Source organism: Podarcis raffonei, chromosome 2 (genome assembly GCF_027172205.1).
Source record: "Podarcis raffonei isolate rPodRaf1 chromosome 2, rPodRaf1.pri, whole genome shotgun sequence".
NCBI lineage: Eukaryota > Metazoa > Chordata > Lepidosauria > Squamata > Lacertidae > Podarcis > Podarcis raffonei.
The window spans coordinates 99513544-99657722 of NC_070603.1; the positions used below are offsets into that span (position 1 = coordinate 99513544).

The 144179-nt window shown below is 42.7% G+C and overlaps 2 protein-coding genes and 1 long non-coding RNA gene across 8 annotated transcripts; 1 reads left to right on the forward strand and 2 right to left on the reverse strand.

The window, feature by feature from the left end:
* Positions 1-18400: 18400 nt before the first annotated feature.
* LOC128408485 (monocarboxylate transporter 2-like) lies at positions 18401-45704 on the reverse strand. Of its 2 annotated transcripts, XM_053378256.1 has the most exons (5): positions 45383-45704; positions 42118-42380; positions 26126-26269; positions 22896-23753; positions 18401-18867 (listed from the first exon to the last, which is right to left on the reverse strand). In XM_053378256.1, the coding sequence occupies exons 2-5, from the start codon at positions 42332-42334 to the stop codon at positions 18566-18568; spliced, it is 1521 nt and encodes a 506-aa protein (XP_053234231.1). In that variant the 5' UTR covers positions 42335-42380; positions 45383-45704; the 3' UTR covers positions 18401-18565. The 2 variants fall into 2 exon arrangements, with proteins under 2 accessions (XP_053234231.1, XP_053234232.1); XM_053378257.1 differs by lacking the exon at positions 42118-42380 and having other exon boundaries at positions 45383-45703.
* Positions 45705-61410: 15706 nt separating this feature from the next.
* On the reverse strand, positions 61411-83650 carry KBTBD8 (kelch repeat and BTB domain containing 8). 4 transcript variants are annotated; one of them, XM_053378253.1, is made up of 4 exons: positions 83516-83650; positions 76480-76690; positions 72710-73824; positions 61411-66068 (listed from the first exon to the last, which is right to left on the reverse strand). In XM_053378253.1, exons 2-4 carry the CDS (start codon positions 76626-76628, stop codon positions 65605-65607), a joined length of 1728 nt encoding a protein of 575 aa, XP_053234228.1. In that variant the 5' UTR covers positions 76629-76690; positions 83516-83650; the 3' UTR covers positions 61411-65604. The 4 variants fall into 4 exon arrangements, with proteins under 4 accessions (XP_053234228.1, XP_053234227.1, XP_053234230.1 ...); XM_053378252.1 differs by lacking the exon at positions 83516-83650 and adding an exon at positions 83393-83442; XM_053378255.1 differs by lacking the exon at positions 83516-83650 and adding an exon at positions 83263-83333.
* Positions 83651-83788: 138 nt separating this feature from the next.
* On the forward strand, positions 83789-101056 carry LOC128408486 (uncharacterized). Of its 2 annotated transcripts, none has more exons than XR_008329105.1 (4): positions 83789-83959; positions 89866-89958; positions 94052-94180; positions 100668-101056. It is a non-coding gene; the product is annotated as an uncharacterized LOC128408486 (long non-coding RNA). The 2 variants fall into 2 exon arrangements; XR_008329106.1 differs by lacking the exon at positions 100668-101056 and adding an exon at positions 98587-98891.
* The last annotated feature ends 43123 nt before the right edge of the window (positions 101057-144179 follow it).

Consider the following 144179-nt stretch of genomic DNA (forward strand, 5'->3'; position numbering starts at 1 on the left):
TCCCGCAGTTTGGTCAGACTCATGTTTGTAGCTTCGAGAACACCGTCCAACCATCTCGTCCTCTGTCGTCCCCTTCTCCTTGTGCCCTCCATCTTTCCCAACATCAGGGTCTTTTCCAGGGAGTCTTCTCTTCTCATGAGGTGGCCAAAGTATTGGAGCCTCAGCTTCACGATCTGTCCTTCCAGTGAGCACTCAGGGCTGATCTCCTTAAGAATGGATACGTTTGATCTTTTTGCAGTCCATGGGACTCTCAAGAGTCTCCTCCAGCACCATAATTCAAAAGCATCAATTCTTCGGCGATCAGCCTTCTTGATGGTCCAGCTCTCACTTCCATACATAACTACTGGGAAAACCATAACTTTAACTATACGGACCTTTGTTGGTAAGGTGATGTCTCTGCTTTTTAAGATGCTGTCTAGGTTTGCCATCGCCTTTCTCCCAAGGAGCAGGCGTCTTTTAATTTCGTGACTGCTGTCACCATCTGCAGTGATCATGGAGCCCAAGAAAGTAAAATCTCTCACTGCCTCCATTTCTTTCCCTTCTATTTGCCAGGAGGTGATGGGACCAGTGGCCATGATCTTCGTATTTTTGATGTTGAGCTTCAGACCATATTTTGCACTCTCCTCTTTCACCCTCATTAAAAGGTTCTTTATTTCCTCCTCACTTTCTGCCATCAGGGTTGTGTCATCTGCACATCTGAGGTTGTTTGATATTTCTTCCAGCGATCTTAATTCCGGCTTGGGATTCATCCAGCCCAGCCTTTCGCATGATGAATTCTGCATATAAGTTAAATAAGCAGGGAGACAATATACAGCCTTGTAGTGCTCCTTTCCCAATTTTGAACCAATCAGTTGTTCCATATCCAGTTCTAACTGTAGCTTCTTGTCCCACATAGAGATTTCTCAGGAGACAGATGAGGTGATCAGGCACTCCCATTTCTTTAAGAACTTGCCATAGTTTGCTGTGGTCGACACAGTCAAAGGCTTTTGCATAATCAATGAAGCAGAAGTAGATGTCTTTCTGGAACTCTCTAGCTTTCTCCATAATCCAGCGCATGTTTGCAATTTGGTCTCTGGTTCCTCTGCCCCTTTGAAATCCAGCTTGCAATTCTGGGAGTTCTCGATCCACATACTGCTTGAGCCTTCCTTGTAGAATTTTAAGCATAACCTTGCTAGCGTGTGAAATGAGTGCAATTATGCGGTAGTTGGAGCATTCTTTGGCACTTCCCTTCTTTGGGATTGGGATGTAGACTGATCTTCTCCAATCCTCTGGCCACTGCTGAGTTTTCCAAATTTGCTGGCATATTGAGTGTAGCACCTTAACAGCATCATCTTTTAAAATTTTAAATAGTTCAGCTGGAATATCATCACTTCCACTGGCCTTGTTATTAGCAGTGCTTTCTAAGGCCCATTTGACTTCACTCTCCAGGATGTCTGGCTCAAGGTCAGCAACCACACTACCTGGGGTATACGAGACATCCATTTCTTTCTGGTATAATTCCTCTGTGTATTCTTGCCACCTCTTCTTGATGTCTTCTGCTTCTGTTAGGTCCTTTCCACTTTTGTCTTTTATTATGGAAATCTTTGTACGAAATGTTCCTTTCATATCTCCAATTTTCTTGAACGGTACCACCCCATCAAAGATGTCACCAATTTATAAGAATTAGGGCAGCATTTGGACTTCCAAAAATGGAAGGATTGCAGTGTCTGCTCAGAAGTAAGCCCTAAGAGAGCCAGTGTGGTGCAGTGGTTAAGAGTGGTAGACCCATAATCTGGTGAATCAGGTTCGCGTCTCCGCTCCTCCACATGCAACTGCTGGGTGACCTTGGGCTAGTCACACTTCCCTGAAGTCTCTCAGCCCCGCTCACCTCACAGAGTGTTTGTTGTGGTGGAGGAAGGGAAAGGAGAATGTTAGCCGCTTTGAGACTCCTTCGGGTAGTGATAAAGCAGGATATCAAATCCAAACTCTCTCCTCCTCCTCCTCCTCCTCCTCCTCCTCCTCCTTCTTCTTCTTCTTCTTCTTGAGTTCAGTGAGGCATTCTCCAATATAAACATGTACAGGAGGGATGGGAAACCTCAGGCTGAGGGGCCAAATGTGGCCCCCAGCCCTCTATATTTTGCCCTTGAAACTTTCCCCAAGTGATACCTCTCAATGATCTTCCTTTGCACCCCAAGAGTTCTTGTCTGGCTGGAATGTGCCTGTGAAATCTAGGTAATGCCTCTTGTTAATCGGAATGAAGGGTAAACAGGGATATGGGTGTGCGTATGTGTCTGTGTAGAAACATTTCTTGTTCCATCCGCTTTTGTCTCTGGCCCCACCCATCATTATCATGTGACCCTCAGAAAGTTGCCCACAAGGGAAGGTGGCGGACAGGCTGATAAAAGTTCCCCACCACCGCAGTGTAGGATTGCAGCCTTACTTTCTCACCTGCTGTTTGGTTGACACTGTGACTTCAACCTCTACAATTCAAATGAGCAAAGTCTAGCCTTCGTCCCTGATGGCAGCCCACAACAGATCGCTCAGGAAGGGTTTTCAAAATATCCTCTTTTTTCGGAGCACACACATATATTGTTCATCAAGTCGAGCTGAACAGATGCGGTTCATTTCGGAGATGACATCTGGTGCTGTCAGAACGTGTAACTGGTGCTGATTTGTAATGTGAGCTGAATATGCGGATCTTATTTATGAGAGATGATAGCCCTTACTTATAGCCTACTTGCCTTGATCATTGTACAGCATATGTAATCCAGGAACTTTACAGCTCCGCGTGTGCTCGGAATAGAAAAAGGATGGAAAGGAAACAAAAAGAGAGATCTGAGTTTTAGATGACGTAAACTGTGGGCACAGACAAGCAGAAATAAGCACTCCTATATGGCTTATTCAGGGAACTTGGCTTCGCTTCTGTACAGTTTACATACTGTCTCCATAACTCACTCTTTAGGGACATAGGGATGAGTGCATCCTCTTCTATAAAGCAGAATGTATACTCTTGTTCCCTCCCCACTTTGACTCCTTTCTCAGGGCTGATCCTCAGGAGCAAACTAGACATGACAATAAAGGGGAGATTAAATACATTTAACATGTCTTGTTTTTAGAACTAGCAGCTGCAGAATGCTTCACTAGGAGCCATGAAGGGGGTTAAGCCTTCCTCCCACCACTGTCCTGATGAAGATCATATCCAAAGCCTGTGAGACCCAGGAGGAAATACCCATTGACACCAATGGAAGCATCCCAACATGCAAAGGTGATAGGACCAGTACATGGGTGTGATTTCCATTGTGAATACAGCAGATAAAAGTTTAAACCTGCTCCCCCATCCACTGTCATCCCACTCTTGCATGCACACACATTGGGGTATTTATAGCATAGTTAGCAAGTCGCATTAAATGCATTCACACATTTGACGGAAAATCTGGTTTGGCCCTGAGCTTTTGTGCTCAGATACAGATACCCAAGTAGAAAATGCATAGGATCCCTTTTGAAATATGAAGGACACAGATGTGTCGAATCTAAAGCACCTTTCATATATTTCAAAGCAGGGAGTCAATACTTTCTCAGTCATTATTCTGGAGTATTTTAAAGAGACGTGGGTCAAGAAACTAAACTAAACTAAACTAGGCTCTGTCCTGTGAGTATCTGTAAAAAGTAGGTTAAAGTAGGTTATGAAAGGTTAGCTATACAAAGTAGGTTAAAAAGACCAAACGGGGACTATTTTTTTACACAAATTGTTCAAAATTTGGCGACTATTTCCATGTGAATATTGACATTCCCTGCCACAAGTCCCAAAGACCACTATGAGGTTGACAGTCCCCTAAATGTGACTGTCAGCATTCATTGGTGTGTGTAGTACAGTGGTACCTCGGGTTACATACGCTTCAGGTTGCATATGCTTCAGGTTACACACTTCGCTAACCCAGAAATAGTGCTTCAGGTTAAGAACTTTGCTACAGGATAAGAAAAGAATTCGTGCTCCAGCAGTGCAGCAGCAGCGGGAGGCCCCATTAGCTAAAGTGGTGCTTCAGATTAAGAACAGTTTCAGGTTAAGTACAGACGTCCGGAACGAATTAAGGTACCACTGCATCTGACAAATGGGAGTATATTCTATTTTGGGGTATTTGTGGAATTCCTCTGCGATTTGTCAACATTTACTTAATGTTGGATGTTCACCCTGGTTTACAGAATCATTTAATCAGAAGGACCCTCATAAACAAGCCAGTTCAACTCCCTGCTTCATAAAAAGACATCCAGAGTGACCACATCACCACCAGAAGGCTCCAGATAACGTATTCATAACATTCAGAGGAGGGTTGCCAAATCATAAATGTAGAGAAGAAAACTTTAAATAAAGAAGCCATGGGCTCCCCTCTCCCCCCCCCGTTCCTTTTGCACCAAATGAAATCACAAATTCAAACCTTAAAGTCCTTGTAGTTGTTTTGATCCACAGTTTGTGGTCTCATCTCTTCTAGTACGCACCTGTACTTTAGTCCAATTAAAAGGAGAACCTCTGCTTCTTAATGGTGGAATTGGGGGGGGGGGTTGGCAGGTGAAGTGTTTTTGCACTCAGTGCTTCCCTACCACCCCCCCCACCCCACCCAGCATTGCATGCCGGAGCGAGAGCCAGGTACCGAGACGAACTGTGAGTGAAGCCCGTTTCCCCCTCCCTGGGAGGAATTTGCAAGGATGATTACCCTCACTCTTCCTTGTTTTTCCTTCACCAATGATCTCCCGCTGTCAAGGGTGCTGCCTCCATTAAGGCAGAGAGGAACCGGAAGCCCCATCAAATTCAATACTATTGGCTCTGAATTTTAGGACTGACCTTTCTAAGGTCAGATATGGCAAAAAAATAAATAATAAATACTGCCATTTCTCATTGAAATGTGTGTCAAAATATGTTCCAGCAAAGTGTAAGAGTGTGTGTGTGTGTGTGTGTGTGTGTGTTTCTAACAAAAGAAGAGGTCTTTTATTTGAAGGAGAAGCAGCAGAGTATAATGCTGCTGACCTTTCTTTGGACTTAATAGGATTTTTTCAGAGCAGGATGAGATTTTTGCTGTTGGCGCTAATAAAGACAAGGCTATAGGCTGTCTGTTTGCTTTGTTGTTAGAGTGGAGTGGAAACTGGGCAGAATTCATTTTGGAGAACGAGATTTGCTTTAACAGCAGTTATACAAAAATTTGTAAGGGTCATGTTTTGTTTAACAGTTCCATTTATAGCAACATTCAAGCACAATGTTTGAGAGGCCTCATATCAGAGATTACATCCCAATGCATTTTGCATATGCCCTCCCCCATTTAATTATGGGTGCTGAAATCCATCCGATGGTTGATGGTCTAATAGAACATTGTGGATTGTGTCCAGCTCTATGTTTCACTTAGACCCATTGAAATTAATGGACCTATTTAATCATGCCCATTAATTTCAATGGGTCTACTTGGAGTAGGCCTAAAATTGGATACTACCATGTCATGGACACATGTATCCCAGTTTCATTGTGATATCTTGGAGCTTAAAGCATAATGTTGTGTTTTATATTTTTCCCAGCCTCCATAAAAACAGGTGTGGTTGCCAAGTTGGGATTACACGACCTCTTTCATCCTGATATCTCATTCATTCATATCTCATTGGTACTCCGTGTTTTGCATTTTCCTCCTTCCTGTGAAAACAGGTATGGAGATCAAGCTGGTTCTGGCATTTATAAATGTAGAATTGTGTGCCAAAAATGTCAAGCTAAGATGCGGTGGGCACTGAGTCAGGCCAGCGTTTCAGCACCTAGGAGAGTTCCAGTAGAACAACTCACTCCAACCAAAGCTGGAGGCTGACAGAGCTTACAACTCCCTCAGTCCAGACTGCCCCTCAAGTGTTAGGAGTGTGGCTTCTTAAAGGAATAGCCACCCCTGCTTGGCCTCTCATTTGGCTCCCTCTCTAAACCACTGTACAGCTGCTGTGGAGCAAAATTCCAGTAGAAACTGATCTGAGCCACAATCCTGGCTTTTGTGCTTCCCAAATATTCTGACACAGTTCTAGGCTTAAGGGAAAAAAAGCAATATACATTTAAAATGTGTATTTTGAGATAAAATACATTTAAGAGTGCATAATTGGAAAGTAAAAACATTTTAAAATGCACATCAAATATGTATTTAAATGAAAAAATGTGCGCATATTTTTTAAAAAATAAATAAATCACAGATTGGGGCAGAAATAGAACAGCCTTCTTAGTGAATACATGCAAAAGTAACACGGACCAGATATATAGACTGATTCAACCATTGCTAAAACCTGTCACAAAGGGAAGTGGATTCAGAACAGCCTAGGGAGAGTAATTTGTGTGTGATGAGCCAATCCCAAGCATGGTCCCTCATGACAGCTGAAGTGTTAGAAAGCACCCCAAAATCAACACGTGGCTGAGACTTTGAGCAACCACACTATCATGTGATAAATGCACACTCATGGTTGCGCAAATCCATCTGGCGCAAACTGCAATTGGATGGTCATTGCTTTTGCTGTCCATATCACCATCATAGACTTTTATTGCGCCAGCCATAGGCCACGGCATCATTCAGAAAAATAACAAAAGGAAAAACAGCAATAACCATAAAAGTCATCAGGAACCACACATACAATATAAACCACGGTCACAACTACTAAGATTGTTTGTTGCATAAAATAGAATAGCAGAAGATTCTCTAGTAAAATGTGCCAAATTAAATATCTGAATCCCCTTTGCAGTTGACTGCTATTTTATCTAGTTCTTTCCTCCTGACCTTGTTAGTTGCCAACACATAGAATGCTACTTTATAAGTTACAAAGTCATCAGTATTGCTCAGCAGCCATTTCCACCCTATTCAAGTGAGTTCCATTAGGGAACAGGGGTTTTATGAATCGGTCTCTTGGGTCTACATATAACGAGCACTGCAATAAATAGTGGCACAGGTCCTCCACACAGGGTTGCCCACACAGACAAAGTCTCTCTTGAAGTACTGTGTCCAGTTCTGGGCACCACAGTTCAAGAAGGACACTGACAAACTGGAACGTGTCCAGAGGAGGGCAACCAAAATGGTCAAAGACCTGGAAACGATGCCTTATGAGGAACGGCTAAGGGAGCTGGGCATGTTTAGCCTGGAAAAGAGGAGGTTAAGGGGTGATATGATAGCCATGTTCAAATATATAAAAGGATGTCACATAGAGGAGGGAGAAAGGTTGTTTTCTGCTGCTCCAGAGAAGCAATGGATCCAAACTACAAGAAAGAAGATTCCACCTAAACATTAGGAAGAACTTCCTGACAGTAAGAGCTGTTCAACAGTGGAATTTGCTGCCAAGGAGTGTGGTGGAGTCTCCTTCTTTGGAGGTCTTTAAGCAGAGGCTTGACAACCATATGTCAGGAGTGCTCTGATGGTGTTTCCTGCTTGGCAGGGGGTTGGACTCGATGGCCCTTGTGGTCTCTTCCAACTCTATGATTCTATGATTCTATGATTCTCTTCATAATGTACTTTGCAGTAGCATCCATCCAACACCACTGAGGGAATCGATTGGAATCGTAATTCTGTGAAAGCGATTCTAATCATAGCAATGCTGGCCATATGAAAGGGGCACAATGCAGAAAATAGCACTACCAATCCTGTGCATATGTGTGCATTGGTATGAGACATGGCTGGATGTCCAGGGTTAACTCTGACTGTGTGGAGACATAAGTCTTTACTAGGATTGCCACCCGTAGCACCATCTTGATCATGTCAAATGCTGCACTGGTAATGGGAATGTTGGAAGTGGTAAGTGATGATGATGTTTTCCTGGAAGCCAGAGACACTGGCATTGGGACAATGTGCATCATGCACCTGTCCCATGCATAATAATAATAAGTCACTACATCTACAGCAAATGGTTACTAGTTGATTCCAGCAGCAGCAGTTGCAGTAAGTGCATCTAATAGGACAGTGCAGCACAGCATCTGTTTAAAAGTTATATACTTCTTCCCGTACCTATAAATCACCTGTAACTAGGCTGATGGCAGTCACACCATTCAGATGCAATAATTGATATGATTATCATTCTAGCAGCCTTAACTACATTGGAAAGAACTGGTAAATTAAGTAAATTAGACGTTAAAAGCCAAAGGTCATGCTGTGAATTTGAGATAAGAGTTCCTACAGCAAGAAGAAGCACCTTGTGCAGCTCAAGATTGAACTCTAGTGGTTATATTTAAACACTGCACACAGCTTTGGGCACCTTTGCAAAACAAAAGATGTTATTTAGAATCTATTCCAGTTGCTTGGGAAGCAACTGCTTTCTAACTGCTTTTGTCAGTCTCCAGGTAAAATGCACTGAAGTGGTTAGCAGTAGCACATCAAAGAGATACATTAAAAACGTGGCAAAGGGTGTCTGCAAAATAAGAGCTCCAACATAAAAGGGGAGACTTGAAACCCATGGAAATATTTTTTTTCCCCAGAGAGAGAGAAGTTAAAAGTGCATGCCCTTAGAAAGCATAGTCTCCATTGTGTTCAGGTAATCTTGAATTTTCTTATTGTTTCCATGTACTCAAAAACAATATTTTCCCCATGCATCAAATTGCATTAAAAGCATGTTTTGCGTCCTTGAACGTTATTAGTCCAATTCACAGGTTTTTATTGCAGCTGAAGCCTATAGGTGCCTGTTGCAGCCTTGGAACATCCTCTCCTACTCACCAAATATATGATCTGTATTGTCAATGGTGACAGAACTGATCATCTGTTGGAGGAGAGAGAAGGCACCTGAGCTAAGGCTGTGAGCCTATGCACAATTAACTGTGGACCTGTTGGTCATCATAGGATTTATTCCAAGTAAGTATGCATAGAAACAGACTGTAGGTTTACAGACTTCTTTCTATCCCTTCTCTGCTTTGCCAGGTGACTGGCCTTGATGAATTTGGCAAGAAATCATTTGCTTGGTAATATATCAGTGTGCTGGACCATATTGAACCCAGATCCCTTAGCAACATCATTTTGCTCAGGCAGTGAAACAGATCTGTCGCCAGAAATGTATTTCCACTCGTGGCCCGCTCTCATTTGTGCATCTGCATTGACAAAACACATTCTGGTGATGATGTTTGTGCTGTAGCAAAGGGGGTATAGCATTTGCCACATCCTATCTCCTTCATTTCCAGGTAGGGTTAAGAAATGACTCCTGTCTGAAGTCCTGGAGAGCCACAGCCAGTAGAAAATACTGTGTTGGGTGGACCAGTGGCCCTTCTAGGTATTAAATATACCAAGGAAAAAGCACACCAAGAACTCAGGCCAATGTAAGTTTCAACAGTGGGAGTGGTCCCTACTCACAAATCAATAGTCAATAGTAACAAAAACTAATCCATTCAAAAGTATGTATTCTGACAAGGATTAGAAACTCAAATAGAGATTACAAACTCATCATGGAGGTCTTAGTTTCAATCATTGTTTCAATCAATGATTGAAACTAAGACCTCCACGACGAATCTGGACTAACATGAACTTATCTCTACTCATAAACTCTTATCTCTAATTCTGTAATGAATTATTGTGTTATACATATTTTTATGAGTTTGAGTTTGTAATCTGTTTGTAATCTCTATTTGAGTTTGTAATCCTTGTCAGAATACATACTTTTGAATGGATTAGTTTTTGTTACTATTGACTATTGATTTGTGAGTAGGGACCACTCCCACTATTGAAACTTATATTGGCCTGAGTTCTTGGTGTGCTTCCTTCTAGGTATTAGGCAGTTTTCCTATGTCCCTTCCTTCCCACCTCAGATTACCATGGACACAATAGACAGGAAGGTCATCCATAGCAGTGACAGCTCCATATTGGGGGAAAGGGACTTGGAGAAGATGCTTTCAGATGACACTTTCCTCCTTTCATCAGTGGCCTACTTGTTCTTCCTCGGCCTCTGGTCCCAATCCCACTACTTCCCAGAGAGGGAAGGCAGGCAATTGGCAGCTGCTGTTCCTTCACCTAATTCCATTGCTTGTTGGTCCCTCTAGGAGAACTGAGAAAAGCAACACAGAAGGCTGTGTATGTGTGAATCTATAGTTACAGAAAGCTGTAACTCAAGGGAAAGCAATTTCAGTGTAGCAAACATTTCAGAGTTGTAAAGATCCCTGTGCTGGTCACCTCTCCTAGTTTTTGGATAATAAGATAAATTTTGAAAAGTGTAGCTTCCTCTGAGGGCAATCCTTTCATCCCAATGCAGCTGGAGAGGGGAAGTGGGGGCTCACGCTGGAATTAATTTATCAGGCCCAAGTCATTAAGTGAAAATGTATCATCTTTATTAGCTTCTTGGGTGAGTTGCAAAGGCTCATTCATCTTAAGTGTATCAACTTGCTGGCTCCTTTGTCAGATAGAATAATGACAGACATTATAAAGAACACAACCTGTCAAGAAGGAATATATTTGCTCGTAAGCCAGACTGCATAAATATACACATCCTCACTTTTACTGGGATGGAGAAGGTGCTAAGGGAGGGACACAAAGGCTCTTCCTGTCGGGAGAGAGGAAGAAAAATGTGTGCCCGTGATCCATGTATAACATTTGGCAATGAGGCATGGAGCAATTGTAATAAAAATAAAAGATCAGCTGACTGATGAAGGAATTGCATCTGTTTGGGGGGTGGGGCCCACAAATGTAAATGGCTTAGGTGGAGATGGGTGAATCTATCAATTTTAGTTTCTCTCAGTTTCTCTCTTTTAAAAAAAAAACAATTTTAAGTTCAACTCTCCACATTTTCATATCAGTTTGTTACTTTTTTAAAGAAAAAGTCCCTGTGAAAATTCGTCAGCATTTTAGTACAAATTTCTCCTAAGAGATACATGTCCATATGGAATCATCCTGTGTGTAAACCCGCAATTTTATACGTCAAAAAGGTGTTTGCAAATAAAATAAATGAATGGGGACAGTTCTGGGGGAAACCTGGAAATGCATGTGTGGGTCACGTACATAGACTATAAGACAAAAGAAAAAAAACTTCTATGAAAAGACTACTAGTACAGTACTTGTGTTTGCATGAGAGTAGGCGGCACTGAGGGACGCGGGTGGCGCTGTGGGTTAAACCACAGAGCCTAGGACTTGCCGATCAGAGGGTTGGCGGTTCGAATCCCCGCGACGGGGTGAGCTCCCATTGCTCGGTCCCTGCTCCTGCCAACCTAGCAGTTCGAAAACACGTCAAAGTGCAAGTAGATAAATAGGTACTGCTCCGGCGGGAAGGTAAATTGTGTTTCCGTGCGCTGCTCTGGTTCGCCAGAAGTGGCTTAGTCATGCTGGCCACATGACCCAGAAGCTGTACACCGGCTTCCTCGGCCAATAAAGCGAGATGAGCGCCACAACCCCAGAGTCGGCCACGACTGGACCTAATGGTCAGGGGTCCCTTTACCTTTACCTAGGTGGCACTGAACATGCATCAGATCAGGCCTTGGGCTGCATTTTGTTTGTGCTTATTTGCCATTTAGGAGACATTTTGGCATTTGCTAGAATTGTCCACTTTTTCATTCCTCATGCCAGAGAGGTAAGGATTTAAGAGGCTGTTAGTGTGAAGATGAGTTCAACTTTGTACGCTCTGCTTTTGTGACACTCCGTGTGAGAATTTCTCTTACCTCAGCCCTGTATTAATGATGCTGGATTGTGGTGCTGAATATACTTTACACATCATTATTCTTGCAGCAGGCAAGCAGGCCTGAGTAGCCTTTGAGCAAAGCATATTTCGGACCCCAGCGCAAACTGTTACCCTGTGGCCTCGGTACAAAGCCCTCTGCATAGTGCTCTCAGCAGCAGAAGAAAAAAAGGCTTAATCCCTTAACAAACCTTAATACATGCTGAAGTACAACCCAGGACAACATTATTGACATTCTAAGCCTTGTTAAAAATGATGGCACATCCCATTCTGACACTCTGCTTTAAAGAATTGGGAGAAACTTTGAATGCCCATGTTTCTTATTATCAAGAATGAAAATAGTAAGAAGAGGAAGTAACCTGAGAAGTCGAAAACAGAATGTGACTGTCATATGCTGCATCAAAGTCTGCAAGCTTGCTTCATTATATATTGTAGTTGGGAAACAAAAGCTTTCTGGTTTTGAACCAAATCAATTTATCCTGTTGCCCCAAATAAGCTTCAGTTTTTCCATTTCACTGTATGGTAGGGCTGCCATACGTCCGGACATTACCAGGATTTCCAAGGCGGAATTGACGTCCAGGGGGAATTTCCAAAAGGTGGTGCTTTGTCCTGGATCTTAGACAAGTCAATCAAAAGATTGTGGAGTTTTTTGGCGTTTTTGTAAACAAAAAACAAAAACAAAAAATCCTCAGCAACAACTGTGGGTTTGCTCAACAACCTTCAAGGTATCCTGGTTTTTACTTTTTGAAATATGGCAACCCCACTATATGGTTTAGAGCATGGGTAGGCAAACTAAGGCCTGGGGGCCAGATGCGGCCCAATCACCTTCTAAATCCGGCCTATGGATGGTCTGGGAATCAGCGTGTTTTTACATGAGTAGAATGTGTCTTTTTATTTAAAATGCATCTCTGGGTTATTTGCGGGGCCTGCCTGGTGTTTTTACATGAGTAGAATACGTGCTTTTATTTAAAATGAATGTCTGGGTTATTTGTGGGGCATAGGAATTTGTTCATTTATTTATTTTAAAAAAAATATAGCCCGCCCACCCCCACAAGGTCTGAGGGACAGTGGACTGGCCCCCTGCTGAAAAAGTTTGCTGGCCCCTGGTTTAGAGAGTTATAGATGTTCAGTGGAAGTCACACTGTATAAATCAATCATTGTCTTTTCTTTGAAATGGAAAGAAAGCAGAGAGTAAAGAATGAGCTGTGAGTGGACGGAGGCTCTTTCCCCATCTTTTGGACCCTGTGGGAAACTCAACAAACCTGCTGTACCTGAAACTGGGTATAGAAAGTGCAGCCGAATGGGACACAGCTGTGGGCAGCCTGAGGAAGGATCATCCACCATGGACCTACCCATAAAAAGCAAGTCTAGATTGAGAGAGCCTAGGGTGATGTCCACTGCTTCCAGGAACTCTTCTCTTTGTGAGATTTTTATGGGTGAATGGAAAGTTTGTCTGGATTCCAAGTGAGAACCTGGAAGCTGAGAGGGAAGGTGTGTCAGAAGGAAAATAAAGTAGCAATTTGGGATTAAGGTAACTTTTCTTATATGTTTCTGAGTATTTTTGTAATATTTTTGTTTAAGCTGTTGGCCGTCGCTTCTGTTTTCTGTACACCACTTAAAGATGTTTCTAATATATTAAGTGGTATAGTAATCATCAATCATCATAATCTGTGAAGCTAGTATCTACCACCAAGCCCAGACCCAAATGAACCAGGTATAATGAGCCAGTGTGGCTATGAGATTCCCCATTACAAAGCAGGACGGGTGTTTTTAAGATTCTGGGTAGTTTTATGACTGTCTTTTGCAGTTTCTTTATCTTCTCTTGTCTTTTTGTTTCCCAAACTATCCATTTTTTCACCACCATGATTTTTTTTAGGCTCCTCTTTCTCCCTGAGCAGACTTTGTCTGGTAGTGTCTGTTCCCAACCTATCCTGAATTTGTATTTTTACTATACAGTGGTACCTCGGGTTACATACGCTTCAGCTTACATACACTTCAGGTTACAGACTCCGCTAACCAAGAAATAGTACCTCGGGTTTTAAGAACTTTGCTTCAGGATGAGAACAGAAATCGTGCAGGAGGCCCCATTAGCTAAAGTGGTGCTTCAGGTTAAGAACAGTTTCAGGTTAAGAACGGACCTCCAGAACGAATTAAGTACTTTACCCGAGGTACCACTGTACTATGAGAAGCCCATACGTATGAACACCGAGAGAACAAGCACACTGGACACCAAGACAAGACGTATCCCGCTATGGCAGGGATGGGGAACCTTTGGCCCTCCATGCTGGCTGGGGTGGATGGGAGCTGGAGTCTAACAAGCTCCCTTGTTTTTATACAGGCTACTTTCTACACACACACACACACACACACACACACACACACACACTTCTCTATCCTCTGTCCAGACAAGCAAGAAGCACAGAATTCAACAGCACCTTTCAGAAAGACAAAAATACTCTGGGAGAGTGTGCAGCAAGGCTGGGGAAAGGTGTGACCTGGGGAAAGTGGGTGTGGCTGGCGGTGTAGTCTTCAGGGCCAGAGAAAGAAGTCTAACAGGCCACATGTGGCCCCTGAGGCTGAGAGACTCTCCACCCTGTTCCAGACCATACCTGCAGGTAGAATAGTCAGATGAGAAAAATCTGTGTTCCTTCCCACATCTGCAATTATTTGCATAAACATTTGTATATGTTCCCCTGGCTTTCTTTTCTGTCGTATACTCTGCTATGGGCAATTGTTCCTGTATCCCTCAATATTTGGAATCAGACTGTTTGGCAGTCCATAAGACTGCAGTGAGACCAAGAGGGAGCTTGTATGAGGTTCCACCTGCAATCCAGGTCACAAAGTTTTATTTCGCCTCCCAATTTGCTTCTAATGCTGAGTTTGGGATGTTCCGGACAAAAGGATCTGGCCTGCCAAAAAGAGGCTTATGTTGAAAGAAGAGTAAGACTGTACTGGTGTGTGCTTTTGTTTGCTTGCTAATCAGTTTTTTTGGTCTCCATCCAGCCACAGGAATGCACCCAGTTGAAAAGAGGAACCTCTGTTGTTTTGAAAACTAGATATGGTGGCTGCCTACATTATCTCAACAGGAAGGCTTTGTTTAAATATCCTGTTCCTTAAGTTATCAGCTGTCCTCATAAGCGTAGCTAGCATTTCAGTCAAGTTTGTCCTAGTGCTGCAGCACATGGGTATAGGAGGGGGCAGGGAAATGTGTGTATCTGAAGATTTATGTGCTGCTTCTTCAGAAGCTGCTCGAGAAAAGAGTAGGTGCCAGTATGTTTGGGGTCAGTTAACTGCAGCATTTACACAAATAACAGCATGGATTGGTGACTGAGATCTGTTGTTCTGGCTAGCTGGAAAATACATCTTGCATAAAATGTGAAATCCCACCATAATGTACAAAATGTGCTAGGAAGGGAGTCCCATTTAACTCAACGGGACTGACTTCCTAGTATGTGATGCATGCTAAGAACTTTTCTCTTTTTTATGTAAGCATACCCAATGCATGTACTTCATTGTGTGCACTTGTTTTTGTTCTGTTTTGTTTACAATGTGTTGGGTTTTTTTATATGTTGATGTCATAATGTCTCTTTTCAAAGTCTATGGTTATTTTTAAAGAATATTTTATGCCATTTTATGAAAACCACTTATGAGGTGATTTAAAAAAATTTAAAAAATAAGTGGCATATAAATCTTAATTAATAAACAGGATCGCAACTTAAAGCTTTCACCAAAGACTAAAATGTATACCCCAATTAATAAAGGGAGATGACAACAGATTCACGGTTCGTCGGCCAACACTGAGGTGTCTTCAAGAATTGTACTGTATAGATTACATAAATATATCTGATCTTTTATTAGCCAATTGTGGAGTGGGGGGGTACCTGGCCATCTTCTGTGCAGTTTTAATCTCTGCTAATAGGCAGGTGAAGCTTCTTGCAGCATGGGATAAACATTAACACATCCTAACGTCAGCAGACTGAGCTTCTGTTCCAAATACAGGAGCAGGCACTGACACAAAACTTTATACCCTTTACTTCTTCCTGCATCAAATGGTAAGAATAAATGTCAGTGGTTGCATGCAAAGGTAGCAAATGATTGCCTTCCAGGTGTGATAAGTCTGTTCACCTTTTGCCGGTGGGTGGCGTTAAGAGATCCGGGGTGTGAATCCAGTCTGAAGTCTGAACGTGGGCTAGGGCCATGTCACAGCCCCTACGGTGACCCCTCGGGGTGCCCCTATTTGATGCAAGTCATAGGGCGCCCCCATTGGCGGTTTACCCTTAAGTGGACTCTCTGCAGACGGGCAGGAGTCAAGATATAGCCTGGCTTATCCCCAATGCCTAAGCCAAACCACTCGCATCTGTATCCAATAAAGCCTATTTGAACCCATAAACCAAAATATGACGTGTCCGTGTGCTTTATTGTTCTCCTGGGAATTTTGTTGCTTAGGTGCCTTGGCACGCAACTATTGTCCTTCCAAGAAGAACCTCAGGCAATTAAACTGAAGGTTCAGTTGAGAAATCAGTGTCAACATGCCTTTTAATGTGCCTGATTCTCTCACAGTACTAATGAAGTTACTTAAAATTCTTTTTTTTTACTCTGATGTTATTGAAATTTGATTAAAATAACCATAGTTTTTGCTAATTAATGTGTAGACTATGTCTTCACTTTTTAAAAAAGCCCCCTTCCCTCAGGAACTTCAGGAAGGAATCTTCAGAGAGGAACACCCCCTGGACAGAGAAAAAAAACTCTTCACAGTGGAAGCATCTTCTGGGGAAGAAACTCCTGCTGGTTCCTGTGGATTTTGGGATCATGTGGAGTTTGCATTTTGATGTTAACATTCTTCAAAGGATTCCTCTGCAAGTGCTTCTCAGAGAAGGAAGCACACTGTGTCAAAACAGGTCCACTTTCTTTCTTTAAAATGTTCAGGTAGTTCTGCCAGATAAAGCAGCGCATGTTCATCTTGGCAACTATATCTGGTATCCATCAGCTGCAGGAAAAGTAAATTTTGCCTGAGGTTTAGAGCTCCTGGATTTTAATTCTCTGCAAAGGACCATCCACGTTCTCTACCCCAAAATTCCCTTGACTGAATCCCTAATGTCCCTTGTTTCGCTCTCGTAGATTTGAGCCTGACTTGGGGTCTAACTCGCATGTTATATGTCAGGGAAGCTGAACTATCAGCTTGCTGGCCTTATCAATCTCCACAAGCATTTTGGGGGGTGAGATGCCCTTTAATTTTGGCTGTGGCAGCAAATAAATGTACACATATTACATTGATGTATAAGTTTCAGTACCCAATTCTGCAAAGTGGTCTCTTTATTTCCCCCTGGGGTTAGGTGAGAAAAAGAAAAAACTCAGACAATTTTATCAGAAAAATGTCTTCTTGGGCTCAGCTTCACTGGAAACCTTTATAATAATAAAATTCAGTGGCAGTAAAATAATGCCTTTATTTGTAACAAGCCAAGCTCATGATTTTTGACATTACTTGGAAGCCTTCCTGATAATGAATGGCCAGGTTGTTTTAAAAAAGAGAGGAATGGAATCTGTGTTTCTGGGGAAATATCTGGTGTGGAGCTCTGTGTGCAGTTTGTGTCAGTCATAAAATGACAACAGAGGAAATGGTTGCTGAATGATCAGGTTAGGACTATGTCTTGTGCAAAAATCTTAGGACAGGTTTTTGTGGAGGCATTCTGGGACAATGCATGAATTGGGGTTTGTACAGTCTAGCTGGAAGTTGTCTAAATCTAACCAGAATTTACAGGCCAGACAACAACAACAACAAAACTTTGGTAAGCTTTATATTAGCAGTGAATTACTGTTTATGTTAGTAAACATGAAACTGAACTGTGTAGTGCAACCTAGTCATTTGAACTGTATGTTGTTCTTATGCACGTTCATAATGTTAAGACCTCATAGGCCTAGATCCAGAAAACTCTCCTGTTGGAAAAAGTGATGAGCAACCATCACATGACTGGGTCCGAATGTCAAATGGGTGTTTCTCAACAAGAGTAGTCGGTGGCAACACTTAGCTCTCTTGGTCTCTCTCTTCACTTCTTTTGTTCTGTGCACCAGATCGCCACCAGAAGAGGCCAGCTGTGTACACCCCAGCCATACAGCAGGCACTGTGAATTATAAGCTATGAAAGAGTAATGAAAATACAAGCATCCCTTATACCAAGTCAAACCATGGATCCTTCTAAGAGAGCCCTGTCCACTCTGGCTAGCAGTAGCTCTTAGGAAGAGGCCCTTTTAAAAGAGGATTAGACAAATTCATGGAGAACAAGGCTACACTGGTGGGTATCTCCACAGCCAGAGGCAGTATTCTGAATACCAGTTGCTGGAAACGGCAAGAGGGGACAATTCTGTTGCCTTTGGGCTTTCCCATATTGCAACTGATGATGAACTGGCCTGATCCAGCAGGCTCTTCTTACGTTCTTTCTCAGGTCTGGTACTCAGTACCTTTTTTCTAGAGATATGTGGGATATTCTACACCCAAAGCATGTGCTTTACCGCTGATCTGTGGCTCTTCTCTGTTAGAGGCCATGGAGAAGGAATGCTGACTCTCCAACATAGAGGATCCACTGTCGGTGAGCAATTTCGCCAATGCCATGCAACTTTTCCTACAAAATGTTCCCTGGTTCTTCCATTTTGGGGCCATTTTGAGTAAGGGGCACAGGCACGAAGCTCCGACATAGGCAGTTATCTGGGACTAAACAAGGAGGAAAGTGTTTGCTGCCTAAGTGGCTGGGAAGGCTCTAAGCTTATACAGATTTGAAGTACTGTAATAACGAGCTGTGTGCTCGTAGGAAACTGGGCTTGTTATTTGCTTCTAGGCTTTTGGAGTCAGCGGGGGGCAGGGAAGCAATAGTGTGTGAAGGCCATCTATAAATGCTGTACATCTGAAGTCACTTTAAGAAATACGAAAGAGCTATTTCCCATTCAGAAAATCAGGTGATGCAGATTTAGGCTTCACTTGTGATGTTTGCCCCATTCTTTAGTGCTTCCTCTTCACTTCCCAGAGGGACTGCTTCGGGGCCACCGTTCATCTCTTCTGCTCCCGTGGCATTTCCTTCTGCAGTTACTGTCCTTACGGGTCCATCGGCCTTCTTTTGCGCTTCAATCTTTTTCCTTGCTTTCTCCTCTTTTGCAAGCATTCTGTAGTTGTAGTAATTCATAATGAAGAGGAATAGCCCAGCCAGCACCATCACTGCCCCACACTTGATGAACATGTATTTGTAGTCCCCAAACATGTCGATGAGAGTTCCTGCGAAGGGAGAAAGAAAAAGGGCTGTCAATCAACCAAAAAGGAACCTTAACAGGATTAATCATTACTTTCAGCCTATTCAACTGGATAAATAATCAATCAAGCGTGTATTAAGTAGTAACTCCCGCCCAAAAAAACTAACAGATCAAAGGTTAACTAACTGTGCAGCTTCACAGAAGGGAGCACTAAGCCTTGTACGTACTACACAATGAGGTTTCTATGGCCCAACAAGGCTCTGAACCCAGATTGCCAAAGTCTCAGAACCAAACTGGCCCCTGCGATCATCCTCTGAGGCCCTTCTTCGTGTGCTTCCTCCATAAGACGTACGGAGGGTGGCAACACGAGAACGGGACTTTTCTGCAGTGGCCCCCATGTGCCAAACGGTTTCCCATGTGTGGGTTTCCTCCCTCCCTCAACTAAGGATTTAGTTAAAGGGTTAAGTTAAAAGGCAGTGCCAGTGTTTTAGGGGAGGTTAGAGTTTAGCATGGCAGGAGTTAAGGAACAGAGTTACTTAGCAGTGGGTTGGAGAAAGAGTCAAAAAGCAGGATGCCGATGTCTGTTTTGAATCCAATGTTGTGGCTATAGGAGAAACCAGAACTAATTGTAATGCAATGCTGGAGATCCCTCCATTAGATTCAGGTTGTGTTTATGTGTAAATATATCATAAAGACATCACAGCCTCCTTTGTGCTTCATTGTCTAAAACAGTCAACCTTCTTATACCTACCACCCACCAGTGCTCGATGGAAGGAGGATTCAGCTTGCGCTGTAGAACCCGCTACCGCCCAGTGGCGGAGCTTCATGCTCTGGCACCGGGGGGCGGAGAGCAGGCAGGGCGAAGCTGGTGTGCGTCCCGGGGGCATGGCATGCCACCTGTGGGGGCGTGGTGCCCAGCGTAGGCAGGGGGCAGCTGCAATGGCACCCCACCGGGATTGCGCTGCCGGTGCGCTCCCCCCGCACTCCTCTTCCTCTGCCAGTGCTACCACCCACCTAGAATCCTGAAACGCCCACTAGTGGGCAGTAGGGACCAGCTTGACAACCCCTGGTCTAAAAGGAAACACAGGCCCTGGGTTAAAGCACACCTGCAACCTCTGGAACTTTGCGCCTCTTGAAGATCAGGGTAGCGTGTAACAATACTTTCTTTTGCCTGCCCTAAATTTTCCATTCCAGTTTCACTGGATGACCATGGGTTTCAGTATTTTGAGAAAGTGAGGGAAATGTCTCTCTATCCACTTTCTCCACAACTTGCATAATTTTATATACTTCTATCATGTCCCCTCTCATTTGCCATTCCCACCCACCCCGCCAGAGGCTAATTGAAGTAATTCTCACTTTCTGCTAATCAGAATGACCTAGAGGTTTGCTAAATACATTTCACCAAGTGCTTTAATGAGGAGAGTACTGGAGAATTCAGCAGCAGAAGAGTCTCACCCTGTTCCCCCCTTTGAGAGTAAGGCAATGTCATAAAGCACACCAGGAACAATTTACCTAGTTCATTAATGCAAAACGCAGTGGTAGGTTATTAAATGCCAAAGAACCAATCAATGCGCTGCTTATTAAAATGGAGGAAACAATGCTGCAAAACTCATATTGCAAACTTACACAGCAGTTTAGTGGCCTCATTACCAAGCTTTAGCAATTAGCTTAATCTGCTTCATAAAATTGTATATAACTTGGGAAATGGCTGCTTTAAAACAAAATCCAAGTTATCCTGAATGGAATAAAGTTTCCCCTCAAAAGGAAGGTAATGTGCAGGTGTTCTTCCATGCAAAGGACAAAAAGGGAAGAAGTGAATTGCTCATCGAGGTAATAAAACAAAACAAAAAAGGGGCCTGCATTTTTGTAAATCTTTTGAATTACACTATCGGAGGTCCATTCACCTGGCAATGCTTTTGGGGTAGCATAAGTTACAATATTACCCACTAAGCAGTTGCATTTTAATGGTTATATCTTCTAACCCACCAACCATCTAGGTAGGAAATGGTCCAAAGCCATTTCAGTGCCACTGTAATCCATAGGGATAAAGTAAATTTAAATGCAAGTGGAGCTGTTCTGTTAATTTGTGAATGCAAACCACAGAATCCAACACAAACCCTGTGCAGTGAGAGGATGGCACTGATCCTATATATTACTGAGCCTACCATATTTGGTCATTTATGTCCTTGTTGAAATACTCTCTTTAGTCCAGCACTGAGACAAAAAAAAAAAAGTTTAGAGGCAACGTTTATCCTATAACTATGCAAAGATTTATATCTAGCTAAATTATCCCAAGGTCTGCAAAAGACTGCTGCTCTCATAAGTGTGTAGAATACTGTAGCAGTTCCCCAAAACATTTACTAAGATCAACCACTTGCAATTTACTACCACCCTGGTACATCACATCCATTTCTCTTCCATCTTAGTTCAATTCCATTCTCTTTTCATCTTAGCGCAACTTGCACTGGTGCTGCAGTAAGTACCCAGTGGGAAAGTGCTGGGTTAGATCAGCTCCTCCCTCTTGCCAGGCCTTAGTAATGCATACCAGACCAGCCCCTTCATTGATTAGAATGGATTTATTATGGGCTGACTTTGCATCTTGCAGCAATGGAACCAGGCAGGAGAGCTGGCAGTTGCAACAACTCAAATTTCATTCATGAGAAGCGGCACCATTTATGTCAGGGTGTAATTAAACAGTAGAGCTGAATGCCGCCTAGATGCACTCCTACGAGACAGATAAATAAATCTTAGCACTAATCAATGTGCTGCAGTTAAAATGCCAGCAAATACTACGTACTTGGTGTGCACGTGCCAAGTTAATATCACAAGTCACCACCAAAAGCTTATCCACAAGGCTGTTCCCTAGGGGTACCACCATTTTGGAATTATAGCTCTAGCAAGTTATCTGGGAACATGGCTCATACGGTAGTTGCAGAACACAAGAAGTGTTAACAGGAATGGCACCTATTAATGAAATGATGCTCGCATTGTAATAAAACTGAAACCCACTGTCGCTGCATTTGTGGATGGTTAAAGGGATTTTATTCTGAAAGTTACATGAATATTGCATCTAATTTCCCCCTTTCAAAAGTTTTGTCATATTGACACAACTCCTGCAGAGCTTTCTTGTAGAGAGCAGATTTTGCTATCAGAGGGTTTCTGTTGTTGTTTGAAGTTAATAAGCTTTTGATTGAACAGTTATACCTCTGAAGAACAAAAAGCAGGGATTATACAATAAAAACAAGTGTGGATTCCAGCACTTGCAACCAGCTCCTCCACCCACCCACCCCCAGCTCTGGAAGGTTTCGTATTTGTTTAGAACTGTTTACTGAAGAGAGGCCTGTGTAGCTTCCTGTGTAATTGACTATATAAACTCCTGTTGCCCAACCTGAATTCTTGGTATGACAGAGGGAGGGAAACGTGGATAGAATTCACATGTCCGCTCAGAAATAAGTGCTGCTAAATTTTAAAAGGTCTTAATTCCTAAAAGCAAACATATAAAGATAACAACCATGTGTCACTCTTCAAATTCTAATCTAAGTATTATCTACTTAGTTTGCCAGCAGAGGAACCTAAGGTCTTGCAAGGTTACATCTCAGCAGTGGAGTTACATCTTAGCTTGCAAATACCTTACATTTAAGCAGCAGAGATTTCACTATGTTCATCTGAATTTGTTTGAAGAAGAAACTTTGATTTGGCACTTCAGCTCCGCAAGACCCATTTCAATTCGTTTGCAGGGGAACCGAACTTTCTAGCTGTGCTGCGTTTTCAACCAGGGGACAGAGCTCGTGGTGGCCAGCCATCTTATATCAGTTGCCCTTTAAGCTGCAATCGTATGTGTACTTACCTGGGAGCAAGTCCCATTGAAACTGCATTGCTGGAAAACTCAAGGAAAAAGGGTTTGGTCCAGCAAAAGGAAGAAACGGTGGGTCAACATTTGAAGTGGTGGAGCGCACCTTAAAACCTGATGTCCCCTACTCAAAGTCAAAGAATTCACAGATCTGTTCCCAACTGCAAACAGAATAGTGAGTGGAAGTATAGAAATATCCTTACCCCCAATAGGTGGCCCAAGTAAGATGGTGCAGCATTCCACTATAGTGACGAGTCCAACAGCACTTGTGAATCGGCTGGCGCCAACCAGGTCCATGAGAGTTTCAAACAGCATTGCACAAACCATACCGAAGGCCAGCCCGTAGAAGACGGAATACACTACCAGGCCTGTATAGCCTGTTGCTAATGGGCACAGCAGATGGCATGTGCCATTAAAAGCAATGGAGAAGCTGAAGAAATACTGAATCTTTGGCCTCACCCACTTGCTGTTGGCAATGAGCCCCGTAGCTGGCCTAGCTATCATATCGACTATTGCCAGAATTGAAAGGAGGAAAGCTGCTGAATATTCATCAATCCCAAGATGCTTTGCGTAAGGAGCCAAAAAAACAATAGGGGCAAAAAAGCCCAGAAACATCAGCACATTCCCTACCAAATAGATCAGGAAGCCCCTGTGCTTGAAAAGAGATAAATCAAGGAATTTGTTAAAGTTTTCGCAACAGTCTTTCTCCTCCTTCTCTTCGTCTCCAGGGTCAGCCATTTCAGCTATGCCCATATCAAGCTGTTCTTTAGCTAAAGTCTCTTTTGCTTGTTTATTTGTTTGCCTCTCAGAAGGGCCAGCTGGTGCGCCGATGGGCCTGAAGAGGGCTCCAGCCACACAGCAGTTCAGTAGTATCGCCCCAAGAATGAAAAAGCTCCCCCTCCACCCAAAGTTGTCGAAAAGGAGCTGGTTCAAGGGAGCGAGCGTACAAAGCATGACAGGGCTTCCTGCCATGGCGAGGCCGTTGGCTATTGGACGCCTCTTCAGGAAGTACTTTCCAATGATGATCACGGAAGGCTGGAGGTTGAGGGCAAGGCCAAGTCCTGTAACAGAGACAGAGATAGAATTAATTCAGAAGGCAAGATGTGCTCCGGCACAGCAGGGACTGACCATGTGCCCCAGAGGGGTAGCCATGTTGTCCTTTCAGCATCAAAGACAACAAAGGAGCTTCATGCCCCCTTGCGACTAGATTTATTGTAGCATGATGAATGAGGTATTGTTCTCAGTGGGGAAGTGTATACCTACACACACAGGCTAGAGAGGAAAATGATAAACTCTGGGGTCAAATGGCAATGAAATGCAAAAAGAGCTGTCTGTGACAATTCGATTAAAGCTTAAATGTATGTAGAATAAGCACAAATGATCATTCACACCAGCAGTAATTACTGATAATACAATCAAGCTAGAGCAGCCATGTTAATTAACATCTGTAATAGGATAGGAAATCGTACTTCTGGATATGTTCTAATCCAGCAGTCCTGTGCTGGAATCTTGCTTTTTAATTCCTTGGTTGTAGAAGAAGAGCTTAAGGTGATATGAGCTTTTGCAGGCAACCGTCTTCTTCATCAAAAGATGAAGCGAAATGAGAAGGAAAAGCTAGAAAAACTTTAAGATTTCAGCTCCTGAGGAGACTGTGGTCACTAGACCAGCCTTTCTCAGCCTTGGGTCCTCAGATGTTGTCGGACTACAACTCCCATCATCCCTGACCGCTGGTTCTGCTAGCTAGGTCTGATGGGAGTTGTAGTCCAACCACATCTGTGGACCCAAGGCTGAGAAGGTTGCACAAGATTGTGTATCTTTCTTAGTTTTATATAAGTTGAACTCTCTTGCCATTCCCCAAAGAATCCTTGAAATGGTAGTTCGCTGTGCATGCTGAAACTTCTTTCTCAGAAACAAAACAAACAATTGCCCACTCAGCGTGAGATCTGAAATCTGGATTCTAAGCTTTTTTTTGTTTTTCAAAAAAGCTTGGTAGGAGTAAAAAAATTTCCTGTATGCCAATGAATTCTCCAACTACTTTCAAGATTCCATCCACAGACTAGACTCAGAGCAAGCCCATGCACAGAATAATGTTGAAGGAAAATCTATTCAAGAAAACTCGTAATTGTGCAATCATGGCAGCAGCAAAAGATACCACATATGCCATATATGCAGATGGAAATTTTACAGTGGAATGTTTGTGTTTTATAAGTACACACTGTTTTATAAGTATTTTCTTGCGCTGTTAGAAACTATGGCTCATGTGTGAGTTGAAGGGGATCAACAGCTATCTTTGTTTCCTTCAACCTGTCCATAATTTTTTTTTATTTTAAAATTAAAGCCAGGCTGATAAGTTGAGTATAGAGAAGAAAAAAGACCATCAAAATTCAGATGCAGTAAAAGAATTTAGTATACCAAGTAATGTAATGTGTTATGTTTACACTCTAAACAGATAATTTTGCTCTTGGTCAGTCGGAAGGCAGAACAAGGAATAGGGATTCAGCCTGTGCTGAATAGGGTAGCACTATCCCTGAAGACACACACTAGCAGTTTGGCCGTGCTCCTGGACTCAGCCCCAAGCATGGATGTCTGCAGTGGCCAGAAGTGCATTTGCAGAGTTAAAACTAGTGTGCCAGCTGCACCCATTTCTTCAGATGTCTGATTTAGCAACAGTGGCACACGCCTTAATTACATCCCATTTGGATTGCTGTAACATGCTCTAGGTGGGGCTACCTTTGAAAAGTGCTCAGAAACTTCAACTGGTTCAAAGAGCTGCAGCCAGGTTGCCAACTAGGGCTGGCTATAGCGAGCATATGTTACAGCAGTTCCATTGCGTACCAGTCTATTCGTGGGCACAATTCAAAGTGCTGGTTATGACCTATAAAGTCCTGTAAGGCCCAAGGTATCTAAAAGACCGTATTCCCTCATACAAAGATGCCCAGGTTCTGAGATCCACAGGAGAGGCTCTTCTCTCAGTCTTGCCACCCTCACATTTGTTTATTTGGAGTACAATTCCCATTAGCCCATTCCAGCATGGCTGTGCTGGCTGGGGGTGGCAGGAGCTGTAGTCCAAAATGTCCAGAGAAGAGGAGGAGGAGGAGTTTGGATTTGATATCCCGCTTTATCACTACCTGAAGGAGTCTCAAAGCGGCTAACAAGCTCCTTTCCCTTCCTCCCCTACAACAAACACTCTGTGAGGTGAGTGGGGCTGAGAGACTTCAGAGAAGTGTGACTAGTCCAAGGTGACCCAGCAGTTGCATGTGGAGGAGCGGAGACGCGAACCCGGTTCCCCAGATTACGAGTCTACCGCTCTTAACCACTACACCACACTGACTCTCAAAGAGCACCACGTTGGTGAGGACTGATTTAAATATCCTCATTAGACATCTGCAGTGTCCATTATTCTAAGGAAAGTAAAGAAAGGTTTTATTATTACCTGTGATAAGTCCAGCGCATAAGTACAGTTGAAAAATGCTTGTGCAGAAGGATGCAGAAACCATCCCTATGCCACATAGCAAGCCTCCCAATATGACCACCGGTCGGCTACCGTAGCGGTTCACCAAAATGCTGCTGATGGGACCTAAAAAATAAATAAAATCAAAGTAGGAAAATGAATTCCCAAAACAAATATTTCTGGGGGGGGGGGAATATTCTTTCAAGGTAAACTGGTTAAAATCGTTCAAAGTATTCAATAATGTCCAGGTTATTAGCAAGAGCATGGCTGCATGGTGCTTTTTGCAGGGGCATAGTACAGTGGTACCTCGGGTTACATACGCTTCAGGTTACAGACTCCACTAACCCAGAAATAGTGCTTCAGGTTAAGAACTTTGCTTCAGGATGAGAACAGAAATCGTACTCCGGCGGTGCGGCGGCGGCAGGAGGCCCCATTAGCTAAAGTGGTGCTTCAGGTTAAGAACAGTTTCAGGTTAAGTATGGACCTCCGGAACGAATTAAGTACTTAACCTGAGGTACCACTGTATGATCATTCATGACATTCAAACCCTGTACATCAGATGCCTCGTGGTCTCCTCCCATCTGCAAACCAGAAGGACAAGCTATGTGGTTGAAAATATGCTATCAGTGCACTCATATATCCTAACCCATTCATTGTTGCCCCCTCCCCTGATTTTTTTGCCTCCATGAAGAACAAACCATACCTGAGAAAACTCTATAGTCATGCCCAGGTTCTTCCATAGGTTCCTGGCAGAAAGCACAATGTCACCCACAATTTTTGGGTAACACCATATCACCCGGAATTTAATGCAAGGCATTTTTTTAAAGAAGCATCCTTCAGTGAACATGATCTCGGTGTCGCAACAACTGTAGCAAGGTGTAGCAATGAGAGCTACCACAACGAAATAGGAAAGCAAAGTTGTTCTGTGAAAATGAAAACGTGATTTCGGACACGGGATGAGCGGCTGTGTTAACCTGCTGCAACAAAAAACAGGAATGATCCTTGCGGAACTTACAAGGTCTAACGAAAGGAGTCTGGCATCAGATCAGAAGCTACTTCACCAAATGCTCACAGCCTATTATCGCAGTTGGCAGATTATCCATATTAGCTATAGCTATGGAGAAAGAGAGAAAATAGAAAGAGGGAAGCGAAAGGGCCATGGAATGCAGGAGGTCCCATAGGTCTGTGGCATTTCCATGCAAGGTTCAAGTGTAAGTTAGTGAGATACGGTGGCCATGCACAACAGCAATAATTGGCACAGCTAGGAATATCACCAATTGCAGAAGTTGCAAATGCTTACTCAGCTTACACTGTACACATTTCATCTTTGAACAGAAATGTCATTTCACATAATCTGCCAACTGAAATAGCGCATTTCATTCATTTGATGAAGCATGGCTCAAGCTGCTGGAAGATTATTCCACAAGTGCATCTATTAATCTCAAAAAGTGTCACAGGACTCTTTGCTGTTTATGATGCCTAACTGCCACTTTAGATAGCAGGGAGAGAGAGATCAAAAGAGTGGTTCATATCATCATAGCTGTGTGCAGGTTTAGGCCCTGATTCCATACTCCTTAATCAAAAAAAAATAATTCGGGGCAGCGGTCGTCCTTCATGCTAAGTGTCTTCTTTTCTTACTGTTAAAAGGAAAGGGGGATTCATATATTTCTGCTTCTTAATTAAGAGAGTTAGGTGAAAATGAAGGTAGGAGAAACAGCTGGCAAGGATCTGGCACACTCATAAAGCTGCCATGTGCTTGTCTTGACCTTGCCGCAGAAGTGGCAGAAGCGTTGACAGATTCCCCTGAAAAGTTTTAGAGCTGAGGAAGTAGCCTCTGAGGTCTAGTCAACAGCTGCTGAAGGTTTTATCAATACGGCCTACACCTTTCAAAAAACAGGGCGGTGGGGGGGGGCAGAGGGAGAAATGCCATCTGAGAACAATCATTAGTGGTATCAAGCAGCCTGCTGTCTGGTTCTTTCTAATGGATAAATGGGGGGGGGGCAAAGGGAATACTCTGGCTCCTCGTCGCACCCCAAATCCACTAAGAACACTTGTTTGCATGCCTTCAAGAACTGGGTGTGGGACTGCAAGAAGATCAAACCTATCCATTCTTAAGGAAATCAGCCCTGAGTGCTCACTGGAAGGACAGATCATGAAGCTGAGGCTCCAATACTTTGGCCACCTCATGAGAAGAGAAGACTCCCTGGAAAAGACCCTGATGTTGGGAAAGATGGAGGCCACAAGGAGAAGGGGACGACAGAGGACGAGATGGTTGGACAGTGTTCTCGAAGCTACCAAACTGGCCAAACTGTGGGAGGCAGTGGAAGACAGGAGTGCCTGGCGTGCTCTGGTCCATGGGGTCACGAAGAGTCGGACACGACTAAACGACTAAACAACAACAACAAATAATTCTGCAGACAGAAATAACCAAATGCACTGGCCTTCTTTTCAGTTCCCATACCAAGTCAGCGAGACAACCGACTACTTCACTCCTTCCTCTCAATGACCTTTTGAATTCTATGTATTCTATTAATCATCTGTCACAGGAGAAAAGGAATGAAAAAGTGAAGGGAAGCAAGGAAGCAAACAAACAAAAACCCTGGCATGTTTTTCCCCCTCTTCTTCTTCTAGTGCTGGAATTAAATGCAGGACTCAGTTTGATCCAGGGATTACCTGGAAGAGCCATAGCTCAGTTGCAAAGCACATGATCTGTATGCAAAAGGTCCCAGATTTAGTCCTTAGCATATCCAAGGAGAGGGCCAGGGAAATACTCCTGCCAGGAGCCTGGAAGGGAGGAGGGAGGACTGATGCTTGTTGGTGTAAAAAGTACTGTGCTAAAATAACCGATGATGTGATTTGGGAAAAGACAGCTTCATACGTTCATAGCATGTGAAGCAATAATAATGGGAAGTCATTCTGTGCACAAGAATACATTTCCCTCGCCACTGAGTAAACACAATCCATCTTCCAGCACTTGAGATTAGCATTTCTTAGCATGGGTGTATGGCTTCCAGGCAGGTACTGTATATGCTTGGCACAGAAACTATTCCTTGCTCAGGTGCAATAATGTCAGCTGTTCAGTCCTGTATTGTGATCCTTTGTTCACTCACCTGAATCTATGCGGTTTCCCCTGCTGAAAATGCAACAGCAGCACCAACCTGTCCAGGGTATATAGGCAAAGGGCTACAGAGGCTTTGGGGGGAAATCTATTATACCTATTATTAAAAGCTTCCTTCTTGTGACTTCTACCATGGGACACAGAAACATGCTAATTACTAAATTATTTATTAAAACCACTTTGAGGGTTGTGTTTTTTGTTTTTTGTTTAATAATCAACTGGTACAGTGGTACCTCGGGTTACACACGCTTCAGGTTACACACGCTTCCAGTTACAGACTTCACTAACCCAGAAATAGTACCTCGGGTTAAGAATTTTGCTTCAGGATGAGAATAGAAATCGCACGGCGGCACTGGAGGCCCCATTAGCTAAAGTGGTACCTCAGGTTAAGAACTGTTTCAGGTTAAGAACAGACCTCCCGAACAAATTTAAGTTCTTAACCCGAGGTATCACTGTATATAACTTTTATGAAAGAAAATAAATAAAATAATTAAGGGGCAATGGTGAGATCAATTTGTCAGTAATGCATCAGCCATGATGAAAACTGAGTTAATATTGCCAGAAATCACTAAGAATACATTGTGAGGGGTCATTGTCAAATGAGATTTACTGCTGAGTAGGTGCTGAAGAAGGATCCTGGTTGTGGATCTTTGCTAGATTATTACAGGATTTTTTAAAAGGATGATTTATAGAATGATTTTTATATAGATAACTATGTACAGATATGATAGAATATTTTGTCCCTGGTGATGGGCATTTCCCTCTGTTCCACTTCATGGTGGGAAAGAAATGCCTCTGTACTAAAAGAGCCCTACTATGGATGCAAGCTACAACTCAGTGGAATTAGTGCTGATTTGACCTACTGAGAAAGGTTTACAGCTGTATTCTGCAAACAAGTGAGCATGAAGAGCCTGGACTTAAACCAGTATAACCCTGTTTACCGATTGGGGAATTGCAGCTATAGCCTTCCTGCTTCAATCGCTGCATCATTAATGGACATTTATTTAGCATTGGAACCTAGCAAAGTGCTTTTTTTGGTGCAATACTCCTTTATTCATCATTGGAAGAGTCTGGTTAAGGCTTCTTTGCAGGATCAGACATATGGGAGTAAAGGTAAAGGTAAAGGGACCCGTGACCATTAGGTCCAGCCGTGACCGACTCTGGGGTTGCGGCACTCATCTCGCTTTATTGGCTGAGGGAGCCAGCGTACAGCTTCCAGGTCATGTGACCAGCATGACTAAGCCGCTTCTGGCAAACCAGAGCAGTGCACGGAAACGCCGTTTACCATCCCGCTGGAGTGGTACCTATTTATCTACTTACACTTTGACGTGATTTCGAACTGCTAGGTTGGCAGGAGCAGGGACCGAGCAATGGGAGCTCACCCCGTCGCGGGGATTCGAACCGCCAACCTTCTGATCAGCAAGTCCTAGGCTCTGTGGTTTAACCCACAGCACCACCCGCGTCCCTTGTATGGGAGTAGCAACCTCTTAATTTGACATAACCTCTCATTTGTTTACACATTGAAGGGTGAGTTAATGTCTTAACAGAAAGAGAATCCTTTTCAAGAGCCCTTCAAAATGCTCTTGGCTCAACTCTCCTGGACCCCAGGGTGAGTGATTATGTAAATAATACCAGTGCGTCATTTCTGGTAGACAAGAGGCAGAAAGAGTGCAGATTCCCCTGCAAAGGCAACTGACCTATGAATAACTCATGAGTGGTTGGAAAGGCTTGTTTCTATTGACAAACGTTGCTGATTCAGAATAGTAGGTTTTATAAAAATTGCTAAGGTAGGTGACTATTATTCCCATCTAACAGATAATGAGCAGAGGCTAAGAAGTAGGGCATCGCCCAGTGCATTGTGTGTTATGCAAAACCTATGATTCTGTGGTCAAGGCAGCCCGCAGATCATCTGCACACCTTTTGCAGTAAGTCACCACAATTATTTTTAGTGTATTTTCAGATGAATGAATAGCACCAGCATTGACAAGTTAATGAGATACTGCCATTTCTTTGTCACTGACATAGAGTTAACTAATAACTGTGCCAGAAATAAAAGCTGGGGGGGGGGTGTTCTTCCAAAAAACGTTAAAGGAAATGTTCCATGTTTTGAGTTTAGCAACTGGGGGGGGGGGTGCAAATTTCTCTGGATGGGTGACTGAGATGACTAAAGGTTCTTTTACTTACTATAATGCCAACTCCAGCCTGCCATTAAGCAGGTGAACAACCTGGGTTGTTATCAACCGGAAAATATGAGCTTGTCTTTCAATGTCCAGAATTTGTTCTGGAACATATGAAGCGGCCTTAGATCATGTCAGACTAATTGTCTGCCTAGCTGACGGCAGCTCTCCAAAATGTCAAGCAGCCTGCTGTCTGCTAACCACCACTTGCTAACTGGGCCCTTTAAACTGCCAAAGATTGGACTTGAGTTCTTCTGCATGCAAAATATACACTCCCGCTAACATTTGTTTATAAGGGCATTTATAAACCACCAACTCATAATGAAAATATTGTGGCAACGTACACCAGAAATACAATAAAAACATCATAGAATGATAAAACACAGGCATGAATGGCTTGAACAACTAGAATAAGGTCTGGAAGGTGCAATCTCATTATAGCACTTCTATGAGATCACTCAGGTTCCTGCATTTTTACACCACTTGTTTTAAATAGTGCCCATGATGTTAAAAGCGGTCCACCTCCAGACATGAGTGTAGCCAAGGGGAAGGCAGGGGGCAGCTGCCCCCCCCAAAAAATCAACACATATCAATACAAATCTGAGGTTCTGCCCCCTAAAAAAAATCCTGGCTACGTTCATGCCTCCAGATTGTTTCTGTCAGTCTCCAACCTTTAACTGAACAGATGTGTCTTGCCTTAAAGAAATCAGGGTCTTCGCTGAATCCAGTAACAGCATGCTAGGTAAAAATTAGTGGCAGCGCTGACCAGGGATAAAGTTAATTAATAGTGAGAAGTGCAAGCTCTGGTGGAGCTTGCACATTTGTGCACAAACTGATCTCCTGCTTTAAATGCAAGAGCACATGAGCAGTCTTCAATAAATTCTTAACTCCAAAATTGTCACCACTGTTCTCATTCTCCCAGTTTAACCTCATAAGCTCTGCTTAACTCACTGCCTGAAGGCAACAAAATGATCCCATGGGGAGGTGGGCTGGTTCAGATGCAGGGGACTGGAGGCGGGGTTTAAATAATAATGTAGAATATCAAATGCTATTTATTTGTGGAGGCGGAATTAACAGCCTCAAAGCAGCTGCATATCTTACTACGGAATACAGAATATACAATATAAAAAGAAGTTTTAAAAATACACCATTCTCCTATGTCAGTGTTGTGTGTCCTGGGGCCAGATGATTTCCAGTGGAGTCAAAATCAGTCACAATATTTTTGTGCTAGACCTCAACAGGCTAAAGCTCAACAGCAGTCAAGTCCATGGTCTATATACCTGCTATGGGCCAAGCCCATACTACTAAAGAAGACCAAGTATTAGCACAAAGCAAACCAACATGATGAGAACCACGGGCACTAAACAAGCAGAGACACAGCAGTGAACACCATCCCTAGTGCCAACCCTACTTAGAAGACAGTTGTTTGATCTGGTCTATGAGCAGCTCATGTGTGGGGAGCAAGAAGCCTGAGAGGAAGGAAAGGTTTAGAGGAAGAAGGTGCAGAACTGTGGGAAGAAGGAAAAAAGTATATGAACAGAGTCAGACTCCACTTGCTTGGGCCAGTTCCTGTTTTTTGCTATGCTCCTTAATAATCAACAGATACAATTTGGAGCTTTTCCCACTGGGCTTCTTAAAGAGAGAGTGGGAAACACCCCCTAGCTACAGCCCTGCATGATTGCAAAGAGTTAACCTTCCTCTCCACTGCTAGTTCATATTATATTTTAAGTCTATCACAGCTCTGTTATATTCCTGTCCAGCGACCTCGATAGCCACAGTGAAAGGCAAAATTATGGTTTGTAGTGCAGCGTCAAAACACAGGAACATTTCACCTGAATTGATAGTGCTATTGTTATTGTTAATCATAACTGTGTTAGGTAAGAAACTTACCTAAATGACTTAATTTTTTTTTAAAAAATCAGATTCCAGACACTACTGTTGCAAATCAAAACTTGGATTTACATACAAAAGCAAAGGAAATGCAGTATTATAATAAAGCAAAAACAAAAAAACTATTATGTTTAAACATTTGTCTTTTAAAATTAAGGGTGCAATCCAACTTTTGCTTACAGAACTTCCTGTTGAAATTTCCTGTTCAAATCCCTAGACTGTCCAAGTATTTGACATGGGATTGAATTGTGTACTTAATGTGTGTTTGTCTGTGTGTTTTAAAAATATGTTTTCAGCTTTCAAATATGAATAAATGTACATATCAATTATAAGGGAATTAGGAATGCCCATATAATTTTTTTTTAGTACAGGCAGCAGAAATGTATACCTGGAGTAGCAAAATTCCAAATATGCATTAAATAAAACAAATGTGTCATTTTGATCTGCAAATATTCACTGTTTTACCTTTAATGTCAGTGGAACTTGAAGCAGATCTCTGAATGCTAAGCTGAATCCTCAGACACATCTTTCAGTGGGCTAAAGAATGAGGTGCATTATTTTAATGCTTTATTTATGCCCCGGTTAGAATGGGCTTTTTGTACCTGCCACTGTAATTTATAGTAGCAGCTGAATAATAAAGCATAGTTATGAAGTTTTGGATGAAAATGCTCAAGGTCAGCTGTCAGCTTCCAGCTTCCTAGGTGGAGCAGAGTGACCTACAGCCCAATGTCTGAGAATATGTTCCTTGCTTGAGACTGAAAACTCCAAAATTAAGTTTGCTTGGTTGACAGTGCAATCCTGAAAATGTCTGCTCAAAAGTAAACCTGATTTAGTTCATACAATCATAGAATGGTGAAGTTGGAAGGGACCATAAGGTTCATCTGGTCCAGGTAAGTATGTACAGGATTGCAGAAGCTAGTTGTTTTTCCTTTACAGAACATTGTTCGCAAAGACGTTCCTTTGTTAGGGCAGAAGTACATGTTACAAGAAACACAGCAGCCCTGTGACTGACCTTTATTAAGCCTGCAGGAGAATCTTTGTGAATCTGGAAGAAGAATTCCTTTTTTACCATAGAGATTTGATACAGACTTAAGGAGAGCCTGCTGGATCAGGCTAGAGACCCATCTAGTCCAGCATCCTGTTCTCACATGCAGGAGCCAAGCACAACAGCACTCTACCTCTCTATGGTTTCCAGAAATTAGTATTCAGAAGGTTACTGACTAGAACAATGGAGGCAAAGTATAGCCATCAGTAGGCACTGGTAGCCTTATGAATGTCTCCAATGCTCTTCTAGATCCATCAAGTTCATAGTCATCCTGTGGGAGCAAATTCTATAGCTTATGCACAGCATGAAGAAGTAGTTTTGTACGTTTCTTGAACCTTTCAACATTTAGCTTCATTAGATGTCCACGAATTATAGTGTCATGTGATACAGAGAAAAACTTTTCTCTATACACTTTCTCTACACCACTTATAATTTTATAAACTTCTATCATGCCACCTTTTAACTATACTAAAAAGTCCCAAACTTCCTCATAGGGAAATTGCCCCATTCCCTTGATCATTCTGCTCTCTCTTTTCTGAACTTTTCCCAATGCCACCATCTCCTTTTTGAGGTGAAATGACTCAGACAGGAGACGCTATTCCAAATGTGGTTGCACCATAGAGTTCTAAAAGTTATGATATTAACATTTTTTTTAATTTTCAACTGCTTTCCTAACGATCCCTAGTACAGGATCTACCACATGCTGGGTCGACATCTTCCTCATCAAACCATCCCCTATGACCCCAAGATCTTGTTCCTCATCAGTCCCTGCCAGTTCAGACCCCATGAACTGGGATAGATCGGTACGAAAAGAAACTGAAAACCACTAGTTCCGTAAATTTCACTTTCTGGCGCTTAGAAGGTAACTCTGGTCCCCTTTAATATGCCACCGCTTTAGCCAACAATGCCACATGTTTGCAAATTGTTCTCTGAGACCATGAAGGCTAGGAACATAGCATTTAAAAGGGGGAAGAGACAAGCTGAAGAAAAACCCCTAGAGTGGGAACAGTGGTGAACAGACTTTGTTTGTTTGTTTTTAATACTCAACTTGTGATTAGTCCCATGATTTCAATAGAATTGTTCATGTGATGAAAGTTAAATGAATCTGAGAACTTTCTGAAACTTTCAGAGGTTCAACACAAGACTTGATATTGTTCAACAATGTTAATTACACAAGTGAATGGCTTCGATATAAAGTGCCCCACGTGCGAATGGAAAGCACTGCTGCTTGAACCTGGGGAGGTTGCCGACTCCTCTCCAGTTCCCCACACAGCATCACAACCATTGTGTGGAGTCCCAACAGACTTCAAAATGGCTTTTCATCAGAGTGAAGATCCCAGGCAGCGTACAGAACACAATGCTTTTTTTTTAAGCTCCAGTGCCCTTCAATTCCTCGCTGATCTTACAGGTGAGCCCAATGAAGATGGTAACATTGCAAACTCCGGCTTGCAAACTGGGAGCCAGCCTTCCTCCTCCCCAAGTGGATACAAATTTCTCAGCTTTCATCAAATGTAGCCATGGCTTAGGACTATATATCCTCAACAAAGCTCGCAATGGTTAACATTAGGTCCCCTAATGATTTGCACATCACTTCAAATGCTGCTTGTGAAAATAGCTTCAGGCAAATAGATTTGTTCTGCCTTGTTTAAAAACAAAGGCGGAGCAGATAGCACGCCATGCAAACAGTGACGTCCAACGGCAGAGTGCCTCTGTAATGAGGATCATGAAGAAGAAATGAAGGCAAGCACATCTATGCTATCTGCAAATGAAAGCTATTATTATCAGACCGAAAATCAGTTTCTCCTCCACCCAGCACAGCACTCAAAGACAAACCAGCACCAGCTGGCATAAATCAGCGCAAAATTGCATCACTCGCGTTATGGCACTTATTCACCATAGTTGTTTTTCTCCTGTATTATCTTACAGCAATACATACAAATTCTTTTTTTAAAAAAAATGAGGAGCCTTGCTGAGAAAATATACCATAGCTGTGCATATTCATTTGTTTGCAGGTAGATATATAATGCCACATTATATGATGTTGGGGAGGGGGACACATGGCCAAAAGCCGGAAGTCAGGCAGAAACTGTTGAACATTTCATGTGTATTTCAGGGAGCCAAGGAGAGGCAAACAGCATTTTGCTCTGAATCATCCATTTGCTCTGAATGAAGTATCGAATCAAATGTTTAATTTTCAAAAATAGTCATTAGACTCTTGGTTGTTTTAGGGCCTGTATTTGGTTATCATACCTAGATTAGTGAATTAGGCCTTGAAACCCCTGCACTGTGACTGGTTACTACTCAGTAGCTTCAATATACAATATGCTTGTATTTCCACGCTATAAGTAGGGGCAGACTTCTGTAATATTTCATAATACGGCGCACTGTGCAAAGCCAAAATTTGGTGCCCCCAAACGGATCTTCTCAATTTTGGGCCACTCGGCTCAGCACCCTGTGGAGGGGAACCGCCCACACCGCCCAAAATACAGTGTTGCTATAAGAGAGCCAGCGTGGTGTAGTGGTTAAGAGCGGGAGACTTGTAATCTGGTGAACCGGGTTCGTGTCTCCACTCCTCCACATGCAGCTGCTGGGTGACCTTGGGCTAGTCACACTTCTCTGAAGTCTCTCAGCCCCACTCACCTCACAAAGTGTTAGTTGTGGGGGAGGAAGGGAAAAGAGAATGTTAGCTGCTTTGAGACTCCTTCGGGTAGTGATAAAGGGGGATATCAAATCCAAACTTCTCCTCCTCTTATTCTTCTAGCATTTGTGAAAGCTCTTTCTCTACAGTGAAGTGCTATGTTGTATTTTTGTTGTGAAGGTTGTCATTTCAGGCATCTCAACAATGGCCGTATGCCTACTTGCAGACATCGCTTCACTGCTTTGCTGTCACTGCTTCAGGAAACGTATCCTGAATGAGGACACCATTGCTCCACATTGCATTACTTTCAATGGGCTGAGCATTCAGAAGTGCATCCCAAAGTAAAGGAGAATGGGCCGAGTTGTTTCAATAAAAGGGTATGGGAACATAGGACGCTCCTATTACCCATTCATCATCTGTTCATTTTTTCTCTTAGAGAAAAACAAATGAACAGAGTGTGGGGTAATGACAATCTTCCTGCTTCTTTCTTTCTTTGTGCGCTCTCTCCCCTGTCCCCCTCTTTTTCTTGTCCCCTCCCCAGGTGTTTCACCTCATTGGCCCCAAATGGCAAACAAGCTTAGAAAATGTCAGCAACAGCTTTTGTCCCCTAATCCTAATTGTCATGCAGAGGCAGGGCAATTTCTGTTGGGATCACAACTACCACCCCATCAAAAACCTCCCCCACATGACAACTGGTCTTTGAAAAAGCTTCCTCGTGGTCATTTCGGGGGGAAGTCACTGATTAAATGTTGTGCAAAATGTTGAATTCTCCTTACTTTGTGACGCTGCCTCTTGCACTTCAGAGTTTATGCTAAATGAGCATCGCAGCAGTACAGACCACTCTCTGTTTTTCCTGAACACTCCAAGTCTCATGGATTATTTGTTTGATTTCTATACCACCTTTCATCCAAGGATCACAGGGCTGTTTACAATATAAAAACTCAAAAATACGTAACAGTAACAAACAAAAACAATATCCTGCACATACTTAAGTTTAAAAGACCATGGATTATTTAATTATCCAAAGGCCTGGCATAAGAGGAATGTTTTTGCCTGGAGCCTAAAGAGATGTAAGGAAGAAAGAAAAGACGTGATCTTGATTCCATAGCACACTAGCATAAACACTGACAACTGGGAAACACTGGCTTACGAGTGCTTTACCAAAGGTGTCATGGGCTTTGAAGAAGAAGAAGAAGAAGAGTTTGGATTTGATATCCCGCTTTATCACTACCCTAAGGAGTCTCAAAGTGGCTAACAATCTCCTTTCCATTCCTCCCCCACAACAAATACTCTGTGAGGTGAGTGGGGCTGAGAGACTTCAGAGAAGTGTGACTAGCCCAAGGTCACCCAGCAGCTGCATGTGGAGGAGCGGAGACATGAACCCAGTTCACCAGATTACAAGTCTACCGCTCTTAACCACTACACCACACTGGTGAAGACACTCAAATTCAGGACGCAAGGGAGAAACATGCTAAGACGCTTGGCAAATCCACACCGTGATCAACTCCCGCCTGGAAACCAATGTCCCCACTGTGGAAGGACGTGAGGATCCAGAATTGGCCTCCACAGTCACTTACGGACTCATTGTTAAAACCGTGTTTATGGAAGACAATCTTACTCGGTTACAAGTGATCACCAAAGAAGAATAAGAAGAAGCAGCATGATGCTCTGGAGGAAGCGAGTTGTGACTCCAGGTACTCTATTCAACATCATCAATCAAATTCAGGAAACTTTTGCACACACCAAGAAGCCTCTACCAGTGCACTCACTGATTCCCTCTGCCTGCCCTGCCCTTTCCTGCTTAAAATGTGATCAGACCTAGGCAACAGGGGCAGGATTGTGGATGGGGGAAGGACTGACAAAGAGAGTCACGCACATAGAAATGTTGGTGCCCCTGGCCCAGCTGCTCTTTGCACTCTTGCTACAGCAGCATATCTGCACAGGGAAGCCTATTTTCAAGTGCAGATTCTGGTCACGGGTTCAGGGTCAATGTATCCAGGGTAAGAGGAAACACAAATAATCCATCCCCACTTTATATGTTCTACACACGCAATAACCCTCTGTGGATATAACTGCATCATCCTGGATTTCTGGCTTCGGAACAGATTGCTGCATAGAATTGGAACAATCTCTTTAATCAAACATTAACTCCACAGTGCCCTGTTGCATTACCAAGGTCTCTTAAATCTATATTAAAAAAAAATAATGCTTAAACCAGCTGTTTTTAGGTTCCCTGTGCTTCATATCATATTGTCCTTAAACAGAACTATAACAATTTCTGTTTATCTTGCAGTTTATTGTTGGATACTAGATAGCACCTTTAAGAGGCCCGAAAGGGTGGCAGAAATAATGAATGTTGCAATAAAAATGTTAAAAGGGGAAAAGTCAGAAGAAAGTGAACTGAATTTGTTGCAACCCTGAAAAAAACACACTTTGAACAAGATGAAATGAACTTTGTAGACACAGTCTTGCAATGACATACCAGCACACACAGCGCTATAGAAAAACATAACACAGGTATTTGGAGAAAACTCATTCTTGCTGGTGCAAGCAATTAAATACAATCATAAACACACCCTGCGCTCCAAGGTAATATCATTTTGTGGTAAGAGCCACATGGCAAATGAACAATCCCATTTTCTTTAGGTTTTCCAAAAGCCTAAAGAAGAAAAGTAAAATTTGAAATCTGGATTTTTCTAAACATGCTGAAAACCACCTTGCGCAACAGAGAAAGTAGAGACATCACCTTGCCAACAAAGGTCCGTATAGTAAAAGCTATGGTTTTCCCAGTAGTGATGTATGGAAGTGAGAGCTGGACCATCAAGAAGGCTGATCGTCGAAGAATTGATGCTTTTGAATTATGGTGCTGGAGGAGACTCTTGAGAGTCCCATGGACTGCAAGAAGATCAAACCTATCCATTCTTAAGGAAATCAGCCCTGAGTGCTCACTGGAAGGACAGATCGTGAAGCTGAGGCTCCAATACTTTGGCCACCTCATGAGAAGAGAAGACTCCCTGGAAAAGACCCTGATGTTGGGAAAGATGGAGGGCACAAGGAGAAGGGGACGACAGAGGACGAGATGGTTGGATAGTGTCTTTGAAGCTACAAACATGAGTTTGATCAAACTGCGGGAGGCAGTGGAGGACAGAAGTGCCTGGCGTGCTCTGGTCCATGGGGTCACGAAGAGTCGGACACGACTAAACGACTAAACAACAACAACAAATTGCGATTCTTGAAATAAATTCAGAGCTTTATTAGCCGAAAATAATACTTTTCAAAAGAATACCTAACCCTTTCAATATTTTCAAAGGTAGGCAAGATGACATAGTAGTTAATTCGTGTAAGATTTTAGTGGTACAAAATGTTTTTTACAAAGCCTTCTCACTGTGTTTCTATGAAGTGGCATAGTATCAGTCCCATTTTTCAGATGAAGAACAGAGGCTGAAATGTAACTTGGGTACACTGTCCTATGAGACCACACCCTGGCCCTTGACACATATCAATGACATCAACTAATCATTTACATTGCAAACTGAGAATTTTGCAGTTTTGCACAACAGCAAAATCTATGCCCAAAATACAGTGATTCTTTTGAGAGCATTATTGAAAAGGAACTCAGTTAGGTACCAGTCCCGGACATCCTTGCTTATTGCTCAGAACAAAGAATGGGGATTCAGCCTGGGCTGGATGGGGTAACACTCCCCCTGTATACACAGGTTTGCATTTTGGACATACTCCTGAACTCAGCCCTGAACATGGATGGATGGCCAGGTCTCTGCAATGGCCAGGAGTGCATTTGCACAGTTAAAGTGTGCTAGCTGCATTCTTGGAGATGTCTGATTTGGCCACAGTGACATGTTCCATTCCCCCTTTTGTTTAATGTAACGGGCTCTACACTTTGAAAAGCGTTCAGAAACTTCGGCTAGCTCAAAGAGCAGCAGCCAGACTGCTGACCAGGGCTGGTTATAGGGAGCACATGACTCCCTCATTAGAACAGGCTACTGGTCTGTTTCCAGGAACAATTCAAAGTGCCTGGAACTTTGACCTATAAAGCCCTACACAGCTAAGGTCCATGCTATCTGAAAGACTGTACTCTCTTATCTGAACCTGCCCGGGTTTTCGGGTCTTCAGGGGACGCCCTTCTCTTGGTCCCACCACCCTCACAGTCAAGCTTGGTAGGGGTGTCAGAAAGGGCCTTTGGAATTTGCAACTCCCTCCCTAGAGAAGCCAGACTGGCTCCCTCCTTGTTCTTCATCCACCTGCAAGTGAAGACTTTCTGGTTCCAGCAGGCTTGTTGGGATTGGCTGCTTTTAGTTAAAAGGGTGGTGCCATGCTGTTTTTATTGTAATTATTTGTATGTTTTAAACAGATTTTATATACGTAGATAGTTTCAATTCTATCAATGTTTACTTGTTTTTAAATTATTGATTTGTCTGTGTTTTTAGCTGTGTTCTTTTTTATCTGTTAGCCACCTTGAATCCCATCAGGGGGAAAAGGCGAGGTATAAATAAATACATACCGTATATAATGATAATAATTGCTCTTCTGATTTTTTTAAACTTTTTTAACAGATAATTTTAACTTCACTGAATTTCTGCGTTATTTCATATTGTGAATCACTTTGTTATTGCTGCAATGAAAATCGGTACGTATTTAAAAATAAAATGAAGTAATTAATACAAAGCACATTTGACCTCAGTAGTGCCTTGCAAACAATTCCTCTTGCATTTATATGAAACTGCTCTTCAGTACCTATTGTGTTATATTCTCAACAACTTAATTTCCCCATTTTTTAATTACTGCATGGCCTTCAGTAAAGTTCAAAAACTTATCACCCCTACCAACACAGAATCCCATCTGATTACTTAAGGACAGCTCTGAGTAATTTGACTATGATTATGTGGTTGTTTTCTATGTTTCTCAAAATATGTCCCAATGTGAAGAGTAACACAGATTAATCACGAGTACTAGTAAATTCACACACCAATTACGAGCATTTTCCCCCCTGAAGTAATTCCAACAGCCCCTTGTTCTCAAGTTAATATGGAGTTGATAAACCTTCCATTCCCAAGTCAAATCAAAGCATTTTGTTCTGGTTTTACTCACCTCCGCCATAGGTAGCAGCCAACATAATTGAAGACACCCATGCAATCTCACTGTATGATGTGCCAAAGAAATCTTGGATTTCTTTGAAGAAGATTGCTATGCCTTTGGGGAAAGCATATGAAAATCCAATGGATATGAATGCTCCAAAGACCACTGCCCATCCCCATCCTCCATCTGGAGGGGTATAGGCTTGGCTTGTGTCTGCTGGAAGTGGCATGTCAACGTTAAGTTAATTCCCTGTAATTCCCTTTTTTCTGGAAGCCCTGGAAAACAAAGTGCACACTCACAGTCTCTTATCAGATTCCCACATATAGTTAACTCAACTCTCACACACATTATTACCCAATCTCCCTTTCTCATTCATCTTGGTCTTATTATTATTATTATTATTATTAAATAAATAAATCAAGAGGCACAACAGGTATTTCTGGAAATCTTATCTTAGGAAACGTTTACCTGCCTATGCTTGTCAGGCTTCTTTCGCTGGAGTTTGTTGACAAACATGGATGGGGTGGGATCTCACTGTTACCTCTTTCCACAATACAGTCAACACCCACATAATCAAACTGATGAGTATGATTTCTAAGAAAATGAATTATTTATATGTGGGTTGATGTGTTACAATCTTGGTAATGTTATTGCTTTTTTAATGTTATTTACTCCCAAAGGAGCCCAGGGTGGCAAACACAAATAATATTAAAAAAAAAAAAATCTGCAATACTTACAAACTCTGAAAGAAGCTTCTACAGTCATACCTCAGATCTCACACGCCTTGACTCCTGAACAAATCAGCTCCTGAACGATCAAATCCCAGAAGTGTTCTGGTTTTTGAACGATTTTCAGACGCCAAACGTCCGGCGTGGCTTCCGATTGGCTGCAGGGCTGTGCTTTGGTTTTCAAATGGTTTCAGGAGTTGAACAGACTCCCAGAACACATTCTGTTAGAGAACCAAGGTACGGCTGTATTTTAAAAGCTTGTTGGAAGAAGGTCTTCACTACATGCTGAAAAAACAACTTAGATGGCGCCTGTCTAATATTTAATGGGAGGGAATCCCAAAGAGTAGATGCCACAACGCTAAAGGCCTAATTTATATATAGTGCAAAACAGAACTCCCGCTCTTGTTCTTATTATGTATTTGGTGTTCTGTTTTGTACTTTTATGCTGTGATCCAGTCTGAGCCATAAATGGGCTGAGTATCTTTAAGGACTGCCTGCCCTACTTTGAGGCTGTCCAACCATTAAGGACCTCATTGGGTTCTGGGTGCTTCCAACTGGGTAGCTAATGGAGAGAGGCACCTTTTCTATGATGGCACCTCATCTGTGGAAATCCATCTTTGTAAAATCTACTTGGACTCTATTCAGGCACCATGTTTTTGGGTTTTGTTTTTTTAAAAATGTTATATACCTAGGGCTTTAATTGTGTTTTTTAAAATGAAGTTTCCTCTTCTTTTTAATCTGCTGATGACTATTGTATTGGATGATTTAGTACTGGTTTTTGTATACTGTTACTGATTTTAAAAGAAACAGTAGCAAGCCACCTCAAAAGCTACTGTTGGTAGGCAAGATATAAATATTTAAAGCAAATTTCAAACTCTACTTTGAACTTAAGCTAATGGCAAAATCGGGGTTGATTTGAGTACCTTCGGATTTCTTTTTTTTGTTGTTGTTTTTGTTTTTGTACCCATAAAGCCCATAGAAGTTAATTCTAGATTCCTGCAGGCAACTTACTCGCTGGCTTGCATTTTCTATATGAGCATCAAGGTTGTTGTTGTTTTTTTAAAAATCCCTTTACAGTAATTAACTTCAGAGGCGGTTATTACTTAAGACCAGAAGCCATGTTAAAACCAGTTCTTTGTCTCTAGGATCTCTTCTTGAACAAAGGTAGCCGACTAAAGCTGTAAACTGAGGCAGGAATCTGATACAATTTATTCAGCTTTTCCCAAGCGTTGCTTCCACTGCTTTTTGTTTTCTCACACACTCATGGCATATGTCAACCAGAGGAAGGCCTCATATGATTTTATTCTACTAAATACATTAAGCCAACCATGTTATTTCTGGCCCTGTGTCCTGAGCTGCCATTGTTTGGGAAGGAGACCAATACACAAATCTTCTCCGCAAGGAATGCAGATGCATACAGAAAATACCTTGCACAGCACATTTACGTAGGACATGGTCCCTTCACATGTGAATTAATAATAATAATAATAATAATAATAATAATAATAATAATAATAATTTATTATTTATACCCCGCCCATCTGGCTGAGTTTCCCCAGCCACTCTGGGCGGCTCCCAATCAGTGTTAAAAACAGTACAGCGTTACATATTAAAAACTTCCCTGAACAGGGCTGCCTTAAGATGTCTTCTGAATGTCAGGTAATTATTTATCTCTTTGACATCTGATGGGAGGGCGTTCCACAGGGCGGGCGCCACTACCGAGAAGGCCCTATGTCTGGTTCCCTGTAGCCTCACGTACAAAATACGTACAAAATGCATGTGTGCGTTTTCTCTGTATTTTAGACTTGTATGAAGCAGCGTGCAGATTGCACAGTTAAAGCACACACATATTACCGTGCTGCATCTCACAGAATAGGCAAGCTGCACATCACTGTGCTTTCATACCTCAGAAAAACTGCCCCAAATGGCATAATATGTCCTTTTGTGGTGTTGATGTAGAATATACACAAAGAGCGGATATACACAATTCAGGCAGGGGAAGCGAGTGACCTCCTTTAACACGTGACTGCCCTTAACATGATGTGTGCATACTGTCAATTTAAGCTCAAAGTTATCTATATCTTGCAGGAATGCTGGGCAGTAAATGAGTCACACAGCTGGCCACCAAAATTTTCAACATTTCAAATGCAAGAGGGGGGTTGGAGGGCCTTGTAAGCGTCTGCGCAGGATTCCTGCTTCTACACGCACCGGGCCAGCAACAGCTGCTACGTATACGCATACGCGCATACGCGTATACGTATACGCAAAAATAATAATTTCTCAAGCTTCCCCGATATCCGAGGAGGATAAATAGCGCGCGCGCGAGAGAGAGAGACGCCCTCCCCACCAGGCACACGAAAGCAGACACGCTGGCATACGGCGCGCACGCACCACCGTCCACGATGCACGCGAGCGCACTCCTCGAAGTTGCCCTCTTTGCTACCCAAACTCCCGAAGAAGTTTGGCGCGCTTTCTCCGTCCGGGGCTCAGCGCCTTCGCCTGCGAGCGCGCGTAGCCCCCGGAGCCTGGGGCGGCGCTGCTCTTCTTACCTTGTGCTCCCTCCGGGTCGCCCGGTGTCAGCCCCCGAGTGCACGCGGCACCTCGGAGCAGCCTCGCGGGAGGGAAGCGAGGAGGAGCCAGGGCGGGAAGCCACGGGGAGGCGTGGTGCCCGTGTTTGAGGGGGGGGAGCGGGTCTTCCCCCTCCGCCGGGCCGGAAAGGCGCCTCGGAGCGAAAGCCTGGCTTCGGGGTCGCGCGCAGCCTCGGCCCCTTTTCCTCGCTCGCTCGGGCGGGATTCCTGTCAGAGCATAAACCTGAGCGGGGATCCCGCACCCCGAACCTGCCTGTGGAAGTGGCTCGTCGTGGCTTCCAGCGCTGCCCTTTGGCCTCGAGAGGAAAAGTACAGAAAGGGAGGCGCTTCGTGGTATAGCTTTCAAACCGTGGCAGCTTCTCCCGCGCAGGCATTCCCTGATAGTTAACCCGCACTATATTGTGAGGCTTTGGCAGGTTCTAACTAAAGGTGCAGGAGCCCTGTCCTCTCTTGAACCTGGCCTCCCTATTGGGGGAGGGGGGCTATTGGGTTGTTTTCATTTTTATTATGTATTTTGTGGTTTTATATCTTGATTTCATTCTGTGAACCGCCCTGAGCATAGCTGTCAACGTTTCCCTTTTTTTAAGGAAAATTCCCTTATTCTGAATAGGATTCCTCGCAAGAAAAGGGAAAAGTTGACAGCTATGGCCCTGAGACCCCTGGGTATAGGGCGGTATATAAATTCAATTAATAATGATGATGGTGATGATGATGATGTAAGCTTAGTGAAATGCCACCTGCTCTACCCATCATCATCACATTTCTATCTAATTTTATTTATTACATTTATATGCTGCCTGTTCTTCCAGGGAGCTTAAGGTGGTTCTCCTCCCCATTTCATCCTAATAACAACCTTTTGAGGTAGGTTGGGTCTGAGCAATGGTGACTGGCCCAAGCTCATCCGGCCAGCTTCATGGCTGAGTTGGGGATTTGAAGCCTGGTCTCCCAGGTCATAGACCAATACCCCAGCCATTACACTACACTGGCTCTCTGTCCCAAAGGCATGCAGAAGGTCCCAGGTTCATTCCCTGGCATCTCTACCTGTGGCTGAGAAAGTCTTCTGCCTGAGACCCTGGAGAGCTACTGCCAGTCAGTGCAAACCAGGGGTAGTCAATGTGGTGTGTCGTCCCCCTGCCCAGATGTGATTGGGCTATAACTCCCATCACTCCTGACCGTTTGACCTGCTGGTTAGAAATGATGGGAGTTGGCATCCAGCAATCTCTGGAGGGCACCATGTTGGCTACCCCTGCTCAATGCCCTAACTCAGTGTGAGACAGTTCCCCATGAATTCATTCTCTCTCTCTCTCTCTCTCTCTCTCTCTCTCTCTCTGGCTACAACCCCCACCCCATGTGGCATGATAATACTGACTTACCTTACAGGGGTGTTTATTTATTAAATTTCTGTCTCACCCTTGCTCCCAGACCATCTTCAAGGGCAGCCCCACATGGAGCACATTGCTGTAGTCCAGGTGGGAGATCGCTAGGGCTTGTGCTGCGGAGGTCAGGCTACCCAGGTCAAGGGAATTGCCATAGCTTGTGAACCCATCTAAGGCAGGCACAAGTACTGCTTGCCACAGAGACCACTCGGGACTCCATGAAAATCCAGAAGTACCTGTTCCTTCAGAGGGCTGTAAGGCGTCCAAGAACAAGTTGTCAGACTAGTATTTCTTCACAAGAATTTTATAAAGATTATAGCTAGATCATGCAAAGTGCTTTGAACACTTGAAAACATCATAAAAACGTTAAGTATTATTATTTATAGGAATGGTTTTCAGAATTAATAACAATGGTTAACATTTAAATAGCACATTTCAAGAGTGCAAAGTGTTTTTTTTTAACATGCATTAACTGAGTAATTTCAACAATGACTGCCCAATCAGATTGCTTTTGATTGCAGGGGTAGAGTAGGGCTGCTTTTTACCCTCTTGTTACCTGTTTTAGTCTCTGCTGAGTAACTAGCTAAAATCCATGTTGCAGTGTTATTGTTCCTGCTCTATTATGGTTTTATGCTTTATTGTAATACTGTATATGCTTTCAGCTGATTTTTTAATCAGATATTGCATGCCTCGTTTTTATTTAAAATATTTCATTTTTTAAAAAAACCACAGCTGACAAATTTATTAAATTAAAACAGGTCACTATAGTTGTCCCCAAATTGCAGGTGGGGTGGGGGAAGGGACTAAGGCCAAGAGAGAAGGGCTTGCCTATGCCTAAGATATTAAAGAATAACTCTCAAAAAATGTCAAAATCTGTAAAATTCACATCAGAGCAGAGTAAAATGGCACTTTTGCTTCCTTGCCTTTTTGTGGCATTCCTGAAGATTGTGTATATTCACCCCTGAACTCCACTGCCCATATTGATAATGTCCCAGTAAGGTGATTGCTACAGGAAATTCATTATTGTGCACAGTGTCATGTAATTAAGTTGGTATGACCTCATTTTCTTGGTGGTGGTGGTGGTGAGCTCATTGTTTTAAGTTATAATGAAGCGATTTCATGGAGCCAGAGATGGTGGAGTCCAAAAGGTCTAATCAAGGTGCCGGTACTCACCATGAAGTTGTTACATTTCTAACCAGTGCTTTTCTTCTAGAGATCCTTCTATATTCAAGTTACAAGAAGAAATATTCTGCCTAAACATCAGGAAGAACTTTCTGATGGTAAGAGTTGTTCAACTGTGGAACGGACTCCCTTGGAAGGTGGTGGACTCTCCTTCCTTGGAGGTTTTTAGACAGAGGTTGCATGGCCAGATTCCTGTATTGCAAGAAGTTGGAACAGATGACCCTCTGGGTTCCATCCAACTCTACAATTCTAAGATACTAGGATTGTCTTCTTCACTGATAAGCAGTGACTGTCAAAGCACTCATGCTATTCAAAATCAGCCTTTGTCAACTTGCTCCATCCCCATTCATAATGTTTCAACTCTCATCACCCCAGCCAAGCCAAGCGCTGTCTGTGCTAACTGTAGTTTCTGAACCATATTAATAGATGGCCTCATATAAAATGCATTGTGTTCTAACCTGGAGGTTATCAGAGCATAGACAGTGGAAGCCAGGCTATCCCTGTCCATATAAGATCAGACATGGGCTACCAGCTGAAGCTGGTAGAAGACACGATATTGGATTCAAAAGTACCCTCAGGAAGAAGAAGAGTTTGGATTTGATATCCCACTTTATCACTACCCTAAGGAGTCTCAAAGCGGCTAACATTCTCCTTTCCCTTCCTTCCCCACAACAAACACTCTGTGAGGTGAGTGAGACTGAGAGACTTCAGAGAAGTGTGACTAGCCCAAGGTCACCCAGCAGCTGCATGTGGAGGAGCGGGGAAGCAAACCTGGTTCACCAGATTACAAGACTACCACTCTTCACCACTTCACCACACAGCTGTTCCTTCAAGCAGATTATAATCCTTCTCAGAACATGTACATTCCACTCATGCAGACGGGGGAACCACTCAGAAACAGTGTCTCAATCTTATCCAACTTGACCATTAGTTCCCGTCCATTACTGAGCATAGACACTGATACAATAGGGAAAATAAATAATGTGCTGAGACTGATATAATAATTCACACTTTAAGAACAAGCTTAGTTTAAGCCCAGGTGCCTGTTTTTAGAGGCTGCACCCCACTAACTGTTGCTTATTTAGTGTCACTATATTGTTGCATTTACACTTGACATGTAACCCTTAGGTTTTGTTTCTAATTCTAGTAACTTGCTTGCTCATTACCGGTATATTATTATTATTAATTACATTTTATACTGCTCTTTATCCAAGGATCACATGGCAGTTTACAAAAAGACACAACATAGTAAGAAACAAAAACAATAACTGCTGCTCCCTACACACACAGAATAGAGCCCATCTCTGTCTGTATTTCTAAAATCAGCTGCAAAGGGACTATAATTTTTATTTGAATCACATGCACCTCAGGCTGGGTGCCAGCGTTTTTAGCCCAATGGTAGAACAGCAGTGTGGGTTGGAACTGAGCATTCTCTTTCTCGCGGTGCAGCTGCACCAATCCACATCCATGGCTACATTGAAATAACCAGCACATTTATTTTGACCGAAGGCTCTCTTTTTATTAGGGACCTTCTTGTCTGAAATTGTCATTTCCATCATTTTCAGGCCAAAGTCCACAGCTTGACTTTGTGTTTCATTTATCCTCTCCTGCAATCATTGCCTTCACAAAATTAATAAATAAATGTAATAAATAATCATTTGCTGATGGAATTTACCGTAAGTAAGAATTTGAAATAGTAGTCAGATCAGCCAACCTTTATGGGCCAGTGGCAGTGGTAAAATAACCAATGTCCTCTGTTAGGCCATCATGCGAGGCTTGGTTCAACAATATATGGGACATAGCTCTGCCAAAGCATCTCACCCAACATCAACAGGTAATTGGGGGTGTATGGTTGTGGCGTTAAGCCCTCCTAGGTGTGTGACATCATACTGGGTTCATAAGGAAAGGGTTAACTAATTGTAAAATGACTAACCAATGGGAACCCAAGGGGAGGAGTTAGAGTTAGGGGGGTTGAGAAGTTAGTCTGGAGTTAGAGAAGAGAGAGGGAGGATAAGTCTGTGGGTTGGGCTAGTCTGATGTGAGAGAGTGAGAGAATCTGTTAAGAGGAGTCAGTCAAACAGTTAAGATAATCAGTCAGAAGGTATTAGGAAGGTATAGGCCGGTAAAGAAACTAAAGTTAAGAAACTGACAAGAATATTATCTGAGAACCCATAAACTTGTTAATGCTTATAAAATAAACTTGTTTATTTGGTTCAATTTTAACAACTGTCTGGACTCAGTGTTTTACCCGAGAGTAACGGGTTGGTGGCAGCGGGGAAGCAAGCACAGTGGTGGCACAGGCATCAATAGACTGTTAAACGTCCGGGGACCCTGTGTGACCGCCACAATGGTGAAGAAGGATCTGTTTGACAAGGTTTCATTTCTGTTTTTATCTTTCATTAACAAAAGTAAGGAGAAGCATCACCCTCCAACAACGCCTTCATCTATGTGAAGGGCCTGTACAGTGGTGCCTCCAGTTGCGGACAGGATCCATTCCGGAGCTCCACTCGGATCCCAAGGTTTTTGTAACTGGAGGTACCTGTTCTGCGCATGTGTGCGGCACAGTAGAGTGCTTCTGCGCATGCAGACGGTGCAGTAGAGCGCTTCTGCACATGTGCGTGCAGTGAAACCCAGAAAAATACTTCCGGGCTTGCCGCGTGCATAACTCGAAGGATACATATCCAGAGGTGCACGCAACTAGAGGTACCACTGTGCTGTTGTGGGATAATAGAATGAGATCAAAAGAGCAGAATTAAATGCTGTACTAATACAAATGTTTCATCTGCTCAAACGTATGAACTTGCCAGACAGATGGATCCCCGCTCTCCCCACATACTCTTCTGGGGGTTCTCCTGAGTCAAAATTTTGGGGGGCGCAAGGGGAGAAGAGAGAGAAAGTCCCATTGCACATGCAGAAGCCCTTGCAAAAAAAACCCATGAACCCAAACCAATTTAAAGTCTGTCTTATTGATAAGTTGCACAGAAATAAAAAATCTTTACAAAATGATCTATAAAGACTGAAAAATAAAGTTAATACAATCATTAAAAAAAAACCAACTCAGTTCCTCAACAGAATGTTTCCAGTCCATAAGATGGTGGCAGTTCACCATTTTTAACAACAGTTGAGACCATCGGAGCCAACTCCTAGGGACCAAGGTCCCTTCGGTCCCCCCAGTAAAATATTTGAGGGAGCTGCCCCACCTGGTTAATGGGCATTGCCATTCAAATGATGTGCATGTGCCACGTCTTGTGATTTATTATGCAAGGTGGGGTTTATCTGCCCCCCTCTATATTTTATTCAAGTTGGCATCATTGGTTGAAACTTCAGTGAGAGATTGCATGAAATATAAAATTCTGCAAAGAGAATGTTTTATTTCCATGAAAGACTGTCCAATTTGCTGGATTCTATTTAGCTGGATGATATGTACAGCTTGGCTTAATATGCTCAAGAACCTTCTAGAATAAGGTTTTGAGGTATGGAGGATTCTTCTTTTCCGCTTTATGAGGCGAAAGAAACATTTTCAATTCACTTACCTCCTCCATAGGTTGTGGCACACATAATTGAAGACACCCATGCAATCTGGCCATAGGAGATATTATAAATAGCCTGGAGTTCTTTGTAGTAGATTGTGAAAGCCTTAGGGAAGGAGTACGCAAATCCAACAGATATAGATGCTCCAAAGACAACTACCCATCCCCATCCCCCATCAGGAGGGGTGTAGCCCAAGTTTGTGTTAAGCGGGGGAGACATGGCTGAATTTCACAATCAGATGCAACAAGGATGACCTAAACAGGAATAAATAAAAATAAATTGAAAACCTACATAGGTGCAGCACTCTCAGGGCACTTATAGAACTTCTTTACAGTATATGTTATATAAAATTGGTATTTTGCATATAGTAGGAAGATCTTCAGTGAGCACCAAAAAGTCATTAAAGATAGTGCCTGTCTGATATTTAATGGGGAGGGAATTCCACCCAGCTAAAGACTGACTCTCTAATTAGAGGCAAAATATAGACCATAGAATTGTGGGAATCTCAACTAAAGCACCCATGACAGATGGTCATATGTATAGGATAGCACAGAAATTAAATTTCAACAACAAAAGTACATTTTGATTCCAATGTGTGTCTTTTGCACAAGGACATCTTTCAGAGAGCTGCAACCACTTGGAAGACCAGAATGCATTAAAACAGCATTCTTATATTTAGTGTATATATTTTTGTGTGTGCATTTAGTTACATTTAGATTCCTGCATTGCAAGGGATTGGACTAGACAACCCTCGAAGGTACCTTCCAACTCTACAGTTCTATGATTCCATGAGTTCTTGTTTTCCATAGGATAAATGGGTACTGTCATCGACAGGGGACTGTAATTAGGAGCATTTGTGAAAAATGCAAAACAACATGCTGCCCTTTCACGACACTCCAAACTAGCTGCTTTAGGTGGCCACCTGACTCTGGCCAATGAAAAGGCCAGTACTGTCGGACACTGGTAATCTCTGCAATACATAGTTGCTGTGCATGAACTAGCAGAACAGCAGTGTTCAACTTCCTCTGACCTAGAACCCAATTTCAACCCAAAGCTACAACATCAACCCCTCTGTTCGTTGTTAAATATACCAGATATAGATATATTTATTACCAGATATTACTAGATATAGATATAGGGTTGTATCCAATGTTAGTCCTACTCAGAGTAGACCTGTTGAAATTTATGAACCCGAGATAGCCATGCCCATTAACTTTAATGGGCCTACTCTAGGGAGAACTAACATGGGCTACAACCCATAGATACAAAAGAGGGAATTTTGGCAGCTACGATTTGTCATGCAGGGGTGAACCGGCTGAAATTTCTTTTTCTGCACTGTGATTCAGAGTAAACAACTCTGCCCTCTTCTCATCCAGCCCTCCTCCTTTCTCTCTCTCTGGGTTTTTCACCTTCCCATTTTTGTCTCATTAATTAACCACTACTAGGGTAGTCTAACCTATGGGCCCTAACCAATAAGAATGCAATTGTTATTAGTGATGGTGGTGGTACTAGCATTCACATTCATATCTCAATATCTTGGTGGCACAAGCAGGTGAGGGTCATCCCACTCTACCCTCAAATCAACCTTGGCAGGTTAGGCTTAGACAGAACAACTGGCTGAAGATCACCCAATGATCTTCATGGCTGAGTGATCTCTCAAGACAAAGAACAGTAATCTACTGCCATACTGCACTAGCTTCCTGTACCAATGCCCTAAAACACATGGGGGGGGGGAGAGAGAGAGAGAGAGAGAGAGAGAGAGAGAGAGAGAGAGAGACTCAGACAAACTCACTACAGAACTTTAAGAATTGTAAACTACTTCCGTGCTACATATTAAAAAAAAATAGTACCTACCTTCTTGCAGCAGCGGCACCCCCCCCCCCTTTTCAGGCTAGAAAAGAGGGGCTCCTTGGGATTTAATGGCTTGAAGGTTATGGAGCTCAGAGCCCAAGTGATAAGCATATGGAATCGCATCTCGTTGTTCTTACACGAACTTCACCAACTTTCTCTTACCTTCAAATCCTGTTCCAAACAGTTGTCCTGGTGATGGCTGTTTCTTTGTCCTTAAGAGAGATTAAACTTGACCCCCTTTTTAGGACTAATGCTTCGTCATCATACTATTTTCTGAAAGGCTGGTTAAAAACTGAACAAATCTCTGGTCCCGTATGATCCCTGCTTACAAGCATAAGCCCATTGCATAAGCAGCAGGTGACTTCTTGTTCAGCGTCTTGATCGCAGAAGTGTGGGCTATTAAAATTTTACGGCAAAGGAAAGTGGAGGATTCCAGAAACAACCAGCTCAAAGCCCCCGAAACGTTTATGAGAAGCTAATTCAAGAGTTCCTCTAAGGTTTGGAAGCAGTCTGTGTATCCTTGTACCAGGTCCTCATATTTGATCCAGAAGCAGCAGGGGCTATTGCATCACTAGCATTCTTACAATTTTCTTGAAACGTTAAAGGCAAGAACACGGGCCAATAAAAAATTACCTTCTTAGGAGCAAGGCCAAGTCCCTCCTCTCTCAAGATGAAAAATCAAATTCATGGCAAAGTCTGTTTCCAAAGGAGGGGGTTGCGGGGAGGAGAGAAGCAAGCTAAGAGTGACTAGCAATTCACACACTGTAAAAGAACACTGTTTCTCTGCATGACTACACAAAGATACCATGGCATGGGCAAAGGATGTTCAAACACCTGTGCAAAACCCTTCAAGCAAACCCTTACCACATAGTGGGCAGGGGAAAGATGGTGCAGTGGAGAAGGTAGGGAAGGAACAGGGAAGAGCTAAGATTTTGGCTCATACCTTTGGCTGTGTGCGCATGAAGTTTACCCATGATGGAGTTACAATTCCTAGTTCCCTTAGCAAACTACAGCTCCAATGATTCTTTGTGAGAAGTCATGTGCTTTAACTATGTGGTATATACACAGCATTTGTTGGCCTTTTCACTAGTCCAGTTCTGTGTTTTCAGCAGCAACCTGACACAGGTAAATTGTTCCCCAGAATACGGGTGTGCAGAAGGAGGAGTTTTGCTGTTTAATTTATGAACCTGCCTTTGAAAACATTATACCTGGCATATCTAAGTACAAAATGTGGTGCTAGGAGAGGTGTTTGTGTGTTTCTGGGATTGATTTCTCCCCACCTTTTGATACACTAGCCCCCACCTCCACCCCACAAGGCAGCTTACAAAAATACAATGACAAGGGGGCTGGTTCTATCCCCTCCAGCACATAGCATTATTTTGGGAAGCTTCCCTTCCAGTGTTAAGGGATGTTTATCTGCTTTCATTTCCTATCTGCTCAGGACTCAGGAGTTCAAGTTTCTTCCTTTATCCATGATCCAACAGCCTTCCCAGTAGTGATGTATGGAAGTGAGAGCTGGACCATAAAGAAGGCTGATCGCCGAAGAATTGATGCTTTTGAATTACGGTGTTGGAGGAGACACTTGAGAGTCCCATGGACTGCAAGAAGATCAGACCTTTCCATTCTTAAGCAAATCAGCCCTGAGTGCTCACTAGAAGGACAGATCGTGAAGCTGAGGCTCCAATATTTTGGCCACCTCATGAGAAGAGGAGACTCCCTGGAAAAGACCCTGATGTTGGGAAAGATGGAGGGCACAAGGAGAAGGGGACGACAGAGGACGAGATGGTTGGACAGTGTTCTCGAAGCTACCAGCATGCGTTTGACCGAACTGCGGGAGGCAGTGGAAGACAGAAGTGCCTGGCGTGCTCTGGTCCATGGTGTCACGAAGAGTCGGACACGACTAAACGACTAAACAACAACAACAGCCTTCTGAGATGAGAAATGGCCCCAATTGTGGTTTGTAAATTGTCTTCAAATTCAGACAAAAGAGCAAACCACCAATTGTAGCTTCATATCCTGGTTTGTCAGGCCCTTAAATACCACAGGTTGTACACAGTCCAGATGCTAAAACAAACCATGGTTTTATGGTTTGAGCTGACAATAACAGAAGGGAAAATTCCCATTGGGAAATTGGGTGGTAGGTTGCGGGATTATTTTGCTGAGAACCAGTGGTGTGCTTAAATAGTTCTGTTTACGAAGTAGTTCCAGCCAATGTCTCTTCCCCACACACACCCTGAGCCATTCCCAAATCTGCTCCAGAGGGTTGGGGGGACGACCCAGAATAGATTGGGAGTGTGGGGGATACTAGAGAGGCAGGGGAAGATCCATTGCTCAGCCAGGAGGCCTTGCGCTTACAGAACTGCTTCATTGGATACCGCCCAAATTTTTTGGCTCTATTTACTAAACACAAGTAAAGTAAGTGTGATAAATTAAACCACACTTTTTGGGCATCAGAAAACTTTCCGATCTAAACTACCTGACACAAAATGTTCAAAATTTTCAGAAAACCCACATTACTGGAGAGAAAGGGAATGATTAAATAGCAGAGAAGAGATATATTCACAGGAGGAGAGGTGGCATCCAGAATCTGGAAGGTACAGGATCAAGGGAAAATATTTAGACAAGGATAACAGAGCAGGCAACTCATCAAGTTATAGCTGAAATGTGGAAAGGGAGAATTTAGGCAAGGGGAGAGACTGGCAAGCTTGTGTGAAGTGAGACATTATGTCTTCCATATTTGTGTATTCCAGTTTGTGTATTCCATGTATTCCAGTTTGTATTCCATACTGTTGTAGTAGATAAACATTTAGGTCCAAGGCCAATTGAACACCACAATGGGTGTAAACTGACTCGTGAAACAGGTCAATATACTAGCATAAAACAATAACTTAAAATGTGTTATAAAAGACTGTAAAGTGTCTCTCTCAGCCGCAAGAGTATATTTATATATGCTTTCTAACACCTAGGAATGCACTATTTACATGAACTTTGGCTTGCTAAGATTAAATCTTTGACGTTGGTAATCAAGAGTTTGCAAAGGAGAATAGTGGAGTAAAGGAGCTCACATAGCAATTCCTTGTATAGCAATCCTTACTTCATTCATCCGCCGCTCATGTGCTGGAAAAGCACCAACTACGTTACTCTCAGGAATGAAAGTGAACAGGAATAGTGTGAATCGTTGTTCCTGCATAAAATGGGTTTTAGATCACAGGTCTACTAGAAAAAAAATTGTGAAAAGCTGGCTATCCAATAATTCACCACACCACCTGTCTGTAGCAAAGGAGGAAATAAAAAGAGAGGCCCACTACATGGGCTCTCCTGACATAACCACTCCATATGGCTCCTCCTTTCCTTGAATTGTTTCCATGTAACAAGCTTTGTGAGTCCACATCTAGAGTACAGTGGTACCTCGGGTTACATAGGCTTCAGGTTACAGGCTCCGCTAACCCAGAAATAGTACCTCACGTTAAGAACTTTGCTTCAGAATGAGAACAGAAATTGTGTTCCGGCGGCGCGGCAACAGCAGCGGGAGGCCCCATAGGCTAAAGTGATGCTTCAGGTTAAGAACAGTTTCAGGTTAAGAACGGACCTCCGGAACGAATTAAGTACTTAACCTGAGGTACCACTGTAGTGGGTCCAGTTTTGGATGCTGCATTTTAAGAATGGCATTGGCAAATTCACTGGAGTGTGCCTGGAGGAACACATACAAGGTGATGAGGGTTCTGGAAGCCAAAGTTCTAGGATGGACAATGGCAAATCACACAGATAATTTTATTTACTTGGCAGTCAAGAAATGAAGCAATAAATAAATAACCTCTAGAGAACTCTACTGCTGATCAATTCTGAGCTAGATGGGCCTAGGGCCCGACTCAGTACAGTGGTACCTCAGGTTAAGTACTTAATTCGTTCCGGAGGTCTGTACTTAACCTGAAACTGTTCTTAACCTGAAGCACCACTTTAGCTAATGGGGCCTCCTGCTGCCGCCACACCGCCAGAGCACAATTTCTGTTCTCATCCTGAAGCAAAGTTCTTAACCTGAAGCACTATTTCTGGGTTAGCGGAGTCTGTAACCTGAAGCGCATGTAACCCGATGTACCACTGTACAAGGCAAGTTCCTATGTTCCTGATTCATAATCCTAATATGGGACCAGACTTGGCTTAGACCCTGAACCTTAAAAAAAATCCTATTGGAGAGCCTTCGTGGTGCACTGGTTAGAGCAGAGCTTTCCAAACTGTGTGTCACAACACGCTAATGTGTTGGCTGCAGTGTGCAGGTGTGTTGTGTGAGCACTCCCAGTGCAGTGCTCCTTCTGAGGCTGGAAAGGGGTTAGTTTAATCTCTGGTTTGATAGTAAAACTGAATTACTGTGTCATGGAAATGATGCATGTCGAAAAAGTGTGTCACCAACACGAAAAGTTGAGAAAGCTCTGAGTTAGAGTTTCACACTAGGGCTAATGAGACCTTGATTTAAATCAACACTCTGTCACAGAAGCATATATTAAACAGTTACATATATAAGAACAGTTAATAGCATATATAAAAACATTTCTTTAAAAACAGTATTGGTTTAGAAAAACAGCATAATAGGTAAAATCAAATCCATTGAGTTTGTAGTGCTGCAAAATCTTGGATTTTGTACTTATAAGTTACCTTCTATCTTTTTTTATTAAAAAAAGGCAAACAAGTGAATAGTTTTCCCACAGTAATTATATTCACACTCTTTCTGTCTGACCCTCTCATAAAAATGCACAGTTACTTTAGACCTAACTGCACTGTTAAACTGAAATTAGATTTTACTGCTGCTAGTTCAGTCATCTAGCAGAATTATACAGCTATAAAACATAGGCAAGCCTAACAACCATATCATAGTTTCCCAAACATTCAACCCAACTGATGTTGTAATGCTATCAACTCTTAGTGGGAGTAAGCCCCATTAAACTCAGTGGGTTTACTTCTGAGCAGACATAAATAAAAATGTATTTCTGTGTTTGTATGTTGTTTGAAACATAATTCTGTGTTTTATTTGTTGTAACCCGCCCTGGTACCTTGGAGAGATGAGTGAGTAAATAATAATACAACTAAGTATGTTTCCGGGGCCCACTGACAATATGAGATCCACCAAAGGACCATTTTGTTGGAGTCAGAAGAGGCAAATGCATACTGTTTGGCCATGTAAACATGGGTAGGGAACCTCAAGCCTGGGGCCAAATGCTATCTAGCCCCCGGGACTCTCCATATGCCACCCCCCCCCCGGCTGGCCCCACTCTGCACCTTCCTTGTGTATTTTTGTCCCGCTGGAATGTGTCCTTGGATTCTGATTAAGCTTCTTGCTTGCCTTAATGGAGAATAGACAAGAGCGTATGAGGATACGTAGAAACTAGCCTATAGAACAAAGGTAACGGCGGCAGTGATTGCTGTGCCTGCTTTTGCCACAGCGACGTTACAGCTCTGAAAAGGTTGCCAAGTAGGGAAAGTGGAGGCAAAATATTCCCCACCCCTGGTATGAACCAAGAAAGCTGAACTCAAGAGAGGTTTTATCCTGGGTTAAATCACAAAACCAACTTTGACTATTTTGTGAATAATATCAGGTAATGGATCTGTTTATGTTAAATACACCTTCCCCAAAATTTAGCTTAATAGGGCCATTTCCATACGATGCACATTTGGATTGAAAGCTATCAAGAGGGATTTAAAACATTTCCCTCCATGGTTTTCAATGCAGCCTCTGCAGGGGGTACTTATTGTTCTGGAAACAAGTAGCACAGCTGAGTAAATCTATAGGAGCCTGCTTGTGAAGCCTACAGGAGCCAGTGTGGTGTAGTGGTTAAGAGCGGTAGTGTTGTAATCTGGTGAACCAGGTTTGCGTCTCTGCTCATCCACATGCAGCTGCTGGGTGACCTTGGGCCACTCACACTTCTCTGAAGTCTCTCAGCCCCACTCACCTCACAGAGTGTTTGTTGTTGGGGAGGAAGGGAAAGGAGAATGTTAGCCGCTTTGAGACTCCTTAAGGGGAGTGAAAGGCGGGATATCAAGTCCAAACTCCTCTTCTTTTTCTTCTTATGGTAAGTTGGTATAAGATTAATTGAGGAAAGCTTGAGCAAGCATCTGAAATGTAAGGGAGGGGGCTTTCTTGCGGATTTTCAAAACTATGGAGTAAAGCACAGGTGTGCACCTCATAAACATGCTGAATACATCATCACTGAGCCTGGTAAATGACAGTCAGCAGATGGACGCCACATCCCCAAACCTGCCCAAGGTGAACGTAAGACCAGCCTGCTGTTATCAATGAAGCCAATCAGAAGCGGCTGGTGGGGCAGCAGAGATGGGACACTGCTGCTCTCCCAGCTTCCATACACAGTTTGTTGCTGGTACTTACTGCAAGGAGGGGGGGCAAGGCATGGAGAACTTGGCACTGTGCACAGAGCCATGCACCCCACAGCTTCTCCCTCTTCCTCCAGTAAGCGCCAATGACACACTGTGTCTGGACGCATGAGAGCAATGGTGCCCCGCCTCCACCCCCACTCTCACCGGCTGCTACTGAGGCCAATGGCCCGTCTAGTCCAGCATCCTGTTCTCAGTGGCCAGCAGTTTGAAAGCACGTCAAAGTGCAAGTAGATAAATAGGTACCACTCCGGTGGGAAGGTAAACGGCGTTTCTGTACGCTGCTCTGGCTCGCCAGAAGCGGCTTAGACATGCTGGCCACGTGACCCAAAAGCTGTCTGCGGACCAATGTCGGCTCCCTCAGCCAGTAAAGCGAGATGAGTGCCGCAACCCCAGAGTCGTCCACAACTGGACTTAACAGTCAGGGGTCCCTTTACCTTTACCCTAGTGTTATCTTTAATACTATTCAGAGGCTGGGACATGCAGAGCTCTTTTCAACAATAACATGCAGATATCAACCCTTATACTTTCTTCTATTAGTCTTAGTGCTAAAAATCTCCCGATGCTGCTTAAGCTATTATTATTATACTTATTAGACCCTGACTTTTCCCAAACTGGGGCTTAGGGCACTAAGGCTTGTAAAGACATATGAGTATATAGAACATTGCTGCTTGAGAATGAGAAGAAAGGATTTGACTTCCTAGAAGCAAAGCAGAATGTTGCTATTTGGGCAAGTATTTAAGAGTCAAACTGCATATGATCCAAAGTCAGATGGATATGTTATTTTATTTATAAGAAAGAAGCTATGGGAAGCTTTAACGTGGAGCTCAGGGCTGTTTTTTCAGGGGCGAATTCTGTATGGTATATTTTACCTATTGAAGCTGGTATCAGCAGCCTGGAGCAAATACAGCTTTCTGAATGTAGGAGGATGGAGTGGGGTGGTGAAGAGATTACAGAAAACCAAGCAGTTTGACCCTGAAGTACACAGGCTGGTTCACGAGTGATTACTCCTGAGCAGAGCTGTGCTGGCATCAACCAAGTTATCTAAATCTTTCTGCTTAGCGCAGCAGTGGCAATCCTCTATATTTGAACTAAAGGGTGCCGTCATTATTGGACTTGTGAAGAAGATTTCAAACACTAGAATGGAAAGAGGGTGGGGAAAGGCACAATGCAGATGGCTGGAACCAAACTATGGGATGCCACAAAGCAGTTACATTGGTGCTAGGATACCTGGCTGAAAAATGGAATTACCTCTCCTTGCCCTCCACCCTTGGCTCCAGAGTGTTGGGGAAACCCCAGAACAAATTTAGGGGACACAGGGAATCTGTGTTGCACAGTCATTGTGCTAACACAGGGGTGCCCAAACTTTTTTCAAAGCAGGCAGATTTGATGAAGTGAACGTGTGTGAGAGCTGACCAAACTGAGCTTTTTTAAGGATTTTACCCCAGGACATATACTGCCACGGGGGCCAGATTAAATCGACCGGCGGGTCGGATTAGGCCCCCAAAATGGACTTTGGACATACCTGTGCTAACAGAACTTTGTTGAGTACCACCCACATGTGAATGCTCAGTTTTAATACCAGACCACAGCCTTCCAGAAATGTGCTATGAACTTAAGACAATATTCATGCAAAACAATAAAAACAAAACAAAACACCGGAACCGATCATATTTGAACAGGTTTATTATAAGAAAAATTAACATGACATTAAGTAAAAATGCAAAAATTGTGCAATTATGGCAAAATGTTTAAAAAATCCACACATTTGCCCTCAGAGGACTACAGTACTTCTTACTAACATACCTGAGCACTGAACTTCTGATGTCAATTCTAAACAGGTTTTGGAACACAAGGAGTTTTGATATTATGCAAACTACATGCACTGCACACACAACAAAGCCAGCTGTAGTTGGGTAGAGGGGCAGCCCATCAGGCACTACCACCACACAGCACCGCTTTTATTTCTGTGAGGCAAAGCAGTGGAGAATGCACTTGGCGGAGTGTTTCTTCAAATCAAAAAGTTTTGGAATAAAACTTGGAATCGTTTTTCCAGCCTGTTTTCAAAAAAAAAAAAAAGCATTTAAAATGGAAAAGTAATGTCTCAAGAAGCTAAGCTAGAAGAACAATAAAAAGGGCAGATAGATCAAACATAGCCCTGCAGAGTTTAGCACAATTACAGTTTTGCCGTCTGTTCTCATGCTGTGCAGGGTTCGTTTTAAAATCAGATTTTTAAAAAAGCAAGTTTTATACTGGCAATTTTCACTAGATAATTTAGAAGCATGTAAACAACTAAAATGTCTTGGTTAATATTAACTGCTTAAATTATTCATGCATAAGACTCAGTGTATTTCACCCCCATGGCAAAAAATTCAAGAGTTAGCTTTCAAACACGCTACGACCAACCCCCCAACCCCCCAGTGTGAATGGTTAGACAAAAAAGATCTTTGTATTTAGTGCAGATAAAAATGAAAATTAAGAACAAACCTACTGTAGAATTAACCACAGCATATTCTATACATCACATGACAGGGTCATTTGCTAACTTAAACTATTTTTTTTTAAATTTCAAGTCAAGATTGACATTTCTACTAAATAAATACAGGAGATTGTCAAAAAGCAGCAACAAGTCTTGTAAAGATTCTCAACAGAACTTTTTTTTTTTTTTGAAAGACACGTAACACCTTCTTTGTAAAAAATAAAATACTAACAACTTTTATGGGAGGGTGCTTCAGAAAGTTTGCAGCTAAGAGGCTTACAACAGCGCAAATATAGCCAACTAAGGATTAAGAAAAGTTAAATATGTGAAAGCAACTGGATATGTGTGAACAGTATCCCCACCATTGACTTATTTCAGAATTTAGTCACAGCAACTATGCTTAAGACATCGAAGCCTTAGCCTTTTAGAGAAGCACTTGGAACTCACATCTAAGGCATTAGACTGCACCTTACCATTTGAAGCACTGGGTTCATGTTCAACTATCAAGGGAACATTTCACTGTCCTTCATTCTTTTTCCATCGCTATTTCTTAATAGCATGGGCACACAAGACAGCCTTGTCATGCTGAATGGAAACTGCTGAGCCATTCAGACACACTGCAGCACCAATTCACATCTCCAGTTGGCTACACAGAGACTAAGGTGCAGCTTAGATGCTGTAGGCATACAGACTATTTTGCACGCAGCACTGCTACTCCACGGATTAAGCATCATTGTGGCAATTTAGAGTTATGAACTTTTGCAAAGAAAAGTGAAGAAAAGCATTAGTTTTTTAGTTACCCAGCCTATATCGTTTACTAGCCTGACATCTCAATGCTGTTAAGAGAGACAACAATGAGGAAAAAAATATAAACACATCATGACAGATGCACACATTTTGTCTCTTATGTTCAGGTCACTGTACCTCGAGCACGGTACATAAAGAAACCCAAAGACAAAAGGCTTCTTGCTGAATCTCTGGAAGATGAGGTATGTAACAGAACGAGGCTTTATTGTCCTTTCAGTTTCACAGTTGTGTTCAATGTATTGTGCAAGATTTAAAACGTACAAACTCAAGTGGGATCATGTTAGCACAAACGAGTTGGGGATTACAAGTTGATACTTACTGAATATTCTAAATGTAATCTCTTTAAACCACAGTTTCACTGACATGCGTATCTATAAAGTCAGAAATAGTTATCATCCTTGGGTATAAGGCCGGTCACCATCTTTCAAAGTGGAACTTAAATTGAATCAAGATGAAAGCAGGGCATGTTTCATTCTTGAGCAACCATGCTCCTCAACCTGTTCTCCCTGGCAAGGTATCACCAGTAAGAGGCCTACTATTAATGCTTAGATCCTAAAGAGATGTTAACAAATCCTTAGTCACTCCAAATGAAAAGCTAGAAAGTCTTCTTAGACCTGGTCTGTCCTTGACATTAAGCCAGTAAAAGAAAAATATCAACTATGGCTTAACATAAATGAGCAGCATGCTTGTACATGGAACTAATGCAGTGCTTCTTTTATTCTTCCCCCATTTCCACGGTGCTGCTGGTAAGCAACCTGGAGTTATTATAACAACTGAACACAGGCTCCTTGTTTTCTTTCCTCCAAAATAAAGCAGGAGTAGCAAGCCAGTAACAAAAGGTTGGCTTCCAATTATTGTTTGTTTAGAGAGAAACCGACCACCGGCCTAGGTTTAGACATCATGAAAAACTTGCTTCCCAGCAGCACTGCAGGAGCTCACCAAGTGAAATGGCACAGTGCTCGTTCACATTAAGCCGGAGTTTATTTTTAACCGCTGTTTAAAACACCAGGGCTTTGTCCCAGTGTACTGGATTCTTACTCTGTTCCAAAAGCTTTTATGTCTGGACTTCCTAAAGTGGCTACCCTTGGAGCACAAAGAAAGCTCAGTAGTGCAAACTTTCACATTATTCCACAAGTAACTGGAGTGCTTAAAATCAGGCAACAGTTAGAAGGATCCAACGGTACTGGCCAAAGCCAGAACTGCTTCTACATTAAGCTGACTGGGGGAAACCATTGTTTCATGAGAATTCGTCAGCTGCAAAGACAAGCACATGCCAAAACGGCAACAGAAGGAAACATAAGGTGATGAGTTAATATGCCATATTTTTGAAGGAAGGCTCAGTATTATTTTCCCAACAGCCAGCTCTCACACAATACAATCTTATGCATGCTTACGTGGAATTAAGTTATTCCATGTTCAATGGAGTTTACCTCCCAGGTAAGTGGGAAAATAAGTGCAGCCTAACTCAACTTATTATGGATGACAAGAGATGTCACAAACTACACTGTTAAGTCTTACTGGAGGATGGACAAAAAAGTGCATTCAGCGCTTAACCTTCTAAAAGCTGGAACAACTCTCCCCAAACTAACAGACATTAATACTTTGCCTATCCTTATTCTATGCAAGAACAAATTTCACAAGAAAAAGTCAAAATAAAATAGAGGCTCATATACAAAGCACTAAGATACATGCTTAAGACTAGAGACATTAATACTAATGGAGTGCTGTAAATTAGCAGTCCCATTTGACCCATTTCAAACTTACAAGTATTTAAAATGTGCTAGCACCATTGGGTTTAAGCCCTTTATGGAGTGACCAATGTGTTCAACTGCTTTTGAAGCTATACATTTAATTGGCAGAAAATGGTTCTTCTGATGCCACTGGAAGTTCAAGAGTAGACAATCACACACGCTAAAACTCACAGAAAAGGAGTGATGCAGCCACCTGAAGGAGGCGTTTTTCAAGGTGGTAGCTCATGTTCTGCTGCAAATTTTGATATTTCTGCAGTAGCTACCATAATTTATAAACATAAATATTTCAGTACCTTTATACATATGGAAGAGGTAAAAGGACCAGGAACTTGTCTATTTAGTGTCACTGAATCTAAAACAGCAAACTAGTGATATTGCCTCAGATTTTACCCGTATTTTAAATAAGTCACTTCAAACTTGCTCTCTTCACTTCAGCTATTCACGTTAGATTTTGCTCTCTGCGTTACCCCAATCCACCTACTCTTGCTTTTAGTCAAACTGTCACTCTGAAACAACATGATCAAATGACTCTAGCAAAGAAAATGCTGATAATTGCACTTCGTAACCCACACCTTTCACCGCAGGAAAACATCCATTAGGAAACTAAACTACTAATTCCCTTCTCCCCACTGCAACCTTTAAAGAGCACCCATCCCCATGTAAAAAACCAAAAAAACAAACCACCAACCATTTCAGCTCGCATTAAATACTGACAGAATTGAATTGGTTTTTTTCTTTAAAAACAGATTTTTCTGCTACCATTAAATACCAAAGTACTAAGGCCTTTTACCAATGAAAGGAGGAGGGGGTTGGGGACAGAAGAAGTCAAATAACTTTCTGAAGACACTGTGGATACAATTTAGCAACAGCACATTCAAAATGACGTCCAAGATCCCAAAGCTTATCTGGAGTTTCATACACCTTCTGCCACTGGTCAGTAACTTCATCGTACTGATAAAGAGAATTCTTCCTGCTGGTTCTGAAGACGTGTTCTTCAACAGTGACTTGAGTAGCTCGGACAAACAAATGAAGTTTATTTTTGAGGACGACGAGTTTAATGTATGGATTGATGGACTGGTCACATGGGAAATCCCTCTTTCGAGTCCACTTGTTCAACTCAATGTCATAGGCCTCTACGGTAAACATACGCTGATGGTTTCCACAGGTTCCAGCAATATAGTAGATGGAGTTGTTGTAGACAGCTGCCAAACCCTGGATCCTAGGCACAGTCATAGGAGTTAAGAAACCCCAGTAATCTTTTCGAGGATCATAGCAGAGAAAAAATTCTCCTAGGGGGAGAAAGGAAGAGAGACCAAAGCATAAGAACTTACAGTTTGCTCTAAGATGACAGTGGGCAAAGTCCAGAATACGAGATTTCCCTTTCTGGCTTTCCAAAGGACATCTCATCACAATGTCACCCTAGCTTAAGAGTCTCAAACTTTTAATGCATTTTTAAAATACAATTATTCTAGGACTTGTGTATGGTTACTCCACAAGAAATGCTGCTTTTTTGTTAGATATCCAATATACACCTAATGCAACCCAACAACAGAGGGCCACAACCTTCAACATGCCCAACTATCTGCCATGCTGCCAAGGCCTGTTGAGAGTTTGGAATCTAACCACATTTGGAGGGCTACAGGTTCCACAGTATTGCTTCATACAGTGATAAAACAAAAACAAAACCAGCCCATCCAATTTCCTAGATAGGCTTTTCTGACCATCTAGGACGTTGGATGAACCTGAATTTAAATAGTTAAATGGTTAAATTTAAACTAAAATAGTAATTGTTATGCTTTCCTTATATATTAAACATGCTGGTGAAAACTCATTTATCCCAATTTAAGAGGTGAGTTGCATTAACTTAGGTGACAATCTTAAATGGGCTACCTAAATACCACTGAATTCCATGAACACTGCTGTTCATTAAAACCAGTTATCAGCTTTGTCCACTACAGAGAGTTGTACATATCAAACCTATCTGAGTGGTGTGCACTGCCATACTTCACCATGTAGAACTTAATTACCGGTAGGCAGAAAACAGTTAAGATTTCCACATTAATTCACTTTCAGACATGTGACTCCTGGAACAGCATACATTTTGCTGAAACTCACAGGAATATCACCACCACCACCATCATTTGGGATAGCTTAGTCGGTAGAGCATAAGACTCTTAATCTCAGGGTCATGGGTTAAAGCCCCACGTTGGGCAAAAGATTCCTGCATTGCAGGAGGTTGGACTAGATGACCCTCGTGGTCCCTTCCAACTCTACAGTTCTATGATTCCATGATCATCATAATCATGCCTTTTACCTTAAAGTCCCAGGACAGATTGCAACAAGTACAGTATTGAAAACAGTTTAAAACAATTTCAATCAATAACACCAGTGCAATAACAGTTTGGGTAAAGCTAATACATTTGACAAGATAAACCATGGTTTCTAAAGCATTTACATCAACCTTTTGCACTCACATCAACCTTTTTACTTTTTATTCTATTCTACATCTACTTTTGAACATCAGTGTCGAAATAAGTCTCTTTGTGCTGTTTCACTGCAGATTTAACAGAGACTGATAATAGCTACTTTCCCACTTGCCTGGGAAAGTTCAAAATACTCCAGGTTAACAGGTAATGACCCAGAGTCTCTATTTTGGAGCACCTCTCCAGCAAGGTCTAACCTCTTTATATCAAAATCAGGCAAATCAGCTTTCGGTACATATGTAGATTATCTAGCTCAGACATAGGCAAACTCTGGCCCTCCAGATGTTTGGGACTACAATTCCCACCACCCCTAGCTGATAGGACCAGTGGTCAGGGATGATGGGAATTGTAGTCCCAAACATCTGGAGTTTGCCTATGCCTGATCTAGCTGTATTTTCTTTGTCAGAAACTTTCCAATTTGTTTTGCAAACCACATTTCCAAGTGTTTCCTACCATTGGTAGATGTCCTTTGAATGTTTCCCTATTGAACAGAGCCCTTTATCTCATTTAATTTCTTGACTCCTGCTAACATGAGGTCCCCCCACTGGCAAAGCCCAGCTACTAATGGGGATAAGTTGTGTGGCATTTAAGTAGAGCACAGGCAGAGAAGAGACTAAATAGTATTATTATTTCACTTGTAGGTTTTTAAGAGTCTGATTAGAGGTTTTATTTTCTGCACCTTTTTTGCATAAGTTTGAATATTCAGCAGGAAGGACACTTTTCTTAGGCTCAGAGGCCCTCTAGAGTCTAAACCATTACTTGACATGTTCTCAGGCAGAGCTGCAGCAATAAAACATTTAGAATTTTGAACAAGAAGGACATTTAAATGCAACACCCGCCTATAAACAGTTCCTTTCTTGAAAATAGTTCACATCAAATTTTAAAATGGTTTAAGTTTAAAAACAGTTTCAGGGCCCTAGCAATGCTCATCCTCTGGTATAAACTCTCTTGACTCCCTTTTTTGCAGTAGGGAGGGGGAGTTTGAAGTGAAATTTGCTCAGTATAGGAAAAAAATGCCAAAGTATTATTTCTTTCTGATTATGAAGCCTCTTTACCGTCTGTTACGCACCAACTTGCTATATATGGCAAGATATCTGGATTCACTGTTAACTTCACCAAATCTGCGTTTATGTATATGTACACCCCCCCTAAACCTACAAATGCACTGGCACAAACAACTGGCCTGCATCTCTGTAATATCTACTTTAAATACCTGGAAGTCAATATACCTAATCTATCAAAACTAGAAAAATTGAACTTTACTGCCTTGATAAAAGAATTAATAATGCTCAAAAAATCGTCTAAGTTTACATTCTCGTAGCCGGGTAGAGTTTCTTTAGCAAAAATGATGCTCTTACTGCACAATCTTTCTTTATTCAGAGCTTAGCAATTCATTTCTCACATTAATTAGCCAAAAAATACTAAATTTTATTCATGCAAACCAGAGACCTCAACGACCTCATAAAACCCTTTATAGTCAAGAAAGGAGGAGGTATAGCAATACCTAACCTAAAAAGGTAAGGACTTTGCTCCCTTACTGACACAATATTCTTTTGATTTTACAAGGCTCAGACCAGGTCCCATGGTTAAAAAAGGATGATACGTCAAGACTTTATGCATTCACTCCCTTATCAGAAAATGAACAAGACGACATCAAAAGACATTATTAACCCATTTCTAAAATCAGATTTGACCATATGGGAGACTGAAACATTTACCTTTTGATTTCCTTCAGTCCCAAGAACTCAACATTCTTCCTTGTGCACAGCAGCCAAATCAGGCTCATTTGAAAAGTGGGAAACAGTGGGATTATATAAACTCAGAATCTTCCACATTTATCAAAAGCCCTTTATAGCTCCAGAAATAAATTTTATATTGGGAGATATACCAGGTGGCTGGTTGGAGATACACATTATAAATTTTCTAAATCAGCCAAATATAAGGATTCAAGCATTACACAGCTTAAGTAGTTTTGAGCAACTACTCAACTCAACCAACCCTCTGGGAAGGGGAATCAACTTCCAACTATATAAAATCCTCACACAATTGACTACCCTTCTTCTTACTTCATGAAGACTAAAATGGGAAAGAGATTTTTGAGACTTAGAGCAAAAACTCTGGGAACAAATTTGGACTAAGCTACCATTTGGCTCCATCTCAATTAGAACTCGAGAAAAGCACATGGAGTTTGGATTTGATATCCCGCCTTTCACTCCCTTTAAGGAGTCTCAAAGCGGCTAACATTCTCCTTTCCCTTCCTCCCCCACAACAAACACTCTGTGAGGTGAGTGGGGCTGAGAGACTTCAAAGAAGTGTGACTGGCCCAAGGTCACCCAGCAGCTGCATGTGGAGGAGCGGAGACACGAACCCGGTTCCCCAGATTACGAGTCTACTGCTCTTAACCACTACACCACACTGGCTCTGGTACATGTGCCCAGACAGATTATATGGACTCCAATACTTTGGCCACCTCATGAGAAAACTCCCTGGAAAGGACCCTGATGTTGGGAAAGATTGTAGGCACAAGGAGAAGGGGATGACAGAGGACAAGATGGTTGGATAGTGTTCTCAAAGCTACCAACATGAGTTTGACCAAACTGCGGGAGGCAGTGGAAGACAGAAGTGCCTGGCGTGCTCTGGTCTGTGGGGTCACGAAGAGTCAGACACAACTAAACGACAACAAAATCTTAACACATCAACCTTTGCTGGCAAGAATGCAATTTACCCTGCTCTCTAGTACACGTGGTGGTTTTTGCCCCAAAATTATTCCCTTTTGCTCTTCAAACAATTAATCAGATGTTGTAACAAACACTGCAACCAGACCCAAAATTAGCTTTCTTAATTTTACCCCCTAGATTAAGAACATAACCAATAAAGACCTCATCCTCCATTTATTAAATGCAGCTAATTACTTTAAATGCAAATCTTTTTGAAGCCTCAATTTCACAAGTATGGGGAATCATGCATATGGATAAATTAACCATTTCACAAAAGGAATATTGATCTGAGACTCACACCTTCCACACAACATGGTAGCCTTTTGTTAACTTTGTTAAGACAATTGAACTTGGTTTTCACCCTCCATCTACTCATGGAACCTCATATAGACACTTTCATATTACTGCCTTTCTCAGAACGTCTAAAACTGCAACCATCGGCTGGTATATTTCTTTCTTTTCTGTACAACCGCTAAGCTCTGTTTTCCTTGTATGGATATGTTTTATTATTTGAAATTAAAAACCAGTTTTAAAAAATGAAAGATGGGAAACCTTCAGCTGGAGGTTGTCTGCACTCTTAACTTTCATCATGGCCCATGGACAGATATGATGGGAGTGCTAAACTAACATCCAGAGGGCCACTGGTGCCCCACCCTTGACCAAGTATGAAGGCAGCCCTGTTTAGGGAAGTTTTTAATATTTGATGTTTTAGTCTGTTTTTATCTGTTGGGAGCCGCCCAGAGTGGCTGGGGAAACCCAGCTGGATGGGCGGGGTATAAATAAATAAATTATTATTATTATTATTATTATTATTATTATTATTATTATTATACTACAGGTCAAGGAAGAATGAGAAGTATTAGTCTAAATGTCTTTTGCCTAGTCCCAGGCAGCAGCCCCATTGTAACAGGAAAACACAATTTTCCAGGAATTCTGCTTCTTTTTCAACCCTTTCCACCTCACTACAGGAACCACCTCACTACAAACACTTTGCATAATGTTAGAGTACAGAAGAGGTGGGACTGAACCAGATTTTATCAGTAATAAAGACTTAAAATGTTATGTGCTATGAATCCTCCAAGACAGAAAGGAAGCTATGTTACATCTACCTGACCTTTTTTTGCCTGCCCTGCTATTGTCTCTCTTTGAAGCAGCACAATAAAGCTAGGGGGAAAAGGGGGGGGCTGCTGATGCCAAGTGTGGATCCATTTAGAAAGGAGCATCAAATCCCATAAAAATGTCAGATGCATGTTATCCTACTATTAATTTCAGCCATTTTCACCATCCCATTTCCACACACACTCTCATCTTGTTATATTATAGGTCTCCATGAATCTCCAGAACACTCCTACCAAATCCAGGGATTTCCTGGATTAACTAGGTTTGCTTCAATATCCATCACAAGGCTACTCTAAAAGCCATTTCTATAGAGGCAGCTTACCAAGTGATTTGAAACAGAGCAATTCTATTTAAGCCAAGGGTTTGGTGACTTGAGGAAGGTCGCTCTGTTGGTAGGGGCAGCATGGGGTATATATGCATAAGGAGGATCGGATGGATGGATAGAAGGTAGGCAAGCAAAGAGGATGACTAGTTTATTCCTTCCCATCCATAACTAATTATTGCTAGCTCCCCTTATTTATGAATGTGCATATGAACTTAGAAAAATGTGGCACAGATTAGAAAGAAGAATACTTAGGAGTGGGAGCAGAAATCACAGAATCATATTCAGAGTCAAGTGCTGCATAGAAGATCCAGAATTTCCTTATATCCAGTGATGCAAGGTTTCTGGGGGAAAAAATCTCAATGCAAATTAGGCTAAATTGCACAAGATAATACGCACTGATAATTTTCTGAGGCCCTAGAGAGTGATCTAATTTAGTGTGTTTTACTTGCATTTAACAAAGAAAGCCAACAACTTTGTACTCCCACACTTGTATAATACAGTTGTACCTCGGAAGTCGAACAGAATCTGTTCCGGAAGTCCGTTCAACTTCCAAAGCGCAGCTTCCGATTGGCTGCAGGAAGCCCCATTGGACGTTCAGCTTTTGAAAGAACATTCGAAAACCGGAACACTCACTTATGGTTCGACTCCCAAGGTGTTCGAGAGCCGAGGTATGACTGTATTTTATTTGCAACTGGCATCTGATCACTGTTACTAATGAACTTATGAAATGGAATATTTTCCAAGGAAAAATTAAGCACTAGAGAATTCTGACAAATTGTCCATTTTGGCAAATGTTCCACCCCACGTCAGTGCTTATACCTAATCAGACTAGTCTTTTCTGAATGACAGTAACTTCCCAGGTCCTCACACAGTGACATGTCTTTGCCAGCCTTGCTACCCAAAGTCCTTTTCACTAGTATTGTTAGGAACTAAATCTAGGACTTTCCACATGCAAGCCATATACTCAACCCCTGAGCTATGGCCCAGTCAATAATGCTGCTCAGTAATAACTACTGACGGTATGTGTCAAACCAATGCTAAGCAATGGATACAAACTAGTATTATCTAGTATTACCCAAGATAAAAAAGCAGGCAATACATAGGTCACCAAGTAATTATCTTCCCTTTGCCTACAGTTTAGGTGGACATAAGTAGAAACTTTCCTTTCTACAAGCTATAACCCTCAAAGTTATTCAGAAGTAAAGGCCTGAATGAGAACTTTTCTGTGAAACGTTCCACTTGTAGATGCTCCCACACATATACCACAGGGACACAAAGCATCTTACCCTGTAAAACATAGATATTGTCTTTATATTCCACAGCATTATGAAACTCCATTGCTACAGGCATTGGACAGACAGCTGTCCAGCAGTTCTCTCGGCCATCATAACACTCCACAGATTTCAGGGAGTTGCGCCCATCTCCTTCATACACCCGACCACCTATTGCATACAATTTACCACAGCAATGAACCAGTTTGCAGCCTATTCTGGCACGAAGCAGTGGAGTCTTAGGGATCCATCTATTGCCTGAATGATCATACATCCAGAAGTCACTTTCTGCCCTGTGGTCTATGGAGACCTCACTGCTGCTTGGTCTGTACCCTCCAGCAATGTAAATGTCATTGTCGGGAGACACAAGAATCCCCACTTCCCGCAAATCATTGGGTGGTTTGCATAGTTTGAACACTCTCCCTGTGACGGAATCTAAACAAGGCACTGTTTGCTTCTTTCCTGAGTGTTTGTGGGCAGCATCAAAGCAGATGATCATTTCTGAAGCGGTCATTCCAAGCCGTTGGGTATAGCCATTGGCACTACTTTCTCCTTTCTGTACACAGTTTTGGGCTATAGCCTGTGCAAACATGGGAGGAATTTTCTCTACGAATGCTTCATCCAACAGGGGCATGCGGATGCATTTGGCAAAAATTTCCGGCAAGTGGACTTCTCTTTTGTTGGGTTCATGTTCAAACCATCTTATAATGCTTTCATAGACATGCTCTTCCTTGTCAACGTTTAAATCATTGCTGTCCAGGATGCTTATGAGTTGGTCCTTCCTCAGTTGGAGAAACTCTTGTTCTTTGGTGACACTCAGGAACTTTTTACGAATGTAATCTTGTGAGCTCACTTTCAGTTCCTGATGCCCATAATGATCAGCAAAGATAAACACTCCAATGGAGTTCTGAGGATCCAAATGACTGATCATGTATTTAGCACACTGGTCCTGGATAGAAGGGATCTGGAAGATACTAGCTGCAGTGAACAAAGCTTGGACATTGGCCTCTGTCAGTGTTACTCTGGAGGTATATGCATAGTTCAGTACTAAATGCATGGACTCTGCTTCAACACCAACAATCCGAACTTCTTTCTGGGTACTCTCAGTAAGGCCACTAGTGAACATTGATCTACAAAACAAAAATATGCAGAGTTATTTATAAGGAACTACTGTTAACATGCCAACAGTAAGCTAATCTTTGTATTAACAATTACCTAATCAGTTTGGTTTTTGTAGAATACCAGTCACATTTCTAATCTTAGATTGCTGGCTCAAACAATATACTCAGACAACTGAACAGACTTCTGACTTTTATTGAACCACCATCCACTGATGGTATACAAATACGCATGCCATTGCTCAGGGCAGGGATTGCAACACAAGGCAAGCAAGGTTTCTTTTGCAACCACTGCAGTGAATAGCTATGTATTATATACCACCTACGTGGCTGTTCCCAGCAGTTCATGCTAAATAGTCTGACTCCTGTGGTAATGAATTAAATGTTCTGCTATAGTTGCATATTGCAGCAATGCAACTTTGTGAAGCTGCATTAGCAGACCACAACTACATACATGACCAGAGTAACTGCCTATCATAGACAAGCAGCCACACCCACACTGCCAAGCCTAGGTTCAGCACAGTGAATGACCCTACAGAAAAAGAGCCTCCCACCTCTGATTTAAACAATTACGTTAATAAAGTTCTTAAGCGTACAAGCAGTTTCTACTGTTCCAAGTTGGATTAGTTTTGATGCAATATAAAATACTCACAGGGCTTGGCAGCAACCAGCTTTGCCATTTTTCTTTCACTGAGAATACCCACAACTTCCTTGAGCTAGGAAGTGTAAGGAGGTAAAAATGGACTGAACTGATTTTCTGTGTAACAAACATTCTTGTAGGAGGAGCTAGCAGGCATAATTCAGCTTTCTTGAAATTGCCTAAAGTCATCTTATTTTGAAACTGTTACTTAGTCTGTTTCAACATAATGGGCAAAAGGGGGAAGAAACAGAAAAGAGGCTTCCAGCTACATACCTCTTTATTAGGGATCAAAAAGAAGAAGGGGGGAAAGGGAAGCTCTCGAATCAAAATTGGTATAGGATAGACACACTTTCCCAGGCACAAAAAGCCAATGGTGCAAGTAACAAGTAGGAACTAGGGTGCAATGGGAGAGTTCTATAGTTTGTACTTTACTTACATGGTCCCCCATTTACTCAGTTGCCTCATTTCATCTCCTTTCCTTCATCAGCAATTTCAGACTGGACAGAAATAATGCATTCCTGTTTGTCTGCAGTGTCACTCAGTGACAAACCCATGAAGGGATAGAGAGAAATGTGGTAGCACTGGTGCAGAACCTGAAACTGGCCAGAGATCTTAGGTCTGTTTTGGTTTTTTACACGGATATACCTTCTCCAGACTTTTACAGTGGTAGAACAGCTTCGTGGACAAAGGAGGAGACCCTATTTTCCCTAGTGGAAAGCAGCCCTTGGCATATTTCTCTTCGTTTATGTTTGTTGCTGTTCAGTCAGAAGCCTCATTATTTCATGTGCTATGACCTAACAACTTAGCACCATAAACAAAGCCTAGGCATGATTTCTGTCAACCAGGCAACTGTCTTTCCATTCTTCAGCATAACACAGTGGCATGCAAAGTTTGCTGGAATGCAAGCAAATATAGTTCCATTCTTCTAACCATGTGCAATATCTTTTAAAATAGTGTATTTGTTCGCCTTTGGGAAGAAGGGCAAGATATAAAATTAAAATAAATAAATAAATAATAAGGCTATGTTCACTGTTGCAACCTATCTGAAATCACATTACACCAGCAACCAATTATAACTGCCTGAGAAACTCATTACTTTTAAGCCAAAACTGTCAATGATTTATTTTTCTTTTCAATGTATTCGTTACATAGTCAACACTAAATAACCCAACACAAGTACTGAATACCACCTCTTTTTTGCCCGTTCCATACCTATCAGATTTAACATTTAAGTTGTGATCACTATACATTTCCCCAGTGGCAAAACTAGACCTCCGGATATAGGGCAGTATATAAATTCAATTACCGTATTTTTTGCACCATAACACTCACTTTTTTCCTCCTAGAAAGTAAGGGGAAATGTCTGTGCGTGTTATGGAGCGAATGCCTGCGGGTGGCGGGGGGATCTGCTGCAGTCGTGAGCAGAGGATCCATGGTTCCCCTTCCTTCCCTCCTCCGTGGTTACAAAGCATGGATCCGAATGGATCCTCAGGATTTTTGCATTGGGCTACTCCAAACTCACTGTCAGATCACATGTCTGTGGCCACAGCATGAACCACAAAAATCATATATCCACTATTTCGTTTAGAATATTTTTTTCTTGTTTTCCTCCTCTAAAAACTATGTGCGTGTTATGGTCTGGTGCGTGTTATAGAGCGAAAAATACGGTAATAATATTAATATTAATAGCGGCCTCACTCTGAGCATAACACAAGGCCGAATGTCCAAGGCTGTAAAGCACTCTTGCAAATTAGCAATACTTCATACATTTATAATACCACAGTCTACCTCATTTATTCAACTGGTTAGCAGAACATCTGCCTGGAGAATAAGTTTGGTGAAAATGAATAAATCACATTTCATATTGATATGGAAACATGATTAATCAATCCAGAAGTCTGTAATGCACAAACTTCTACTGCCATTATTCCTAAACCTTAAACGAATGTCTGCACATTAATATTGAATGCAACAGCTAAAATATAATGCATGGAACATTAACACAATGCATTGCTCTCAAAATGTACCTGAAGTAAGGACTGATTGCAGCAAGAACATTCCGATGACAAGAAAAAGTTTTCCCATGATCTACTTCCACCACAATATCTGTCAGCTGTCTTTCATCATACATTGCTTTGAGCTGCTGGAGAATGCTACAAGCATGGGAGGGATCCATCCCAACGCTGGCTGTGCTTGAAACAGGAGTTCCATTCAATATTTGTGAGAACTTGCTCGGTTCTGGTAAAACATTGAAACAAATAAAACTTAGCACAGAGTAAAAAGAGAAGGCTCACAATCTTCTTGCATGTTTTCATGGATCAAGAAACGAGTCGTATTTTATACGTTGTGAACACTAGTTCTTACACCTTGAAGGAGACAGGAGCAGATTATTAAGATGTCTTCCCAAGACTTCACACAAGCTACAACACATATTAGGCCTTACAGATTTCTTTTTTCATTCTACCTTGTGATAGAATTCTATACATCTCTTAAGCAAGAGATTCAGTACACATTAAACCATGGTTTAACATCACATGGATGAGCATGAACAAGCCCAAGCAAAGCATCAGCCTTGCACACTCCCACCCACTCACATCCCTGATACAACAAGAACTGCAACTTTTGGAAGAGTTTCACTTTTCAGTGATCCCAGCTTAGTGCCACATTTAAACCACAGATCTTGTTTTAAAGCAAACTCTGGTAAATTTAATAACACGCCAGCTTCTTAACCCATCAGCACTTCACTGATTTAGCAGCAACTCAAAGGTTGGCAAAGGGTTTCTTCAAAGTACTATTCTGTGAATTTTCTAAAATTAAATTCCTGTACTGAAAGAACTGAAACCATTGTGGACTTTCATTTCTTCTTAAATTTGGGCAATCCTTTCTTAATTTTTTAAAATCATATTTGCATGGTAGCAGTGTGACTTTTGCAACCCACCTCAGGTCCAGCAGCAACCCAACAGTTGGTCCTGATGAACTTAAGAGGGTTCAATTGGTTTTGTACTTATCCCAGTGTATCTAAAACTGAAACACTCACAGACTTCCAGTAAGCACACCAACTGGAATTGAAAGCTGTTTTAGATATTGGACATAGTGACACTTTCTCAACAGAGAAGAGTGGGCTGGATGAATTTTCTACAACTTTTTAAAGACATGCCAGAGTTGTCTCACATCAGCATCTAACAATAGGATTAATTAAGAGGGCTAAGCTTCCATTATTACAGAACGATGTTACAGGCGTTAAGAAGATACTACACCATGCAAAAAAAATTAAAAATTAAAGGTGCTCTATAATAATGAAATCTCATTTTTGTTTTGAAAGCTACAATTTTAACCATCCACAAAAATTTCAGAGAGGAACGCTTCAAACATTTTCTTCATCCTGTCCCCACAGAACACCAGAGTTCTTAGGGTTCAGATTTAGATTGAATGAAACCAGGGTCCATTCTTCCCATATATTCAGATACTATGAACCAGTAATCTTCAGCTGGTGAACAGGGCTATGCAATAAATCACAATATGTTGAATTGTATTGAAATAACATCATTGTAAGTGTTTCAACAAGGCAATATACCATTGAACAAAAGCTGAAGAGTTAACGGCTTCCCACGGGTTGCTCAACTGAACCATACTTTGCAGATAATTTGCAGGCACTGTCTCCAGCATTTTTTGTTCTCTCCCTCACCCTCCTAACCAATAAAAAATGACAATAATTCCTCACACAAACCAGCAAACTCTTTCAGCTTCACCAGTATCTTTCCACTTAGAGCTCAGCTAATCATGCAGAGCCTGCAAACAATTCCACAGCTAGACAATCAAAGAGGCAAAGTAACCAAAGAACTGGAAAGCACTTCTTTCTTTCCTCACCAGTGAAAATAAGAGGAAGAGTTTTTATTTTTATTTTCTGGAGGTGTTTATGTTGTTGGTTCCCCCTATATAGCTTTCCTCCATATTAAGAAGGGTGCTTTTTTGAATGTAAAGGAGACTATTTTTGCTTGCTTGCCCTCCCTCCCTTTGATAAAAAGGGAGAATTGGTGGGATGGGGGCTTTTTGGGGGGCCTTCTGGGGGGGAATGGAGGGAAGAAGATTTAGCGGGCTGCCTTATGATGAAATGGGAGGTTGGGTACTGTGTGAGAGTGATGAGGAGGGTATTTTCCAGTAACCAGTGAAAGCAAATGTGTGTCTACCTACAAGCAAGCCCTACTGAATTCAATGGGGTTTACTCCCAGGAAAGTAAAAGTTTAGTTGAACTCAGTGAGACATGCATGCAGATTCCACTCAGACCTCTGAGTGAGGAAACAAACTAGTAAACTTGACTAGTAATTCACTTAAACTACTCATAAATTAGTTGAAAATATAATATATAGAAGTTTATTTAATATTTTTATTAAATCTACTACTTCCTTACATTTTAAGTCCCTCCACCATCCAGGGAGCCTCGTGAAGGCCCTTAGCTGCTGCAGGGAAGTGCGGCGCACCCGCTGCGAGGAGGTACAGCGGGACCCTCTGCTGCCACGGGAAGGCACAGCAAAGCCCGCTGCTGCTGCGGGTAAGCAGGATACACCCTCCGCCGATGCAGTGAGGTATGGCGAGACCCTCTGCCACTGCAGCGACAAGACCCTCCACCACTGCATATATTGTGATATAGGTGAAAAGGTAAAGGACCCCTGGATAGTTAAGTCCAGTCAAAGGAGACTATGGGGTTGCGGCGCTCATCTCGCTTTCAGGCCGAGGGAGCTGGCGTTTGTCCACAGATAGCTTTCCGGGTCATGTGGCCAGCATGAAACCGCTTCTGGTGCAAGGGGACACCATGATGGAAACCAGAGCGCACGGAAATGCCGTTTACCTTCCCGCCACAGCAGTTCCTATTTATCTACTTGCACTGGCGTGCTTCCGAACTGTTAGGTTGGCAGGAGATATCATGAAATTTAGCTGGTGATATATTGTGATGTTGAAAACAAGATTATCACCCAGCCCTACTGGTGAAACAGGATCCAGTAACATTCATCTGACCTAAGGTGGGTGCAAAATTAGAGCTACCACAGTACAAATTTAATATAGAAAAGGTCCCCAAATGCATGTCTGGGCTAAAGGTGGGTCCCAGGTCTGAAAAGGTTAAGAACTACAGCTCTAAACAATTTTTAAAAATCACTCCATAATTATTAATCACTTTACACAAAGCAGTCAAACAAGAATCTCACCCCCTCTCATGCCTTCAGCTAAAATGAAGCTTGTACAATATATACTTGGGAATGAGAACATTATGAGACTCTACAACAATGTAGATCTACTGGATGTATTCACTTCACTATTTATCTGTGCCCTACCATTCATTCATTTGCTGTTTACAATGCCCAAATCATGAATATATTTTCCTATTTTCATAAAAAAAAACTTTTTCTTCATAAGCGGAAGAACTTAGAAATTGTAACTAACAAAGCAGATGAGCAGAATTAGACATTGTAACTAACAAAGTAGATCAGCGGAATTAAACACCTGACTGATAAACAAAGGAAGATGCCTTATACAAAGTCAAAACAATGGTCCACCTAGCTTAGTATTGTCTACTGATTGGCAGCAGCTGGAACTCAACTGATGCTTAGGGGCCTTTTCTCGAAAATAATCAATTTTCATGGGGGATGCGGCCAGTTGCTTAATCTCCATAAACCTTGCACTCTGTTGTATTCATGCTCTGTCCCTGGACTTCCCAGTAGTATCTGAACAGCCACTGTTAAAAGTTGAATGCTGAAACAAGAACCTTGGCCTTGACTTTTCTTAAACTTCAAAGAAGTACTAATTCCTTCATCATGGCAAACTAAGCATTTCTGTCAAAGCCAAAGACACCATGTTCCTAGCTCCTGCACTGCTAATTTTTTTTAAAGGGGGGTTGGGGACAGGGATAAGATGTTGCTACTGAGGCAACTAATACTAGGGCAAGGGGATTGATGTAATGGTATCAGTTTGTAATCCCCAAAATCAGGAATTTGTATTAAGTGCAGCAGAAGTAATACATTTTTTAAACCCCAACAGGCCATAATAAGACCTCCCCAGGCATTATGTTTGCTTGTCTTCCTCATATTTATTGAAAACAGATAGCCTGATTATAAGGTTGGAAGCAAGAGTTGGGTTTTCTTATCTTACTCCTCTTTCATCTTTAGCTCCAAGTCAGAGCTCTCTGTGTATTGGTAGAGTTTCCAAATGCTTAGATACAAGTATCCAACCCATTAAGAGTACAGTGGTACCTCGGGTTAAGTACTTAATTCGTTCCGGAGGTCTGTTCTTAACCTGAAACTGTTCTTAACCTGAAGCACCACTTTAGCTAATGGGGCCTTCTGCTGCCGCCGGAGCACGATTTCTGTTCTCATCCGGAAGCAAAGTTCTTAACCCGAAGTAATATTTCTGTGTTAGCGAAGTCTGTAACCTGAAGCGTATGTAACCTGAAGTATACGTAACCCGAGGTACCACTGTACAGTGGTACCTCAGGTTACAAACACCTTGGGTTACAAACTCTGCTAACCCGGAAGTAGTACCTCGGGTTACAAACTTTGCCCTAGGATGAGAACGGAAATCACACGACGGCAGCAGCGGGAGGCCCCATTAGCGAAAACACACCTCAGTTTAAGAATGGTTTCGGGTTAAGAACGGACCCCCGGAACGAATTAAGTTCGTAACCTGAGGTACCGCTGTAATAAGTGATTTGCAGTTTTGGTTCATAATTAAAGCTTTAATCATATGCCACTTCTGTACTATGAGAAACAATTCTGTACTGGGGAAGTAAACCTGCTTATGATTTATCACCACTCAATGCTGGCTAGAGCAAAACTTTGTATGGATTGGAAATAGGCTAATGTTTGTAACCAACTGACAAAAATAAAATAAAAGCCCTGAAAGACCTATTATGCATTTTACCTCTGTGATAAGATCTAAAAAAACTGAAATAAATTGCATTTAATCTAATTATCTTTACAATCTATGCCACAACCATTAGTACATAACGAAAAAAGACGACCAAGCATAAAAATCTTGCAAGGAGTGCCAAGAAAAGTAACAATTAAGCAACCTTTTGTTAAAGCAACAAAGCAAGCAGAATTCCCAGAGGGGAAGATTGGGTATTTAAACATATTACAAATCCCATTCTACTATCAAAACACTCTTAATCTGGATACTTCTGCTTCCACTATAAGGTCTGAGAATTCTTACATGATACTTCACCCATCTCTTGCACAGTAACTACTTATCCTGCCCAAGTTTTATGTCAACCACTCACACAAACTTTCAGTCTTTGAAGTTTTGCCCCATCGGCCTCTGAAGAGTTTATTCCTGATCTCTTCCAGCATTTGTGGGTCAGGGCTGGTTTTTGGGAATATCTCTCTGCCTTGCAGATTTTTCATTCAATATTTTAAGGAGATGGCTGGTGTCAATTTGTATGCTATATTGTATTGCTTGAATACCACATGTGGCTGAGGAAATTCAGCCTGATGGGCGTGGTACAAGTAATAACGTTGTTGTTGACCTTTTGGGAGCCTTTTTCTTCAAAAAGTGGGACAGAACTTTAGCATGAGTCTACAATTGCCTGTTCTTGGAAAGCCATTCTACAATGGAGACAGTTTGGAAGGTGTTCTACGTGTCCAGAAAGTGCAGCTTGAAATCACAGCCAATCTTCATGATATAGTTGGGGGTTGGGGTTGATAATGCTTGCCAAGCAACTATGGCAACTGCATTTTGTAGATTCTTGACAATAACGGAACAATTTTGCATTTGATAGTGAATTCATCTACTGCCTCAGGTAAGTGTCTAGTCATTTAATGATATCTAGTGCACTCACCAATTGCCTCATCCAGGTCCTCCCTGTTTCCACATACCCCAGGACCCTACCGAGGAAACATATCTTCAAGCCACTTAATTTACATGTACAGTGGTACCTCTGGTTAAGTACTTAATTCGTTCCAGAGGTCCGTTCTTAACCTGAAACTGTTCTTAACCTGAGGTACCACTTTAGCTAATGGGGCCTCCCGCTGCCGCCATAGCACAATTTCTGTTCTCATCCTGAAGCAAAGTTCTTAACCTGAAGCACTATTTCTGGGTTAGCGGAGTCTGTAACCTGAAGCATATGTAACCTGAGGTACCACTGTACATTCATGACACAGAAATGCTGCATACTGACAAAGTCCTATGCATTTCAGCTATACATCCTCCAAATCCAGACCCTGCTGCTCACAGACACTGGCATGTGCGCGCCAGAGATAAGAGATGTTTGAAGAGGCTCCTTCTAATTATTATCCTTTTACCTCACCCCAGCACCCCCAGCCCTCCTTCCTACACAACAGGAAGCGACGCCTCTTCCAAGATGGCACCTGTGGCGAGTCAGACCCCACCCACACCCACCCCAAAACACAAGGGCCACTTATCCAATTCACAAATGCTTAAATGAATTAAAAACCTGCCTAACTAACTGGGGCTGCTAACCTACACACACACACACAAACACTTACCTGCCAGCAAGCCCTAGTGAGAACAGTGGGGCCTATTTCCGAGTAGGGGGGACGTGCGTAAGGCTTCTTGTCTGACACCTCCCACACTTGTCTAAACCCAGGTAATAATACACACACAACACAAGGAAGTGCCATGGGCGCTGATGCGTCTTGATTAAGTTGACAACCCTTCCCAGCACATTTGGACTTCGCAAGTAATAGTAATAGTAGTAGTAGTAGTAATAATAATAATAATAATAATAATAGCCCACAACACCAATCTCACAAAGACGCCCCCCCACACACTTTGGTGTATCCGCCCCCCACCCTCCGCAATACCCTTGCAATGGAACTGCTGCCCGGCCCCTTCCAGCAGCCAGGCCTCGAAAGCCCCTCGCGGACTACCTCGCGCGCCCACCTACCCCGCCCCCCGCCAACCGCCTTCAGGCCCCGGCCCAGCTGCGCCCACCTCCCACAGCAGCCATACTGCGGGGCGGGCGAGGGGAAGGGTGAGTGGGTGGGCCCACCACGAGGCTGGGGGGGGGGAGGAAGAAGGGGGGCGCCGAAGCTTCTCTCTCTCTCTCATACACACCCTTTATTGCCTTTCTCGGCTACCCTCCCGTCGAGAGCGGATCACGCCGCCGCCCGCGCGGCCTCCAGTCGGCTCCGCCAAAGGACGGGCTCCCCCGCCCGCCCTACTTCACAGACACCCGGCACGCTCGCGAACGCGGATTGGCCGGCGAGCGCTCGGTCGCCGCTGGGAGTTGTAGTTTTAACATGTGTGCGCGCGCGTGCGTGTCGTCTGCGTTCTGCGGGTTTGGGTGTGTTTCCCCCCCACCCGCTTTCCGCCCTAGTCGCAGCCGCGGAACTCCCGCGAAGTGCACCTCGGGAATCGTAGTTCTGAAGGGAGCGCGAGGCTCTTCGCCAAGCGGGTGGCTCGCTGCTCTGAGGAGATAATCCGCAGAAGTCGCGGTGGATGACTTGAGTGTGGCCCGGTATATGTGCTTCGGCCAGGGCTAGTGCTCTGGATCAAAGGGTGCGGTGGTTTATTATTGCTGCAGTTCGTATTAATTTTATTTTATTGGTTAAATTTGTATACACCGCCCTTGATCCCAGGTTGTCAGGGCAGTTCACAGGCTTCGGCTGGGGAGGGCGGGATATAAATAAAAATAATAATAATTATTATTATTATTATTATTATTATTATTATTTACATAAATATGACATTTATATTATATGTGTGTTTGAATATATACACACACACACACGATATATTTGTCAAGTCCACAAGTTTACATAGTTTTAATAAGATAATACATTTTTTCTGTGTGTGGAAACGTAGGTAAAATGTAAGTCGGAGGCTTTTGCTATTCCTAATGAAGGTTTTCTCCACCCCCATCACTCAGCCCAGAGACTGAGGTCCAACTCCGAGGGCCTTCTGGCTGTTCCCTCACTGCAAGAAGCGAAGTTACAGGGAACCAGGCAGACGGCCTTCTCGGCAGTGGCGCCCACCCTGTGGAACGCCCTCCCATGTCAAAGAAATAACCATCTGACGTTTAGAAGACATCTGAAGGCAGCCCTGTTGGGGAAATTTTTAATAATAAATAATAATAATAATATATTTTTATTTATACCCTGCTCTCCCCAGCCAAGTCCAGACTCAGGGCAGCTGACACCCGATATAAAAACAGATTGATTGAAATACAACTTAAAAACAAGATTAAAATACAACATTAAAACATTAAAATACAGCCTCATTTCAGTGGAATGAGGTGTGATGTGATGTGTGATGTTTTATTCTGTTTTTATTCTGCTCCAGAGAAGCCGACACGGAGCAATGGATCCAAACTGCAGGAAAGAAGATTCCACCTAAACATTAGGAAGAACTTCCTGACAGTAAGAGCTGTTCGACAGTGGAATTTGCTGCCAAGGAGTGTGGTGGAGTCTCCTTCTTTGGAGGTCTTTAAGCAGAGGCTTGACAACCATATGTCAGGAGTGCTCTGATGGTGTTTCCTGCTTGGCAGGGGGTTGGACTCGATGGCCCTTGTGGTCTCTTCCAACTCTATGATTCTATGATTCTAATATTTTGTTGGAAGCTGCCCAGAGTGGCTGGGGAAATCCAGCCAGAAGGGCCGGGTATAAATAATTTTTTATTACAGTGGTATCCCGGGTTAGAGACACTTCAGGTTACAGACTCCGCTAACCCAGAAATAGTACCTGGGGTTAAGAACTTTGCTTCAGGATGAGAACAGAAATCGTGCTCTGGCGGCACGGCGGCAGCGGGAGGCCCCATTAGCTAAAGTGGTACCTCAGGTTAAGAACAGTTTCAGGTTAAGAACGGACCTCCAGAACTAATTAAGTTCTTAACCCGAGGTACCACTGTATTATTATTACCGTATTTTTCGCTCTATAAGACGCACCAGACCACAAGACGCACCTAGTTTTTGGAGGAGGAAAACAAGGGGAAAAATATTCTGAATCTCAGAAGCCAGAACAGCAAGAGGGATTGCTGCACAGTGAAACCAGCAATCCCTCTTGCTGTTTTGGCTTCTATGATAGCTGCACAGCCTGCATTCGCTCCATAAGACGCACACACATTTCCCCTTACTTTTTAGGAGGGAAATAGTGAGTCTTATAGAGCAAAAAATACGGTATTTTCTGCTAGTGAGTTGAGTGCATCAAGAGTCCTAGAAGAAAATAGGAATGGTTTTCAATGTAGTGTTCTTTTTCCTTTAGCATAATAGTAGTGATTGCTGTCACAACGTTTACATAACTGCTGCAGGTGCTGCATCCTTTGAGGATTTGGTTCTGTTTGACATCAGGCAGGCACCTTCGCTGCACGCTTTCCAGCACCTCAGTCAGTTAGAGCATAGTGCTGGTAATGCAGGTTCAATCCCCCATGGGACAGTGGCACATTCTTGCATTGCAACGGGTTGGACTGGATGATCCTCAGGGTACCTTCCAACTCTACAATTCTATGATCCTAAAAACACTTTGGTTTAGGCAAGCCAATCCAGACATATGTGATGTTGAGCTGTGTTTTAAACTGGTTTTTAGCTTATCCGTTGATTTTAATTAATTTTGTGTGTGTTTAAATATCCATTTTTAACTGGTTTTTTTAAAAAAAGATGTTCTGTTCTTTTTGTAAACGGCTTTGAGGCTTTCTTAAAAAACAACAACAAACCAGTCAAGTTAAATATACATTTTGTAAAATAAGTACGTAAAAATAAAGCTGGGCCCAAAAGGCTCCCTTTTCTAGATCTCTGCTCACGCATGAAAATTCTCAGGACTGACCTGTATGCTTACCTGAGAATAAGCCCTATTCAACACAGTAGAATTTTCTTCCAGATAAACATGCATAGGTTTCAGCTGCACGTGGCCTTGAGATAGCCACTGTATTTCAGTTTCACCAGATCAGGGATGCTGTGAGGATCGACTGTGCTTTGAAACTTTCAGATATAAATAAAATATAATTTTATTTCAATAATAAACAGTGTGTCTCAGGGCCCCTTCAGGCATCCTTTTTACTGTGCATCCATGATGATTTGTGCTCATGAGAGTATGAGGGTAGTTATTTGTGATCCTGCTTTTAATACTGTTTGGGTCTGCAAAAGCTTTGGGATCATTTCATTTCCAATTGGTGCATGTCCTGTAACTTCCTGCTGAAATCCTATAGCTTTTCATACCACAAATGTTTGAGGGCTTCTTTGTTTCTTTTCATCCTGCTTTTGTTGTGTATAGCAGCTGTAAATAAGTTTAGTTATTTTATTTTATTTTTTTAATAAAATATTTATTAAAGTTTTACAAAAAACAGAGGTTTACAGAATAAAAAGAGAGCATAAAAAAGAAAGAAATAAGAAAAAATACAAAAATACATAAAAAAGAAAAAAGAAATAAAATACAAGATACAAAAAAGCAAATAGGTAAGAAAAAATTAAAAACAAGTCCATTTATTGATATCTTTAAGCTTATTTGCTTGTTTCCTTGACCTCCTCACACCTCCCCTTTTTGTATTCCCATTTACATAATCGATTCAGTAAATCCTTACCCTCATTCATTTATCTTAACTCTATATCTTAACATATTATAGCTAAATATTTTCATCCATTATCTATCCATTTTTGCATATTCTTATTAACTTTGTTGCTAATGGCACTTATTTTCAATCCAACATCATTTTAACATTCATTGATTTTACAATATTTCTGCAAGTAGTCTTTGAATTTCTTCCAATCTTCTTCCACCAACTCTTCTCCCTGGTCTCGAATTCTGCCAGTCATTTCCACCAATTCCATATAGTCCATCACCTTCATCTGCCACTCTTCCAGGGTGGGGAAATCTTGTGTCTTCCAATACTTTGCAATAAGTATTATTGCTGCTGTTGTTGCATACATAAAGAAAGTTCTATCCTTCTTTGGCACCAATTGGCCGACTATGCCCAGGAGAAAGGCCTCTGATTTCTTCAGGAAGGTATATTTAAATACCTTTTTCATTTCATTATAGATCATCTCCCAGAAAGCCTTAATCTTTGGGCACGTCCACCAAAGGTGAAAGAATGCACCTTCATTTTCCTTACATTTCCAACATTTGTTATCGGGCAAATGATATATTTTTGCAAGCTTGACTGGTGTCATGTACCACCTGTATATCATTTTCATAATATTCTCTCTTAAGGCATTACATGCCGTAAATTTCATACCGATGGTCCACAACTGTTCCCAGTCAGCAAACATAATGTTGTGTCCAACATCTTGTGCCCATTTAATCATAGCAGATTTAACCGTTTCATCCTGCGTATTCCATTTTAACAGCAAGTTATACATTCTTGAAAGTATCTTAGTTTTGGGATCTAACAGTTCTGTTTCCAATTTTGATTTTTCCACCTGGAAGCCAATTTTTTGTCCAAATTATAGGCCTCTCTTATTTGATAATAATGAAGCCAGTCTCGCACTTTATCTTTTAATTTCTCAAAACTATGCAATTTCAATTTGTCTCCTTCTTGTTCCAATATTTCCCAATATTTTGGCCATTTGGCCTCCATATTGAGCTTTTTCTGAGCCTTTGCTTCCATTGGTGACAACCACCTTGGGGTTTTATTTTCCAGTAAGTCTTTATATCTTATCCAGACATTAAACAATGCTTTCCTGACAATATGGTTTTTAAATGCTTTATGTGCTTTAATCTTGTCGTACCACAAATATGCATGCCACCCAAAAACATTATTAAAACCTTCTAAGTCCAAAATGTCTGTGTTCTCAAGAAGCAGCCAATCTTTCAACCAGCAGAATGCTGCTGATTCATAGTAAAGTTTAAGGTCTGGCAGGGCCAATCCACCTCTTTCCTTTGCCTCAGTTAATATTTTAAATTTTATTCTGGGCTTCTTGCCCTGCCAGACAAATCTAGAAATATCACTCTGCCACCTCCTGAAACAATCCATTTTGTCCAAAATTTGCAGTGATTGAAACAAAAATAACATTCTTGGCAATACATTCATCTTTATAACAGCAATTCGACCCAACAAGGAAAGCTTCAAATTTGACCATATTTCTAAGTCCCTTTTCACTTCTGACCAACATTTCTCATAGTTATCTTTAAATAAGTTTAAGTTCTTAGCAGTCATATTAACCCCCAGGTATTTTACTTTCTTAACCAATATTAAACCTGTCTCCTTCTGAAACCCCTCTTTCTCAATCGGTGTTAAATTTTTCTCAAGAACTTTAGTTTTTAACTTGTTCAGCTTGAATCCTGCCACGTGACCAAATTCTTGAATCAGTTCTAATACTCTTTTAGTACTAGATTCTGGCTCCTGTAACGTCAAAACTAAGTCATCTGCGAAAGCTTTCAGTTTAGTTATTTTAAAGCATTTATAAACTGCTTAATGTTTCCAAAATCTCTAAGTGGAGTACAGTCTAAAAAATAAAAAAATTATCATCACAGTATTAAAAGAACAAAACCACAACCAAAACCCATTAAAATAGCCATATAAAAAGGTAAAGGGACCCCTGACTGTTAGGTCCAGTCACGGACGACTCTAGGGTTGTGGCGCTCATCTCGCTTTACTCATGTAAAAACACTAGAATAACTCATCTGGTATTCTGTACTTTGACGGGCAGGTGGGGGGAGATTTGCTTACGTCGCAAGGAGGATTGGTTTCTAGCCGGCAACATGGGGGCGGGAGAGATGCCTGGCGCATACATGCTCTTGATGATGGGCTTCCCAGAAGCATTAGGTGAGAAAGCAGCATGCTGTGCCTTTCTATGCTAATTTAGCTATATTTTTGTTTCTCTTTTGTTTTATGTATTCAAAACTATTTTTTAAAACATGCTGTTAATTGTACATTGCCTTCAGTTCATGTCCAACAGAAATCCCACTAACACATTTTAAAAATAAATGCTTAAATCTAGCACATGAAAGAATGCCAAAGATGGGATGCCCTTGCGCATCTGTAGAGTGCTTTGCCCTAGTTCTTGGGTAACTCCATTATTAGCACACCTCCATTTTTAGCAGGAGAGGCTTCCAGGTGCGTGCCAGTATCAGACAGGCTCCTGATGTGAGAACCTTAAGCACTGACCCTTCCAATGTATTATTGACAACCTAAAGAAACATTCAGAACCAGCACCTTTGGGGAGTGTGGCAACGTGGTTCCATTTTTACTTTAAGAGGACGGCTTCAGCCTCTCTTAGCAATTATCAGCAATGCCCAGGCTTCTTTTCGATAATAATACCACATAACACGGGAATGATAGCAACTCTGATGAGAGAGCTGTAAAAGAAAATAGAACCTCACTTCTGCAAATCGATTCTGCTGGTTTCCAATTTCCCCATTCAGCATTGCTATGGGCTGTGAAATTGACCAGCGCTGTATAAAAATGAAAGTGGAGGAAGAATACCTACAACTCCTACCTTGTAGCAAATGACATTCTTGGATATTTGTCCTTCTCAGCCGGCGGGTCCTGCTTCCCTGAAGCCCTCACTGTTTCCTATCTCCTGCTGCAGAGGCTGGCTGGATTAGTGTGCAAAATGAAGCAATGAAATGGTGAGTGTTGTCTAATACAGATATGGATAATTTAATCTTGTTTTTCAGAAAGGAAACTTTTTTTCTCACGGTAGATTTCCTTTGTAACGCTTCTGACTTGGATGCAAGGGGATGGGGCGGGGAATTATAACCACCAACTTGATTTTTATCTGCACCTCACTCTGTAGGGCCATCTATCATCAGTGGCTAGGGTGGCCTCTTTACACGGCTGCAAAATAAAAGTGGACAAAGAAGGGCAGAGACTTGCAATGAAAATGCATGAAAATGTTAGAGGAAGGATTCAAATTAAGAAATAAATACTATAAACATAAATAAAATGCAGCTTATCATAGCGGGGAAGACTGGCCAGATGACCTGTGTGCTTGTTGAGGCTGCAAATTTTTGATAAGCAGCTTCAAAGGCTTGACACTCCTTTCTTAACTTCCTTATCCTTAAACTGGGCTTGGACCAGAATGTCCTTAAAATAGAGGCAGTAGAGGGCAGTGGGGCAGTGCAAGTGGGGCTCTGTTGGCCTCTCGGCTGCCCAACACTGTGGCTGCTGCTGCCTTCTGAGATGGGGAGGGGGAGGCTCAGGGCAGCCAATGGCAGCAAGAGAGCAAGATTGCCTCTGCCACCATGCTGTAACGAGCTTCCTATGACATCATGGGTTTCCACCACCCAAATGAATTGGCATTTTACCAATACTTTGCATAAATCAACAAGGTAAGTATATATTTTAGGACCAACCTTATTCTCTTAATTGTAATCTGTTTTTAATATTGTGTTTTAAAATTACTGTAACCCGCCCTGGGACCTCATGATGGAGGGCGGGTAAGGAATCTAGTAATAAACAAACATGTACAAAATAAATAATGTTGGCCGGATAGCAGCTAGCTTATAAGTCTGGGAGGCACTCCACCCTAATATTGCCTACATGATTAAAATAATGGCATCCGTTTGGTTCACTTTGCAATTAACAGTTCCCTTAGACTATGGTTACCAGACGTCCCCGTTTCCCATGGAAAGTCCCCGGATTGACAAATCTGTCCCTGGAATGTCCCCGGATTTCATTTAATGTCCCCGGATTTATATTTTAAGTGTTGTAGATTTATTAGTAGGGAATGAGAGCAGGCCATGCGGCAGAGGAGATCACAGAAGAGATTGTTTCTTATTTTTTTAAAAAATAACTTTTTAAAATAACTTTTTTTGTCTCTCTTAAAAAAAAAAGTGTCCCTAGATTCTTTGAAAAACATCTGGTAACCTCACCTAAGAGAAGTGTCTCTTTATTTCATCTCTATCCTAGGAGGAGGTGGGATCTTTTTTAGATGGTCAAACAAAACTAACCTTGGCACTGCTTTGATACCCAAGACTTACTGTTACGGTCTCAAGCCAACAATCATGATGATATGGTCAAATGCTTTGTTTGTTGGTTTGCTGAGCTTGGGATATCTTTACTGCTGGCAGAAGCAGAGAACTATTTCTGCCAAGGAGGTTCTTTCAGTGGTCCTCAGCTGCTGCCTCAGGAAACATAGCCATGATGTGCTAAATGCTAATATTTACTAGCACCTTACATTTCTGGCACTGTAAGGATCGAGGACAAGCTAAAATTGAATTGGAATCTTTCCAAGATCATGCCCTGAGGCCAGTCAAGGGAAGTCAGCACAAAGCACATAATTCACTCCCGCATTCATTGAGCCTCTCAGATATCAACAGGTGGAAGAACTTGGTTTCAAGAAGTTTATTTCATTACATCGTAAAGAAACTAGAAGGGAAATAAATTATTATTCCTGTTGTTATTTAGGCTTGTTAGCTCCTTGTTCCATACAGGTCTCCAAGTGACTTGCAGCATATTTAAAAACATAAGCATAAATAAAATACATTATAAGTGACAGTATACATTTTACAGAGAACGGCTCCAATCCTGCTCTAGCGCACAGAATGGTGGCCTCAACAGAAGTGTGCATCAAATATTATTTATTTTCAAGATCCAAATTTATTTGTGGATCTTTAAGGCAGACTGTCGTAACTGGCTCACCAGCTCTGCAGGGTCTAATCATCACAGTGACAGCTGCTTTCCCCAGGAGGTGTTCTGTGACATGGGAGTTCTCACAAACATCACCTCCACGCAGAACACCACCCTCCCAGCCAGTACAGGACACCACATCACTGCTCATTCTAATAGTGAATGTGGCTGAACTGCAACCTCAATAGCAATATTTGACAGATCTCAGCCAGCCCCAAAGCCTGATATGCCTCACCCTTTACGCTGTCAAAAAGAACAGCAGAAGCCTTGAATAATTTGCCATTGTTCAATCTTTCAAAAGCAGATGAAGTGTGTCATTTACTGCAGCAACGCTATCTTTAGGAGACGTGTCCATTAAGTAGCACTACGGTAATTAAATACACTGATACATAGATTTAATTAGCCAGCTTCATATTTAAGGACTCGCTCTGTACAACACTTTGGTGAGGGTGTTGTGTGTGTGTGTGTTTCTTGAAGAATCCTTGAGTTGATGCTGTTCATTATTGGCGGTTAACTTGATCAGGGAAAAGCAAAGAAGAGAGATCACTGGGGGGCAGTTGCCCTTGAAAGCAAATTAATCTTTTCACACTGAGCGCAAAGCATGTCACATCAGAATCGACCAAAGAATGGCAGGGGGTAATTAATGGGGCAGATAGCCAGGTTGCCATTTCTGATTACCACATGCTGCCCACTGGATTTGATCTCGCTGAGGCAAGCTGTTGGAAACAAGAACCCCTGATGGGCAACAGTGCTGCTAATGTCAAGGAAAAGAAGCCCCGTCCTTAACAGGAGGGGCATTTTTTATTGGAACCATTTGTTGTTTTGGGAAGACAGCCCACCCCCAACCACACGTTCCAACTCACACTCGCACACATGCGCGTGACCTCAAGATGTGTAAATTTTGTTCTCTAAGACCACACCACCACATCTGCGTAACTAATACCATTTGCGGTCAAGAGAGCTGGGCATGTTTAGCCTGGAAAAGAGGAAACTGAGAGGAGATATGATAGCCATTTCCAAATATCCAAAGGGCTGTCACATGGAAGATGGAGCAAGCTTGTTTTCTCCTGCTCCGGAGGGTAGGATTCAAACCAGTTGCTTCAGTTACAAGAAAGGAGGTTCTGACTGAACACCAGGAAGAACTTTCAGACAGTAGAGAGCTGTTCAGCAGTGGAATGTACTCCCTTGGGAGGTAGTAGACTCTCCACTGGAGGTTTTATCAGAGTTTCCATGGCCATCTGTCATGGATGCTTTTGATTCCTGCATTGCAGGGGGTTGGACTAGATGACCCTCGGGGTCCCTCCCAACTCTACAATTCTATGATTCTACAGTGAAAGAATAATTTGGTGATTATTTGCAAATATTCCTGCAGAGCAGGGTTGTTTTCCAACCCTTCAGTGCCATTCCACCCCCACCAAAATAAAAATAAAAAGCAGCATTTTGTGAAGCTAGACACATCATGTTTCAAATACTATGCCTTTATCCAGGGCTGCAGTCCTCTGCATAGATGGTAATTAGCAATTTGAAAAATCAACTCACTTCGTATGATTCCCCTCTTATCAAAATCCTGGCACATCCCTTTACCTTAAACCCTGTGAGTAGTTCTTTTTACCAAGGCTCTTGAACTCCTCTTTGGGCAGATTTCTTTCAAATCCTTTTGGGTGGAATCCTTTCATATCCTCTAAGCTCAGGCGTTTTATGGAAATGAGCAGTGGGATTTAGCTTTTGTTCCTAGTCAAATAAAGTTTTCCAAATCTAAAATGGCAGGATAAAATGGCCATAAGCCAGTGACATCTGGATCATATTTTGCATGTCCTTTTTAAATATTAAGAGGCCAGTGTCGTGCTTTTTGAAAAGAAAAGAAAGACATGATCCAAATTTTATATACATACTCCTGTTTTCAGCACAGATGCAGGGGGAAAACATTCAGAAAATACCATCAAATAGAAGGACAAGCTTCTTAATGATAATAAACCTTGGTGGCCTTAATCTTTGTTGCTGGAATCTCCTGCTTCAGCAAGTTCACATTCTCACTGAATTCCAAACAGGTTAAAATATGCCATTTGGCATTCCGTTATATCCTTCTTTCAGACTTCCCACGAGCATCCATAAGAACAGGGTGCAAAAATCCTTGGAGCCTTTGGTCTGATGTAGCAGGAATCCTCTTATGTTTTTATAATCTGATTCCAGACTCATGGTTGGATCCTTGTATTGAATTAGGTGAGACATACTCTTTTGTCTAATGTAATGCACTTCAATGTGTAATGTAATGTTCAATGCAACAGAATTGATTTGGCTGCATCCCTGCCCCATAAGGCAGGAGAAAAGTCCTGTTGCTCCGCCGTGACCTCCCTGTCAATTTAGATACAGTGACTGAACTGGAGGCCCCTCGACTGACTTCAGGTCCAGTGTTGGACCATTTCGATCGGATACTCCCTACTGATGTGGATAGATTCCTCCAAGTTGGTAGGCCCACCACCTGCCTCCTTGATCCGTGCCCGTCTTGGCGGATTAGGGAGTGTCCAGATGTTGCGCGGACCCCCCTGGTTGAAATTATCAATTTGTCCCTTGATACAGGGACATTCCCAGGGGAACTGAAGGAAGCAGTGGTGTGTCCACTCTTAAAGAAAACTTCATTAGATCCCTTAGACCTATCCAATTACCGCCCAGTTTCAAATCTTCCATACCTGGGTAAGGTAATTGAGAGAGCGGTTGCTGAACAGCTTGGTAGATTTCTGGAGGAAACATTGGCATTAGATCCATTTCAGTCCGGTTTCCGTCCTGGTTTTGGGACGGAGACGGCTCTGGTTGCCCTAACAGATGATCTCCGTAAACAACTGGATCGAGGCGGGTCAGGACTGCTGATCCTTTTAGATTTGTCAGCAGCCTTTGACATGGTCGATCATGATCTTCTGGACCACCGCCTTGCAGACGTGGGGATACAGGGCATAGCCCGTAACTGGTTGTGCTCTTTTATCTCTGGTCAGGGACAGAGGGTGGCACTAGGGAGGGAAATGTCGTTGCGCCACTCCTTGGTGTGTGGAGTGCCGCAGGGCGCAATTCTCTCCCCGATGCTTTTTAACATCTTTATGCGCCCCCTTGCCCAGATTATCTGGAGCTTTGGGCTGGGCTGTCACCAATATGCTGATGACACTCAGCTCTATCTGCTGATGGATGGCCACACCGACTCGGCCCCGAACACACTGACCAGATGCTTGGAAGCTGTGGCTGGATGGTTTCGTGGGAGCCGATTGAAACTAAATCCTTCGAAGACAGAGTTCCTCTGGCTAGGTCGGTATGGCATGGGGATGAGGGACCAACTCCCTTCTCTTGCGGGGGCCCAATTAGTGCCATTGCCTTCCGTTAAGAGTTTGGGTGTAATCCTTGATGCCTCCCTTTCCATGGAGGCGCAAGTTACAGCAACAGCCAAGGCGACATTTTTCCACCTTCGCCGCATCAAGCAGTTGGTCCCTTACCTTTCCCGCCCCGACCTGGCCACAGTGATCCATTCGACGGTCATCTCCAGGCTTGACTACTGTAATTCGCTCTACGCGGGGCTGCCCTTGAAGCTGTCCCAGAAACTCCAGCGGGTACAGAATGCTGCAGCGAGGCTCCTCATGGGGTCTCTGCCATGGGAGCATATTCACCCAGTGCTTTTCAAGCTGCACTGGCTTCCGGCGGAGTACAGGGTCAGTTTTAAGGTGCTGCTTTTGACCTTTAAAGCCCTTCATGGCCTAGGACCCTCGTACCTACGTGACCGCCTCTCCTGGTATGCCCCACGGAGAGCCTCAAGGTCCATAAATGACAACACCCTAGTGGTCCCAGGCCCTAAGGAAGTTAGATTGGCTTCAACCAGAGCCAGGGCCTTTTCAACTCTGGCTCCGGCCTGGTGGAACGCTCTGCCTCATGAGACCAGGGCCCTGCAGGACCTGATTTCTTTCCGCAGGGCCTGTAAGACAGAGTTGTTCCGCCTGGCCTTTGGCTTGGAGCCAATTTGATTCCCTCCCTCTCTTTCTTTTTTCTTTTCCTTCTCCTCCTGCGATGAGGCTACATTTTAATATTTTAATGTTCCATTATTTTAATGTTGTATTTTATTTTTGTTTTTAAGTTGTAATCATTCATCTTGTTTTTATTATTGCTTGTAAGCCGCTCTGAGCCCGGCCTTGGCTGGGGAGGGCGGGGTATAAATAAAAAATTATTATTATTATTATTATTATTATTATTATTATTATTATTATTAGTGATGGACCATACCCACACCATACATTTAAGGCAGTAGACAGTCCCAAAGGATCCTGGGAAGTATAGTTTCTTAGGGGTGCTGAGAGTTGTTTAGAGTCCCCTATTCTTCTCACGGAGGTACAGTTCCCAGAGTTCCTTAGGAAGAGAGCGTGATTGTTAAACCTCATGGGTGGGCTAGCCCTGTGTAGTTCTGTGCTGGGAATAGGGATCACCTAACAAATCTCAGCATCCTTAACACACTACAGCTCACATATTTCCTTGGAGGAAGCCGTGGCTGTTTAAAGTGGTACAATACTGCTGACATGGACGTGGACGTGGTTTGCTTTTTTTAAGGCTCTCCTCATTTCCCAAAGAAGCAGCCTGACTTGGAAATATATTTGGATTTGGCTGTGTATATGACAACTTTTCTGTCCCCCTGTCTTCAAAGCTGCTTGCAGTCATAAAAAGTAACTTAATAAAAGCCGTAAGTGCATCAAATAGATGGACTTTTTAAAAATGATGTAACATTCGTAATAAGCTGGCTACATCTAAGAACCATCAACCAGCCCACACAGAGAATCAATTAAACATCAAACGCTTGTTTAAAAAGAACAGTTTCCAAAAGGTTAGCCATGTTAGTCTGTTGCAGCAAAAACAAATATTCATGTGGCACCCTCAAGACAAGCAGATTTATTATGGCATAAGCTTTCGTGAACCACAGTCCATTTCATCCGGCACATGAAGTAATCCTGAATGTGCAAGAAGACACACATATGGTGTTCTGGTGGGTGGGAACACAGAGGAGCAAGTTCAGAAGGAAATGAAGTGCAAAAAAAACAGGCAGCGATGTTAAATAATTACAGTGATCAGTTAGCAAGGGCCACAGCATTGGTGATGACAAATCCTGGCACTGATACACTAATTAACATGTGCTATTTTTTATTTTTATTTTGTTAAAACTGTAATCTCGATTCAACCTGCAGGTAACATTACTTAATTGCCCCATAAATGGTAATTCGTTCACTTCCTGCTGGAGTTTCTCCTTGAATTTCAATTTATCGGACAATTGTGGCTTAAATAAAATTTTCGCTTTTAATCGTATTCTCTTACATGTGTCATCTTGCCAGTGCCAGGATGCTTGTGCTAGGCTACCTACCACCAACCCTGCCTTGTTTAATTGATCACTCTTAACTATTTTGGTTTCCGGTGATCATCATTGTCTGGTTGACATTGATTGAAAGGCTAGGAAGGAATTACAGAGGGAAGTGGAAGTGTGCTGCACAGATCCATCCATCCCGCCAAGCACTGCCCACTAGTGGATGGGAAGCAGTGAAATAGATTTCGGAAGTATAGAATGAAAAGTGCTTTTACATGGACAAAAGCGCACACAGAAAAAAATGGAATCTGTGGGACCCACATGCGCGTTAATGCTGCATTACGGACACATCCTAGCTAGGTATGACTGATAAGAAAGTGAAGGGCACAACAGCACTCCTGCCTTGCTAGCTTCACATGACAAGGTCTGCCCAGGAGATCAGAGACTCACCATCTCCACTGATATTAATTTTAAAAAAAGAGGGCAAATGGACAAGTCTGACATATAAGCTCACAGCCAATGACCCAGCAAGGTGGATCTGACAAGTGTGAAGAAGTGCAAATCTCATGTTTGGCAATCTTCCTTTCAAGAAGGATCTCCAAGGAGTGCATTGATGAATTTTTAAAGTGGCACGTTGGTGCTAAGAGGTCAGATGCTGAATCAAGGAATTTCATTTCCATTTGCTGATGCACTTTGCTGTCAGAGTGGGTGGTGGCTGATCAAGCATGGTTAGAAATTCTCAGTAGTTGCGTTGTGCTGGAATCAAAAATTCATTTCTTATTTGGCAGATATCCTTCCCACCACATGCCTCTAACAAGACGATCCTACATTCCACTACCACAACCCCTCATCACCCATCATAGGTTGCTATAGTAATTGTAGCCTTTAGTTGAGTGGCCTGGCCTGCTCCCTTCTCTGCCATTTCCCACCCTTTCCCTTGGATCAAAGGAGAAGATAAGCAGCTTTCATTGTATCACCACCTCTTTCTGATGCTTCACACAACTGAGCGCCTTCACAAATCCGCCACTTGAGACTTAAATGCAAAATGAAGTCACTGATTCCAAAGCAGAAGCTTTTGAGACACATGAGTGGAAGACCATTCAGAAGACAGAGGAAAGGAAGGAAATGAACAGTGCATACTTAACACTGAACAACAGTGGGCCTTACCCCCAAGTGGATGTGCCCAGGATTGCATTGTAATTCTCACTGATTTATCTGCAGGAGTTGTTAGAATTCAGAAAAATTGTTTTTGCCATCATTTTCTCACACACATTTGTTTTTTGTTTTTTTGGTGTGTGTTTTTTTGCAGACCTGTGAAAATGACAAAAACCAACCCATGCCAACATATCCTAGGGAAAATTGAAGCATCTGGAAATAAGCTAGCTTTACAGAGAGATGTTTCTAGGTTTTATTGAATTGCATCAGAGGTGGATATTCTCTGATGCAGATCTGTGGTCCACACTGAACCTGTGAAAAAATGACTTTCCAATTCTAGAAAATAGGTGTGTTTCCAGACTGTTACTATTTTCAGGGGGATATTCAAGGGCATGCTGGAAATTTAGCATTGCACAATTAAAGTGGATTAAAGTGCTCTGTCATCCTAGAACAAATCCACTTTTTTGCAGTTAGGAAAGGCACTGAAGAGTGCCGGTGAATGAATATTTTATGGGAAGATGCATAAACACCCTGCAAACAGATCAAGATCAATGCTCATGGCTATATAACTCCCACAAACAAATCAGAATGAACGCTAAATAAAAAACTGGATATCTATCATCTAACATCCGCATAAGCTTTGTGCAAGCAAATCAGGATGAATGCTCAATAAACAGGTCATTTGGACAAGCCCTAGGATCCAGTGACATGCTGGGGCAAGCTGATCAGAAAGAGCCAATTTTACACACCAGTCACTACTAGCCATAAGTCAAGCCAAGCAACATTTTCTAAAAACTGCAGTACCATAGACTGCAGTACAGACCGACAAGATATTTGCTCTGCATTTGCAGTGGGGAATCCACAGAGGGAATAAATGAGTGCCTTGGTTGTGGCTTAAATACAGATCTCCTGAGCTGGAAAGCCAAAGCAATTAAATTACTTTATTTCCTCATTCCATTTTATTCCAGTGCCTCTAGCCAAATCCATGTCTGGCTCAACTCCTAAGGTTTCCCACAGGGGTTGAATTTGGATCAGTAGGGCATCAAAAAGCCAGCTGATGAAGTTATTGAAATAGCTTTTGCCAAGACATTTTATGTGATTATTGATTATGTCATAGGGACTGCATTCAGCAGGCAATTTTTTAACACGGTGCCCATAGCCTTCAGATGATGCTGTGGTGATGAAGAAGAAGAGGAATTGTTTATTTTATAGGGTCTACATTTCCTTTATGCGCACAGTCGACTTTCATTGGTTTTATGCATTTCCACCACTAGTTTAAAGAAGGAGCCACCCAAATGAGCAAATGCGACCTCTGAAACCGTGCTATTTCAGAACTAAGAATAAAACCCAGGTTTTGTACAATCTGGAAAGGATTATCTTCAAAGTGGATTTCAGACTTGATTTGAAAGGAGACTAAATATGGGTGTGCTTTATTCTGTAGAAAGCCTCCTTGACTTGTGCGTGCGGTCAGACTGGTTCTGCTGCTTCAAAGGCACTGCAGATTGTACAGTGAGAAAACAATTGTATATTTATCTTTAATTAGGGGGAACGGGCAGGGATGCTACAAGCGCAGGTTCTCTAAAAGCTGCATATATTTTAAGGTTTAAGGTTTTTTTTACCCTCCCACTGAAGCTATGGAGAATAGAAACTCAGGGCATTATCAAAATAATGCGTCTTGTCAGTGCACGGATTTATGCTTGCATAATGGAACTTTCCACAGGGCACTCCTGGACAGGGAAAAAGTAGCACAGCTCTCAGGTGTCCTCCAAAGACACCAGCACCTCGATGTTTAAAGAACTTTATCTTGGCGAATTCCAGCTGATCTGATCCGCACCTCCCAGATTAATGCGTAATTTTCCATGACGGTCACACTTCCCATCTGGAAATTCAGGTGGATTTTTCACCCCCCACAAAAAAATACAATGTGTAAAATAATAATAATAATAATGAGAGTGAAAACACTTAGAAAAGCATGTTTTAAATTTGTATTAAATATGGACTATTGTGTGCAATTTTCATGCAGATTAATGGGAATCAGGGAAAAAGGATTTACGGGTAAGGCAGATGAAAGAGATATGGATTGGTAATAGATGGGAGGGACCCCTGGACATCGCTGTAAGGCAGCTTCCTGTTCTCCTGATGTGACCTGCTTTGGGCAGAGTTCGCTGTGCAAAAGTGGCATATAAATAAGCTGACCTTAACACTTTTATATCCATGTGCGGATTCATCCTCCAGAACAAGCACACTCTCTTCGAGGTGTGAGGAAGGCAACACGTGAGCAGGAGTGAAAGGGAGGTGCTTCCATTGCCTTCCAACTTAGGGCAGCTGAGTGGGTGAAGCAGGCAGTCTTTCTTAGCAGGGTTCCAAACCACACGGAGAGCCCCTAACAAATAGAAATATCCCTGCCCAATCACTAAAGTCTTCAAGGCAGTCATGGTTGGGATTGATGGTTTGGATCCACCAGGAACCATGTGCTTAGACTTGGGGGCCCAATTTAAGGGAACTCCTTTCTAGCTGAGCTCAGACAGGCCCCTTTCTGGTTGCACTTCTGGTGCCTACGAAAGACATAAAATTATTATTCCAGGGAGTTTGATTTTAAAGTTTTAACTTATTTTTATTTTTTGTATCATATCTTAATAAACTGCTCAGAGGCTGTTGTAGTTAAGTGGCATATAAATAATTTCAGTAATTAGTAATAAAAAGGCATGAGGTAGAGTTACCACAGTCATCCTTGCTTCTGCCCCCCACACGTGTTTCTTTCCCTGTATGGATAATGCCTGGAGAGGGTTTCCGCCTCCTCATCTTTTAGGCAACTCTGTTGCATTATTAAATCAGCAGAGAGTCCCCAGCTCTGCCTGGACATTTGCAGAAACCATAAAATATTGTGATTTAAATATATATATATAGTGTGATGTACCAGTTTGGACCTATCACACCAAAAGCCAGGCAATGTCAAACCAAAGTCATGTTTTGGTCCACCATATTGATTCCAAATGGCGCTTGGCATCCAAACGTCAACAACTGCTGCTGCGACCTTGGAAAGTGTTTTGCCAAGCTAGATGACAATATCTCAAGAGGTGAACAAGCCAATGGAGAACAGACTGACTGACAGACAAACCTATTTCCAAAATATATAGTAGCTACAGAGGGAAAGGTTCCTAACATTTAGAAAGGGCACCAAACTGAACATAGGACAGTTGTGGCACAGTCCTGATCACCTACCCTGTTAGCTGAGCTGCTTGCAGATAGGCAAAGTGTGTGTGGTTAGAACTCTGTTTCGCCTTTGCTTTGCAAAGCCTTGAACATTCACCTGATACTGGGCTTATTTCCCTTTGTTCTGTATCTGAAGCCGAATTGCTGGATTAGTTCCACTCTGTAAGTTCAATGCATAACTAAGCATACCTAGCATGGCTTGAGGATATCCACTCAGTGGGGAAGTTTGAAACCTAATAGTGGAACGGGAATAAAAAAAAGGAACTCCCCTGTGACTACGGTGCACCCGCGTGTGAAATCCTGAGCTGTCATTTCAGCAGCCTGTCGGTGTGCGAGCAGCAGATTGTCATTGGGCGAGCTGGGAAGGCAGAATGAGCTGCAGTTCTAATAGAAGAGGTTTGAACAATGCTGTCGCTGGCTGGAATTGCCAGTCAGTAATTCTCCCACCCTGCTGGGTAAGCTGCCTTACGCTCAGTGGGGGCTGGTGCCTATTGAGACTGGTAGGGCAGAAGGCAAGGAGGCCAACAGTAGGTGGAGAGTCAAAGGTAGGCAGAACTTCTTGCTGACGGGTTGTAAGAAGGCAGGTGGATGGGGGCTGGCTAAGGGCAGACAGAGGGTGGTGGGGCAACACCCACTGCGCCCTCAAGAACCAGCCTCCACTGGCCCATCTAGTCTGCCCTGACTGGCAGCAGCTGTCCAGCATTTCAAGCAAGAGTCTTTCCCAGCACTACCTATGGAGTTGAACCAGGCATCTTCTATGTGCTCCTGCACTGAGCTACGGTCCTTCCAATGTTGTTGGCATCTGTCTGTCTCAAGAGACAATGAAGTCAGCCTCTGGCAGTGAAGTCAAATTGCTGCCTTAGCAGCACCGAAGTGCAAGCCTGGGCAGTGTGTGTGGAGGTCCTGGGCTTCCCAGACAGCCTAGTTGATGTGGTCCAAAGGACAGGAGAACAATATGTTTGGCATCAGCTTGGTTGCAGGGGTTGCCAGAGGGAGGCATACAAGGCACCATCCAACTCTCTTTGAGACTCCACTCTGGATTTGTGTGAGGTTTACTCTTTAGCCTTTTCTTCTCCCGAAGATATCATGCAAGGCAGCAGAGTTTTGGACCAGAGTTTTCCTTCTCCTAGATGGGCTACCTTCCCAGGCTGACAAGCCCCATCTGCCCCTCACTTCCCTCTGCAGCACATGCAGAAACCACCTTCTTGACCATTGGACCCACTGTTGGTCTCGTCTGCTCAGTCTGCCAGGGCCTGTCTTCTCATGCAACAATGCAACAAGTTGGGTTGGGTCCTTCCTAATGAGGTCAGTAGAATTTGCCCTCATTGAGTTAATGGAAGATCACAGGCTAGTCATCCTTGATAAGAATGCTTGTTTCAGCAAGGACAACTACTCACAGCTGGGTTTTCATCTTTTGGAGGAAGAGCCAAAGGGGAAGGTTTTACCACAGCCTTAGCAGAGAGATGGAGCAGGACAGAGGACTACACAGTCTGCTCGGCACACAACCCTTTCCGTCTGATCTTTATTTTATAGCCTAAAGAGATAAAGAGATAATAGCTGAGTTGTATGTGACACAGAGGTGGCGGACAAATTCAGCTCAGTTTGCATCTAAAGACAAACCTACCTAATTTGCAATTTCTGAAACAGTGCATTCTGGGCAATTCTCTGAATGTTGTAATGCAGCTCTCCAGTCAAGTAATGTGTACAAAAATGCATATGCTAGGGCAGTGTGTGCATATATTCATGAGAATCATGTTTAAAAATGCATTGCCTTACGGGAAATTGCTTTGCAAAAATGTGTGTATTGGGAGAAATTCATGCAAAAATGCTTATGAACTTTCATGAGGACCTCCTGCTTGCAAGGCAGATGCTCTACCGCTGAGCTATGGCCCTGGCCCTTCTCCCTCCCTAATGACAGATTCCCCCATCCTTAATGTGATGCTGTCATGTTGTTCATGGCACTGGTGTTGGTACCCTGTTATCGTCAACAACTCTTGCTTGCTATATAGGATTATACTGACGGGCATGCCGTACTTTCATTTTCAACCAAATCCTCTTTCTGTGGGAAGAGAACAAAGCAGGTCCATTACATCTGGCCTTTTCGCCATTCTTGAAATTACTGAAAAGGGCCCTCCGTGTAGGTTGTGATCTTTTGTGGTAAATAGTGTTTCAGGGCAGTGTTAAGGCAATCATGCTAGCCTCTGAGAGTAGATATCAGGGGTGAGGAACCTGCAGCCCTTCCATCATTCCCAGCACAGACGGCCAGTGATCAGGAATAATGGAAGTTCTCCAGCAACATGTGGAAAGCTCCAGGTTCTGTAGCCCTGGAAGAAACAGCTTGAGTTTGATTGCGAGGACTGGCAAAATGTAATTTCTTTTCAAATAATTTTTATTGCTTTTCAAATGAGTGGATGGAGAATTTAAAAGAAGAACAGAAAACTCCCGAGACAGAATGTAGAAAAGCAAGAAGGGAGGATTAAAGCACGTTAAATGTATTTTTCAGTGTCGTCATAAAGGCATATAGTTGTAGAATGAATCATTGGCATTACGTAGAAGGGATGTTCCCAGTAATCCTAAAACAACTGTAATTGGAGGGGGGAAGGATTTGTTGTGCCAGAGCAACAGAGCATATTAATTCATTTCAATCGTATGCAACTGAATCCCTCCCACTAAATGTTGACAGCCAACAGGCAGCCCCTCTGTGTTTTCCTTTTTTAGAAAGGAGAACCAAAAATCTTGAACAACTTTTTTAAAATGTTGTTTTTTAAAGAATCGTTCACCTTGTAATTTTTCAGCTGTTAAGATTTTAAGGCTGAGAAGCATGCCTCTCACAAAGTAAACCCCATGTTGAAAACAGTGGGACTTGCTTCAAAGTTTCTAGCATAGGGTTGTATTGTAAAAAAATCATTCTGTCTGTAATCTCCTGGCTCAGTTGTCATCATGGCCTTGGTGCAGCAGTGGCTCAGACTTGGTTGACCAAACACCTGCAGATTCATTTCACTGTACACCACATGCCCCAGAATATGAAACCTCTGTTCGGATCATGCCCTGAGCTAGAAAGCTCTTTGGCTGTGTCTGATGTTTTGGCCTAAAGAAACTATTGGACTGGGGAAAAAACATTCTTCTGACATTTCGTATAGTCTTAGCTATGAGATATGATGAGCAGCAATATAGTCACTGAAAGTACACTTTTTCAGTGCCTGGGGGTGCATTCAGACATGGGGAATATTGCATTCATTTCCTTTCACGCTGCAGTACCTATTGCATCATGTGGCTTTTTGACTGATGATACCAGCACATCAGGCTAAATTTCATTCACAGTGGCGGGCATGGTGTGACACAATAGCAAATGTAAACAACGAACATCACTGGACAAGGGTGCTTCTATTCCCCCATGACTCTACCATGAAAATGGCAGGTAATAACTGTGTGCTGGTATACCACCCCAAATTTGGTCACTTTACTCTTATGATTTTCTGGGTTAGCAAGGTCACAAACAGATATATTTTTTTTGGAAGCAATTAACATCGAAATGAGTGCTAGATGTATATACCCACACATGGTATGAAGATAATGGATTAAGAAAAGTGCCCTCCACCTGCTTCTCATAACACTAAAACTTAGGGCCGTCCAATGAAGCTGAACAATGAAGATTCAGGACAAAGTACTTCTTCAAACAGTGCATAGTTAAACTATGGCATTTGCTCCCAGAAGGGACATTGATGCCCACCAACTTGGGCTGGATCCACATTGATTTTTAAACGTTATTAGTTCTTAGATAACATTATTAGCAGGTGGCACTGTGGTCTAAACCACTGAGCCTCTTGGACTTGCCGATCAGAAGGTCAGCGGTTCGAATCCCCACGGCGGGGTGAGCTCCCGTTGCTCTGTCTCAGCTCCTGCCAACCTAGAAGTTTGAAAGCACTTCAGGGCAAGTAGATAAATAGGTAGCGCTGTAGCGGGAAGGTAAACAGCATTTCCATGCACTCTGGTTTCTGTCATGGTGTTCCGTTGTGCCAGAAGCGGTTTAGTCATGCTGGCCACATGACCCGGAAAGCTGCCTGTGGACAAATACCAGCTCCCTTGGCCTGAAAGCAAGATGAGTGCTGCAACCCTGTAGTCGCCTTTGACTGGACTTAACCATCCAGGGGTCCTTTACCTTTACCTTTACCTTTTACTTAGATATAATGTTTACTGCAGTTTTCCTTTGCCAGTGGCTCGCTGCTCTGCAGTGCCCTCTAGTGTCACATTTTAACAACACATTTTTAACGTTATAAACAATGAGTGTAGATCTGCCTTTGGATGGGTTTGAAAGAGGATCAGACTTATTCACGGAGGATAAGGCTATCTATGGCTACTAGCCATGATGGTTATTCTCTGCTGCCACAGTTGGAGGCAGCAATGCTTCTGGATAGCAGTGGCTGGAACACACAGGAGGCAGGGAGGCTCTCTTCTGCTCAGATCCTGTTTGTGCAATTCCCATAGGCATCAGTGAGGAGCGGATGCTGTCCTAGATGGGCCACTGGCCTGATCCAGTAACCACTTCTTATTTTCTACTCAGAAGTAGGCCCTGCTGAGTTCATTGAAACGTACTCTGAAATAAGTGTGTCTTGGATTGCAGCCTAAATCCTATAACGGAAACTCAATCACATAGTTTAAAAGGACTCTTTACAAATTGGGGAATATCTTCCTTGGTGGGTGTTTTTGTGTGTGTGTTTTTAAGCACTCACCATTTAGCAGAAAGCTCTTGAACTCTGTGAGCTTCAGAACAAGCGATGAGGCTTTTTCCAAAGGCCAAATCAAACCACAAAGGGGGAGAAAAAAGAGACAAAAACCGAATCCAGAGTCAAAATAGTGGAAATACATCTTAGAAGCACTGGGAATTGTTTTAAAAAACACCCTTTGATTAGGAAAGCAACAAAAATGCTAATCTGCGATTTAAGAGGGAAGCTTTTAAAGTGTCTCACAAATAGCATGAATTATTCAAGGGCAGGTTATTGTTTCTTTTCGGATATTTTGCATATGATTGAAGCTTCAAACCTGGTGCAAATACACAGATTCCAGTTCGAGCTGAAGTGGGAAGAGAGACATGCAAGGGTCCCCCCACATGGATTTTCAATTCTCTTTACTCCTGAAAACCTAGGATCGCTTGGCCTCCTACAAGCAGCTCCAATCCTGCTCTAATTGGCACTTGCTTTGATTCGTACAGTTGTAGCACAAGTTCAGCACTGAAGATGCTCTTTGTGTTTCAGATGAAGAAAGCAAGGAGTGGTAAAAGTTGATAATGGGGGATAGAACCGAATGCCAACTTCAAGACTCTCTATTCCCACCACGCTCAGTTATAAGGTTGCATAAGGCACCAAGGAGCAGAGCCTCCCAGCCTGGTCCTTAGCACACAGGTGCCTAACCTGTGGCCTTCCAGATGTTGTAGGACTCCAACTCCCATCAGTGCCTGCCAGCATGACCACTAGTCAGGGATGATGGGAGCTGCAGTCTCACAACATATGAACAGCAGCACATTAACCATACTGCTGGCACCACCAGTGCTTGGATCCCCACAACAAGCCAGGCAGTTCAGGATCTCTGGAACAAGTATACCCTCTAGGCTACTGTTCTGGCATGAATGCAGTCAGTTGACCTCACGGGACACACCAAGCCTTATAAAAGCCCTCACAGCTAAATCAGCTTCTTGGTCTGAGCAGGCCAAAATCTCCATTTCTGCAATTAAAGCAGGTTGTTCTCATACACAGAAAAGCGGTTATCAGAATATGATTGTCTCATGACAAGCACCCCAGCAGGGCACAAAGTTCTGCTCATTGTATGGCTCTTTAAACAACCTGTGCTGCCCTTCCGCATTTTGCCTGTCAATTCTGAGATGATATTTGGGCACTGAAAACCCTCCGCTGTCGCTCTAGATTATGATCTGCTGGAAACCACTAAGTGAGTTTAGCCTTTGGACTGTCCACATCTTACTTCCCTGTCTTTAAATTGGAGGGAAAGCCAGCTTATCAGCAGGACAGCAAGTGAGGATTTGCTTCTTTTGAACAGGGCTCTTTCTTGAAAAAGGGAATGTGCGTGTGTGTGCGTGTGGTGATAAGGGGGAGCTCTGTGGCAAAGGATCCCTTGGTAAAGCTTCTGATTAAACACACAACAGTCAAGCCAAAATTATAGGTGACAATTACTGTAACTCGATTAGGAGCAACAGCAACTGCACTTTCCCTAAATCACTTTTCCGAGTCTCCTAGGAGAGCCCAAAGATGTAGCATATGAGGTTCATTTAATCTCTAATGTCGTAATTATCGCTACCGACTAAAGAAAACTGTGACAAAGCAAGGAAATAAATTTAACACTTGAGATTTTAATGAAAATTTTATAGATAACCCAGTCAGCTAAGACATGTTTAATCAGTCTCATTGGTTTTTTGAGTGGCTTTGCTGGGCTGTTTGCTCCATGTGACTCGGTGGCAAAATGCCATCCCACCGCCACCACTGGGAACTGTGGCAAATGCCACAATTTTGTGAGTCATGCACGGAGGCACATGTGCTTTGCAACACGTGTGTCTAGGCTTGTATCATTTCTCTCAGCAGTTGGGATTGGCTTCCAGGCACTTGTAGCATGTGTCCATCTGTACATTACTGATAACATGTTAAACTCTGTTGGATCAATCCATCAACCTCTGATGGGTGATTTAAAAGGATTGGGTCCTGCATCACATTTGCTGCATGTGTGTCCTAGTATCCATACTCAGCAGAGTTACATCTCAGCGCAGCTCCTTCCTTGGAAGCTTCTTCGGGGTTGAAGGTACAAGAAGGCAAGTGTAAGGCAAGAAACACTCATGGATGCTGTAAAGATTCAGTCAAGTGTAGAGGTTTACTTGACAGGCATAAAAGCATATGGGTAGCAAATATGTACAGACATTCACCACTGCCGTGGTCAAGGCATGCTTAGAGTCCAATAAGAGTCCAAGACTCTCTCTCTACTTCTCTCACTGCATGGCTCAAGCAAGAGACTCACAACAAGTTACACAGAACTATTGTTATCAGTACTTCCTGTCATACTGCACATGTCCAAAGAACAGTTCCCACAGAAAATGTCCTTGCGTAGACAAAACAATCTCAGCCTTCTGCTGCTTCTTGAAACTTCTTTGTTTCTGGAACAAATGATTCTCACACGCCCAGAGAATATCCAACAAACTCATATGTAAGGATTGGTATCATCAACAGAATTGTCATGTGAGAAGCAGACCTGTGTTAGTGCATAAGCGACAGGGCAGTTTTGCTGGCCAGTGAGATCAAATAGAGAGAGATGGTAGCTAATGTCCTCAAGTGAATTTCCTATGTGGATATTGCTTCCATGCAGGAGATGGTGTGTACAGTTTCACATATGGGAAGAGCACTCATTTTTATGTTCAAATGGCTTGAAACTCCAGTATTTTATTTGTACTTTCTAATGCTGTACTCTGATTTTTCTCTGCTCACAGAGGCCATATAGCAAGAATTTTGCACTGCAAATTTGCAAAATTTCTTTTGTCTTTTGTTTTTATTAAATAATTAACAAAACTTAATTTTTAAAAAATATTTTATAACTACAAAAAACACCCTTCTTGTTTTTAAAACATAACAAGTACATGGTTTGCCCATTCTACAAAAAAAGTATGATACATGTGCTAGTTGTGGTTTGCGCGCTATGGCCTATCGAACATACCAAGGTAGAACATGACTAAAATTCACTTTGAATAGTCAGTGACCCTTTTCTGTGGCACTTTATACCATTTTTATACCTTCTTTTGAAAGAGACCAAAATTAGCTTTATTTTGATACCAAAATAAGCCCAATTGGTTGAAGAATAAGCAGAACAGGAGGTTTTCTCTAAACAGACGCAGAAATTGCATTAGCCTAAATTGTGCAAAAATTGAAATTTTAAAAAAAATTCTCCTGCACCCAATTTTGGACCAAAACAAAAATCTTTAAAATTTAATTTGAGGTTATCTCATAAGTATCTACACATAATTTATTTATTTTTTGAAGAAAATCTGAGACATGAGAGCATGGTTGAGTATTAAACCAGATGATTTGGCGTGGAATGACCCCCATAGGAAATGTGTGGCATGTGGACTAGCCCTAGATGTGCACCAGAATGGGTATGTCCACTCAGCTCTTCACAAGTCACGCAGACTACCTGTGCAACACAATAGTGTCTCTGCTGGTACATACAATAGAGACAGGTCATCAGAACCTGTGCCCTGGATATGTGGCCAGCAGAGAAAGGAAAGTTGATGTTTCCCAGCAAGCACACACGCAGATTATATCATGCCATTCTTCATTTTCCATAGGTTGTGAAATCAGGGGCCTTTCTATTATGACCCCTGCTATGTATAGAAAGGACCTGCTGGGTCTGCTCCCAGCTTCATTGTCCTGTCTTCCAATGCCTCTGCACAGAGCGTGTAAACATTTCTTCTTCTTCTTCTTCTTCTTCTTCTTCTTCTTCTTCTCCTTCTCCTTCTCCTTCTCCTTCTCCTTCTCCTCCTCCTCCTCCTCCTCCTCCTCCTCCTCCTTCTTCTGTAAATTTGTATACCACCCTTCATCCAGAGTTCACAGGGTGGTTCACCCAAAAAACCCCAAAATGAGTACACAGAATACAAGAATGAAAACAAACCAATAACCCACCTTTGCGGGTGCGGTCCCCATCACACAGGCTTCCAGCTCCTGCAGGGGCCTACACTTAAAACACACACACACACACACACACCCTATTTATTTAAAGTGCAGAATTACCCATTTGGTGCTCTTTGTAATCAATTGCATTTTTAAGTGTTAGGGTTAGGCTGTCTTTGCAATCTAACATGAATAATCTTATTGCATTTTGCTCATGCCTCCAATGCTAATGGTTTTTGAACTGGCCCAGTAAGTAACAGGTAAAATTGACTGACTCCTATAATCAGTGTGAAAGCTAATAAATATTTAGGGAGTGTCATAAACGCAATGAAAAGCAGAATCAAAATGGTAATAGAAGCCAGTCAATGAATTGCTGACAAGAGACTGAAGATAAGTTTCTCCTGCTGATTTGGTTTGAAAGGAATACAATGGAGCAATATTTTATCCACCAGCACATAACATACCGGCCTGCCAATCTTTCATAACATTGCCAACCAAATTAAATATCCTTTATGGGAATTCCCTGGATTGGATTTTATCTTTAAATTGCTCCCCCTTGAGATTTTACCACCGCCATTATTGTTTCCCCTCCCCCCCCCAATAGCATTGTTTGCTACTAACAGTATGTAAGGTGTCAGACAGGCCAGAGACATATAAGGTGATAGCCAACTTAAGTCATATTCAGAGTAGACCTATTGAAATGAATGGGTAAGTCACTGAAGTTCATTAACATCAGTGGATCTCTTCTGAGTATGACAAACATTGGCAAGATCACCTCGAGTCTTAGAGGTGACCAGCCTTAAAATAGGATTGGTGTGACTGACGCAGAAAATATGGTCCAAACCTTGGGAGGGTAGGATGTAACATTTTGCAAGGTCCAAAGCCTTGCTACTTGACTATATATTTAAATATGTGTTGTGGGAAAGCATATTTTAAGAGCATATGTTTATTGTGATCATTTTACTTCTTCTTACACCTTACTGTAACTACAGCAACGTTATCAGCACAGGAAGACAAGCACAGGAAAGCAAAGGAATGTGCGTTCACCTGGGCCAATTTACCTGTCAATGTCCATAGCTGTTCAGGCCCATTTCACACGTTACACAGCAGCAAACCTGAACATAGAGCTTGGTCAGTTTGGGATGCCTGACAAGCTCAGCATCCCTGTAGAATCTGTATGTTCTCACGAGTTTTTCACATTTACATGTTAAGATTTCTAGCTGGGTGCATAAAACGTTTCAGGTGTACACCTAAAAAAAAAGTTATATGAAAAGTGGCCCTCTGCCTGTAGAACCAATGATCTAACTAGTGATAGGAGAGCCAGTGTGGTGTAGTGGTTAAGAGCGGTGGACTCGTAATCTGGTGAACCGGGTTCGCGTCCCCGCTCCTCCACATGCAGCTGCTGGGTGACCTTGGGCTAGTCACACTTCTTTGAAGTCTCTCAGCCCCACTCACCTCACAGAGTGTTTGTTGTGGGGAAGGAAGGGAAAGGAGAATGTTAGCCGCTTTGAGACTCCTTAAAGGGAGTGAAAGGCGGGATATCAAATCCAAACTCCTCTTCTTCTTCTTCTGCTCCTGATGAAATAACTGTGGTCTGAAATGCAGGGGAGGGGGGTGCCCTTTCCTCTCTCAGAACGGCACCCATGCTTGAAAGAAGATAGAGAGCCACAGAAGGCAACAGTAAAACACACTGTCTCTTCCATAGAAACATAGGAAGTTGCCTTATACTGAGATGGACCATTGGTCCATCTAGTTCAGTGTTATCTACACCATTAACTACATCGCGTGCGGATCCTTTGGCCTTCCAGATGTTGCTGAACTGCAACTCCCTTCATCCCTTGCCATTGACCATGCTTGTTGGGGCTGATGGGAGTTGTTGTTCAGCAACACCTGGAGTTCTAATGGATCCCCACCCCTGATGCCCAGGACAACTGCTTTGCAAATTTCAGAGATGTGTGACTGTCAAAGGATGGCTGCATTTCAGCTCTCTCGTTTTTTTGAAAAGGGCAAATTAGGAAGGTGTTCCTTTAAATGCAAACTGAATTGGCTATCTTCCCTCATCTCTAGGTCAGTTCTACAGTGAGAGATCTTGACTCCTCAGCCAAGAAGCTCAAGTTTCTGGACTTGAAATAAATTAGGCAAATCAATTAAAAATGATGAAAGTTTGTTTATTTTGTTTAAATCTCAGTAATAGGCATAATTCGAGATTTAAGGTTTGTTTCTTTCACATTTGTTTGTTTCTTTTGTTGTATTTATATTTTATTTCTCTGGGCAGTTTGCAAAAGAAAAAGTATCAGCGTTTTTTTTAGATGCCACATTGACTTTGCATAATTATATTTTTAAAGTGAGAAATCAGAGATGTGTTGGAAGTTGTTTGGGGAAACCTTGACGGTTTTAGAAGGAAAACATTCCAGCATTTGTAATATCCTATTCCGTACGCATCAAGGTGAGTTTGAATGAAAAGTGCTCTGCTGCCATCTTCTGGGAGCTTGTGTTCAAAAGAGCCCAAAGTGTTGGCAGTTGGATGAGAAAGTGTTTCTCCATCTTCTCCTCCAGCTTCAAAACAGAGGCATTCTCAGGCACAGAATGAATGAAAACCGGCATGCATCACTTACTGTTTTTTCCTGACCAGATGAAAGCATGTTCCTGATGTGTTTTCCCCACAGGGTAGCTTTAGAACTGCCATGTGTTGGCTACTGCAAGCTGTTATTTCCTTCCCATCTTTTTTTTAATGTAAATCTTAACAAATGCTACTATCCCACCTGCCTACATGTGAATTTAATCCCAGCTGATCGATAGATGAGCAAAATCACAAAGCATGCAGGCTCTTTGCTGTTGCAGGAACAAATATTCTTCTATCCTTTTCTTCCCAGACGTGCTTTTCTGTCACATTGGAAGGTCAGTTTTGTTGAAATCATCCATGAAGCTGATCAGAGGCCACTGAGGCTTCCCTTCATTTTCAACACAAATGTCCTGTGACTTTATATACACAGGACCTCATTGTACTTGTGTTGCTTCTTCCCTCTGGCAATAACCTGAATAGGGCTAGTATGTATCACTCACAATGAAAAGTGTCCTCTCAGATTGTCAAACATAACACCCCACGATTTAATGTTAGAGTGGGAGGTATTGGGCTCTCCAGAGGTAGTGGTGGTTATTTTTAATTGAATTTATATACCGTCCTATACCTGGAGGTACAACTCCCATCGTCCCCAGCAGGGGCCAAAACCCCTCCATCCCTGCTTTAAATGTTTCATCTCCCCTCTTTGTGCAAGAGGAAGTTTCCATTGTGCAAGAAAAAAACCCTGGCATTGACAGAACCTTCACTTAGCAGCGCATTGTATTCCAACCTTCCCCCTGCACGCCCCCATCCCATTTTACTGAATATCCTGTCTCTCTGGCCCTTTCACATCCCGCAAGCTGCCTGAGAGTTAAGAATGAAATGAAGCCACAAATAAAATAATGATAATTATTTTATCAGTTCCCAGGGTATCGTCTCGTAGTAAACCGAGCTTCAGTTAATAAGCAGGCAATCTTCAGAAGCACTGAGCTGCTGCACTTTCAAAGCTAATTTAACTACTCCATTAAAAATGAAAACACATTCAATTTAAAACACCCATAAGATATGAAAAGAGGCAGGGAGATGGGAGAAGATGAGTAGAAACACACACACACACCTTCCTGGAGAAGACATGAAGCACATCAGTAATTCTCCATCAAAATGCAGTTCCTCTAACTGACCATGGCACTTAAAAAATGAAATAGAAATGTCAGTATCAAATAGAAACACAAAAGAGAGGATGACCTTTGATCAGGTGTCTGCCTGTACCTTTGACAGGGAGATTTGCATCCAGAGATTTGCAGTTTATGCCGGACAATGACAAGGGAAGCTAAAGGAAGGATGAGGTTGGCTCTTTTTAAATAGCCTGGCAGATGAAAGCCATGTTCCTGAGGCTCATTTTCAAGCTGTTGAGATGTCTTTGGGGAAGGGCATTTCTCATGCCCTGGAACTGTTGTTCAGTAGCTCAACTATCTCCAAGCCAAAGCTTACATAGAAGAGATTTGGGTTGGGTAAGGGGTAGGAGTGGGGATGGAATTGGTCACCAATACACCAAATTATCTGGGCTGCAATCTGCAGAAAACTACCACAGGGCCCTTTTCAAAACATATTGAGATACTGTTGATACTCGGGCACAAATAGAAGAGTACAAAATCCATGCCCCTAAAGCCAGTTGTGAAGGGGGCAAACCTGCTTAGGTTGCTGGTTTCCTTGCCAAAATGCAAGAAAGTTGTGAAATGGAGCCTTGTCAGACCCAAGAAGGGCACATACACACATTTCATGATGTCAGAGCGGCTCAACCAATAGCTCGAGGGGACAATCTTGGTAACAGGATACGTTTGCTGTTAAGATATGGAACTGAAATTGTGCCTTTGCAAGGTACAAGCCAACTCAATCAGACATACTCAAGGACAAAGCTGAAACACATTGCGTTGCTACAGTCCCTGACCAATGAACGCTTCACACACAAGTATCTTAATCCCCAGAAGCCTAGCAACTCAGGTTTTAAGGCTTGTGGTGTACTAGAGGCTGTACACAAACCAGTCATTCACTATTGTTTGCTAAGTCCTGTGACCATAAGAATTTGGCCCTTTTTAAAAATAATAAAAAAAGCTAAAATACCAGGAGCAGGAAATTGGGTGGGATAAAAACTGCTTGGATTTATTCCAGCTTCCTTTCAAACAATGACATGCAGGCTAACAAAACAAAGTGATTCGGAACGTGACATCAAGCAAAATGTAGGGCAAACAGCAAGCGTTTTGTCTCCGCAGATAAATGGAGTTCTAGGGAGCAGGTTTCAGCCTGGCGTGCGTTAGAGGACACCATCTGCAGCCTTCAATGTCAGAAGCATTAGGGGTTAGTGGCAATTGTGTCAAGCATAAACATTTTACCAAAGCTCCAGAACCGAATATATTATGCAGGTGTTAATAGTAGAATAGACTGCCTGCCAATCTCATAAATATCCAGATGTTCACATAACTCGGCCACATGTGCAGTAGCTTAAGCCCAAGGCACTGGAAATTCAAGCATGATCTAATGCAAAATCCACGTCAGTGATATTTGCTTCAAAACGGGAAGCAATATTCCTTAAACAATGAGCTCGTGTTTGGGTTTTCAATGATAGAAAGATAGCGAAGGTGAGAGGCTGCCCTCTTGTGCTCCAAATATGGCAGAAAAGCTGATCGGGGACGGGGGGGATGTCTATTCCAGAGAAGAACAATGCAGGAAATGGGGTTGGGTCGTCTCATACTCGGAGGAAAAGCTCTAAGGTGAACAGTGATTGCAGGATCCAGCCAAGACAGACATCTTTATGTCCCGATAATACTGCAGTGCCCTCATGCAGATCTATAGTGCAGCCATGCTTGGAGTACTGTGTATATTTCTGGTGGATGCCTCTCAAAAAGGATATTGTAGAACTAGAAACTATGGAGAGAAAGGCAAATAAAATGATCAAGGCACTGGAGCAACTCCCATATGAGGAAAAGATTTAGATTTAGACTGCACTCCATAGCATTTCTGTGTGGATGTACAGTGGTACCTCGGGTTAAGTACTTAATTCGTTCTGGAGGTCTGTTCTTAACCTGAAACTGTTCTTAACCTGAAGCACCACTTTAGCTAATGGGGCCTCCTGCTGCTGCCGCGCCACCGGAGTACGATTTCTGTTCTCATCCTGAAGCAAAGTTCTTAACCCGAGGTACTATTTCTGGGTTAGCGGAGTCTGTAACCTGAAGTGTATGTAACCTGAAGCGTATGTAACCCGAGGTACCACTGTATGAGTAAACTATTGTAAGGACAGCCGTATAAGTTAAGTAAAAAAAAAAAAATGTGGCTAGCAGATACCTAGATCATGTGATTTACCAGACCTAATCCCACAACGTCCAACAGATCCTTCTGGAAAGCCAGTCTGGTACAGTGAACAGTGAATCAAAGAGGGATCAAATCCCTGCTCTGCATGAAGCTCACTAGCTGACCTTGAGCCAGGCCCCACCTCTCAACTTTAAGCTACAAGGCAGGATAGTCATGAAAATGGAATGGAGCAATCCTATGTATGCCATCCCGAGATCCTCACAGGAATGATGAAATACAATTTTTGTACGTAATTATTATTTTTGCTGTTCCTTCCAACAGGGATGGAACGTGGACGGGTGTAGTAAATTGAAATTATGTAAGAAGTAGTCAGGGACAGATCTAACTGTGTCCCCTAGAAAACAACAGTGTCTTCTCTATTAAATAAATCACATATGGTTAATCCTCTTGCGGCCACTCTTTAATCACAGGCTATGCTGCTTTTTGACAGCGATGTTGCATCACACTTCTACCAATCAAGCCAACCCGTCCTCGCCAGTCAATAGATGTGTTGGCTTGCTCTTTTCTCGTGCTAATTCCTTGGAGCGAAAGCAGCCTCCAATATTACCCTTCCTGAGATAGGTCATTGCGGAGGGGGCATTGCGATGGTGATGCAGAGCCTCATCATCAGAAAAAGATGCTTAATTTCATCTGGCATCTTATACCCCAAGCCAGCTTGGCTGGAAATTAGAAACCTGGCGCAGCAGCTGTCAGTACCAATGTTTATTGCAGAAAGACCCTACACCTGGCGAATGCCGAGCTGCAGTCTCAAACAAGAAGGAATTATCGCTTTGACAAAAGGGGGGAGGATGAAGTGTGACAACAGGAAGCCCATGTGACTTTTCCGCAGACAAATGGCTCGCGTCAAGCTCCTGGGAGATGGCAAATGTATTTATAGCACATTGAGTAGGCTTCTCTCTGGCATAGGTCTCTCTTAAAGCTGTTGGGCTGCTCTGTTCCAGCTGCTCACATTGACCAGATCTGGAGGGGTCAGACCAATGTCTCCGTGATCCTGTCCAATCCTGTATTTTGTCAGTGAAAGTGGCCTGTGCCAGATGCTAGTTTAGAGAAAGTATGGGGGTAATTACGGCACTGTCTGCTCTGAACGTATGCCGGGGAGGGCTCCTGTGACATTCTGACAAACGACAACGCCGGCACTTACCATCTTGCGAATGCTGAAGGGGTAGCCATGTTGGTCTGTCACAGGAAAAAGCAACCAAGGATCCTGCGGCAGCTTTAAACATTTAAACGCTCAGGGCTGTGCCAGTGTTTCCAATGAACATGTTGATCTGCCAGAGGACTGGGGGAAATTAAGAGTCAACCACATGTTTAGAAAGGCGTTCTTTGTATGTTTGCTAGCGAAGAGCTGTCTGTACTAGTTTCACTGTGCAAAGCGGGTTGGGGTGCTTGAAGTGGCTGATCCTCGCATGAACCCCTGCCAGCCAGATTATTTGGGAAACATTTGCTACAATGAAAACAGCAAATAATTCTGTCAGACAGCTCGCCTTTGAGGATTTAAATTGATCTAGCATCTTTCATAAATCCATGGCTATTACGTTTTGTTGCTGACTTCCCACACTGACTGGGTTTAAATAAATTTGGCCCGAAAAGTCACACTGCCATTTAATCACTACGGCATGTTTTGGATCTACTCAAAAGACAACTATTGTGGCTTCTCATTTTTGATGCGATTCATATTTCTTGGAGCATCATCATAAGATACATTCCCACCCACACCCACTTTCTTATTGGGTGTGTGCATATCAACCTTTAGAAACATCTCTTGTTGTGTATTCAAAACCCATCTGCTGATTAAGGCATTGCCTCTTTGATTCGTTGTTTCTGACAGGACATCGTATGCTGTGAGTACAAAATAATGTTCCTGCCATCAGTTGAGAATGGTGCCCTTGTGTTCACGGGTTTCCATTAGAGAAATGCACAAAAGTGGGGAATTGAGCAGTAATCACTGCTTGTTCTCTCTGTGGGTTCTTCACGACACATTCATGGCCCATTGGAAATGGATGAAATGTAAAGGGAAGATTGTCTCTAAGGTGCCACTGGAGAAAGGAGATTTACTTACTTACCTGCTTGCTTTCTTTATTTGATACCTTGCCCTTCTAAAGGAGGGCAGAGCAGCCAAAAAAGTGATGAAGCAATAAAAACATCTTTAAAACATCTAAATGACATCTGAACAACAATTCCAGTACTGATGCAGATTAGGAAAGATGGTAACTTTAAAGTCTTGTTGAAAAAGGAAGGTTTTTGGTACTTGCCAAAGACAATGAAGGTGACACCTGTCTAAATATTAAAGGGAAAGAAATTCCAAAGGGCAGGTGCCACAATACGAAAGGCCCAATTCTTACGTTGTGTGGAAAGGACATTCTGATAAGATGGCTTCCACAGGAGGCCCTCACCTATAGAGCACAGTGGTCGAATAGGTATATTATGGGGGATAGGAAATTTCACATATCCTAATACCAAGCACAGGGCCTTTATACACCAAAGCTAGCACCTTGAACTTAGTCTGGCAGCTCCTTGGCAGACAAATGTGAAGTCTCACATTTGCTGTAGCAACAGCACAACTCCTAATATCCGAGGTAGCTACTTATGTCACAATTCGTAACTACTTAAGTGTTACCCAATTGTATAGTCAGTCTTTTATCTCCTTCAGCCAGTACAAAAGAGTTGAGCGTTGAGAGTTGAGCTCATATTGGAATCCTATTCATGGGACCACATGCCTTCTCACATGTTTTCCACATAGCAATTCCAAAGCACATATTCAGTAATCTGTAATATGCCCACCTGTTTGTTTAATGAGGTAAACAGTAAACCAGGACTACCAGGACCGAGCCAAATGGACTGAGCCGATCCATCAGAACTACTCAGTCAACCTTGCCTTCCCTTGTTTTCCAGATCTCATTAGATGTCCAAAAAAAATGCACATACCTCTTATGTACCAGTCTGTCTATCTGTCTGTCTGTCTGTCTGTTGATCTATCTATCTAGGCACAGTGGATACTAGTGTCTAAGAAATATGGTTTATTTTACACATATTTACACCTGGAAGGCTTCAGTGGAGGGAGATGCAGAACATTACATCCCAAGAGCATTGTTGCTTCTCTCACAGCTTTCGCCAGCTCATGTCCAAAGCAGAAGCCAGTTATGGCCCCTGGCTTATTGGTGCAGCCTCCTCTAGCAAGTGCCGCATAGAGTTCTTCCCACTTCCTGTCTTCTTCTCAAGAACCCAAGCCACTCTTCCCCATCTGTCTGCTCGCCCCCACTTATCCCCCACTATCCCAAGCCTCACTTTTAAAAGAACACTTTCCTGTTGCTGAATCATGCCTCCTGTAATTTTCCTCCTCCTAGCTCTGCTATTTAACCAGAGCTGGGGCAGAGGGTCAATGGCTGGTCACTGCCCCATAATTACACCTTGATGGCCCTCTCCCCCCACAGGCGATTTCCTGGTTTAGCCTGCATTTTAAATCTAACATCTGGCATCCAGGAATTTTAGGGAATCCTTCCCTCCCGCAAACCCATGAAAATATATATAATCAGCCTGCACTTGATCCAAAATTGTTACCTAATTTTACCAATTGAGAGCACATGCCCAAAACTAAAAAACATACACATTTCATCTGCCTCAAGTCCATTTTTATTGCCTCTTTCATGTCTATCCATACAAAAATTTTAGCCATACATAAGATCTTATGAATCTAGGTCAGGCTTCCATTAATTTGTTATTTTTCTTAACCAGACAAATCTGGAATAGTTGCTCTTCAACAGCCATTCTTGTTTTAATTTCCTCATTAGATCTTTAATCCAATATTAACATAATTCTCAGCCATTCCAATATATGACCCTCCCCAATTGATTGTCATCAAACTTAATATATCACTTGGGTACATAATTCATCCCTTAATTGCATTCCTTTGCTCATTAATGATTAGAATCCTGACATTTCTTAGGTCGAATTTAAATCACAGATTCTCTCTGTCATCTTTGAATGATTTAACTCCTCTAGGACACACAGGTCCAGGACAGGGGGGAAAAGAACACACTGCTTCAAACTATTCGGAATCAATTAATTTATTATATTTTATTAATTTATTAAATTTGTATACCACCCTTCACCTGAAGATCACAAGGTGGTTCACAACATAAAAGTAAAAAATGAAAACACAAAATACACAATAAAAATAAATGCACACAAGGAGACTTTCTGTGATAAGCAAAGGGCAAGGAAAATGCACTGTAAATTGTGCTTAATAAAACATTGCCTAACTTCCCAACAAACAAATCAGAATGAATGCTCAATAAACTGCGATGGCTGATGCCCATTGGGAGTGGCAGGGAGGAAGGCAGGGAGACCCAACAACAGGTGGAGTCAGAGCCAATGATAAATGGAGCCAACTAATTCAAGTTTTGTCCCCATCCTCCTCCCTGCTGAGTGCTAGAAGGGCAACACTGGCTCTAAGGAGGAAGAATCTGACAGGCAATGTCATCGCTTGCTGGCCGTCTCCCTGGCCTTCTGCCCTACCAGTGCCAATGAACACTGGCCACTGCTGACAGCATCCTTATGCAACCAGGGGGAGGAAAAACCACAATCAAATCACAGAGTCATCCTGGGTTGGTACAGTCTATATGCAACTTCCTTCACAACTTCGTACTTTCTTTAAAGATGGCAAATTCATGACTATTTACTATTATTATTTTATTATTATTCAATGCCTTTTTCTGGGGGATGCAGGGGGACACATACCCCTAAACATTTTGTGAATCTTTGTCCATTTACTGTATTTATTTTCCCCAATTTGAACTATAAAATGGTGATTTTCTTGAGTCAAATGAGAGTACCCCATAACATTTATTTAGGGGGGGGGAGAACTGTTATTATTTATATACCACCCTATTCCCCTCAGGTCTCAGGGTGGTTCACAGAATAAAACCAGAATATAAAACCACAAAATACATAATCAAAATGAAAACAACAACTCCGTAGCATCAAATATTCCCAACGAGTCAGGAAACAAAAGCAGTTTTTTCTGCTGTGTTGTCGTTACAGGTGAGCGATTCCCACCCCCCCAAAAAAACCTTTGAGTTCGCTCTCCCTAAAAAAAGTTTGGCTTCCCCCTCCCAGGGTGGCTAAACTAAATTTGCATCCTGGTGGTGCATATGCTAAAGACGGCCCTGATAGGATGTCAATCAAATCAACCAAAGGCCTGGTTAAAAGGGAACATTTTTGCCTGGGGCCTAAAGGTGTATAATGAAGATGCCAGGCCATCTTCCCTGGGGAGAGCATTCCACAGATGGGGAGCCACTGCAGAGAAGGCCCGTTCTTGTGTTGCGACGCTCCAGACCTCTCGAGGAGGAGGCACACGAAGAAGGGCCCCAGAAGATGATCTCAATGTACTTTATTGTACTGCTATGCATCCTTCCCCTAGGTTGCTCAGAGTTGCTTATATGGTGGTTTTATGAAAAATTGCTGAGCTGGGAGCACGGACAGTTTTTGCAGAGCCAAATCCTCAAAGCACTTGGTCACCCCAGTACTGGCCAGCAAAAATTGGGCACAGACATGCTATTGAAAACAATCAGCCTAAGCAACTCCCTGTGTTTGTTTCCTAACTGAAGTACCAGCAGGAGACCGGCCATGGCCTGTAACTTTAATTACTAATCATTAATTTGTAGGTGGGCAGATTCAGCTCTCCAAGCATCTAATTTAATCATGCTTTCCTGACAGTGGCAATCAATTGTTTAGTAGCCTCCTTTATGCTTAATTACTGTTCCATTACATTATCAATTGTCAGACATCCTTTTTAAGGGGCGTAGGAGACAATAAATCATTTCTGCATGGTGCCTGTAGCAAGGCTGAATTCAAAGACTATTATTCGCTCACACCTGACCTTCTTTACACTGAGGTGAGAAATTGATAATCGTTCAGGGAGGGAGGGAGGGAGGGAGCAGGTCTAAGCAAAGCACATCCAGTGCTTCAGAACAAGAGGGTGGTTTTTTCCCCAAGGCAGAGAGTCAAGCGATGGCTCAGTTTAGGTATAATGCAAAACCATGGTTTGTACTAACCAAATAAAGCATCCTACACCGTGGTTTGAGCTTCCAGTCATAGAACAGGTAAACCTTGGTTCAGAGCTGCTATTTGCCTGATCTCATTCTCCATTTGCTCAGTGCTCAGCCTTGGCTGTCAGACGTTCACTCCAAGCTCCACACTACAGAAGCCTCTTGATATAGAAGGTCAGCCTGGACTGTGGTTTGTGTGAATTCAAATATAAAAAGATACAGTTGTACGTCCAGTTTGTACTTTCACCCAAGATTTGTTGGGTTTTTTCAGCTAGAGGGAGCGGCACACATTTAACAAACAAACAACCAAATGCCAATTTGTGTTGGTAAAAAAGTTGATGATATTGGGGAGTACAGTGTGATGAAATACAAAATAGGATAGTTCTGGGAACTGGGTCCAAGATGGAGTTAATACGCTTCCTCTTGAACATCAGGAACCACTACCAAAATATAGAATTTGGGGCATGCAGGCAGGCATGCACACACACTTGCGCGCGCACACAATCAAAGGAAACTGCCTTATACTGAGTCAGACGATTGGTCCATGCTGCTTAGTATTGTCTACAGGCTGCCAAGCCATGGTTATCCAGGAATTTAGGCAGGAGCATTTGCCAGCCCTACCTGGAGACACTAGGGATCGAACCTGGGACTTTTTGGGTGTGAGGCAGGTGCTCTGCCACTGAGCTATGGTCCTACACACACACACAAAGTTTCCTTTGTGGCACTTTGTGGCCTGAATATTGTAGCGGATACTTGAACAGGCCAAAAACTTGGAGCAGACGGTTCTGAGGTTGTTGTTTATTGGCAGCCTTGTACCTCATTGTTATCCATTTCCCAGAAACACCAACCCTCCAGTTAAGAGGCAATTGCCATTTTGCAGTTGAAGCTTTATTTTACAGAACCCCAACTTTATTCTGACACTTGCAATAAATTTATTCAGTTCAGTCACGCTGCCTGCCCCTGAAAAGCAGGCAAATCAGGAGACACAATTGCCAAGATCAAATAGAGGAAAATGGGTAAACGTTGCAGGCTACTATTTTGCAGGCCATTTATGGTTTGCCTACAATAGGTTTGTTCATCTGTTTCAATATCTTATTGCTTCGGGCACACATTCCTTTTCTAAGCTGCCGCCATACAACTGAATTGAATGTGATTAGCTGCCGCAGATATTTGATTCCATTTTATTTCGGCCACAGATCCCAACCAACCTGAACAATGGCAATTGAAAGTCACAAAACAGATCAGGGCCTGATGCCAATTTGGATGCAGCCCTTTGTAAATCTAGACTGCAGGGCAAATCAAGTGTCCAGATGTTAAGATAATAGCAGCGGCAAGGCCCTGCCTCCGGTGCTCACAATGCCAGCATCCATTAAGACGACTAAGTAAGACACTGCTGGAAAAATGTTGTTCCCTTGGAACAATATGATTCCAGGTTTCCTTGCAGAACGAATCATTCATTTGTTATTTCGTTCCCACAAGAACAGTTTCCCTCCCCCATTGGCACTATGCCATACCATTATCTCATTACATATTGTTGGCATCCGCCTGTCTCAAGAGACAGTGAAGGGCACCACCAAGGGAGAAGCAAAACCTCTGGAGAGTCGCGAAATTAAAAGACGCCTGCTTCTTGAGAGAAAAGCAATGACAAACCTAGACAGCATCTTAAAAAGCAGAGACATCACCTTGCCAACAAAGGTCCGTATGGTTAAAGCTATGGCTTTCCCAGTAGTGATGTATGGAAGTGAGAGCTGGACCATAAAGAAGGCTGATCACCGAAGAATTGATGCTTTTGAATTATGGTGCTGGAGGAGACTCTTGAGAGTCCCATGGACTGCAAGAAGATCAAACCTATCCATTCTTAAGGAAATCAGCCTGAGTGCTCACTGGAAGGAAAGATCGTGAAGCTGAGGCTCCAATATTTTGGCCACCTCATATGAGAAGAGAAGACACCGTGGAAAAGACCCTGATGCTGGGAAAGATGGACGGCACAAGGAGAAGGGGACGACAGAGGACAAGATGGTTGGATAGTGTTCTCGAAGCTACCAGCACGAGTTTGACCAAACTGCGGGAGGCAGTGGAAGACAGAAGTGCCTGGCGTGCTCTGGTCCATGGGGTCATGAAGAGTCGGACACGACTAAACGACTAAACAACAACAACAACTGTTGTTTTGATGCATTAGCAGCACTGAAGCGACCTCTCTGGGATGCAAGCCTAGGCAGTGTGTATGGAGGTACTGGGCTGTTCAGCTGACAGCCCCTCTCGGCTTCACAGTTGTGGTCCAAAGGAAAACCAAGCGATACATTTGGCACCAGCTTGGCTGCAGGAGTTGCCGGAAGGAGACATACCAAATGCTATCCAGCTGTCTTGGGCACTCCACTTTGGATTTGTGAGGCTTTTCTTCTCCCAAAGATATCCTGCAAGGCAGAGAAGGTTTAGGGTCAGAATTTTTCTTCTTCTAGATAAGCTACCTTCCCAAGTTGAGGAGCCCCACCTGCCCCTCACTTCCCTCTACAGCACGTGCAAAAACTGCCTTCTTGACCATTGGACCCACTATTGGTCTCGTCTGCTTAATCCTCCAGAGCCTGTCTTCGCATGCAGGGGAAGTCCTGAGGGATTGAGACCTATCGGATACCCTCACCTGGTTTAGCCAATCAAAGGCATTTCCTGGGGTGTGACCGCTGTCTCATGCTGACAGCTTCTAGCAGCTACAGGTGAGGGCAGAGTAAGGACCAAAAGCAGGCAAGCTACCCCAGAAGAAGAAAAACGTGTCCCCCACGAGAGGTTCTAACAGCCCATACACCCCTTCATTACATACACAAATATAAATATTGCCCTTCCTCTAAGGAATTTGGAGAAGTGTCCATAGTTCTTCTCAGCATTTTAAGCTAGCAGATACAGAAAGTGGCTGACCCAAGGTCACCCAGTGAGCTTTGTTACTGTGGGCAGATTGGCTTCTGCCATGGCCCCAACCTGGAAAGGGTCCTTCTACAACAGTAGGTTTGAGAAGGAAGAGATGGCTCTACTCCTCGATGCTTCCCATGTGAATCAGCTGGCACCCCTAAGAGTTCCTGCAACCAGACTCCAACAAGTAGATCACACACACACCTTGGAGGGTCAGAAAAAGACTGGAGGAGTTTTTGCCAAACAAGCCCATGAAACTTACAACTATGCTGCCTAGAAGAAGCCAACAGCTGGGGCAGGGCGGGCACCAGCCCTTTAAATAGCCAGGCACAGCACTCAGCAGGTCGGTCTTTTGCTTTGACCACCTAGCCTGGCGGATAAAACTTATTCCAAGTTACTCCCAAGATCCGCTTGAGATGACAGCTTGCTTTTCTCCCTCACCTACTTGGTTGCTGACTGTGGTCCTGAATCAGCACCTTGGTTCTTGTACAAGAGCCTGGCCTTTGTATCTGCTGCAGAACCCTGGGCCTGCCTTGCTTTCCTTGGTGGTGGATATCAGCATGGATCAGGACAACTCCAGTGTGGGAAGTTTCTGAAATTAATTCTGGAATTGGTGTGTGTTTTGCAGCTTTCGGTACCTTTCTTCTAGTCACATATTTCTCTCTCTCTCCTCTCTCCTCTCTCTTCTCCCTCTTTTTTCCTCTCTCTCCAGACTACCAATGCACAACATTGCCTTGATATTGTTTTTTGTTCTGTTTCATCAACACACACAAGTGCTTGTGTGCAGTGGTAGCTAGATGGGAGAAAGCGATGGCAGTTTCACAGAAGAACCTGAAAGGGCAGCTGGGATTGCTCTAAATTCATATGAATGCATGGGAAGCTGGTAAGGTGTATCTTTGTGTGTGATGCTGGCAGTTTAGAAAGGAACTAGGGGAAAAGACAATTATTATCCTAGTCACCTTTTCTGGAGAGTTTAAACTCAACAGGTCTGTTACAGCTCCAACTAAACACTAGAGGGCAATGCTCTCACATTACGAAAGGAATATTTATAAATGTCGAGTTATGCTCTTGTTGCTGTATCAGTAAGTGCCACATGTACACACACATGGGCATATGTAAGTGTGATCTAAACCAGAGGTGGAGAACTTCTAGCTACAGGCATGATTAGGGCTAGCAACAAGGCCATTTCCCCCAAACCCATGCTCACCAACCCCACATCCGATGCCCGCTTATCAAAACTAGTCCATGGAGGCTGGGCCACTCCTCTGTCTCGCTCTCAGGCTGAAAAATGGTCCCCCACTCCTGTTCTAAACAGACAGTATGACTGTACTTTATATAGTTACTAAGAGTCCTGTGCTTGGAGAAGTGCAAGTAAAGGGAGCTCAGGAAGGGAAGGGTTTAGTGATACAGCACTTGCTTTGCACACACAGGGTCCCGGGTTCAATCCACAGCATCTTCAGGTAGGGCTGGGAATGGCCCCTGCTTGAAATGCAAAACAGCTACTCCCAGTCAGTGTAGACAATAGAGGGATCAATGGTCTGACATCTCCCTATGTTCCTGCGTTCAAGTTTGAGTGAAGCATAAGAATCACCACCAAAGGTCTGTCTGGTCCAGAACTTTGTCTCCAGTGGCACCAAAGTCATGTCTTCCAGGATATCCTCAGGTGTATTATATGCCTCTAGGGGAAAAGTTTATAAAGCATTGGAGTAGAAGGTGGAAGTTCTGTCCTTAGATAATAGAGAGAATACCTCTGCATAAGTGATATTTCTTCTTCTTTGGTGATCGCTCGTGGCCGTGTAAGATTGTTTCCAATGAACACAGTCTTAACGGTGTATCTGTAAGTGGAGGCCAATTCTGGATCCACACGTCCTTCCGCAGTGGGGACATAGGTTTGTGGGTGGGAAGTATCTATTCCCTTGGGGAATAGATGTATCACTTACACAGTGAATGTAAGTGATATTCTATTTCCCAAGGGAGTCTGTAGGTCAGGGGAAAATGACCAGGCAGTCTAAAGTCTTATACATATGCATATTTTTTAAATAAAAAGTGGTTATGCTAGTTGCCATCACAATTTGCTGCAGCAATGAATTCCAAAGTTATGCATTGCATGCTGGTGGTTCGCCACCTCTGCTCTAAATCTTTTCCAGCTGGTGTTCTCACTAGGCAGTCTCATTCAATGTGGAGCAAGGGAGCAATAATAATGATGTCTCTCCCTGATTTCCATGTGTGGATCTTGCCCGTATGTAATGAGCTGTTTCCATGCAATTCAGAGCCCTGCCCCGGAAAGCACAAAGGGGAGAGAAGGTAAAGTCTGGGGTTTGGGGACTGTGGGTCACAGTGGCCCTGTACAGGTCATTTTCTGTAATAGCCCCTGAGTTGTGGAGTTCCCTACCCACAGAGGTGTGTCTGGCGTTTTCAGTTTCTGTTGTGTGTTGAAGGCACACCTCCTTACCCTGGTGTTTTACCTTAGGTATAGGTGTGTGTATGTGTGCATCCTAGAAATAGAATCATAGAGTTGGAAGGGATCCGGATTATCTAGTCCAGGCACCCCCAAATTTGGCCCTCCAGATGTTTTGGGACTCCAACTTCCATCATCCCTAGCTAACAGGACCAGCGGTCAGGGATGATGGGAACTGTAGCCCCAAATCATCTGGAGGGCTAAGTTTGGGGGTGCCTGATCTAGTCCAACCCCCAGCAACTGTCTCATACAGGGATTGAACCTGCAACCTTGGTGTTATCATGTTCTAACCAACCGAGATGATGATGATAGATTAGATAGATAGATAGATAGATAGATGATAGATAGATAGATAGATAGATAGATAGATGATAGATAGATAGATGATAGATAGATAGATAGATAGATAGATAGATAGATAGATAGATAGATGATAGATGATAGATAGATAGATAGATGATAGATAGATAGATAGATAGATAGATAGATAGATAGATAGATAGATAGATGATAGATATAGATAGATAGATGATAGATAGATGGATGGATGGATGATAGATAGATTCTGTTTCTATATTGTTGTAACCTGCCCTGGCTCTGATGATGGGTGGCTTAGATGTAATAGTGATAATACTAATGATTCCTGCTTTGGTTTACGTTCCTTTGCTGCACTTTTCATGGTAACAGCCTCCCAAGGACTCTTCTGCGTGATAATACAATTCAAATATTTCCCCATTTCAAAAACAAGATGTAGAGTCCTTGCCATAGATAACACACGGTAACGCAAGCATAAAAAGGCCCTGGGTGTGATTTCCCCAGAATATAAACAGCAGCTAGTCGACTGACTGCAGATTAGTAAAATCTTTCATATCCTGCGCAATTTTCGCTCCGCTTTTAATAAAGAAAAAAATAAATAAAAACAGTGCCTTGTAATAATCTTAGGAGAACCGCTGCTTCCCCCACTCCACAAATCCCCTCAGGATGTCAGTTGAACAGTTAATAAATATAGCAGCACTGATAAGAATTCCCTAAGGCTAAATACCTCTATTTCTAAAATTAATTGGTTGGTTGAAACGGCAGTGAAATTACTGCATTCAGAAAATATGGTCTCATTTGGAATTTATGTGGGAATGCTTTGGGAAGAGGGGAGCCCACAAATCTTTCTTTAAGCCTCATTTTCTTAAAGTCCTTCCATCCACTGGGGTTGCTGATAGGACATGATATATATGTAACCTAACCACAATCTGTATGTTAATTCATTTCAGGTTAAGGTTATTTGGAATGGTATTAAACAGGGTTCCTCCCCCCGACCCGAAATGAATAAATAAGCATTCCGGCACCTTTATTCCATTGTAATGTGCAGCACAATCCCTGGTGTTTATTTTCACCTTCATTATCTGAAACTGCGCTATCTCAATTACATATGACCTACCTTTTTGCCCTTTTGAGTTTAGCAGAATGCTTATGCAGTCCCCAGCTTGCAATGTATGGACAGCTTTATTGAATGTTCCGTGTATTAATTTGTATAGTACGCATACACTAATGACAACCATAGGCTGCTTCATAAATAACAGGAGGACCCCAGCCAATTGCTACTCCTCCAGTATAAAGCACACATCTGTTACATGACTCTGTCCCTAAACCTGAACACTTGCCCTTTCTCATGCTGAAGAAATGTCCCTGTTGGATGTCTACCCTACAGGCTTACAATGATCTAATAGTCGTTCTCTTTTTCCCTGGGAGCCCAGTAAGGATCCTTGTCTGGGCAGGTAAGGGAAAGGAATGATCTTTAACAGAACTCACAGTGCCTCTTCAAATTGCAGTTTCTCAAGATTCTTTGGGGGAAGAATCCATGACAGCAAAGCAGTATAAAACTGATATTAGGCAGATATGGCCTTAGAAACATGCCTAGTGACAGATGGAAGTCTTTCACAAGCACAGCTTTGCCAGCTGCTCCAGCTAGTGGAGCTGCACTGGGGCCCCCTAAAAAAATAAGCCCAGTTGCTCACAACTGGGAGCCAGGGGAGCTTCTTCGGTCTAGGATTCCCATGGCACCCAATGTCAACTACACGTTCAGCATGCACCTCCAGCTGCTACACCTGGTGAGGAACAGCCACATTCCAAAGACTGACTTTGAAAGTTACAAAGGCAAGGGAAGCTGGCCGCATTATCATTCAGCTCCATTCTCCCCACACAATATTCACGTCAACATTTCCTTGACAACTTCCACACCTCCAGCAAGGTATTAATTGTATTTATTCTACTTGCGTCCTCTTGCACCACAAGCTAAACTGTGTAGTTAGGAAACAGATTGCTTACTGTTAGCCATTTCGGGGGAGATTTTTTTCTGTCTGCTTCCATGTTCTGAGATAGCGAGATGGATAGTGTTGCAAGCATTTTCCTCCATAAAAGTGTTTAATAGTGACAGATTAGATTGGTCTCTTTAACAGATTAGACAGCACCCCCCCCACCTCATCAAGCCTTTGATGAAATACAGGAGAAAGCTTGAGACAAGGTGGGTTGTGTGTGGTTTTTTTAAAGGCCCTTAGTGAAAGGTTACACTCCTTATCTTCTGTAGATTAGCACCCTGTGTTCGCAAACAGCTTCCCGAAAGTTTAATGAGCCTCTCTTATCGAGAATAGTTGCTCTTCAGGAACTTCAAAGGCAATGCACACCTACTTCATTTTAATGAGTCAAAATGTATTGTGTTGCCCATTTTGATAATGTGGCACAGTTGAGTGTTTTTCTTATCACAATACACTTGTATACAATCTCACTCTCTCACTCTCTTTAACCATGATGTGGCTTTCAAATACAACCCCTGCAATGGCATTAAATCCAACAGTTTAATGACTTGTTTTGACGGCTTCCCAGCCAAGCCATTAAGAAGAGAGATACTGTAAACAGCCTGAGGATTCTGGAGCAGAATGGAACATTGGTGTTTTTTTAGGGTTTCATAACTGCAACACAAATGATCTATCTGTCCATCTGTGCTGGGTGGAAACGTAGATGATAGATCGATAGATGCTCGTCATAGGCCTGCTCCTCAATCTGCTTTCTACTCTCTAATCAACCATTGGCCACCTTCATCCAAATGCACCTTCTGCCATCACTGAAGCCAAAGGTGCCACAGTCCAGGGAAGAGAACTGCAGGTAGAATTCTCAAAGGAAAAGTGCCAAGGGGACAGTTGGGAGAGGAAAGGGAGAAGAAAGCAGTCAAAGTGCACTGAAACATGAGCTGTGATCCTGCATTGCAGGGGTTGAACTAGATGCCCCCGTTGGGTCCCTTCCAACTCTACAATTCTGCAAAATCTATGAGCTGAGAAATCACAGGGGGAGACCCTGACCTGTCTTGAATTTTAGGCTGCACCTTGGAAGTCACATTTTAAACGTTACATTAAGATTAAGAGGAGGCATGAGAGCTGCCCTTCAGATAGCTGAAGGGCCATCATGCAGAAGATGGAACAGGCTTGTTCTCTGTTGCTCCAGAGGGCAGGACTAGAAACAATGAGTGGACATTTCAGGGAAGCAGCTTTTCAATTAGCATCGGGAGAAGCTCCCTAACAGTATGGCAGATCAGACTATCTCAGGGGTGGTCAGCATTCCTTCTCTGGAGGTATTCAAGTTGTCCATCTGTCAGGGATGTGGCTTTGATCAGAGGGTTGGAAGAGTTCTCTTTCAACTGTATGGTTCAAATAGTCACAATCACACATTTAGATTCAGGTAGGTAGCAGTGTTGGTCTGAAGGAGTCAAAATATATAAAAAAATAAAAAAATTGTCCAGTGACACTGGTACCAGAGCCTGCAATAAACCCACATGCCAACTTTGCTGCCACATACACCCATCACTGGCCCCAACAACATCAAACATACCATCTCAGGCCTATTTAATTGCTCATCTTCTAATATTGTGTATGCCATCAAATACCAGCAGGGCCCTTCAGCTCTCTATATTGGACAAACAGGCCAAACCCTACGCCAAAGGATAAATGGATATAAATCTGACATCCGGAATCACAAGACAGAGAAGCCAGTAGGAGAACACTTCAGTCTCCCAGGATATTCAATACAGGATCTCAAAGCAGCTGTCTTAAAACAAAAGAATTTCAGAAAGAGACTTGAAAGAGAAGTTGCTGAATTACAACTTATCAGTAAACTGAAAACTATGGAGAGACCTGGAGAGATATTGGATTCCTGTCTCATTACATGTGCTAATCATCTGCATACTATCCTTTGCTTTTTCCTGTAGGACTAATTGCAGTCGTTAACATTTGTCAACAGGTTTACCACACCCATTGAGTCAATCACCCATCTCCTACTACCCTCCTGAGAAAACCCCCACCCCCACCCTCCCACTATATATAAGGGTCTGGTGACTTCTGTTTCAGTGTATCTGAAGTGTGCATGCACACGAAAGCTTATACCCAGAACAAACTTAGTTGGTCTCTAAGGTGCTACTGGACAATTTTTTAATTTTTTTTTATAATCCCACATTTACTTTTTCAAAATACTTATTGCCACTCTTCCATTCTATAGCTTGGTTTGTGTGCAAACTTCCCTGCCCTGTTAGCCCCAGAAGAGAAGGCATGCCAGGGGAAAAGCAATGGGGAAAGGGGGAAGATTCAGGAGTTTCTAGAAAGAAGGGGCTATTCAATGGAGTTAGGAACTTAGCTTTTCCACATTTGGCAACGAGAAGGCTCGGCCGGGTCTGGATATGCCATTCAGCACATCTAACTCTGCTAGCACACTGGCTGAAGATCAGCATGCCAGGATGCCTTCCTGATTTATGCATGACAGCAGATCATTATCTGGTTTTCCAGATACGTAGTCCATACTAAGTGCTTCTTCGCCTGCAGCACAAGAAGCCAAGATGTGTCCATGCCACTGGGCCAGCCACAGCCATGCTGTTCAGGTGGAGACAAGACACATTTTAGACTGAGATGGTTTATCCCACCACAGCCTGGGCAATCCTGCAAGTACATTCACAACCTACTATTCTGGATATGGCCACAGGGCCCGAGAACCGCAATCCATCATTTTCACAATGGCCTGTTATCTCATGAAAGGGCAGACAATAGCCTCTTTGTCCGCCTCAGGCATTTTTCTCTCTGCAGCCTTGGTCCTCCCGAAAGCCCTCCGAGCCTTCTAAAGAGCTGTTGTCTTTTTCCTGCCACAATGCTTGTGCAACATATCTCGCGCTTTAGAAGCCAGCCTACTCGCTTCTCATTCACAAATTCCTGAGCCTGAATTAATGCCAGAGAATTAAGTCTCTGTCAAAAGAGGCAGTGACTGAAAATGAAACTCGGGAAGCCCTCTTGCCACGCAATGTGAGCAGAGACAATAATGTTTTGTAAGTGCTTTTTGTTTGATGTGTAATGACAGAAATTAATCATTTTATTGAACAGAATTGTGCTTTGTTATGTAAACTTCTGTAAAGCTTGCCTCATGTGACCTTTTTCAATTAGGAACAAATTGTTTAAAACTGTCATCTTTCTGGAAGCCACAGCAACCTCTGGACTTGGGTTGTCATTTTGCCCTGAGAGTACAAACAGCTGTGGAGTTATAGACACCAAATGGAGACAGAACTGGGCATGCACATATCAAACTGGCACCAATTGCCTTGTGCCTCTTGCTAGCACCCAAGAGTCATTCACTTTCCTGACTCATTTACTTAATTGGAAGAGTGTTGTTTGACAGATCTGTCTTTTATCTGAAGCTAGGAAAGAGCAGAATATTCTGTGAATACAGTGTCATAACAATAGTTTATCTATCTATCTAATCATCTATCTTATCTATCAATCAATCAATCATCAATCAATCAAATTTCAGACAATCTCCTGTTCCAGATAGATCTGTATAAAGGGGAACATTTCCCCCCTTTGTGTGGATAATCTAAGGAATATTCACATGATTATTTGCCGGCAGAAGAATTGATTGCTGCATAACTAAGCATGCCTCATTTTGAGGCAATGGGTCCTAGCCGTAATGCACTGTTATGAGGTTGGGGGTGGGGAGAAGTAGGCTATATGTGAGATCCTTCTAACTCTTGGATCCAGCAAGTGTTAAAATATAATTCAGGCTAGCTTTCTGTGTTGAGGTGATAGCCTGAGTGATAGGCCATTAAGGGGAACAAAGGAAAAGAGCTCTGTGTGAGATGCCAGATGTGTGGGTCCTCTCCCCCAGCTTGCAGATAGTTAGAAAGACAAAGCCAGAGTTTAGAGTTAGAAGTGATGTGACCTAGAGGAAAAGCAGCAAACTGGAGTGAGAGTCAGAACACGGTGTTTGATTTCTTTTTGATTCCATAGGCTGCGGATATGGGAGAAGCAAGACCCCTTTAGGTTGTTAATACTGTGAACCCCTCCATCATAGGCTCAGGCTGTCTATATGAGTAAATAAACCATATATCATAAAGACCCAGCAGTCTCCGCTGTGCCTCATTCCAAAAGGAAAGATGAATCCTGGGTAAGTGCCTGAAAGAGTTCCTGTGCCTGTAAAATGTCATTGACTTTGGCCAAAAGGAGGGAAAGTTATAGCCTTTTTTTAGATTCCCCATCACAGTGGTACCTCGGTTTATGAACTTAATCCGTTCCAGAAGTCCATTCTTAAACCGAAACCATTCTTAAACCGAGGCACACTTTCCCTAATGAGGCCTCCCACTGCCGGTGTCCTCCCACCATTCGGATTCCATTATTAGACCGAGGTAAAGTTCTCAAACCAAGACACTACTTCTGGTTTTGTGGAGTTCGTAAATCGAATCGTTCGTAAACAGAACTGTTCTTAAACTGAGGTATAGTGAATGAGAAACTGAGGTATAGTGAATGAGCTTTGTTTAGACAGAACAGTTAGGCAACTGAAACACAGACTGAAGCAAGGAACACAGAGCAACTCAGATCTCAATGTTTAAAAATCACAGATAGAGATAGGGATTTTCAGATCCCTAAGCTATGGCTCCTCCAAAACTAGTTAAAGACACCTCTCACAGCAGTCTCTGATAGCATACAATTCTTTCGTAGGATTATGTATGGGGCTACACCGAAAGCCTTGCCGGAGGCCTGATGCTTGGTAGCAGTTTTGTAATCCCTTGCCTAATCACAAACATTAGTACTGTTTCTGCATTACTTGCATGTAGGCCATTTCTGAGTTGAAGCAGAAGTGGCGCTGCACAATAGCTTTGCCTCCCCTCAACATCACATCTGCTTACTCTGAAATCCAGTAAGTAACCAAACAAATCTGAAATCCACACATTGAGCATGGTTGTCTGCAGAAGGAGCTTAATACATCATGCCCTCACTCCTGCTTAAACCAAGAAAGGGAGTACTGTATTTTTCACTCTATAAGACGCACCAGACCACAAGACACACCTAGTTTTTGGAGGAGGAAAACAAGGAAAAAAATATTCTGAATCTCAGAAGCCAGAACAGCAAGAGGGATCACTGCTCAGTGAAAGCAGCAATCCCTCTTGCTGTTCTGGCTTCTGGGATAGCTGCACAGACTGCATTCGCTCCATAAGACGCACACACATTTCCCCTTACTTTTTAGGAGGGAAAAAGTGAGTCTTATAGAGCAAAAAATATGGTAAATGTTGACTGCTATTTCATGATTCAGTTCTGGGGCAGAGAGAAGCCAAGGCTCTCCGTGTTTAAAATCATGTTCTTGGGTAGATTCAAGGTTAAGGTCAGGATGCTGCAAGAGTATTTGCTGTGGTTCTTTTTTAAAAAAATAACTCCTAGCAGGAGCCAATGTTATCAACACTCGCCAAACAGTCATTCTTTCCCCTTTTTTAGGCAAAGGGAGTTGCGCCTTTCCCGTGCATAATGCTTGTGCAGTACAGAGGAGGCTGGGACACGTTCTAGGGCTTCCACATGGTTGATACAGGGCAGCCCTGGGCAAATCAGTCCTGCCTCAACGTTGTCCCATTAAACTGAGAAAGCACACACAATACTGTGGTTACAACACAGAGGACTTACTGGTAAATAACCAGCCTTTCAAAGAATTTTGTCTCCCCGAGGAACCCCTGAGAGCTGTTATGTGTGGAATCAGTAAGAAAAGAAGGAGAAGAACTCTACTGAGGGATCAAGCCAAAGTCCCGTGTAGCATTGTGTTCTCGCAGTGGCCAATCAGATGTTGATGGAAAGCCTGCAAGCAGGGCTTGAGCACAACTTCACTCCACCCACCCACAATTCTCAACAACTGGGATTCAGAGGTAGATGGCCACTGACAGTATGAGTTGTGAGCTGGCCGCAGATGTAGGCCTTTACGACGAACCTTCCACAGACAGGCAAATATGCCATTATTTATTTAGAAAGGCCTTTGGCCCCTAAGATCACAAACAGGTGTTGTAATAATTGATGCTAATTTGATGGTTTTTATCGATGCTTTCCTTACCTTGTTTTTACATCTCTCTGTGTGTTTGTTTTGCTTTGTCTTGTATTCCTCTTTTGTTGTGTTTTATTTGTATTCTCGCTGCCAGCTGTGGGAAGGTGGGATATAAATTTAACCCACTAACAAATAAATAAATAAAAACCTGAAGCACAAGGGAGAACGCTTCCCTCCCCTCCCGTGTAGGTGCTTACAAATCACATGTATTATTTGGCGTGGCGATTCATCATTCTGCAAGAGATTGGTAGATTTAAGTTCTGTTGTATCAACCTGTCAACTAAGTTAAAATATCTCATATCTGGAGTTTTTTCCTCTCTCTTTCTGCATATCTGGGGAAAGACTGAAACGGCCCTTCTTTACACCTGTGTTATCCAAGATAACCTTGGACAAAACTGAAGTGCAACCTTAAAATTAAACATGTGCAAGCATTTTAGAACACTCAATAGCCTCCCTTTCTTTGCTAAGCCTTATCAAATCACTGATAAAGCAAGGAATAGTCTCGCTGCGTACATTGTGTTTTGCTCCTTCTTTCTCAGGTGCTGGGGGTGCTCAGCGCAATCTTTTCAGACACAGATTACTTTGGAAGGGACAATTCTATATGTTTGATATCTTTGAGAACATTCGTAGATTGGGAAATAACAAGAGGAAGCAGCAGATATCTTAAGCTCTGACATTCCCTATCTAGATTCAGTGTGGGGCCCAGTGACCCAAAGGACCAGAGCAATTCATACCCACCCTGTCAAGGAGCTGCTTTTAGAATGAAGAGTCCAGATGTCCTCTGAAGACCAAGGCATTTAGAGCTAGTTTTACACACATAAGGTAAAGGTAAAGGGACCCCTGACCATTAGGTCCAGTCATGGCTGACTCTGGGGTTGCAGCGCTCATCTCGCTTTATTGGCCGAGGGAGCCGGCATACAGCTTCTGGGTCATGTGGCCAGCATGACTAAGCCGCTTCTGGCGAACCAGAGCAGCGCACGGAAACGCTGTTTACCTTCCTGCCAGAGCAGTACCTATTTATCTACTTGCACTTTGAAATCTTTCGAACTGCTAGGTTGGCAGGAGCAGAGACCGAGCAATGGGAGCTCACCCCGTCGCCGGGATTTGAACCACCGACCTTCTGATCAGCAAGTCCTAGGCTCTGTGGTTTAAGCCACAGTGCCACCCACATCCCACACACACAAAAGAAACTGTTAGTTGGCGTGCTGCAAACGCATCAGTGGGAGTGTCTGATTGGCTCTGCAATCTTCTTATTCTGCAATGTGTCTGTTACGTCCTGCTCAAATGAATGTCTGTAAATGCTGCAAAGTCTGGAAAACATTGGTTTTTTTTCATCCAGTAGGTGGCACCAGAGTGTTTAGCTAACTTTTAGATAACTTACCCAGGAGTATTGTTTGCAATTCGCATATCCATAAACCAGCATGCAACTTAAAATTGATGCCTTTCTACAGCGTGCGTATCAAGACAGCCTTGCTCTTACACTGCCGTAGGAAAGTTTGTGAGGAGCTGGAGTTCATCCTGGACTTTATAGCATGTTTTTTGCAGGCGTTACGGGCCCCTCTTTTGATCAAAGTGCCCAGTACATCTGCATCATATTGACATCTTCTAAATGGAACACTTTCAAAGTGACTTCAGACAACTTTTAAAGATCTGTGGCCACAAAACCAAGCATGTGTTCGGTGTTGCAGATAACCCCCAAATCTGCTGTGATGAGATTATCACACTCCGGGACACATTGAGCAACCAAGGCTTCACACTGAATGCATGTATTGGAAAGTTTCCAGTGATGTTGGGCTTCAGTAAAGGAAATACCATATTTTTGCGTGTATAAGACTAGGTTTTTTAAATCAAAAAATTAGGTTTAAAATTGGAGCTCATCTTATACACGGGTAGTGCTGAGGGGTGTTTTCTTAATTTGGAGTCCCCCAAAATAGGGGGCATCTTATACATGGGGGAATCTTATACATGGAAAAATACAGTAATTTAATTAGACAGCACCTATATGATATCAAGTAACAGAATAATTTGGCCACGATAAGGAAATTTTGTCCATGGTATGATTATTTACCACCTAGTCATTTTGACACATTGGCACCCTATTTGCAAAATTTAACAGTTCAAAATTACAGACGTGCTTTCACTTAGGCAAGATTAAATATATTGCCTTCAGCTGTACTTAAGGGTCAATTTCAAAAAATTCCGCTGAAAAGAGCGGTTGTGTCCATGTGGAGATGGCAGTATTGAGTCAGTGGCTCATGTGTTTCTAACTTGCATTCTTTATAAAGATTTGAGGAGTGAGGTTATTACCCTTCTACTACTATCCATACCAGGTCTCTCAACCATTGCTACTATGTCCTTACTTCTAGCAGATCAAGATAACCAGGTGACAGCAAAAACTGCAAAAAAAAAAATTTAAAAAATAGTGGGGGCAATTAGAATAAGATCTATTATTTGATTCCTGATGTAAACCTCCAAAATGTATTTTGTGTAGTTAAGTTATTACATCCATCTTCAGTTAGTTTTCTTTTATTGCTATGGCTAGTGGCTGATGCAAATAAAGATTCTTTCGATTCTGATTTCTCCGGTGATGAAATCATCACATAGCTGCCAGTTGTCAATTTGGTCCAGATTACCACTTGATGTGCTTCCTGAGGACGGTGTATGGGGGCGCTTTCCCCAGCAAGTAAGGCAGATGGAATCCATGGGCTTCAGCTGATGGGAACACAACATGGTTGCCTCTGACTATCCCAGTACATGATGCAGTTAAATCAGAGCCCAGCATATCACACAATGAGCCTTTGCATTATCTCCCTAGTCCCTATGACTTACTGTAACTATGCAAAAGTACGTAAGATAACCACATATTCTTTTTCTGCCTATCCATGACTCCATTCCCCACCCGCACCCCGCTGATTCCTTGGGGTAGAGTAGGGATGTGGGATAGATTCAATTCACTCTCTCATTTATTACACCCAAACCTACCTAATCAGTACTCCCTGAAACAATACGCAAACTGAAACACAGCTATCCTTCGAAATGGCACTTATTTGATATTTTCAATGCAGTTCTCCGACCAAGTAATGTGCAAATTTTTTTTGCATATACTAGGATAATGGGTGCATAAAATGCATATATTGTGGAAAACAATGCATGACACAAGAGAAAATGCATATCTTGTGGAAAAATGCATGGCACAAGAGAAAATTGTTTTGAAAAAGTGTCTGTATTAGGCAAAATTACATAGCAATAGGGGAAATTCACACTAAAATGCCAATTCCCACAAGGAATCGTTTGTTTGAAAGAATTGCTAGCTGATATGGAACACATGGAGAATTGAACTCCAGAGTGGAAAAATGAGAAAAAAGGAAATGGGCAGATTTGCCCCTCCGTAGGGTAGAAATCTGTCACAGCTGTTTCTTTGTAAAGTGCCGTGTTCATCAATGGTGATTAAATAACAACTGATTAAATAACCTGACCCAATGGCTGAACACTATGCTCACATGGACCTTCAGTGTCCAAAGCCTACTGCCAGTAACTAGTTCACCTATGGTTGTATCCTAAGCTGAGAGGGGAAAGCTAGGTGGGTGACTAGATTTTAATGTGAGGCCACTACTGTAGCAAAGGTGGGATAAGCAGGAGTTTGTACATCACGGTGTTATTGGACTTCAACTCCCATCAGCCCCAGCCACCATGGCCAATGGCCAACAACAGTGAGAGCTGTAGTCCAGTAACATCAGGAGGGTTACAGGTACTGTATATACACAGAGAGAGCGGCTTCATGTTACCAGAGCAGCATGGTTAGCTGAATAGCCCAACAGAGCTCCTTGTTTAATGGAAACTGCCAGAGTAGCTAATCATACAAGCAGTGATTTTTTCTGAGGGGACGCATACCCCAAACGTTTTGTGAATCTTTGTGCTTTTGTCCATTTACTGTATTTATTTTCCCCAATTTAAACTATAAAATGGTGATTTTCTTGAGTCAATATGAAAGTACCCCTAAATTATTTTTTTAAATAAAAAAAGCACTGCATAAAGGTTTCTGAAAGAATCCAGGAACTTTGCAAGGTGTATTCTTCCTATCTGTACCTGGCCATTCCAATATTTCAGAGAAATGTATTACTGGTCATTTTTTCTTGGTTCCTTTCCCGCATTCATTTTTCAAAATGGAGCCCTTTGAGCAACTTAACTTGAATCACTCTGTTGAAGCTTTTCCACTTGCACAAAGTCCACAGGATACCATAGCTGTCAACTTACAGATTTGAAAATAAGGGACCAGCAGCCTTGAAAATAAGGGACCTGCAGCCTCCCCTGTGTCAGGCACTCCAGTCTTCCTGTCCTCCTGCAGTCTGGTCAAACTCATGCTGGTAGCTTCGAGAACACTGTCCAACCCAACTTTGTAACCAGAGGTTCAACTGAATAGAATCTGAATCACATGCCCCACAAGGCCTATGCAGCCTCAACTTAAGATGGCTCCCCGGCCTGGCTTTGCACTGCAAAGTTTGCAGCAGCACGTGCAACAAAATGGCGTCCAGCATTCAAAAACCCCCTCAGCTTGCATTAACTAGCCACATACAAGGCATGGAAGCTCCACCCCCCAGTCTTTCTTAGACTTCTTATTGAGTGAGCAACACAGCCAAGCAACACAGTTGGAGACTCCCTCCTCCCTGGCCGGCAGGGAGGGAGGGAGAGGAGCTGCTTCCTTTGAAATTTAAGGGACAACCATCAATAAGGGACAGCAGCGGGACATGGTGATGGAATAAGGGACTGTCCCTTCAAATAAGGGACACTTGACAGCTATGCAGGATACCTTCCCCAAAACAGGCCTGCGGAATGTCACACCAGAGCTGAAGCTTCACTGCGATTCTCAATTCATCGTCACAGCCATGATTTTTCCACGACTCCCGAGGAGCTGGAGGAGCAATGGCTACAGAAGGAGAAGAAAGGGCCAGTGGGGCTTGTCATTGTTAATGAGATTATGCCTCTGTAATCTTGTTCCAAATCAGATTTCCATGCTGTGTACGGTTATCACGGGGGTGGGGGGGCAAAGCACAGTGCAGATAGAATGATCCTGGCAGGTTTCATTTAGATTAGATTTAATAAACACCAGCCATAAATCAGGAGGCATTACTTAGGGGGTGGGGTGGGGAATGGTTAAGTGTTTATTTGTCGGTGGCTTCTGAGGTTGTTCAGCAGGTGAACAGGGTTCATAATGTTTGGGAAGGAACAGAACATTTGTCTGATAGCTCAGAAGGAAAGAGGGAACTTAAAAGTGTAAGTTCCTTCTAGTTGGTAGCAGAAAGAAAGTTGTTCCTATTGGCTTGCCCATTAACAGTGAGCAGCTGTGCTAGATTCTCTCACCACCGCTGCCCTTCATGGTGTTATGCAGTTATATTCCTCAATACTATGGGCCAGTGTCACATGCAATCTCTCACCAAATCCTGTTTATCTTGTGTGTGTGTTTTGTGTTTTTGGCTTTCATGCGTGAAATTTTGCTACTCCATCACAATAGCTGATCAGAACCTGCTTCCCTCATGCCTCCCACCTGCAACTTCCCCTACACACACACACACACACACACACACACACACACACACTTCTCTGTCACAACAGCAATTTACTCCCACACCAGGGGCAGGTGAAATGAAGAGGTGGTTGCAATCACACAACGGGTCTCATGAAAAAGAAGACATGTGAATTATTTCAGACCTCTGGTTCTAATAAAGGTGGGCATTTTGGAAATTGAACCAAACCAATCTGTTAACAGGGATTGTCTAATATAAGTTCTGGCTTAAAAACCTTCAGTAAGGATCACGTAAGTCCACTCATCGTCCAAGTAGGCCTGCAAGGAAGCTGACACCTTCCTATACGCCCCACATTTGTGGAAATGTTCACAATTTGTAGGGCGGGCCTAAAAGTTCTCAGCAGGCATTTAATAGTTGGCAAAGAAGGAGCCCTATTGGCAGGGCATTTCAGAGGACTGGGCCAAGGCTCTTTTTCTACTTGCTGTTAGAATGCTGTGATTCTATGAACTCCAGGGACGACCAACGATGCTCCTGCAGATGATCTTGGTGATCGAGCTGGGATATTTGGGCAATCCCTGCAGTACCCTGGACTAAGTAGTATACAGGCCCTGAACATGGCTCAGTAGTCAACAGCCAGTGCAGATGCCTTAACAATGGTGTCAGATGTTCTTGTCCAGATGCTGGATCCAGTTTGTTTTGGAGTGGGACATTTGGGCAAGGTGCCTTCTGTGGACTCCCCCCTATCTTTGCTCCCCGTCCTCTACTCCAAGGCACCACTGCCCACTTAATTCCCTTGCCCTCTCAGCCTAGTCCACAGAACCACCCAAAGAGGGGGGAAACACAGTGAAGTAGAGGAGTCCCTCTTTGCTTTGCCATTGTTGGCATGCTCAGAGCAGGCAGGGGAACAAGTAGAAAGGAGGAGGAGGAGGGTCACAAAGCTCCGGAGAGCAGCAGTTGACCCACTTCTGAGAATGGGTCAAAAAGACAAGTTTTAAAATGTTTTATGTGATTACAATGGTGATACAGCTTTTTTGAAATATGTGAAAGCAACCCTCAAGGATATGCATTTGTTGTGCATCCTTCCTTTAGAATCCAGCATCTCCCAACTTCTTCCTGGCTCATTTATTCACTTTCAAGTTCAAGAGAAGTTTTTCCAGGCATGGCAATCAAGTGCTTATCTCCCCACCAGAGGAGATATCTAGGATCTATCCTTGGGGAACCCAAGTACCATGAAAAACTAGTTCATTTGTACACAGATAACAGCATTCATGCTTAACATTCTGTGCTTGAACCCTATGGAGAAAGCATCCGTTGCATGACTTCTTAAATATCATGATTTTTTTTAAAAGGTTCCACTGACATCTTTATGTTATAGGTTCAAGAGACAGAAATATTTTGACTGATGCAGGAAATTTTAGAGGGGGGGAAGCTTCAAGCCCCATCTTTAAACTCCCCGGGACTATTTAAGGGGGGAGGGAGTCTGTGAATAAAGATCACTTAGCCATTTTGTGTTATGCCATGCCTTCAGGGAAACCATTTTGTGACTGGAGCCCACAGCATATTCAGAGAGTTTCAAATATGCCCACTGGCCCCCAAAAGGGTTGGTGGTCCCTGCACTAAATCATTGTTAGAGATGAGTGAATAAGGTCCACATCCAGTGTCTCTTAACCATGGTTAACACATATTCAGCATTGCACCTGTTATATTTTCCCATTTGTCTATAGGTTCTAATAATACTTAAGAAGAGCTTTATTCATAACATCCGGCTGACATGTTTCTTCTGCCTCTTTCCTTCCCCTCTTCCCATGTCCTCAACTAGCGGGTCCTGCTCAGGACAAACTTCTTAAGCACAAACTCATAATTAATAGCACCCAGCAATCTGCTCCTTTTTTCCTGGTCAAGATATAGCAACTCTTCAAAACCTTTGCTGGCACACAAGTTACAGTACCCGGCCGTATCTAGTCACCCTTTTAATTCAGACAGAAAGCAAGGCGCCACAGGCCTCCAGACAAGGTGGAGTGATTCCCCTACTGAACAGAAACAGAGCTGGAAAACCACTGTTGCCTATTATCTTATTTAATTCCCTCAGTGAGAAAGAAAGTAAAGAATATGTAACTCCTACCACTCATAGGAAGTGCAATCCAAAATCCAGATGAGCTGGGGAACACATCATTTCTTCTATCTCCTTGTTTTTGGTTTGGTGATCTGCTGTTCCTATTTCTCAAATGGTATGCAAGCTATTAAGCCACATTTATTTCGAAGGAACTTCCACCGAAATCTTTTGTGAACTATTTCTGCAAGATGTTCATGGTCTCCACTGATGATACATGCCAGATCCACACTGTATTCGGGTTTCACCTTCAGGCTTTCTCTCGCTCTTTTTTCTTCTTCTTTTTGCACTACAGAAGCTCCCAGCTGCCAACCTACTTTTTTATTTTACTAAACTTTTTAGAGCCAGGTTGATATTTCTAAACAGCGACTTCTGTTTTGGTGCAGGAAACTGGAGTACTCAATGTGAAGGTAAAAACCGAATGTACATATATGCTCACATTTGTGGATTCACTAGTTGCTGTGCCTAATCATGATTACTGTGTTTGGAGCTAGAGAGTCAGAATGCTTCCAAACATTCCATATCCTGGGCCATTCTGAG

Bases quoted from the DNA above. Each gene is read 5' to 3' on its own strand.
- LOC128408485 (XM_053378256.1), bottom strand. From the start codon at position 42,334: ATGCCACTTCCAGCAGACACAAGCCAAGCCTATACCCCTCCAGATGGA. The intron at 26,270-42,117 runs GTGAGTAAAACC...TTTATTTTTTAG, and splicing joins GGCTGCTACCTATGGCGGAG to GTCCCATCAGCAGCATTTTG. The intron at 18,868-22,895 runs GTAAGGATATTT...CTCCCTTCGCAG, and splicing joins ACTTGGGCCACCTATTGGGG to GAACTCTCATCGACATGTTT.
- KBTBD8 (XM_053378252.1), bottom strand. The intron at 73,825-76,479 runs GTACATTTTGAG...TTTGTTTTGTAG, and splicing joins GCAATCAGTCCTTACTTCAG to ATCAATGTTCACTAGTGGCC. The intron at 66,069-72,709 runs GTAAGATGCTTT...TTCTCCCCCTAG, and splicing joins CAATATCTATGTTTTACAGG to GAGAATTTTTTCTCTGCTAT.